Genomic DNA, 144179 nt, shown 5'->3' with positions numbered 1-144179 from the left:
GAACAGAAACATGGCTCAGAACCTCACACCTGTGTGGGAATAAAGCGGTGACAATTTCTATTCCTCCGGTGTCTGCTGCAGGACCATTAGTATCCATACAACCTCGGGGACCGGACCCCGGCCTTGCGCTGTGAACGTGGGAAGGGTTCTGCTCTAACTCTAATCCTCAGTCCTCCTCTTCTCCTTACGTTCCATTCAAATCTATCTTTCTTATAAAGAGTCAGGCTTTCCATCGATGTCTCTTTCCTGTGCCAGCAGACCCAGGACACTGAGGTCCGCTGCAGCACTTCCCTCGTCCATCCCACTCCGGGGATCTTCTCTCTCCTTCTCACCCCATCAGACTCACTGACTGACTGACTGACTAAATCCTAAACTCTTCCCAATCCCTTTGGTGCGGACTAAGCTCCACCCACCTTCCAGCACTCTTCGTGTTCCAAGCAGGGAGCCACGAAAGGGTGCTTTGCTACACTACTATGTTGTGTGGGATGCCGGTGTTGGAGTGTGGTCAGGTGTCCCCACCTTACCTGGATGGTGGGGTACCACACCTCAGGAGGAGGTGCGGTACCTCTGTGGCGACTGAACCCTCAGGGGCACCACATCCTTGCTGCCCCAGCCTCAATTACTGCTGTGCGGCCTATCTTTCTCCGTAGCTCTACGCCGGTCCGCATTGACTTCTGTCTCTGGCGGTAAGCCCCTCTCTTTTCGTGCGCAAATCCTTTTATACCTCCCTGGCTCACCATGCCCTTTCTACACAGGTCAAGGGTCTGCTCCGTCTCCAGTCTCCTTCCCCCCTGCAACAGTAGGTTCGGCCTTCATCCAGGGGTCTGGACAAAGCATTTCAATGCGAAATGCACAACGCGTGTGGTGTGAGCCTGGACAACCTAATTCTATAAGGTAATATCACTGTTTTTCATGCACATTATATTACTTATTATGTGGTTTGTATGTTAATGCAGCTACCTACTAAGGCTATATGACTACCTGAGTCTCTGTATTTTATATTCAGTGGTGTGTAGATTCATTGTACTCCTTTGTTTACATATGTTTATTAATAACCACGTGGTCTATACAATATTTATGTTAATATGGGTCCATTACATAATTATACACATACAAGGCAACATATACTCCGATGATTCTGGTACTTTATATACAGTTGTGGCTAAAAGTATTGACACCCCTGCAATTCTGTCAGATAATATTCAGTTTCTTCCTGAAAATGATTGCAAACACAAATTCTTTGGTATTATTATCTTCATTTAATTTGTCTTAAATGAAAAAACACAACAGAGAAAAAAGCAAAAAGCAAAACATTGATCATTTCACACAAAACTCCAAAAATGGGCTAGACAAACGTATTGGCACCCTCAGCCTAATACTTGGTTGCACAACCTTTAGCCAAAATAACTGCGACCAACCGCTTCCGGTAACCATCAATGAGTTTCTTACAGTGCTCTGCTGGAATTTTAGACCATTCTTCTTTGGCACACTGCTCCAGGTCCCTGATATTTGACATTGTCCTGCTGGAAGACCCATGACCTGAGGGAGACCCAGCTTTCTCACACTGGGCCCTACATTATGCTGCAAAATTTGTTGGTAGTCTTCTGACTTCATAATGCCATGCACACGGTCAAGCAGTCCAGTGCCAGAGGCAGCAAAGCAACCCCAAAACATCAGGGAACCTCCGCCATGTTTGACTGTAGGGGCCGTGTTCTTTTCTTTGAATGCTTCTTTTTTTCTCCTGTAAACTCTATGTTGATGCCTTTGCCCAAAAAGCTCTACTTTTGTCTCATCTGACCAGAGAACATTCTTCCAAAACGTTTTAGGCTTTTTCAGGTAAGTTTTGGCAAACTCCAGCCTGGCTTTTTTATGTCTCGGGGTAAGAAGTGGGGTCTTCCTGGGTCTCCTACCATACAGTCCCTTTTCAATCAGACGCCGGCGGATAGTACGGGTTGACACTGTTGTACCCTCGGACTGCAGGGCAGCTTGAACTTGTTTGGATGTTAGTCGAGGTTCTTTATCCAACATCCGCACAATCTTGCGTCGAAATCTCTTGTCAATTTTTCTTTTCCGTCCACATCTAGGTAGGTTAGCCACAGTGCCATGGGCTTTAAACTTCTTGATGACACTGCGCATGGTAGACACAGGAACATTCATGTCTTTGGAGATGGACTTGTAGCCTTGAGATTGCTCATGCTTCCTCACAATTTGGTTTCTCAAATCCTCAGACTGTTCTTTGGTCTTCTTTCTTTTCTCCATGCTCAATGTGGTACACAGAAGGACACAGGACAGCAGTTGAGTCAACTTTAATCCATGTCAACTGGCTACAAGTGTGATTTAGTTATTGCCAACACCTGTTAGGTGCCACAGGTAAGTTACAGGTGCTGTTAATTACACAAATTAGAGAAGTATCACATGATTTTTCGATCAGTGCCAATACTTTTGTCCACCCTCTTTTTTATGTTTGGTGTGGAATTATAACCAATTTGGCTTTAGGACAATTCTTTTTGTGTTTTTTCATTTAAGACAAATTAAATGAAGATAATACCAAAGAATTTGTGTTTGCAGTCATTTTCAGGAAGAAACTGAGTATTATCTGACAGAATTGCAGGGGTGTCAATACTTTTGGCCACAACTGTAGATTATCCTCCCATATATCTCCTTGAAGACATATGCTGCAATATTCCACTGAGATTATTTTGTCATTATAACCAGTTGGTTTCCCTCACATAACCCTTTTAGATAAATGCAACATTTTATACAATTATATATGCACCAACATTGCCTTAGAACCATGTGTGACTGGCAAAATCTGGTGATCTCTTCACCCATTATACCTTGAGATCTACGGTATGCATACTGATGTCGGTTTCCCGGTACACCCACCTTTGTTCATCTGTGGTGTTTTTTGATTTTTTTTTTGTGATTATTTGAATAAAGCTTATCTATCTTTCTATATAGGTGTTTCTTTTTAATTTGTTGCAGCATTTCATCCTCTGTCCATCTGTTCTGCTATGTTAGGAGGCTTGTTACAAACTCCACTTGGCAGCTTTCCATTATTGGCATCTCCATGTACATTTACCCATACTGACTCTACATTGTAGTTTGTAAAGGTTCGGGGCACTTTTGGGGATGGGTGCCCTGGGCAATTTGCCACTTTGCCCCCTTCCACTAAAGCTGACTCTGGGTATTACTCTAGTCATGAAATAGAAAAGTAATAGCTGTGAGAGTAAACTCCTAAAAAATCTAAGTTGGTGAGACTAAAGGGCCCGTTACACATAGCGATATCGCTAGCAATATCGCTGTAACTTCACTGGTTTTGTGACGCAGCAGCGATATTGCTAGCGATATCGCTATGTGTGATACTTACCTCCGACCGGCTCCCCCGCTGCTCATCGCTGATCGCGCGAGAACATCCTGGACCATTTCTCGTCAGGTGCTTCCTGCTGGGCTTCCTGTGGCGCTAACGAGCGACTCGTGGACGCGGGCGGGAGGGCGTCAGGATCGCCTCATCTGACAGGTAAGTAGCGACCGCCGACCGCTGCTATGTCGCTGGTGAGATCTGCCTGTGTGGCAGCTCACTAGCGACCACTTAGTGATGCACCAGCGATCCATATCGTTGTCGGGATCGCTGGTGCATCTCTAAGTGTAACGGTACCCTTAAGTGAGTTTTGAACACGACCTTGGCTTAGCAAACACATCGGCCATCCATGGACGTCATACGAGAACATGGTAAAAACAGCCTCCTACCCATTTGAATTGCTGGTTACACTTCTCATTCATATATCCTGTACGATGTTATGGTTGCAGAGAGATGCACATGTGACATTCTGATGGGCTTACTAATCAGAAGAGGATTCCTTTTCCAATGTTTTTATTGTTTTAACATACGTGGGTCAGGGGAGGCAGAAGAGGAGAAGGGGTGGGAGGGAATAGGGGGTATTGGGATGGGGAATAACCCTTGAAACAGGTAAAGAGGACTCCATAGTCCTAGCAGGTTCTTACATTAAAGTAAATTAACACTCCTTTTTGTTAAAGAATAAAGAAGGATAGGTTAACATGAGAATAGAGAACGCAACATATTTTACATCAGTTAGTCAGAGTGTAATTCTGACCACTTTGCCCATTTTTTAGCGAATGTGTTAAAGTAATTGTTTGTTATTGCAAATTTTTGATCATATGTCCTATGCATGTTAATCCTGTCAATGAGATCTCTGAGATTGGGTGGAGTTGAATTTTTCCAGTGATATGCTATTGATTGTTTAATTACTAAGACAATATGTATTATAATGGGTCTAATTGCTGGATTTATGTTCTCCATTTCCAGAGAAAGGAGGGCCAGTTGTGGGGAAAGCGTAATTTACTACGGTGGATAATGATAATTACTGTAAGTAAGAGGCTTGTGCCCATAGAACTTTAATTTTGGGGCAATTCCAAAACGTGTAGGAGAGTACCACGTTCGTTATCCACATTCTCTCCAGCACATAAGAGAGTTACTTAGATCTATGTGCGAGAGGCGTACTGGGGTGTAGTACCACCTAGTTAATATCTTGAAATAAGACTCCGGTAGTGCCATGGAGATACTTGCAGCGTACGTAAAGTGAAACGTGTTTTCCCATTGTTCGGGGAGGTAAGAGGTTTTCAAATCAGCCTCCCATTTTAAATAATTAGAGGTCTTAATCAATTCTGTGTCAGAATTGAACCACTTGTAGATGGTTTGGTTACTCCAAAAAATCTTATGGTTAATGATGCTTAATAAATTGATAGACGCTTCCAAGAGAAGTGGTTTGTTGCTTAAAAAGAGTTTAATATGATCTTTAAGTATCAGGTATTGCGGGAATGCTGATGAAGGGATATTGAGTTTTGATTTTAAGCTGCTAAAGGGAGAAAAGCTGTCCCCGTTATGTGCATCTTTGATTCTCTTAATTCCGTATTCAGCCCAAAGTGGGTCTAAAGTAGTGTTTTGGGATGATGCGACTAGAGATAGCTGGGTGTTTAGTAATATGTTCAGTTTATTAGCCCCTTTTTTGTTCTTGGATAGTTTCTTTCACGCCTCTAGGGTAGCCGAGAGAATAGGGTGGTTGTGGGAGTTGAGGTTTTTATTTTTAAAGAGATATTTGAAAAGTAAATCTCTTGGAGGGTTATGGTTATTCAAGGTGTACTCTAAGTCCAACCATGCTGGAGGGTCCTTTTAGGAAAGCCAATATATGCTCTGCTTAATAATATTAGCTAAGTAAAAAGCAGAAATGTTGGGGAGGCCCATTCCTCCGAAGGGTTTACTTCGGTATAGGACGTTTGTGGGGGTCATAGCCTTTTTCTTATTGCAGATTAACCGGTTGAGTTGTTGTTGAATACTTGTGATATGGGAAGTGGAGATCGCAAGGGGAAGGGTTCTAAAGATGTAAAGGATTTTAGGGAGCATGAAGGTTTTAATTATTAAGGACTTTCCCCACCAAGACAGATCGCAGGTTCCATAAATATTGAGACCATCAGCTATTGTGTCAGAAAGAACTTTCAAGTTGGTTTTCATTAAAGATTTAATGTCTTTTGTGATGATGACCCCCAGGTAGTCAAACCTTTCCTCAGACCAGCTCATAGCAGAGAGTTTACCGATTTCTCTAATTTGTGAATTACTTAGGTTAAATTGTAATATTTTAGATTTATTCTCTTTAATTTAATCAGAAGAGGATTCCAACAGGTAAGAGGCAATTCGCAGGGATTTAGTATGCTAGCCATGAACGACCGACATGGCCATCAGACCAGGGTCCTGTGAATATTTTTGATCATTTCTATTATTTACTTTATCATCATGATGCATGTCACTTGATAAACTGTTCACAAGAAAATCAAGTCAGTCGTAAAACTTTTCACAATAGTTAACATAATTGTGATGTTGGACATGTAGTTTTGCACATGAGCCAAAGCTCAAACTGTTCAAATAATACCCTCTTATTTAATCAAGTCAAGAACAGTTTTTTGCTCTGGGAAAAGAAAAGCATTAGATGAGAGGGGATGAATGCTCTGGACTACCTCACATGTGAATGAATGGCCACTTCTCTGCTTGCTTTGCTCTGTCACTGCCAGAAGAGTATTGTGCCCAGTGCATTCCAATTACAGAGCTGCTGCCTTTCCTCATTTGAACTCTTAGTTGTCAGAATCCAGATCCAAATAGAGATATAGTCTGATTTGTCCAGGACTTGCTTTATAAGCAAGCACTTAGGACACACTAAAAATGTTCTTTAAAACACGGAACTGTCACTCTTGAAGCCAGAACATTGCACTGAGGTGGTCGGTTGGATAGCAGATAATGCTTCCAGTATGTTTCCCAGCACCACTTGTCTTCCACATGGTCCAGTCTCACTAGCCAAGAGTCTGGACCACATAATCCTCACACGATCCTCCTTCATCCTACCATGGTGAGTCCAAGGAGACAAGTGATCCCGGACGAGCCCTAAGCCCCTCTCTGAGGGGAGGACATTTGTGTTTTTCAAAAGTAAAAGAAAAGTCAAAGATGCTATAGGATTTTTACAGGATGAAAATGATGAAATGGTAAGACAGGATGTTGAGAAGGCTGAACTTTTAAATTCCTATTTTGCATCTGTTTTCTCTCAGAAAGAAAATGTAACATCAACTGTTATTCATTGTCCTATTAAGGGAATAGAAGAATCCAGGATATCTATAGACAGAAAGATAGTGAGGAAACACTTAACTAACCTAAATGAATTCAAGTCTCCAGGTCCAGATGAATTACACCCCAGAGTACTGAAGGAGATAGCAGAAGAAATTTTTGAACCCCTCTCCATAATCTTTGAAAATTCTTGGAGAACAGGAGAAGTAACAGAAGACTGGAGAAGAGCAAATGTTGTTCCTATCTTCAAAAAGGGGAAGAAGGTGGACCCAGGCAACTATAGGCCGGTGAGTCTGACTTCTATACCAGGAAAGATCTTTGAACAAATTATTAAACAACATGTATGTCAATACCTGGATAAGAATGAAGTGATTAAACAGAGTCAGCATGGGTTTGTAACTAATAAGTCATGTCAGACTAACTTAATTTCCTTCTATGACGGTATCACTGATTGGGTGGATCAAGGAAATGCTGTAGATATAGTATATCTTGACTTCAGCAAAGCATTTGACAAAGTCTCTCATACAATCCTTATTGAAAAAATGACTAAGTATGGAATGGACAAGGCAACTGTTAGGTGGATTCATAACTGGCTTAGTGATCGGACCCAAAGAGTGGTCGTAAATGGCTGCACATCCAGTTGGAAGAATGTCTCAAGTGGGGTACCACAGGGCTCTGTCCTGGGCCCTGTATTGTTCAACATCTTTATCAACGATTTAGATGAAGGAATTGAGGGTAAACTGATTAAATTTGCTGATGACACAAAGCTAGGAGGGATAGCTAATACTAGAGAAGAAAGAGAGAGGATTCAAAAAGATTTAAACAAACTGGAGAAGTGGGCAGCAACTAACAGAATGGTTTTTAACAGGGAGAAATGCAAAGTACTACATCTGGGCAATAAAAATGAAAAAAGCATATATAGAATGGCAGGAATAGGGCTAAGTGACAGCACATGTGAAAAAGACTTGGGTATACTAATAGATCACAGACTGAATATGAGTCAACAGTGTGATGCAGCAGCAAAAAAGGCAAATGCAATTCTAGGATGTATTAACAGAAGCATACAGTCTAGATCACGTGAAGTCATTATTTCCCTCTACTCCTCTTTGGTCAGACCTCATCTGGAATATTGTGTCCAGTTTTGGGCACCACATTTTAAAAAAGACATCAACAAACTGGAGCAAGTTCAGAAAAGAGCGACCAGAATGGTGACCGGTCTGCAAACCCTGTCTTATGAGGAAAGGTTGCAGGATTTGGGAATGTTTAGTTTGCAAAAGAGAAGACTGAGAGGAGACTTAATAGCTGTCTACAAATATCTAAAGGGCTGTCACATTGTAGAAGGATCAACTTTATTCTCATTTGCACAAGGAAAGACTAGAAGCAATGGGATGAAACTGAATGGGAGGAGACACAGATTAGATATTAGAAAAAACTTTTTGACAGTTAGAGTGATCAATGAGTGGAACAGGCTGCCACGAGAAGTGGTGAGTTCTCCTTCAATGGAAGTCTTCAAACAGAGGCTGGACAGACATCTGACTGAGATGATTTAGCGAATCCTGCTTTGAGCAGGGGGTTGGACCAGATGGCCCAGGAGGTCCCTTCCAACTCTACGATTCTATGATTCTATGATTCTATGATTAATTGGACACTCCAAGGAGCTCTTTACATTTACTGATTCTGGCTTCTCGCCCTGCACATTTCAAGAAGGACATGAGATTGAGTGTAGTGATGCCCAAATATTTGAGTAGCCAAAGTCAAAAGAAGACGATGGGGGTGAACGGCAATTAGTGTCTCAAAAGGTAAAAGATGAGACACAGTTGCCAACAAGTGATGTTGTTAAGTCAACAAATCGAGAGGACTAAAGTGCGGAAGTGGAAGACTAGGTGGTGGATGATGAAGTCACTGATGCAATCTGGGAACGTGCCATGCAGAGCGAGTATAGCAGCGCAGAGGAGGAGGAATCCACAGAACCGCAACAAGCCGGAAGCGGGGTGGCCAGAGTGAGAAGATGGGAAACCATTCCCCAGAGCACCCACAAGCGGCGAGTTCCCAGGCCGAGGGGTTTGTTGTTCCCCAGTCTGGCCCTTTATTGCAGAAAGTGGGTATGATAAAAGAAGGGTTATTTGCAGCCCGTACAGTACCAAGATCAGCAGGGGCCAGACCACTACCAGCCTGACCACCATCATAATCAGGCACACGTCATCATCAAATCACCCGACTGGGGGGGCTGAACGCCTGGGTCCACAATCAGTGTCTGCTGGTGAGTCCACTGCCTCTTGTCCTGTGCACTATGCTTGCAATTTCCTGTACAGGACACCGGCGTGGATGCCTCCCGCCCATTCACCTGTTGGTGCACGTTCGCAAGCACCATTAGCAACCATTTCCTATTCATTGCCCAAGCGTTCAAATGTCTCTACCCCAGGCCTTGAAACTCAAATGCAAATACCCAGCCACCCACCCACAGGGCCAAACACTAAATGGGTACCTTTCCAGACTGCTTGCCCTAGAAATGTTGTCGTTTAGTCTTGAGGACACTGAGGATTTCCACAACTTCATGTTGGCATCTGTACATCGGTACTCAGTCCCAGCTGCCACTATTTTTCTCACAGCCTTACACGAGCACATGTCCCATAACATCACCTGTGTCCTGACTAACGCAGCTACTGGGAAGGTCACCGTAATGACAACAAGTGCTTGTGGCCAGGGGCACTACATTTCCCTGTTACTGCACTGGGTGAATCTTCAGGAGGCTAGGACCAAATCGTACCCTAGGATAGCACATGTGCTACCGACGCCGAAGATAGCAGGCCATAATTCCATCAGGGAAACTTCACCTCCTACACTAGTTCCTGCACCCCTTCCTCCTCATCCATCTTGGAGCACATCATCCATATCAGTCGTAAGCTGCAACAGGCTCTGATGAAACTAATTTGTTTAGGTGACAAACAGCACACTGACGTTGACTGAAGGAGTCAACCTCGTAGCAGACTCAATGTAAGCCAAATTTTTGTGGTCCGTAATTACAGTGATTCGGTGAAACGCCCCAACCGAAAAATGCCTCCATTCTTCAAACGCCAATTTAATGGCTAAGAGCTTCCGATTCCCCACATCATAATTTCTTTCTGCAGGCGAGAACTTCTTAGAAAAGAAAGCACAAGGTCTTAAATTGATTAAAGTGGCGGGTCCCTGGGACAACACCGCCCCCTCCCCCCACCTCCGAGGCACACACCTGATCAATAAATGGTTCAGACGGATCCGGCTGAATCAACACAGGGGCGGACATAAAACATTTCTTTAACAAAGAGAACACCGCAGCGGCTCAGGCTGACCAACTCTTGATATCAGCCCCTTTTTTTGTTAAATCAGTGAGGGGTTTGACCACCTGAGATAACCCACTTATGAACTTCCTATAATAACTGGCAAACCCCAGGAAGCATTGCAGACCTTTCAGATCTCTGAGTTGAACCCAATCGACAATGGCCTGTACTTTCATAGGGTCCATACTGAACCCCTTGGCGGACAGAATGAACCCCAGAAAGGATAGTTCCTGAACAAAAAACTAACACATTTACTAGTTTAGCAAACAGAGAGTTCTCCCAGACCCTCTAGAGAACCGCACAAAGGTGACCCATGTGAGTCTGTTTAACCGGTGTCACGACTGCAGCCGCAGACGCGGCCCAGCAGGCGCCTCCACGCCGATGGCGAGGGGCGGGCATCCCCCGGGGATGCAATATGGACCCTCTATACCACAGAGGGGGACCCGGGCCTACCCGAACTAAGGAAGGGCAGCGACTGGGATTCTGTGGCAGCTGAGCATGTTGGCAAGGACACGTAGGACTTGATGACACCGCACAACTTCAGGTATAAATAAAGTAAAGTTTACTTAAAGTAAAGTCACAGTACATAGACAAAACCAGGACACACGAGGTCATCAGGACACACGAGGTCATCATGACATCAGGACACACGAGGTCATCATGACATCAGGACACACGAGGTCATCAGGACATCAGGACACACGAGGTCCTCAGGATACACGAGGACATCAGGACACACGAGGTCATCAGGACATTGAGACACACAAGGTCATCAGGACATCAGGGTACACCCACAGGACATCAGAGTCACCGGCAGACATCAGACAGGAGTCGTTTGGTCCCGGACATCCAACACGACCTACAGGCACCACTGCAGTCATCCAGCTCCAGGCAGCGGTCATCAGGTTCCACACTGCGGTCGTCAGGCTCCGGGCATCGGACCTAGGAAGGAATTCAAGCGTGATGGTGCTAACACCGCAGGATTGCTGGGCCTGCATGGAGCTAGCACCGCATGGTAGTCAGAGCACCGCATAGTAGATGCTCAGCAGGAACACCGGTTACAAGAGTCTCAGAGTCACTGGGTACAGGGCTCCAAACACAGAGGGATTCCAGGAACACAACATAGCAGACAGTTCAGACATGGTCAGGTACAGGATAGGTACAGGATCAAGGATTCAAGCCTGGATACACCACCTCTAGGCCAGGGCGAATTTAGACGGGGTCAGGTATGGGACAGGTACAGGATCAGGGGTTCAGGCCCGGATATACCGCCTCCGGGGCAGGGCGAGGGAACAGGACAAAGCAGGAATCAAGGCAGGGAATTTGGTACCATAACCGAGACAGACGAGGTACAGAGACACAGACACGAGACACACATGGCAAAGTCCAGGAGCTTTGTGAGTTGTGAGTAGCTCTCGCCCCGCCCATAGGGCAGGGTCAGCTTATAAAGGAGCTGCCCCTCAGCAATTGGCTGGGGACAGCATTTCAAGTACACACACTAACCCTGATAAAAGCAGGGAAGGTGTGGCTGCGCACGCCCTAAGCACACACAGAAACGTCTGCAGCACAATCAGTGCAGGAACTGCAGCTTAGAGCACCTGGCCATGGCTGCCAGCCAAGACACACGTGGAAAGTCATGCACCAGCTGCAAATGACCTCACAACCCGCGGACAGCTTCCACAGCGGCGACCAGGGACCGCACATGTGAGTGGTCAAGCATCAGAGCAAAGACCTAACACCACATGTGCAGCTACGCAGCAGAGCAGGGAGCTGAGCAGGCTCCATACCGGTAAAAGCCAGCAGTATCCCAGCTCAATTAGGGAGAAAGGAGTAAGGGGTTAAAGCAAAAAACATGCATTGTCACGCCGACAACCAAATACAAACAGAACGGCGTGACAACCGGCTAGTAGATTAAAATATCGTCTAGATAAACTACCACAAAACTCCCAATAAAGTCAGCAAAAACATGATTAATAAAGTTCTGGAAAACTGCTGGCGCTTTAGTCAGACTGAAAGGCATAACTAAATTCTCAAAGAGCCCCTGAGATGTGAGAAACGCAGCTTTCCACTCATCCCCTTCCCATATCCGGATAAGGTTATATACCCCCCGGAGATACAACTTGGAAATGTCATGATCTCAGTGCGGGTTTGACTCGCACACGTGGGGTTAATGTATGGAACCAGTACTGATGACTGGCATTTCTGGGGTTAAAGGTTGTGATCCCGGTGCAGGCTTACCTGCACACCTGGGGCTATGATTGTGGCCTCTCCCTGGTTCTGGGGGAGGCTTCTTATAGCCTCAGGACGCTCCCATCCCTGTCAGTTATACTCTCGCCCTTGGCATTGTGTGGTGACCCCTGAGTGTGTTAGTGCTGTGTTCTGGTTACTTGATTCTCTGTGTATGACTCGGTCTGTTTCCTGGATATCGCTTTGGATTCTGCCTGGTACCTCCTATGTCTGTTTGGTTTTGATCTCTGCTTGGCCCTGATTATCCGCTCTGTCTCCTCCCTGGTACTGTACTGTGATCCTGTGTATGACCTTTGGCTTTGTCTGACCTCCCGTCTGTCTATCACTCCTGTACCTCGTTTAGCACTGCTTCTGTACTCAGGACACGCGCACTGGCTCTATGAGCAAGTGTAGTGCGGTGTCTCTGACATTATAACTGACCCTTTCAGTTTTTTTTTTTGTTTGTTTTTTTTCTCTGAAAGAAAAAAAAAAAAAGTGTGTGTTATCCTCATGGATCCCATACAAGCCTTGGCTGATCAGGTCAAGCACCTGACCCAAATGTTCCATAAGCTCAATGTGGAACAACGCACGATGACCCAGACCCAGCAACAGTTGGTGGTTACTGTGCAAGGGGCTTTCGATGCAGGGGCTTCTAGTTCTGGGGGTAGGGATGTGTCATTAGCGTCCCCCGAATCTCCGGTCAAATTGCCAGACCTTTTCTCAGGGGATAAAAAGGAGTTCAGGTCTTTCAGAGAAGGATGCAAGCTTTTTTTTTCTCTAAGGCCCCGCTCCTCCGGGGATGAGTTCCAGAGGGTGGGGGTCATTATTTCCCTACTTCGGGGGGCTCCGCAAGCATGGGCTTTCTCTCTGTCTTCCTCTGCTCCTGAACGTATGTCAGTGAACGCATTCTTTGAGGCCCTCGGGCACATTTATGATGAACCTGACCGAGTGCGATTGGCAGAGGACATGTTGATGAGTGTCTGTCAGGGGAAACACTCAGCTGAGTGGTTTTGTTCTGAGTTCCGCCGCTGGGCGGCAGAGGTCTCCTGGAGCGACGCTGCACTCCGAGGACTCTTTCGCAGAGGCTTGTCCGAGCGGCTGCAGGATGCCTTGGCGTTACATCCCCCACCTAACTCTCTCGAGCACGCCATGACCCAGGCCGTCCGGATGGACCGCAGGCTGCGGGCCAGAGGGGTGATGCAGGTGGATACTCCATTATTCCCCAGTGGAAAAGAGACTGCCCCTGAGCCCATGGATGTAGGCGCCCTCTCCCTGAAGGATACGGAGAGGAAACGCCGGAAGGACAAGCAGTTATGCTTTTACTGCGGTAAAACGGGACATTGGAAAAGGGAGTGCCCGAATTGCCCGTCTTCTAACCCGGTCGGCGGGAAACGAATAGGTCTGGGTAGTCAACGGGGAGGCTGCTCAGACCCTCAGGTACCATTTTCCTCGTTTTCTAAAGTAGTACTGCCTGTGGAACTGTTTGTGGATGGTAGTTCTTTTTCCTCTACAGCCTTCGTGGACTGCGGATCATCTATTAATCTTATTGACTCCCAATTGGTCACACACTGCAAGATAGGGACAGTTAGGCTCAAGGTTCCGATCAAGGTGATGGCCATTGACTCATCTCCCCTCATTAAGGAGGGAATTCGCTTTATGTCTGATGTGTTTTCGCTCAGAGTGGGCGCTACTCATGTGGAAAACATAAGTTGTTTTGTGCTGGACAATCTACCTGCAGGGTTGGTGTTGGGCATGCCCTGGTTAAAACGCCATAACCCAGTTATTAACTGGAAAACGGGGGAGATTGTTCAATGGGGGTTTAATGATTTTGAGTTATGTGATAAATCCGCACTGCTGGTTGAACCTGTTAAATCTGTGTCTGTATCATCTGTCGAGCTGGAAGGTATTCCGGAATGCCTGAAGGACTTCGAAGATGTGTTCTCCGAAAGCGAGGCCGAGACGTTACCGCCACATAGACCCTTTGACTGCGCTATTGAGCTGGTCCCGGGGGCTAAATTACCCAAAGCCCGTCTGTTTAATTTGTCCGGTCCTGAGCGCTTGGCTATGAAGGAGTACATTACTGAAAGTCTGCGCAAAGGACACATACATCCTTCAGTCTCACCTGTGGCGGCAGGTTTCTTTTTTGTAAAGAAAAAAGATGGCGGGTTACGTCCGTGTCTCGACTTCCGGGAGCTTAATCAAATTACTTTACGGAATACGTACCCCCTTCCGTTGATTCCCGATTTATGTAACCAACTATCAGGGGCAAAGTGGTTTTCTAAACTGGACCTTCGGGGGGCATATAATTTGATAAGGGTCCGGGAGGGGGATGAATGGAAAACCGCGTTCCTCACGACCGAGGGACTATTTGAAAATTTAGTCATGCCATTTGGTCTTACCAATGCCCCTGCCATATTTCAGAATTTCATCAACGTGGTATTCTCAGATCTCATTGGTCGTTTTGTCGTTATCTACTTAGATGATATTTTGATATATTCCCCCGACAAGTATTCTCATTTGGAACATGTACGAACTGTGCTCCAAAGGCTTAGAGAAAATCATTTGTATGCCAAATTGGAGAAATGTGTATTCTGTGTACAAGAGTTGTCCTTTTTGGGGTTAATTGTATCCGGTGAGGGTTTTCGCATGGACCCCAAGAAGGTGCAGGCCATTGCGGATTGGGTGCAACCCCGAGATCTTAAGGGTCTTCAGCGCTTCTTGGGGTTTGCCAATTATTACCGCAAATTTATCCGGGGGTTTTCGCAAGTGGTCAAACCTCTCACGGATCTAACATGCAAAGGTGCGGATGTGAGAAATTGGTCCTCGCTCGCAAAAGAGGCCTTTGCAACGCTGAAAAAATGTTTTATGTCTGCTCCTGTGTTAGTGCAGCCAGATCCGTCCAAACCATTCGTCGTGGAAGTGGACGCCTCTGAGGTGGGGGTGGGGGCGGTGTTGTCCCAAGGGCCTGCCACTCTAACCAACCTCAGGCCATGTGCTTTCTTTTCCAAGAAGTTCTCTGCTGCGGAAAGAAATTACGACGTAGGCAATAGAGAGCTTCTTGCGGTCAAATTGGCGTTTGAAGAATGGAGGCACTTTTTGGAGGGGGCCAGTCACCCGGTTACGGTGATCACGGATCACAAAAATTTGTCGTACATTGAGTCTGCTAAAAGACTAACGCCCAGACAGGCCCGTTGATCACTTTTTTTTTCCCGGTTTCAGTTTACGATTACGTTTCGTCCAGGGTCTAAGAATGTCAAGGCTGACGCCTTATCACGCAGTTTTCAGCCGGTGTCGCCCCCTGAGCCACCGTCCTCCATTCTTCACCCTGGGGTTGTGATAGCAGAGGTCTCATCTGAATTGGAACGGGAGATTCAGGGAGCCCAGTCGCTGGGCCCGGCGGCCAAGCCGGAGGGGAAGTTGTTTGTCCCAGAGCAACTTCGCCTGAAACTCTTGCAGGAGTTCCATGAATCCAAGCTGAGTGCTCACCCTGGTATTTCGGCCACACGTCTGGCGGTGGCTAGGATCTTTTGGTGGCCTACCCTTGGTTCGGACATAAAAAAATTAATTGCTGGTTGTGGGGTCTGCGCTCGTTCTAAAAGCTCTCATAGCCGGCCGGCAGGGGAGCTGATACCCTTGGCAGTGCCCGAAAGGCCATGGACTCACTTATCCATGGATTTTATTACCAATCTCTCTCCATCTAAGGGTAATACAGTGGTATGGGTAGTGGTGGACAGGTTTTCTAAGCAGGCTCATTTCGTACCCCTGTCTGCACTACCATCAGCTGAGACATTGTCCAGGTTGTTTGTGCAGCATGTGATCCGGTTGCATGGGGTACCCCTGAATGTGGTGTCTGATCGTGGTGTGCAGTTTGTGGCTAAGTTTTGGCGTGCTTTCTGCAAAACATTAGGTATGTCTCTGTCCTTTTCGTCTGCATACCATCCTGAGAGCAATGGGCAGACGGAGCGCACTAACCAGTCCCTGGAACAGATCCTCAGGTGTCTAACCTCTGCTAGACAGAATGACTGGTGCGATGCACTGCCGTTGGCTGAATTTGCCTTCAATAGTCGGGTGAGTCAATCCACGGGTATGACTCCTTTTTTGATCAATTATGGGTTCAGTCCTCATTTCGGTGAGTTTTCTCGTCTGGATTCGGGGTGTCCCGGGGCTGAGGACTCTGTTCAGCGGTTAAAAGATACATGGGCAGAAGTCCAGCGGCGTATATCTAGGTCTCAAGGCAGGTATAAGTTTTTCGTGGACAGGAAACGAACACCTGGTCCCATGTTTCGGGTGGGAGAGAAAGTTTGGCTCTCCACGCGAAACATTAAGTTAAAGATTCCGTCAGCCAAGTTGGGACCCAAATTCATTGGCCCGTACAAGATTGTGGAAAAAATCAATCCAGTGGCGTATAGGCTGTGCCTTCCACCCTCTTTCAAGATCCCTAACGTCTTCCACAAATCTCTACTGAAACCTTTTGAAGCAGTCCGGGGAGACTCCGAGCCTGCTGCTCCTCCTGTTTTGGTCGAGGGGCAGGTGGAGTACGAGGTTGGTCATATCGTAGATTCCAGGTTGGTACGGCGGTCGGTACAGTACCTGGTTCATTGGAAGGGGTATGGACCGGAGGACAGGTCCTGGGTACCGGCCCGGTTCATGCATGCTGATCGCCTGGTGCGGGCTTTCCATGCTAAGTACCCGGGCAAGCCTGGGGGTCCAGAGGCCCCCCGTTGAGAGGGGGGTACTGTCATGATCTCAGTGCGGGTTTGACTCGCACACGTGGGGTTAATGTATGGAACCAGTACTGATGACTGGCATTTCTGGGGTTAAAGGTTGTGATCCCGGTGCAGGCTTACCTGCACACCTGGGGCTATGATTGTGGCCTCTCCCTGGTTCTGGGGGAGGCTTCTTATAGCCTCAGGATGCTCCCATCCCTGTCAGTTATACTCTCGCCCTTGGCATTGTGTGGTGACCCCTGAGTGTGTTAGTGCTGTGTTCTGGTTACTTGATTCTCTGTGTATGACTCGGTCTGTTTCCTGGATATCGCTTTGGATTCTGCCTGGTACCTCCTATGTCTGTTTGGTTTTGATCTCTGCTTGGCCCTGATTATCCACTCTGTCTCCTCCCTGGTACTGTACTGTGATCCTGTGTATGACCTTTGGCTTTGTCTGACCTCCCATCTGTCTATCACTCCTGTACCTCGTTTAGCACTGCTTCTGTACTCAGGACACGCGCATTGGCTCTATGAGCAAGTGTAGTGCGGTGTCTCTGACAGGAAAACCATTTGGTCCCAGACAATTGGTTGTATAAATCAGGAATAAGTGGGAGAGGGTACGTATTCCTCACAGTTATCTTAATTAACTCTCGAAAATCGAGGCATGGGCGTAAACCATCGTCCTTTTTTTTTTTTTTTTTTACAAAAAATAACCCCGCTGCCATAGGAGAAACAGAAGGGCGAATGTGTCATTTACGAAGACTCTCGGAGATATATTCTTTCATGGCCACTCGCTCTGGACCAGAGAGATTGTATAAACGGGCCTGAGGCAATTTAGCATAAGGAACAAGGTCAATGCTACAATGAAATGGGCGGTGTGGTGGTAAAACCTCAGCCTCTTTTTCGGAGAAAACATCCTCGAAATCCTTCAGGTACTCTGGAATACCCTCCAGACTGATGGATGACACAGATGCAGAAACAAAGTAATAATTGGAACAATTAGGTCCCCATTTCACAATATCCCGGGATTCCCAATCAATAAGGGTACCGTTACACATAACAATGTCCCAGCGATCCCACCAATGATCCGACGTGGATGGGATCACTGGGACACTGTTAGCTGATCGCTGGTAAGCTGTCACATAGACAGCCCCTCCAGCGATCAAGACCAGTGAGCACGCTGGTTACCAACGTAAACATTGGGTTTCTAAGGGCTGCGGGGCCCTTAGAAACCCGATGTTTACCCTAGATACCAGCGTGCTCTGCAGGCAGGGCGGGAGGTGCAGGCAGAGCAGCGCAGACAGACCGACGTAGCTGCTCTGCTATCTGCTACTCCGGTCTGACAGACTGGAGTAGCAGATAGCAGAGCTACGCCGGTCTGTGCGCCGCTCTGCCTCCACTTCCCGCCCTGCCTGCAGTGCACGCTGGTATCTAGGGTAAACATTGGGTTTCTAAGGGCCCCGCAGCCCTTAGAAACCCGATGTTTACGTTGGTAACCAGCGTGCAGCATTGCTCATCGCTGGCTCCCGCTGCCACACGCAATGCGCGCTGGCCAGCGGGAGACCAGCGATAAAAAAACGCGCCAGGACGATCCAGCACGATCAACGATACCCCGCGGGGGGCCGATCGCTGCTGGATGTCACACACAGCGATCTCGCTGGAGAGATCGCTGATGTGTCACAAAATCAGCGAGATCGCTGTGTGTAATGGGCCCTTAACCGGGTTGTGTAGTTGCAACCAGGGAAACCCCAACACCAGCCCCGCAGGAAGATTGTCCAAAATAAAACATGAAATGCGCTCCTGGTGTACAGCCCACACCTTGAGAAAAAATTCTTCAGAGACAAAATGGATACTGTCCTTAGTGAGGGGTGTAGAATCAATGGCCACAACATTCATGGGGGTTTCCAACCTAACTGCCCCTAACTTGCAATTGGCCACCAATTTAGTCAATCAGGTTCACCGACGACCCACAGTCCACAAAAGCCGAAGTGGGCGTGAAACAGTTCCTAACACCAAGTTTCACTTTAAGCAGTACTTTAAGGAATGAGGAAAAATGTACCTGAGTGTCTGGGTAACCTCCTCGACAGTTACCCAGACTTAGGCATTTCCCGACACCTTGGAGGTTGAAGGACAGGAGGGACAGTCCTTGTTCCAATGTCCCAGAGCACCACAGTAAAAGCAGAGCTAGCTTTCCCGTCGCCATCTCCTCTCCCTCTCCTTGAAGGTGGTGGCTCCCACTTCCATTGGTTCAGCTTGAGGCACCAACTCAGGCTTGACCGGAAGCAACGGGACCTCCTGTTGCATGACTCCTCTCTCCCGTAGTCTCCGATCCATACGGCCAGCCTGCATCATTGCCTCCTCCAGGGAAGGGCCAGAGCATCCTTTAGAAGATCAGATAGTCCCCTCCGAAATTGGCACCTGAGCACTGAGTCGTTCCAGGACACCTCGGGGGGACCATCTCCTAAATTCTGACCAGTACCACTCGGCAGAGAGCTTTCTCTGAGAGAGACCCATGATCGTATCCTCTGCCAATCTGACCCGGTCAGGTTCATCATAAATTAGTCCTAGGGCGTCAAAAAACCTATCCATAGAAACTCTCTCCGGGGAGGTCAAGGGTAAAGAAAAGGCCCAAGACTGCGGACCTTCCCTGAGTAAAGATATAATAATTCCCACCCGCTGACTCACATCCCCTGAAGATTGGGGTCTAAGGGAAAACAACAACTTACAACTTTCCCTGAACATACAAAACTTTTCCTTCTTACTGGAGAAGGTGTCAAGGAGTTTAACAGAAGTTCAGGGAAATGCAAAGAAACGTCAGCAACATCATCATCCTTACTGACAGATGCCAAGGCAGCACCTCGGGCAGTCTTAACTGTGTCAGCCAGCTCTCTCTGTACTTGCTGGTTGGACGTCATCCCCCCGGTTCCCTCACTTACATTTCCTTCCTTTGAAGTCCACGCCGTCAGACTCTTTAAGCCCTTCTCCTTACGAGTGGCGGTCGTTTATCGCCCTCCAGGCTCCTCCCGCCAGTTTCTAGACCACTTCACCACCTGGCTTACTCACTTTCTGTCCTGTGACATCCCCACCCTCATCATGGGAGACTTTAACATCCCCATCAATGATCCGCTCTCCCAGTCTGCCTCTCATCTTCTTTCTCTAACTTCTTCATTCGGCCTCTCACAGTTTACTAATTCTCCTACACATGAGGACGGGAATACTCTGGACCTGGTTTTCTCCCGTCCCGGCTCGCTGCACGACTTTACTAATTCACCTCTCCCGCTCTCGGACCACAACCTTCTTTCCTTCTCTGTCAAGAATTGTCTCCTCACCCGGGACACCCCCACTTACCACACTTATCGGAATACACGTACCATTAATACCCAACAGCTTAGGGACAATCTCCACACATCTTTAGCCCCCATCTCCACCCTCTCCTGTCCAGACATAGCATTGTCACACTTCAATAATACACTGAAGAATGCCCTAGATGAAGCAGCACCTTCTATACGCAGAAAGACCCGACACAGACAACGGCAGCCCTGGCACACAACGCAAACACGCTCTCTTCAGCGCTGCTCGAGGTGTGCAGAGCGGCAGTGGAGAAAATCTCTCTTAGCAGAAGACTTCATCCACATAAGTTCATGCTCAAAACCTATAACTCTGCCCTTCATCTGGCCAAACAATCCTACTTCACCACCCTCATCACCTCACTATCCAACAACCCAAGACGACTTTTTGAAACCTTAAACTCCCTCCTGAAACCTAAAGTACAGGCCCCCATCACCAACCTCAGGGGTGAGGATCTGGCCACTTATTTCCTAGAAAAAATCAACCACATCCATCAGGATATCTCAGCCCTATCTCCTCAGTGCCTGGATCCCCTTCCCTGCCGCACCTCAAGCTCACTAGACATCTTTGAGCCTGTTTCAGAAGAAGAAGTTTCCAAGCTCCTCGCTTCTGCTCGGCCTACAACCTGCAACAGTGACCCTATTCCTTCACAGCTACTGCAGTCTCTCTCACCAGTGGTCACCACTCACCTGACTAAAATATTTAACCTCTCTCTTTCTTCAGGTATATTTCCCTCCTCATTTAAACATGCCATCATAACCCCTTTACTTAAAAAGCCATCCCTGGACCAGAACTGCACTGCTAACTACAGACCTGTCTCTAACCTTCCCTTCATCTCTAAACTCCTGGAACGCCTGGTCCACTCCCGTCTAATCCGCTATCTCTCGGATAACTCTCTTCTCGACCCCTTACAATCTGGTTTCCGCTCTTTACACTCTACTGAAACTGCCCTCACTAAAGTCTCTAATGATTTAATAACAGCTAAATCAAAAGGTCATTGCTCCCTGCTGATTCTCCTGGATCTCTCTGCCGCATTTGACACTGTGGATCACCAGCTCCTCCTCACTATGCTCCGCTCTATAGGCCTCAAGGACACAGCCCTCTCCTGGTTCTCCTCCTACCTCTCTGACCGCTCCTTCACTGTATCTTTTTCCGGCTCCTCTTCCTCTTCTCGTCCCCTTACTATCGGGGTCCCGCAGGGCTCAGTCCTAGGCCCCCTCCTCTTCTCTTTATACACTGCCCCTATTGGACAAACAATCAGCAGATTTGGGTTCCAGTATCATCTCTATGCTGATGACACCCAATTATACACTTCTTCCCCTGACATCACCCCTACCCTAATTCAAAATACCAAGGATTGTCTGTCTGCTGTCTCTAGCATCATGTCCTCCCTCTATCTGAAACTAAATCTCTCTAAAACTGAACTTCTTGTGTTTCTCCCCTCTACTAACCTCACTCTACCTAACATCGAAATAACCCTGGAGGGTTCAGCCATAACTCCCAAGCAGCATGCCCGCTGTCTTGGGGTCATATTCGACACTGAACTTTCCTTTACTCCGTACATCCGATCACTCAGTCGCTCTTGTCACCTGCATATTAAAAACATCTCCAGAATCCGACCTTTTCTCACCTTTGAAACTGCTAAGACTCTTACTGTCGCTCTTATTCATTCTCGTCTGGACTACTGCAACTCTCTTCTGATCGGTCTCCCTCTTACCAAACTTTCTCCTCTCCAATCCATCTTGAATGCGGCAGCCAGGGTCATATTTCTGTCCAGCCGCTTCACCGATGCCTCCATCTTGTGCCAGTCATTACACTGGCTACCTATTCGCTACAGGGTCCAGTATAAACTCATCTCTCTCATCCACAAAGCTCTCCACTGTTCTGCACCGCCTTATATCTCCTCTCTCATCTCTGTCTATCGCCCTACACGTGCCCTCCGTTCTACAAATGACCTAAGACTAACATCCCCCGTAATCCGAACCTCGCACCTCCGTCTCCAAGACTTCTCTCGTGCTGCTCCAGCTCTCTGGAATGCACTTCCCCAGACGATCAGACTGATACCTAGCCCTGACCTATTCAAGCGCGCTTTGAAAACCCATCTCTTCAAACAAGCCTACCACATCAACTACTCAGCAAGCTAACTTTGCCCTGTTCCCTCCTTCCAAATATTATTCTGAATCTGCACCCTACTATTCATCTGTCTCCACACCCTTCATGCACATGATAACTGCACTTGATACTTGTCTATTGCACTTAAACACACGGGCTGATGACCGGATCATGCAGCTTTATATGAAAATCCCTATTATAATTGCCAGACCTGAATTAACAAGCATTTCTCACCTACTGTGTCCCCCCATTTCCTTGTAGATTGTAAGCTTGCGAGCAGGGACCTCACTCCTAATGTCACTGTTTGAATTGTCTTAACTTGTATTGAATTTATTGTCTGTACATGTCCCCGCTTAATTGTAAAGTGCTGCGGAATATGTTGGCGCTATATAAATAAAAATTATTATTATTATTATAAGGCCCTATGCTCTACAGACAAATTCTGCATAATTTGTGTAAGACTGGCTAATTGATCAGTCAAGGTGCGGAGTGGATCCATACTACGGAAAAAAATAGACCTCCACTAAATTAAATATTGGTCAGTGATAATGTCGTGCAATACAGGGACAACCAGCCGGTCCTGAGTGCGGTAACAAGAGGACGGTAACAAGAGGACGAGACGAAAGTGGGTCACCCTCCCAGGGCTGTGGGATACTCGGTACCGGGCCGGTATCAGTGGGATGTGTCACAGCAGCGGTGACCCGGACCGTGGCCCTGGGCGCCCAAGTAATAGGGGAAGTTGTGAATGGTGGACTGTAGTTAGATGAATAGTTTGTGACGCCACCTGTGGTGTTCGGCAAGGGAGGTGTTAAGCCGACGCTGCAGATAGATCCTCCGGGACAGATGGTGTGGTGCAGCAATGATGTTATAGCCCTCCACAGGCAGGGCTGTTGTCCCAGGGCAGTGTAGTTATGGAGACACTTAGATGGTGTAGTGTTTGGAGCAGGGGATGTAGCAGTGCCAGGCGGATGGACGCAGGAAGGAATGGAGGACACCAGGGCATGTGGTTCCAAAGCTTTACTCACAGTCTGTAGTGCCCACTTCTGTGCCGTGTCCTCCGGGTCAGGGACTCAGTCAACCTCCAGGCAAGATGGAATGCTCCCTTCCACGCTCCGCCAACTTATGTGCCTTTTCTGAACGTCTCCTCTATAGCGCCTCTAAGTGTGAAGATCTCCTAGTACTGAGTTACACTGGAGTTCCTCCTGACAGATGTTCCCAAGAACTCTACTTGTACGGCAGACAGCTGTAGCCTGCTTCGGGGACTCTCTACTCCTAAGTTCCGGCTCTCTATCCATGTTGCTGTTGCGCCCTCAAGTCTTAGATGGGAGTAGTGCATTTACAGCCCACTACTCCACCGGTGTCTGCTGCAGAACCATTAGTGTCCATACAACCTCGGGGACCGGGCCCCAGCCTTGCGCTTAGAACTTCTAGGCAGGGATCTTCCTCTAACCCACGTCCTCTGTGTTCCCTTTTACTCCTACATTCCGTACTTCTCTTTCTCTCCTATGGAAGCTCAGGCTTCAGTTCAATGTCTTTCTCCTTCTTTCCTTTCCCGTGCCAGCTGGCTCAGATCACTGAGGCATCTTCAGCACACCTTCCTCCATCCCTCTTCCAGGGATCCCCACTCCTCTCCAAGTGGCTTCCTCCCTCAGACTCCCCGTCTGACTGACTGACCTGTAATCCTAAACCATCCCGCTCTTTTATGTATTCTCAACTCCACCCACCTCCCAGCACGTCTAGTGTTCCAAGCAGGGAACCACCAAAGGTGCTCTCTAAGCAAGGAGCCGCAATGTGGTTTTGCTGAACTACTCTATTGTGTGGGGTGCGAGTGTTGGAGCGCGTGGTCAGGAGCCTCCAACTTACCTGGATGGTGGGGCACCACACCTTAGGAGAAGGTGCAGTACCTCTGTGGCGACTGAGCCTCAGGGGCGCCACATAAGCACATCCAGAAACACACCAAAGGTCAGAGCCAGACAGAACAATCCAAAATAGGAAGAAGACGGATGGGCAGGTCAGAAGTCAAGCAGAGAAGGTTAACCCCTGCCTGACCAGGCCGGGAAGCAGAAGGCAAACCCCAACCTGGATCATGACACTGGGTATTTATATCCTGTAAGTGAATTGTCACTGATACCTATGTAAATGAAGGCATTGTCTCTAAATCTGGATAATTGTTTGATAGTAACCATCTAAATATATCTTTTAGTTATCTACCTCTTTTCTCACTACTGTTTATATTTCACACATCATCATTATATTTCCCACATTACAAAGCACTGCCATCTAGGCAGATGTCGATCTTGATGCTGTATCTCCTTGTTGGCAGGCCCAGCCTGTCCACTCAACCTTCCAGTGCCACCATCACACTCCCAGTTCCCATCTTGTGCTGCACAATATCCTTCCTCTAGGTCTCCCCAATCCTTCTCCAATCTTCTCCTGGCCTAGATCTAGGATTGTGCAGTACCAAAAGCACTCCTGAGTACACAATTATCTTCACTTCTCTCATTGGGCTAAAATACCTGGGGCAATGGCACATTCATCTGAGGCTGAGTGAAGGACATTATGTTTGGCATACTAATTAGAGGCCTTCTCCAATCTTCATGATCGCTACAGAGACAAGTATAGTAGGAGGAATCATGGACCACTTATGTAAAAACTGCATCCTAAACAAAATATCATTGACAACTAGTGGCTAGTGGGTGCCTCAAAGTTTTAGAACACCTGCCATATATTCTATACCAGTGAATTCCACCTGAGATATCTTGTGTATAGACAAGTAAAATGTTTTTATTATTATCTCTGTTAATTACAAAGATACCAGATTTTTTTTTTTTTTTGCTAACCCTGGGTAACCTCATAGGCTAATAAGGAATCAGAAACCTTGTCTGTTTGGTTTATAGAGCAGAGCTTAGTTTTCTAAGATAAAAAACGTGAAGCAATGTAACAAATAACTACAGATTCCACAATAATGTATATGTGCGTTTCCACAAAAGCAAGCATTGTCTGAGTTGAAGGAGATTGCTATGATAATAATAATAAATAATTATACAGGCTCAAGAACAAATGTTTACAGTGATGCCCCTGGATCCTACACAAATATTGCATATTTATTGCAATTTATTACAATTTGTCCCCATGAACCCCTAATCCCTAGGTAATTAAACTGGCTTGCCATTTTACTTGAACAAACGTGTTGGGAAAATAATTTTGTGGCACTTGCTCATATATCAATCGTATAAGTCCTTCTCCTGTACTTGTTAGTAGAGTTGAGAGAAATTGTTCGGGTTCCCTCTTATTCGGCAAGCTATAGCACTTACCGAATAAGCTGCAGAGGTACCCTGGCTTCCTGGATCGTGCCGGCTGAACAGCTGATCGACGCCGCTGCTGCATGTGTCGCGGCTGTGTCACAGTCACAGCACATGCATGGAGAGCCTGTTTGCTGGGCTCCGGCGCCGATCAGCTGTTCAGCCGGCGTGATCCAGGAAGCCGGGTTCCCTCTGCAGCTTATTCGGTAAGCACTACACTGTGTTCCAAATTATTATGCAAAAAATATTTCCTCATATTTTCTCTAAATTACCTATATGAATTGCAGTCATTGTTATTTTCCAGTCATCTACTATTCTAGTATAATTGCAATGTTTTTGAACAAACTGCATATGAAAACAGTATATTTTTAAAAATAAGAAACACTCAAAATGCATGTTCCAAATTATTATGCACAGCAGAGTTTTCAACCTTTTTATTTTGAACAAAAAAATGGTCAATTGTGAAATTATAAGCATTATCAGCTTATTACAAAATGAAATCAAACAGTTTTCAAGTCAAAACTTTATTCTAGGTGATGTTACATTTGCACATAGGACCCCTTGTTGGAAAGAAGCTTCTGAACTCTCTCGTCCATTGAATTTGTCAGTTTTTGGATGGTTTGTGCTTCAATTGTTTTGCATGTGGACAGAATACCCTCCCAGAGCTGTTGCTTAGATGTGAACTGCCTCCCGCCATCATAGACATTCCTTTTGATGATGCTCCAGAGGTTCTCAATGGGGTTGAGGTCAGGGGAAGATGGTGGCCACACCATAAGTTTGTCCTCTTTTATGCCCATAGCAGCCAGAGATGCAGATGTGTTATTTGCAGCATGAGACGGTGCATTATCATGCATGAAAATGATCTTGCTGAGGAAAGCACGGTTCTTCCTCTTGAACCATGGCAGGAAGTGCTGTTTTAGAAACTCCACATAGATTTTGGAGTTCATCTTTACCCCTTCAGGGAGCCTAAAGGGGCCGACAATCTCTCGCCCCATGATTCCAGCCCAAAACATTACTCCACCTCCTCCTTGTTGGCGCCTTAGCCCTGTTTTCATGGGGTGTCCATCAACCAGCCATCCTCCACTCCATCCATCTGGACCATCGAGTATTGCACGGCACTCATCGGTGAACAAAACAGTTTGGAAGTCAGTCTTCATGTATAGTTTGGCCCACAGTAGCCGTTTCTGCTTGTGTGCAGTGGATAGAGGAGGTCAACAGGATGGCTTATGCACAGCTGCAAACCTCTGAAGGACCCTGCATCTTGTTGTTCGGGGGACGTTGGAGGCACCAGCAGCTTCAAAAACTTGTCTGCTGCTATGACAAGGCATTTTTGCAGCTGCTCTTTTAACCTGACGCTATTGCCTGTTGGAAAGAGTCCTCAATTTTTCCTTATCAGCACGCACACGTGTGTGCTGGGAATCAGCTTCTTGATTGAGCGATCATCACGATTCTGAGAATGTTTTTTCATGGCATATTGTACTTCATGTTATTGTTAAAAAAATTTTGATATAACTTGTGTTTATTTATGAAAAAAACTGAAATTTGGCAAAAATTCTGAAAATTTTGCAATTTTCAAACTTAATTTTTGTACCCTTAAATCAGAGAGTGGTGTCACACAAAATAGTTAATAAATAACATTTCCCACATGTCAACGTTACATCAACACAATTTTGGAAACATAATTTTATTTTTGTCAGGAAGTTATAAGGGTTAAAAGTTGACCATCGATTTCTAATTTTTCCAACAAAATTTACAAAACCATTTTTTTAAGGACCACCTCACATTTGAAGTGAGTTTGGGGGGGGTCAATATAACAGAAAATACCCAAAAGTGACACCATTCTAAAAACAACACCCCTCAAGGTGCGCAAAAATACATTCAAGAAGTTTATTAACCCTTCAGGTGCTTCACGAGAACTAAAGCAATGTGGAAGGAAAAAATGAACATTTTACTTTTTGCACAACAAAATTATTTTGGAACTAATCTTTTTTATTTTTACAAGGGTATCAGGAGAAAATGGACAACAAAATTTGCTGTGCAATTTCTCCTGAGCATGCCAATACCCCGTATGTGGGGGAAAGCCACTGTGGCGCATGGCAGGGTTCAGAATGGAGGGAGCACTGTTTGACTTTTTTAATGCAAAATTGGCTGGAATCAATGGCGTTGCCATGTCATGTTTGGAGATCCCCTGCTGTACCTAAAGAGTGGACCCCCCAATTCTAACTCCAACCCTAACCCCAACACACCCCTAACCCTAATCCCAACCATAACCCTAACCACAACCATATCCCTAACACACCCCTAACCCTAATCTCAACCCTATCCCAACCATATCCACAACCATAACCCTAACCACAACCCTAACTTTAGCCCAACCCTAACTTTGGCCAAACCCTAACCCTCACCTAAGCCCAACCCTAACTTTAACCTTAGCCCTAGCCCAACCCTAACCCTAGCCCAACCCTAACCCTGATGGAAAAATGGAAATACTTTTTTTATTTTATTATTTTTACCTAACTAAGGTGGTGATAAAGGGGGGTTTGATTTACAATTTTTTTTATTTTGACCACTGTGACCAATAGGAAAAATTTACTATTGTTGCCAGGTGCCGACCGTCAGATCTCAGCGGGCGCACTGCGCATACGCCAGCCATTTTCTTCCTAGAAGATGACGCAGCCAGTTGGGGGACATCAAGGGGGATGCAGGAGGGTCCATGGACACCAGAGGTATCGGGGGACCCCATTTCTCTCTCCTCTGACGTGTGATCAGATCAGAGGAGAGAGAAATTAAATGAGAAATCCGACTTTTTTTGCGGCTGCAGTTCCGTGAATAACGGTAATCGCAACACTGGGGTCGTAAAAAATCACCCGAATCATGTTCTCTGGGGGGCGCTATACACTTATTTCTCAGCGCCGTTAAAAATCGGCACTGAGAAATAGAATCATAGGATCATAGAGTAGGAAGGGACCTCCTGGGCCATCTGGTCCAACCCCCTGCTCAAAGCAGGATTCGCTAAATAATCCCAGACAGATGTCTGTCCAGCCTCTGTTTCAAGACTTCTATTGAAGGAGAACTCACCACCTCTCATGGCAGCCTGTTCCACTCACTGATCACTCTGTCAAAAAGTTTTTTCTAATATCTAATCTGTGTCTCCTCCCATTCAGTTTCATCCCATTGCTTCTAGTCTTTCCTTGTGCAAATAAGAATAAAGATGATCCATCTACAATGTGACAGCCCTTGAGATATTTGTAGACAGTTATTAAGTTTTCCTCTTAGTCTTCTCTTTTGCAAGCTAAACATTCCAAAATCCTGCAACCTTTCCTCATAAGACAGGGTTTGCAGACCGGTCACCATTCTGGTCGCTCTTTTCTGAACTTGCTCCAGTTTGCTGATGTCTTTTTTAAAATGTGGCACCCAAAACTGAACACAGTATTCCAGATGAGGTCTGACCAAAGAGGAGTAGAGAGCAATAATGACTTCACGTGATCTAGACTGTATGCTTCTGTTAATACATCCTAGAATTGCATTTGCCTTTTTTGCTGCTGCATCACACTGTTGACTCATATTCAGTCTGTGATCTATTAGTATAAAGGCTCAATAGATGCTATGCACACTCCGTTATAATACAACCTATACAAAAATTGCTTATCACACCACTCAATGGTGGGTATAATCCAATTGTCCCTATGGGGCCCTATGACTGACCCCTACCTATCAGCGGAGGTTGGCACCCTCTTGAATCGCAAATGGCGCCCCCGCTCCATGGCGGCTCTCCCTGCTCGCCCTATTTAAATCCTAACCTGTTGTGAGCTCATTTTCGGGTTTGCCTCTGGCTTCTGGTGAGGGTTATGGAGCTGGCTGTGCTGACAGAGGAGTAGTGAGTTCCCTATCTGAACTCCCTTTGTTGGTGAAGGGCGGTAATGAAGCTGATCTAAATGGCAGAGACCGGCCACCTGAGGAAGAGGACTGCGATTGGACATCAGGAGTTTCTGATTGGATTTAAGGCAGCCGACTCCCTAGTTTCTTGCTGGTGATTTTTCCTGACTGTGGCTTCTGGTTTCCAGTTTGGTTCCTGCCTTCCTAAAGCTAAGTTTTCTCTGCTATTGTTCATATGAGTGTTGTCTTGTTTACTTAGTTTTTGTGTTCAGCCAGCCCTGGCTGGGACTGGGCTGAATCCCCATTTTGTCTCTGATCAGTTGATCTCTTTTGCTCTGTCTTCAGAATATACCTGAGTGCTGATATAGTGATTTGAAGTCTAGCGACTTCAGGGCCTTTTTCTATCAGGCGTGTTGGACTTTTTTTTGGCAGGGTTTTTTGCGTGATTGCAGACAGCAGCTTTTCTTTCCTGTCCTTTCTAGTTAGTGAGGGCCCCATCGTTTGCTCAGCCTATCTTTCTATCTGTGAAAAATGAGGATGAATGACCTCATGGAGATCAACATCCAACACTGCGGAGACACCATCACATGTTTCTCAACGCAGTGATGCTAGAGCAATGCCCCCATCCCTTATGGGAAATATGCAAAAACATGTAAATCAACAGCCGCGGAGACACCATCACATGTTTCTTAACGCAAGCAATGACTAGCCAGGTCTTTCACCGGGAAGGAACAACAATGGGAAGGGCAGTCTCCAATTAAGGAAACCACCTATGCCAAAACATGGTATCCATCCACAGACAGCTGTTTCGGGGTATTGCCCCTCATCAGTGTGGAGTAGGAAACTGGCTAGTAGGAGTAAAGACTGTGAAAAATGAGGATGAATGACCTCATGGAGATCAACATCCAACACTGCGGAGACACCATCACATGCTTCTCAACGCAGTGATGCTAGAGCAATGCTCCCATCCCTTATGGGAAATATGCAAAAACATGTAAATCAACAGCCGTGGAGTCACCATCACATGTTTCTCAACACAAGCAATGACTAGCCAGGTCTTTCACCGGGAAGGAACAACCACGGGAAGGGCAGTCTCCAATGAAGGAAACCACCTATGTCAAAACATGGTATCCATCCACAGACAGCTGTTTCGGGGTATTGCCCCTCATCAGTGTGGAGTAGGAAACTGGCTAGTAGGAGCAATGTCTAGTAAAGACTGTGAAAAATGAGGATGAATGACCTCATGGAGATCAACATCCAACCCTGCGGAGACACCATCACATGTTTCTCAACGCAGTGATGCTAGAGCAATGCCCCCATCCCTTATGGGAAATATGCAAAAACATGTAAATCAACAGCCGCGGAGTCACCATCACATGTTTCTCAACACAAGCAATGACTAGCCAGGTCTTTCACCGGGAAGGAACAACCACGGGAAGGGCAGTCTCCAATGAAGGAAACCACCTATGTCAAAACATGGTATCCATCCACAGACAGCTGTTTCGGGGTATTGCCCCTCATCAGTGTGGAGTAGGAAACTGGCTAGTAGGAGCAATGTCTAGTAAAGACTGTGAAAAATGAGGATGAATGACCTCATGGAGATCAACATCCAACCCTGCGGAGACACCATCACATGTTTCTCAACGCAGTGATGCTAGAGCAATGCCCCCATCCCTTATGGGAAATATGCAAAAACATGTAAATCAACAGCCGCGGAGACACCATCACATGTTTCTCAACGCAAGCAATGACTAGCCAGGTCTTTCACCTGGAAGGAACAACCACGGGAAGGGCAGTCTCCAATGAAGGAAACCAACTATGCCAAAACATGGTATCCATCCACAGACAGCTGTTTCGGGGTCATTGCTTGCGTTGAGAAACATGTGATGGTGTCTCCGCGGCTGTTGATACCAGGTATTTTTGGTACCAGAGATTTGGTGAGTCGGTCTTTTTGGTGGCCCGCCTTATCTCGTGATGTCAGGAATTTTGTGCAGTCCTGTGGGACTTGTTCCCGGTCTAAACCCTGTTCTCGCTCTAGTGGGTTGTTGATGCCCTTGCCGGTGCCTAAGAGGCCATGGACCCATATTTCAATGGATTTTATTTCTGATCTTCCTGTCTCTCAGAGAATGACTGTTATCTGGGTGATTTGTGATAGATTCTCTAAGATGGTCCATCTTGTACTACTCCCGAAGTTGCCATCTTCCTCAGAGTTGGTACCCTTGTTTTTACAACAGGTGGTTCGGTTGCATGGGATTCCTGAGAACATTGTATCGGACAGAGGAGTTCAGTTTGTTTCCAGATTCTGGAAAGCCTTTTGTTCCAAGCTGGGAATTCAGTTGTCCTTCTCCTCTGCGTTTCACCCTCAGACCAATGGGCAGACGGAGAGAACAAACCAGACTTTGGAGTCCTATTTGAGATGTTTTATATCTGCTGATCAGGATGATTGGGTTTCATTTTTGCCCTTGGCCGAATTCGCTTTAAATTATAGAGCTAGTTCTGCCACCTTGATGTCGCCCTTTTTCTGTAACTTTGGGTTTCATCCTCGATTTTCTTCAGGGCAAGTGGAATCTTCAGCCTGTCCAGGTGTTGACACTATGGTAGAGAGAATGCAGCAGATTTGGGACCAAGTAGTGGATAAGTTGACTCTCTCCCAGGAAAAGGCACAGCAGTTTTCTAACCGGCATAGGACCATTGGTCCCCGGTTTAAAGTGGGTGCTATGGTTTGGTTGTCATCAAAGAATATCTCTATGAAGGTGGCTTCTCCAAAGTTCAAGCCAAGATTTATTGGACCTTACAAGATTTTGGAGATTCTTAATCCGGTTTCTTTTCGATTGGCTCTTCCTGTTATGTTTAAGATCCATAACGTGTTTCATAAGTCACTGTTGAAGAGATATGTTGAGCCAGTAGTTCCTATGGCTGCACCTCCTGACCCTGTATTGGTTGAAGGTAATGTGGAATATGAGGTAGAGAAAATACTGGATTCTCGTCTGGCTAGACGGAGACTCCAGTATTTGGTCAAGTGGAAGGGTTATGGCCAGGAGGACAATTCTAAGGTCTCTGCCTCTGATATTCATGCTGATAGATTGGTTCGTGCTTTTCATCGGGCCCATCCTGATCGGCCCGGTGGCGTGGATGAGGGTTCGGTGACCACTCCTCAAGGGGGGGGTACTGTTGTGAGCTCATTTTCGGGTTTGCCTCTGGCTTCTGGTGAGGGTTATGGAGCTGGCTGTGCTGACAGAGGAGTAGTGAGTTCTCTATCTGGACTCCCTCTGTTGGTGAGGAGAGGTAATGAAGCTGATCTAAATGGCAGAGACCGGCCACCTGAGGAAGAGGACTGCGATTGGACATCAGGAGTTTCTGATTGGATTTAAGGCAGCCGACTCCCTAGTTTCTTGCTGGTGATTTTTCCTGACTGTGGCTTCTGGTTTCCAGTTTGGTTCCTGCCTTCCTAAAGCTAAGTTTTCTCTGCTATTGTTCATATGAGTGTTGTCTGGTTTACTTAGTTTTTGTGTTCAGCCAGCCCTGGCTGGGACTGGGCTGAATCCCCATTTTGTCTCTGATCAGTTGATCTCTTTTGCTCTGTCTTCAGAATATACCTGAGTGCTGATATAGTGATTTGAAGTCTAGCGACTTCAGGGCCTTTTTCTATCAGACGTGTTGGACTTTTTTTTGGCAGGGTTTTTTGCGTGATTGCAGACAGCAGCTTTTCTTTCCTGTCCTTTCTAGTTAGTGAGGACCCCATCGTTTGCTCAGCCTATCTTTCTATCTGTGTTTTCATCTTGTTTCACCGACAATACATGTTGGGGGCTGTCTATTGCTTTGGGGTCTGCTCTGGGGCAGTTTAGATTTTCCCTTTCTTTAGGCTTATTTAGTTCTCCGGCCATGACGAGGCGTCTAGGACCACCGTAGGCACGCTCCATGGCTACTGCTAGTTGTTGTGGATAGGATCAGGGGTCTGCAATCCGCTAGTTACCAACCTCTCCGGTTTTCTGGGCTTAGCTTGCTTTTTGTTTTTTCCTCCTCGGTGACTCATTCATAACACTAACCATTAGAGTTGAGCGAAACGGGTTGAAAAATTTCAAAAGTCGCCGACTTTTGGCAAAGTCGGATTTCATTAAAAGAAACCCGACCCTAGGATGAGGTCGGCCACGAGGTCGGCGACTTACGCGCCAAAGTCGCGTTTCAAAAAGTTTGTTTTTTTGCTCTTTTTCAGCCAATCAGGATCCACGGACACTGTGGGCAACGTGATGACATAGGCAGGGGTCACCACCATCTTTCAGAAGGGCATGCAAGTGATTGGCTTGCTTTGGTGGGGGTCACAGGGGTTATAAAAGGGCGTGCACGCCGACCGCCATCTTACTTCTGCCGATCTTAGCATAGGGAGAGGTTGCTGCTGCTGATTCTGTAGGGAGAGCGTTAGGCAGGGAAGAAGAAAAAAAAACTGCTTCTGCTGCTAGTGATTTTGCCTGTACAACACACCAGTCACTGTGTGTGCAGTGCAAGGGGAGGCAATATTGTGGTGGATCAGCGGTGTTGGTTGTTAGGCTGCCTTCTAAGGCTTCCTGACAGCTGCATTGCTGTTTACCCACTGCTCTGCAAACTGCTTTTTTAAAAGCAATCCCAATTTTTTTTTTTGTCCTGCTGAGGTACTGAGCCTGCATTTTTTCACACCATACAGCGGTGTACGCTCCTCACACAGTACCGTGTAACGGCTGTTATCACAGCCACAGTGAAGCTATCTGTGTGTCACTCTGTGAGAATAAGTCGAGGACATGTTCCGTTCTTACAGACCTGCACCTACTAGTTTTGTCTAGCTTTCAAACAGTTAAATATATTTGCTGTTTGATCACATTCAAAACTATAGAGAGACAGCGTGTGTCAGTCCGTATACTTAAAAAACACGGAGCTTGACAATTTTACGTGCACGCTCCTCTCAGTACCGTGTAACGGCTGTTATCACGGCCACAGTGAAGCTATCTGTGTGTCACTGTGGAAGGATAAGTGGAGGACTTGTTCCGTTCTTACAGACCTACACTCTAGGGAGATTCCTATTCTGCCCAATTCTACATACACCTTGTAGTTTGTGATACACTAGCCAATTTCTGCCTGTGACATAGCGCTCTGATATTCAGTGGGCCTCACACAATCCAAAAGTGTCCAGTGTCCACTAGTGTGTGCAGAAATTCAAAATCTCCCTTATCCTGTAGTCACTTTTTTCACACCTGTGCCATCGAGCCTGTGACATAGCGCTGTGATATTCAGTGGGCCTCACACAATCCATAAGTGTCCAGTGTCCACAAGTGTGTGCAGAAATTCAAAATCTCTGTGATCCTGTAGTCACTTTTTTCACACCTGTGCCATCGAGCCTGTGACATAGCGCTCTGATATTCAGTGGGCCTCACACAATCCAAAAGCGTCCAGTGTCCACTAGTGTGTGCAGAAATTCAAAATCTCCCTTATCCTGTAGTCACTTTTTTCACACCTGTGCCATCGAGCCTGTGACATAGCGCTCTGATATTAAGTGGGCCTCACACAATCCAAAAGTGTCCAGTGTCCACTAGTGTGTGCAGAAATTCAAAATCTCTGTGATCCTGTAGTCACTTTTTTCACACCTGTGCCATCGAGCCTGTGACATAGCGTCTGATATTCAGTGGGCCTCACACAATCCATAAGTGTCCAGTGTCCACAAGTGTGTGCAGAAATTCAAAATCTCTGTGATCCTGTAGTCACTTTTTTCACACCTGTGCCATCGAGCCTGTGACATAGCGCTCTGATATTCAGTGGGCCTCACACAACCCAAAAGTGTCCAGTGTCCACTAGTGTGTGCAGAAATTCAAAATCTCCCTTATCCTGTAGTCACTTTTTTCACACCTGTGCCATCGAGCCTGTGACATAGCGCTCTGATATTCAGTGGGCCTCACACAATCCAAAAGTGTCCAGTGTCCACTAGTGTGTGCAGAAATTCAAAATCTCCCTTATCCTGTAGTCACTTTTTTCACACCTCTGCCATCGAGCCTGTGACATAGCGCTGTGATATTCAGTGGGCTTCACACAATCCATAAGTGTCCAGTGTCCACTAGTGTGTGCAGAAATTCAAAATCTCTGTGATCCTGTAGTCACTTTTTTCACACCTGTGCCATCGAGCCTGTGACATAGCGCTCTGATATTCAGTGGGCCTCACACAATCCAAAAGTGTCCAGTGTCCACTAGTGTGTGCAGAAATTCAAAATCTCCCTTATCCTGTAGTCACTTTTTTCACACCTGTGCCATCGAGCCTGTGACATAGCGCTCTGATATTCAATGGGCCTCACACAATCCATAAGTGTCCAGTGTCCACAAGTGTGTGCAGAAATTCAAAATCTCTGTGATCCTGTAGTCACTTTTTTCACACCTGTGCCATCGAGCCTGTGACATAGCGCTCTGATATTCAGTGGGCCTCACACAATCCAAAAGTGTCCAGTGTCCACTAGTGTGTGCAGAAATTCAAAATCTCTGTGATCCTGTAGTCACTTTTTTCACACCTGTGCCATCGAGCCTGTGACATAGCGCTGTGATATTCAGTGGGCCTCTCACAATCCATAAGTGTCCAGTGTCCACAAGTGTGTGCAGAAATTCAAAATCTCTGTGATCCTGTAGTCACTTTTTTCACACCTGTGCCATCGAGCCTGTGACATAGCGCTCTGATATTCAGTGGGCCTCACACAATCCAAAAGTGTCCAGTGTCCCCTAGTGTGTGCAGAAATTCAAAATCTCCCTTATCCTGTAGTCACTTATTTCACACCTGTGCCATCGAGCCTGTGACATAGCGCTGTGATATTCAGTGGGCCTCACACAATCCATAAGTGTCCAGTGTCCACAAGTGTGTGCAGAAATTCAAAATCTCTGTGATCCTGTAGTCACTTTTTTCACACCTGTGCCATCGAGCCTGTGACATAGCGCTCTGATATTCAGTGGGCCTCACACAATCCATAAGTGTCCAGTGTCCACAAGTGTGTGCAGAAATTCAAAATCTCTGTGATCCTGTAGTCACTTTTTTCACACCTGTGCCATCGAGCCTGTGACATAGCGCTCTGATATTCAGTGGGCCTCACACAATCCAAAAGTGTCCAGTGTCCCCTAGTGTGTGCAGAAATTCAAAATCTCCCTTATCCTGTAGTCACTTTTTTCACACCTGCGCCATCGAGCCTGTGACATAGCGCTGTGATATTCAGTGGGCCTCACACAATCCATAAGTGTCCAGTGTCCACAAGTGTGTGCAGAAATTCAAAATCTCTGTGATCCTGTAGTCACTTTTTTCACACCTGTGCCATCGAGCCTGTGACATAGCGCTCTGATATTCAGTGGGCCTCACACAATCCATAAGTGTCCAGTGTCCACTAGTGTGTGCAGAAATTCAAAATCTCTGTGATCCTGTAGTCACTTTTTTCACACCTGTGCCATCGAGCCTGTGACATAGCGCTCTGATATTCAGTGGGCCTCACACAATCCAAAAGTGTCCAGTGTCCACTAGTGTGTGCAGAAATTCAAAATCTCCCTTATCCTGTAGTCACTTTTTTCACACCTGTGCCATCGAGCCTGTGACATAGCGCTCTGATATTCAGTGGGCCTCACACAATCCATAAGTGTCCAGTGTCCACAAGTGTGTGCAGAAATTCAAAATCTCTGTGATCCTGTAGTCACTTTTTTCACACCTGTGCCATCGAGCCTGTGACATAGCGCTCTGATATTCAGTGGGCCTCACACAATCCAAAAGTGTCCAGTGTCCACTAGTGTGTGCAGAAATTCAAAATCTCCCTTATCCTGTAGTCACTTTTTTCACACCTGTGCCATCGAGCCTGTGACATAGCGCTGTGATATTCAGTGGGCCTCACACAATCCATAAGTGTCCAGTGTCCACTAGTGTGTGCAGAAATTCAAAATCTCTCTGATCCTGTAGTCACTTTTTTCACACCTGTGCCATCGAGCCTGTGACATAGCGCTGTGATATTCAGTGGGCCTCACACAATCCATAAGTGTCCAGTGTCCACAAGTGTGTGCAGAAATTCAAAATCTCTGTGATCCTGTAGTCACTTTTTTCACACCTGTGCCATCAAGCCTGTGACATAGCGCTCTGATATTCAGTGGGCCTCACACAATCCAAAAGTGTCCAGTGTCCACTAGTGTGTGCAGAAATTCAAAATCTCTGTGATCCTGTAGTCACTTTTTTCACACCTGTGCCATCAAGCCTGTGACATAGCGCTCTGATATTCAGTGGGCCTCACACTATCCAAAAGTGTCCAGTGTCCACTTGTGTGTAGAAATTCAAAATCTCCCTTATCGTGTAGTCACTTTTTTCACACTTGTGCCATCGAGCCTGTGACATAGCGCTCTGATATTCAGTGGGCCTCACACAATCCAAACGTGTCCAGTGTCCACTAGTGTGTACAGAAATTCAAAATCTCCCTTATCCTGTAGTCACTTTTTTCACACCTGTGCCATCAAGCCTGTGACATAGCGCTCTGATATTCAGTGGGCCTCACACAATCCATAAGTGTCCAGTGTCCACAAGTGTGTGCAGAAATTCAAAATCTCTGTGATCCTGTAGTCACTTTTTTCACACCTGTGCCATCGAGCCTGTGACATAGCGCTCTGATATTCAGTGGGCCTCACACAATCCAAAAGTGTCCAGTGTCCACTAGTGTGTGCAGAAATTCAAAATCTCCCTTATCCTGTAGTCACTTTTTTCACACCTGTGCCATCGAGCCTGTGATATAGCGCTGTGATATTCAGTGGGCCTCACACAATCCATAAGTGTCCAGTGTCCACAAGTGTGTGCAGACATTCAAAATCTCCCCTGTCCTATAGACACCTTGTACGTTGTTTTACATTACTATATAGTTTGTTGGATTTTGTCTACATTTCTACAAAAAATGAGGAAGGCTGGTGGAAGAGGCCGTGGAATTGGGCGGGGGTTGGCAGCTGGTAATGATGGTGTTGGTGGTGGATCTGATGGTAGTGGCAAGAGCAAAATAGGACCGAATGCAGGAGGTGTTGAGCCTGTGTCATCGTCTGGCTCCATAAGGCTTCGAAGGCTTAGTTTTCTAGGAGTTGGCAAACCGCTTTTAAAGCCAGAGCATCAGGAAAAAGTTTTGTCTTACATTGCTGACTCAGCCTCCTGCTCTATCGCCTCCTCTTCTGAAGTTGTTAAAAGTAAAAGCACTGAGTCGTCATTGGAGGCTCATGTTCATGAACCACACCTTTCCTTGTGTCCTTCACCCCAACCAAGATTGAAGGATGACGCAGGCCATACTACTGATTACTCCATGGAGCTGTTTTCACATACCATGCCTGGATTATCAAGTGAAATGGTGAATTACCCAGGCCAAGATGAATCTGACATGGAGTGCACTGATGCACAGCCGCTGATAGATGATTCTGCTGCTACATTCACTCAGAGCACTACATTGTCCTCGCAGTGTACAGAGCCAGATTCTGACCCTGATGAGACTCAGGTGCCCCTTCCCGCACACTATACCACCATACACGGTGACACAGAGGAAGGTGCACATGATATTGAAGAGGAGGTGATGGATGACTCAGTTGTTGACCCAGATTGGCATCCATTGGGGGAAGAGGGTGCTGCTTCCTATAGCTCAGATGAGGAGCATCCACAGCAGACATCGACATCGCAACAGCTGTTATCCGGCTGGCCCGGAGCACTCCAAAGACAGGTTCCAAAAATCAAAAGAGTTGCTGGACAGCTTGTCCAGAGGGTCAAAAGATCACAGCGTGCTAGGCCGCAAAATGTCTGCCAAAGTAGGAAGAGTGCAGTTTGGCACTTTTTTGAACAAAATCCTCATGATCAGGCCAAGGTTATCTGTAAGAAGTGCGCAAAGACCTTTAGCCGAGGGAAAAATCTGAAAAATTTGAATACCAGTTGCATGCTTAGACATTTAATCACCATGCACTTGCAAGCGTGGACACAACACCAAACCTCAAGTGCCACATGTGCAACTGATCACAAAGAAGGTAGTCAGCAACGCTACATTGTTTCCCCCACTGTAAGCCCACCGGTTAGCACCGCAGCAAATGTTGAGGTGTCGTTGCAAGGCCACAGCAGTCAGGGAATCCCACTGTTATATCAACGAAATACTGAATCTAGGCCATCAGAAAGAACACCAACTCCATCACCATCATCAACCCTCTCTCAGTCTGCCCTGTCCACCGCTACTTCCACCATATGCAGCTCTCAAGTCCAGCTCACCCTCCCAGACACTATGAGTAGGTCAAGAAAGTACTCAGTCTCTCATCCGCGTACACTGGGTTTGAACGTCCACATTGCCAAACTAATCTCGTTTGAGATGATGCCCTATCGGTTGGTGGAAAGCGCAGCTTTCCGCGAACTCATGGCCTATGCAGTACCACGCTATGACCTACCCAGTCGCCACTTCTTCTCTCGCAAAGCCATCCCAGCCCTCCACCATCATGTAAAAGACCGCATTGTCCATGCACTCAAGCAGTCAGTGAGTGGAAAGGTGCACCTCACAACTGATGCATGGTCCAGTCGGCATGGCCAGGGCCGTTACGTGTCCATCACTGCGCACTGGGTTAATGTGGTGGATGCAGGGTCCACAGGGGACAGCGGTGGTGGGACAGTGCTGCCTAGCCCACGGTATAGGAAACAGTTGGCTGTAGGCGTTCGACCCTCCTCCTCCTCCTCCTCCTCCTCCAGAAGCGAAAGCTCGTCCACAGAGCGCAGTCGTACGAGCACTCCATCTGCAGCTGCCACTGTTGCACACGAGGTGTCCCCCTATCGAGCAGCTAGTGGAAAGCGTCAGCAGGCTGTGTTGCAGATGATGTGTTTGGGCGACAGACACACCGCCGAGGTGCTGGCCGAGTACTTGAAGCGACAAACTGAGTCATGGCTGGGCAGTGTACATCTTGAGGCAGGCAAGGTAGTTAGTGATAACGGGCGTAATTTTGTGGCAGCCATAGCCCTTTCAAAACTCAGCCACATACCTTGCTTGGCTCACACCTTGAACCTGGTGGTGCAGTGCTTCCTCAAAAATTATCCGGAGTTAACAGCCCTGCTCCAGAAGGTGCGAAGACTGTGCGCGCACATCCGCCGGTCGCCTGTACACTCCGTTCGTATGCAGAAGCTGCAGCGATTGCTCCACCTTCCCAACCACCGCCTCATTATCGACATTGCAACAAGGTGGAACTCCACCCTGCACATGGTGGAGCGGCTGTGCGAGCAGAGGCAGGCCATAATGCATTTGTGGGAGGATACACGGCCAGGCACTTTGAGAGCAGACATGGAGTTGACAGGTGTGCAGTGGTCGAAGCTGAAAGACCTCTGTAAAGTCCTTCAGTGTTTTGAGGAATACACACGGCTGGTAAGCGCAAACGACGCCATCCTAAGCATGAGCATCCCACTTATGCGTCTGCTCATGCAAACTTTGACGCACCTTAAGGAGCAGGCGTCTGCAGCCAATGTTGATGAGGAGGGAATCCTTGATGACATTCAGCCATTGCCTGCTCAGGGACCTCTCCTGGACGAGGTGGAGGAAGAAGAGGAGGAGGAGGAGGATGATGATGGGGATGATTACTTAGGGGAGGAGGATGCATCTCATGGGGCAAGTGAAAATGTTGGCGTGGCAAGGTCTGGTACAGGGTTTGTGCGTGACTGGAGGGATGTGAATTTGCCAGAAAGTGCTCCTCCAACCAGCACTCGCAGTGCATCATTGACACCGGGAACATTGGCCCACATGTCAGATTATGCCTTGCAGATCCTAAAAAGGGACCCCCGCATTGCCAAAATGATGAACGATGACGACTACTGGTTGGCCAGCATCCTGGATCCACGCTATAAAGGCAAATTACAAAACATCATGCCACAGGAGAACCTTGACCTAATATTGGCTAATAAACAAGCAACTCTGGTAAATCGGTTGCTTGAGGCATTCCCAGCACACAGCAGCGGTGATGGTTCTCACGCGAGCCGTACGGGCCGTGGGCAGCTTGGCAGAGGTGTTCATGGTGCACACAGTAGAAGTGGCGTTGGAGACAGGGGTTTCATGACAATGTTGTGGACTGATTTTTCAAGTACCGCTCACACAACTGGTAATACTGCATCGATGGAAAGTGACAGGAGACAGCAGTTGTCAACTATGGTTACAAACTACTTTTCCTCCCATATCGATGTTCTCCCACACAGGTCATTCCCCTTTGACTATTGGGCCGCTAAACTGGACACCTGGCCTGAATTGGCACAATATGCCTTACAGGAGCTCGCTTGCCCAGCTGCAAGTGTGCTATCGGAAAGAGTCTTCAGTGCAGCTGGATCAATCCTGACAGAAAAAAGGACCCGTCTGTCAACCCAAAATGTGGATGATCTATCCTTCATTAAAATGAACCATGCATGGGTTTCCAAGGATTTTGTCCCACCTTCCCCTGATGACACATAGGGTGACAGAAAAATGGCTTGCTTTGGTCCACCTCTTCCTGGGACTTGACCTATTTCGCCTTTTGCATCAGCTGAATGTCCAACATCAACATATGCCACTTTCTAAAACTCCCTAACTGTGCTGCCTCCCCCCCATGGCCGGGGTCACCACCTAGCGCACGACACCGTGCGAGTGCCGTTGCCCTGGACAGGTGGGTAGGCCGACTCTTGGGCGCGGGCACTGGCACAGGGTCCCTCATAGTGCAATCAAGTGTCTCTGACGGTGGTGGTGCACACCCGCCGTCAGACACACCGCCGTACTATGAGGGGCCCAGTGCCAGTACCGACGCCCACGAGTGGGCCCCCCTTGCTTGGGCAGGGCCCCAGCATTTGCAATCTTTACCTCTCCCTGCTCCTCCGCTGTGTAGTCTGGGCCGTCAAATCATGACACCGTCTGAGCCTGCCTCCTGATGTATAGACATATATTTTGAATGTGTACGCTATCCATACATGTTATCCGGGGATACGGTACCCTTTCTCACCTTTGTGCAATCACGTGCAATCCATACTGGGCCTAACACCGTCTGAGCCTGCCTCCTGATGTATAGACATATATTTTGAATGTGTACGCTATCCATACATGTTATCCGGGGATACGGTACCCTTTCTCACCTTTGTGCAATCACGTGCAATCCATACTGGGCCTAACACCGTCTGAGCCTGCCTCCTGATGTATAGACATATATTTTGAATGTGTACGCTATCCATACATGTTATCCGGGGATACGGCACCCTTTCTCACCTTTGTGCAATCACGTGCAATCCATACTGGGCCTAACACCGTCTGAGCCTGCCTCCTGATGTATAGACATATATTTTGAATGTGTATGCTATTCATACATGTTATCCGGGGATACGGTACCCTTTCTCACCTTTGTGCAATCACGTGTAATCCATACTGGGCGTGAGAACGGCTGGCGAGCTGTTAAGCAAGCTACAGCACCTGTGGTTTGCACACGTAAGTTTTTCATTTTTTCAGGAATGACGGTTAGGCCTAATTCCGGAACTGCGGTTGACCTGCACTTACTGGGAAATCATCGTTCGCGGGTAATAATTGTAATCAGTGATCCCCATCACTAACGTTGTTCAGCGGGTTATCTGCATCTGTAAGCGACAAACGCTGGCCTTTTCAGTGTAGCGCACATGCAGCCACGGACATGTAAGGGCATGACACACCAGTTATTGGCCAATCTCATGTGCCAGAGCCTCACGTGTCCCTCTAGTAAGCCGGACTCGGACCGCGGGGCATGACGGAGTCTCGTTCATTAACGGAATTAAGCTTGCAATGTGTGCATCTTTTCTGTAGCTGGCATGGTTGAGGTTTCCCAGGTGGAGTCGAATTTAACCGTAGGCTCCACTCCTGGTGGTGCCCTTCTGGACATTCCTTTAAGGTTCAGCTTTGCAACCATACTGCCCACGTAAAACAAACACTTTGCCTTCATGAACGCTGTTTGGAGGGTCATGACTCGTGGGAATAACGCCGCCCAATCAGTTAACCTGCTAGAGAGATCCTTCGTTGCTCCCAAGCATGACATCACACTCCCTAGGAGGAAGGTAATGCCACTGTGGCGACCGTACTCCTGGGGGCGACACAAGTGCACTGATGCCCAGCCACTGCTCGATGAATCTGCTGGTACATTGACCCAGACCACTACATTCCCCTCGCACGCTACACGGCCTGAATCTGACCCTGATGAAACTCAGGTTACCCTTCCCATATACAGTTCCATCTTACACGGTGACAAAGAGGAAGCTGCAGATGAAAGTGCAGGTTCGGCCCACCCGCCATCAGACACACCACCGTAATATCAGGGGCCCTGTGCCAGTGCCGTCGCCAACGAGTGGGCCCCCCCTGCTTGCTCAGGATCACAGCACTTGCAAGGTTGAAATACTGTGCAGTGAGATGGAAGATGGGGACGACGAGGAGTCCAGACTAGTACAGGGATTCCCTAGCGAGGAGACTTATTTGATTGTTTTCAATGTTGGGACAGAAATTTTTGGGGAGCACTATACTCTGGAGAATGATAGATGGGGCCCACCATACACTGGAACATTCCAAAGGTGGACATCAGACACTGGAGCAGCATTTACAGGGCCCATTATACACTAGAGCATTAGAAATGGGGCCCATTATGTTTGGAGCATTATTTGGGCCCATAAGACAGTGGAGCTTCATCCATGGGGACCAACATATACTGTAGCATTATGTGGAGCTCATCATATACTGTTTCAAACATTATATGGGACCAATGATTCTGTATGGAGAAATAGATGGGCCTCGTCATGAGATGTAAAAAGTGAAGTATTTTTCATTGTACTATACCGCTATTTCTCTGCCGTATCGGAGCATGATGAGTTGTGGTATGTGTTAAAGGGGCGCTCTTACGCCCAGGGCACATGAAAACCTGGAGCCAGCCCTACCCCCCACAACTTTAGCCAAATAACCCCCATTTTTCAGTGCATAACTTGTATTATGAAGTTAATTAAGGTTGACAAGCTTAAGTAAGAAGAATTGATGCTTTTGGCATTCAAATGGGCACTGTAGGTGTGTTTCCTGTCCTCCTCTCACTGTCGACTTTTATTCCCCATTGACTTACATTGGGTTTCGTGTTTCGGGACGACCCCGACTTTTCCCTATAATCGGCCGATCTTGCTCGACCCGACTTTTGGAAAAGTCGGGTTTCACGAAACGAAACTCGACCCTAAAAAAACAAAAGTCGCTCAACTCTACTAACCACCAAATACAAACAGGAAAGGATAAAGCAATAACATGGTTGCCTATTAGATCAATCAGGCAATCCTGCAAAATTGCACGGCAACACACAGGAAGAATAAACCGAGAATAAGGGATACAATCAGTAACCGAAAAATAATTTACTTAATGGGGTATATCGAGGAAAAAGGGTTACTAGTAGTCCCCAATTAATATATCCCTACCTGGCAGCGGAGCTTTTTCACCCTAAGTTATACTGGTGCCCCCGCTCCGCATCGGCTATCCCTTACTGACCCCTACAATTACACCCCAATAACAAGAAATTGAGGGAGATAAACACAGGGGCCTTTTCCGGAATAAGGAATCACCAATAATACAAAAACATCCTTGACAAACCCAGGTGGTTTTCAAAAAAAAAAATCCCAAATTAATAATTTTTGTCCAGAGTGTGATAGGTTAAAGAGAACTTCACTCAATGCTGGCTGTATCTCATCAAATTTCAAAGAAATACATAACAGGGGGGGTAATAGAAGAGCCAGATGTTTACCACATTTACTATCAATCAAGTAGTGACCTCCTCTTAGTCCCATCATATAACCATTAATGACTTGTGAGGTCTCAATTTGAATATAATCACATCTGCTCCCTAATGTGTAAATCAATATCACCGCCATAAATCATAGCAAAAAACTCCCCACATATTGCACTATGCCCAGAGATCAATGATCAGCCAGCATATAACAAGTAAACAAAGTTAGCTTAATGCTCATTAGATGCCATCACGCCTTGACGGGTTTCCCTCCCACAATGGGAGTTCCTCAGGAGGCCCACGATATAATCTGAGCATCCGATACGATAGTTTTTTTTCCTATGAGCCATTAATTGATAACTAATTTACACGTATAATAATTTTTCTACTTTCTGATCTATTAGTATACCCAAGTCTTTTTCACATGTGCTGTTGCTTAGCCCTATTCCTCCCATTCTGTATATGCTTTTTTCATTTTTATTGCCCAGATGTAGTACGTTGCATTTTTCCCTGTTAAAAACCATTCTGTTAGTTGCTGCCCACTGCTCCAGTTTATTTATATCTTTTTGAATCCTCTCTCTGTCTTCTCTAGTTTTAGCTATCCCTCCTAGCTTTGTGTCATCAGCAAATCTAATCAGTTTACCCTCAATTCCTTCATCTAAATCATTGATAAAGATGTTGAACAATACAGGGCCCAGGACAGAGCCCTGTGGTACCCCACTTGAGACATTCTTCCAACTGGATGTGCAGCCATTTACGACCACTCTTTGGGTCCGATCACTAATCCAGTTATGAATCCACCTAACAGTTGCCTTGTCCATTCCATATTTAGTCATTTTTTCAATAAGGATTGATAATAAGTACCTTTAACTGCAGCTGTTAAAAGGCATATTGGCAGTCGTTAAGGGGTTAAGTGCAAAGGCTTCACTTTTACCTCCAGCACTCCATCCTAGGGTAGAGATGTGGTGAACAGCTGTTCTACCCACCTCTTCAGTTGTTCTTAATAGACCTGGCCCTGTCATGGCTGATTAACCCTTTTCAGCACATAACATACAGTCATGGCCAAAAGTTTTGAGAATGACACAAATATTATATTTTCACATGATCTGCTGCCCTCTGGTTTTTATGTGTGTTAAGCCCCCGTTACACACTGCGATATCGCTAGCAATATCGCTGTAAAGTCACCGATTTTGTGACGTTACAGCGATATTGCTAGCGATATCGCTGCATGTGATACTTACCTCCGACCGGCTCCCCCGCTGGTAATTGCTGATCGCGCGAGAAGCTGCTGGACCATTTCTCGTCGGTCACTTCCTGCGGTGCTTCCTGCTGTGACGACGAGCGACGCGTGGAGCCGGGCGGGAGGACGCAGGATCGCCGCGTCTGACAGGTAAGTAGCGATCCCTGTCCCTAGCGATGTCGCTGGTGAGATCTGCCTGAGTGGCAGCTCACTAGCGACCACCTAGCGTCATATCGCTGGTCGGGATCGCTGGTGAGTCGCTAGGTGTAACGGTACCCTTTGTCAGATGTTTTTATCACATACAGAAATATAATTGCAATCATATTATGAGTAACAAAAGGTTATATTGACAGTTAGAATGAGTTAATGCAGCAAGTCAATATTTGCAGTGTTGACCCTTCTTCTTCAGGACCTCAGCAATTCTCCCTGGCATGCTCTCAATCAACTTTTGGATCAAATCCTGACTGATAGCAGTCCATTCTTGCAAAATCAATGCTTATATTTTGTCTGAATTTGAAGGTTTTTGTTTGTCCACCCGTCTCTTGATGATTGACCACAAGTTCTCAATGAGATTAAGATCTGGGAGTTTCCAGGCCATGGTCCCAAAATCTCTATGTTTTGTTCCCTGAGCCATTTAGTTATCACCTTTGCTTTATGGCAAGGTGCTCCATCATGTTGAAAAGGCATTGTTGATCGCCAAACTGCTCTTGGACGGTTGGGAGAAGTTGCTCTTGGAGGACATTCTGGTACCATTCTTTATTCATGGCTGTGTTTTTAGGCAAGACTGAGAGAGAGCCCATTCCCTTGGCTGAGAAGCAACCCCACACATGAATGGTTTCAGGATGCTTGACAGTTGGCATGAGGCAAGACTGGTGGTAGCGCTCACCTTGTCTTCTCCGAATAAGCCGTTTTCCAGATGTCCCAAACAATCGAAAAGGGGATTCATCAGAGAAAATGACTTTACCCCAGTCGTCAGCAGTCCACTCCCTGTACCTCTTGCAGAATATCAGTCTGTCCATGATGTTTTTTCTGGAGAGAAGTGGCTTCTTTGCTGCCCTCCTTGAGACCAGGCCTTGCTCCAAGAGTCTCTGCCTCACAGTGCGTGCAGATGCACTCACACCTGCCTGCTGCAATTCCTGAGCAAGCTCTGCACTGCTGGTAGCCCGATCCGCAGCTGAAACACTTTTAAGAGACGGTCCTGGCGCTTGCTGGTCTTTCTTGGGCGCCCTAGAGCCTTTTTGGCAGCAAGGGAACCTCTCTCCTTGAAGTTCTTGATGATGCGATAGATTGTTGACTGAGGTGCAATCTTTCTAGCTGCGATACTCTTCCCTGTTAGGCCATTTTTGTGCAGTGCAATGATGACTGCACATGTTTCTTTAGAGATAACCATGGTTAACAGAAGAGAAACAATGATGCCAAGCACCAGCCTCCTTTTAAAGTGTCCAGTGGTGTCATTCTTAATCATGACAGATTGATCTCCAGCCCTGTCCTCATCAACACCCACACCTGTGTTAATGGAGAAATCACTGAAACGATGTTAGCTGGTCCTTTTAAGGCAGGGCTGCAATGATGTTGAAATGTGTTTTGGGGGATAAAGTTAATTTTCTAGGCAAATATTGACTTTGCAAGTAATTGCTGTTAAGCTGATCACTCTTTATAACATTCTGGAGTATATGCAAATTGCCATTAGAAAAAATGAAGCAGTAGACTTTGTAAAAATTAATATTTGTGTCATTCTCAAAACTTTTGGCCATGACTGTACTGTTGCAAAACGTCGATGTTTGAAGCTAATACCCTCAGTGAAACATATCTTCCTTCCAGCACATTACCATTGACCCTCTTAAATCTGATTAGTTCTACATTTTTATGCTCCCCCTTATTTGATGCATTTCTGGTGCAAAGGTGAAACTGTATTTTTAATGTGTTTTTTTATACGAGTAGTAAGGAAGCACTGTGAATTTGCACTTAAAAAAAGGAACTAGAGTTTTTTGCATTATTTTTTTTACTTCACGAAGATGAGAAAATAAGCACCAAAACTGCACAGTTCAGCAGCATCTTTCGACTCAAAGGGGAGGGGGGGGGCACAATTTTCATGAAATCACATCCACTTTGATTAGACAGTTCAACACAGCAGAAGTTCTGTGGAAAAAAAGCAGCAAAAATACCAGCATTTAAGCTACATGTAAGCATAGTCTAAATTTCCAAACAAAGTGGATGTGATTCCATGAAATCTCTGCTCTCTGTGCATCTAAAGAAGCTGCTGAATGCTGCGATTCTGGTGTATTTTTCTCTATAGTCGTCTTCTGAAAAAAAAAACACATGGGGAAAAAAGGTGCATTTTTAAGAGCTAAACTAAAGCTTTTCTGCTACATTAAAAAAAACATTAAAAATACAGTTTCACATCTGCAGCAAAAACACATCATATATGAGGGAACAGGCATAAAAGAAACATAGCAAACACACAATAATTAAAGAAGATTGTTATTGCGTTGTGTGGTGAACACACTTGCAGAATGATAGCAGTAGAAAGAACGTGGCCACAGCGTGAGATTTTTTACGCCATTTACTGATCCTCGCAAATACGATTACAGGGACACCCAATATGTCTGTTATTTGCTGATTTGTGATGTTTATTATTTTTAAGCTCGTTAAAAATGACTTTTTTCATTATCAAGTGTTTTTCATAATTTATTAGTAACTTTATAGGATGAAAAAATCTTTATTCACCCTCTAGAATACAAATACATAGAAATAAACTGCTGTGTACAATTTATCAGTATGATTTGCCTGTGGAGTCAGAGCCTGCAATACAGATCAAGTACACAAAATTCTCCCTGTTCCATTACCAGAGTCTTTGGCTCGATTGCTTTAGCTCCTGCCGGCAAAGCTGAAGAATGTGGGTTCAAGTCCCAGAGAAGCTCACAAAAAAATGAAATTTTTCGAATTGCTTTTTATTACTTTTATAGGAACAAAAAATTGACTTTCTTCACCTCTAGAATACAGGGAACATAGAAATACATTGTTTTATACAATGTACCTCTAGGTTCACTGCCTACAATACAGGTCAAGATTACCAAATTCTACTATCTACTGTACATCATTGTGGTCTGTGGCTCATATATAGAGCTGCAGCCTGTGCACATGGCGATCCGGGGAAACCTGATCACAGGAAAGGGGGGAATAATATTACTTAATTTATACACTGAGCAGAGAGATGCAGCCCTGGCTCTCGATGAGGAACAATGAAGACATTGGAGAGGGGTGATACATACAAAACTACTTGAGCATTAGAATAAATTAACCCCTTCACCCCCAAGGGTGGTTTGCACGTTCATGACCGGGCCAATTTTAACAATTCTGACCACTGTACCTTTATGAGGTCATAACTCTGGAACGCTTACATGGATCCCGGTGATTCTGACATTGTTTTCTCGTGACATAATGTATTTCATGTTAGTGGTAAAATTTCATTCAAATAACTTGCGTTTATTTGTGAAAAAAACGGAAATTTGGCAAAAATTTTGAAAATTTCGCAATTTTCCAACTTTGAATTTTTATGCCCTTAAATCACAGAGATACGGCACACAAAAAACTTGATAACTAACATTTCCCACATGTTTACTTTACATCAGCACAATTTTGGAACCAAAATTTTTTTTTGTTAGGAAGTTACAAGGGTTAAAAGTTGACCAGCGATTTCTCATTTTTACAGCACCATTTTATTTTTAGGACCACATCACATTTGAAGCCACTTTGAGGGCTCTATATGATAGAAAATACCCAAAAGTGACACCATTGTAAAAACTGCACCCCTTAAGGTGCTCAAAACCACATTCAAGAAGTTTATTAACCCTTTAGGTGCGTCACAGGAATTTTTTTGAATATTTAAAAAAAAATGAACATCTAACTTTTTTTCACAAAAAAAATACTTCAGGTTCAATTTTTTTTATTTTACCAAGGGTAACAGGAGAAATTGGACTGCAAAAGTTATTGTGCAATTTGTCCTGAGTACTCTGATACCTGATTTGTGGGGGGGAACGACTGTTTCGGCGCATGGCAGAGCTCAGAATGGAAGGAGCGCCGTTTGACTTTTTCAATGCAAAATTGGCTGGAATTCAGATCAGACGCCATGTCACGTTTGGAGAGTCCCTGATGTACCTAAACAGTGGAAACCCCCTACAAGTGACCCAATTTTGGAAACTAGACCCCCCAAGGAACTTATCTAGATATGTGGTGAGAACTTTGAACCCACAAGGGCTTTAAAGAAGTTTATAACGTACAGCGGTACAATTAAAAAATCATATTTTTTCCACAAAATGATCTTTTCACCCCAATTTTTATTTTCCCAAGGGTAACAGGACCCTAAAAGTTATTGTGCAATTTGTCCTGAGTACGCTGATACCCCACATGTGGGGGTAAACCACTATTTGGGCGCATGGCAGAGCTTGGAAGGGAAGCAGCGCCATTTGACGTTTTTGGCTGGAATTGAGATCAGACACCATGTCGCGATTGGAAAACCCCTGATGTACCAAAACAGTGGAAACCCCCCACAAATGACACCATTTTGGAAACTAGACCCCCTAAGGAACTTATCTAGATGTGTGGTGAGCACTTTGAACCCCCCAGTGCTTCACAGAAGTTTATAACACCCGGGCGTGAAAATAAAAAATTCGTATTTTTTCCACAAACATGATCTTTTAGTCACCATTTTTTTATTTTCCCAAGGGTAACAGGAGAAATTGGGCCCCAAAAGTTGTTGTCCAATTTGTCCTGAGTATGCTGATACCCCATATGTGGGAGAAAACTACTGTATGGGCACACGTCGGGGCTCGGAAGGGAAGTAGTGACGTTTTGGAATGCAGACATTGATGGAATGGTCTGCGGGTGTCATGTTGCCTTTGGAGAGCCCCTAATGTACCTAAACAGTGGAAACCCCCCACAAATGACCCCATTTTGAAAACTAAACCCCCTAAGGAACTTATCTAGATGTGAGGTGAGCACTTTCAACCCCCAAGGGCTTCACAGAAGTTTATAATGCCAGGGCATGAAAATAAAAAAATCATATTTTTTCCACAAACATGATCAATTAGTCCCCAATTTTTTTATTTTCCCAAGGGTAACAGGAGAAATTGAACCCCAAAAGTTGTTGTCCAATTTGTCCTGAGTACGCTGACACCCCATATGTGGGAGAAAACTGTATGGACACACGTCAGGGCTCGGAAGGGAAGTAGTGACGTTTTGGAATGCAGACATTGATGGAATGTTCTGCGGGTGTCATGTTGCCTTTGGAGAGCCCCTAATGTACCTAAACAGTGGAAACCCCCCACAAATGACCCCATTTTGAAAACTAAACCCCCTAAGGAACTTATCTAGATGTGAGGTGAGCACTTTGAACCCCCAAGGGCTTCACAGAAGTTTATAATGCCAGGGCATGAAAATAAAAAAATCGTATTTTTTCCACAAACATGATCAATTAGTCCCCAATTTTTTTATTTTCCCAAGGGTTACAGGAGAAATTGAACCCCAAAAGTTGTTGTCCAATTTGTCCTGAGTACACTGACACCCCATATGTGGGAGAAAACTACTGTATGGACACACGTCAGGGCTCGGAAGGGAAGTAGTGACATTTTGGAATGCAGACATTGATGGAATGGTCTGCGGGTGTCATGTTGCCTTTGGAGAGCCCCTAATGTACCTAAACAGTGGAAACCCCGCACAAATGACCCCATTTTGAAAACTAGACCCCCTAAGGAACTTATCTAGATGTGAGGTGAGCACTTTGAACCCCCAAGGGCTTCACAGAAGTTTATAATGCCAGGGCATGAAAATAATAAAATCGTATTTTTTCCACAAACATGATCAATTAGTCCCCATTTTTTTTATTTTCCCAAGGGTAACAGGAGAAATTGAACCCCAAAAGTTGTTGTCCAATTTGTCCTGAGTACGCTGACGCCCCACATGTGGGAGAAAACTACTGTATGGACACACGTCGGGGCTCGGAAGGGAAGCAGTGACGTTTTGGAATGCAGACTTTGAGGGAATGTTCTGCGGGTGTCATGTTGCCTTTGGAGAGCCCCTAATATACCTAAACAGTGGAAACCCCCCACAAATGACCCCATTTTGGAAACGAGACCCCCTAAGGAACTTATCTAGATGTGTGGTGAGCACTTTGAACCCCCAAGGGCTCCACAGAAGTTTATAATGCCAGGGCAAAATAAAAAAATCGTATTTTTTCCACAAACATGATCAATTAGTCCCCAATTTTTTCATTTTCCCAAGGGTAACAGGAGAAATTGGACCCCAAAAGTTGTTGTCCAATTTGTCATGAGTACGCTGACACCCCATATGTGGGAGAAAACTACTGTATGGACACACGTCGGGGCTCGGAAGGGAAGCAGTGACGTTTTGGAATGCAGACTCTGATGGAATGGTCTGCGGGTGTCATGTGCGTTTGGAGAGCCCCTGATGTACCTAAACTATTGAAACTCCCCACAATTGACCCCATTTTGGACACTAGACCCCCCACGGAACTTATCTAGATGTGTGGTGAGCACTTTGAACCCCCAAGTGCTTCACAGAAGTTTATAACGCTCGGACGTGAAAATAAAAAAATCATTTTTTTCCACAAAAATGATATTTTTGCCCCCAATTTTTTATTTTCCTATGGGTAACAGGAGAAATTGGACCCCAAAAATTGTTTTGCAATTTGTCCTGAGTAGGCTGATACCCTACATGTGGGGGTAAAACACTGTTTGGGTGTATGGCAGAGCTTGGAAGGGAAGGAGCACCATTTGACTTTTTCAACTCAGAATTGGCTGGAATTGAGATCAGACGCAATGTTGCATTTGGAGAGTCCCTGATGTGCCCAAACAGTGGAAACCCCCAATTCTAACTCCAACCCGAACCCCAACACACCCCTAACCCTAATCTCAGCCCTAACCCTAACCGTAGCCCTAACCCTCACCCTACCCCTAACCCTAGCCCTAACCCTAGCTCTAATGGAAAAATGGAAATAAATACATTTTTTTTATTTTATTATTTTTCCCTAACTAAGGGGGTGATAACGGGGGGTTTGATTTACTATTTATGGCGCTTTTTATGTTTGGCAGCTGTCGCACGCTAAAAGACGCTTTTTATTGTAAAAATAGTTTTTGCATCACCACATATTGAGAGCTATAATTTTTCCGTATTTTGACCCACCGAGTCATGTCAGGTCTTATTTTTTGCGGGACGAGTTGACGTTTTTATTGGTACCATTTTCGGGCACGTGACATTTTTTGATCGCTTTTTATTCCGATTTTTGGGACGCAGAATGAACAAAAACCAGCGTTTCATGAATTTCTTTTGGGGGAGTGCGTTTACACCGTTCCGCGTGCGGTAAAATTGATAAAGCGGTTTTATTCTTCGGGTCAGTACGGTTACAGCGATACCTCATTTAGGTCGTTTTTTTATGTTTTGTCGGTTTTATGCAATGAAAACTATTTTATATAAAAAATAATTATTTTTGCATCGCTTTATTCTGCGAGCTATAACTTTTTTATTTTTTCGCTGATGATGCTGTGTGGCGGCTCATTTTTTGCGGAACAAGATGACATTTTCAGAGGTACCATGGATATTTATATGCGTCTTTTTGATCGCGCGTTATTACACTTTTTGTTTGGCGGTATGATAATAAATCATTATTTTTTGCTTCGTTTTTTATTTTAATTTTTTAAGGGGTTCGCTAAAGGGGTTAACTAATGAGACAGATTTATAGGGCGGGTCGTTACGGATGCGGCGATACCTAATATGTGTACTTTTATTGTTTTTTTTTATTATTTATTTCCAAAAAATGGATTTATTTGGGGGAATATTTTTTTTGTTTTCTAATTTATTTGGCGATTTTTTTTTTAATTATTTTAACACTTTTTTTTATTTTTTTATTAACTTTATTAAATAGTCCCAGGTGGGACATCACTGTCCTGTGACAGATCGCTGATCTGTCACATCACAGATCACTGTGACAGATCAGCAATCTGTCACAGGCATTGAAGAAGACTTCCTCTTGCCTGCGCTTTGCAGGCACTGAGGAAGCCAGCTTCCTGCAGGCTCCCGTCGCCATCTTGGATTCGGGGGCCTGCAGGAAAGGAGCCCCCCGCAGCAGCGCTGCACATTGCGCTGCCGTGGGGGGCTCAGGGAAGCACGGAGGGAGCCCCCTCCCTGCCGATGCTTCCCTTTAACCCCCGGTACACCACGATCGTGTTTGATCGCGGTGTGCAAGGGGTTAACGTGTCGGGGGCGGTCCGTGACCGCCCCTGACACATTGTGCCGGGTGTCAGCTGTGATAATCAGCTGACACCCGGCCGCGATCAGCGGCGCTCACCACGTGGGCGCCGCTGATCGTGGTAGACGTACTATCCCGTCCATGGGCATAGGGGCCCGGGTCCCATGGACGGGATAGTACGTCTGATGTCAGAAAGGGGTTAATAACCAAGAAACAAAGATCTAATTCATAAATGGAAACACTTTATTTCAGAACACCATAGACAAAAAAATTAATAAAAAACTAGATATGATAAAAAACATTTAAAAACAAGGGGAGCAGGGCATCACACATTATGTAAACATGATCTATAATAATAATAAGCAGGAGAAATTTATGACCATAAATATTAATTAAATAAGGTGATGTGAATTTAATCAATCCAAATGGTGTTGGAAACACAGAGAAATTAAATACCTAACCTAGATAACAATATAAATCTAATAAAGTGCAGTGCATGCAATTTAACCAAATGGTATTGGAAAACCTGCAAAAAAAAAGAGGAACAAATACTTAATATATATCAAGTGGCATATGTAAAAACCGAACAGTGCATAAATAAATCTAATGGTCAATAAATAACTCCATAGAGAATACGTATGAATAGGTATGAGGTAAGTATACTAACCAAGATCCATCCTTTGTGTGGTGCCATTGCTATCCCCCACTCCAACACGCGTTTCAAACGTCGCTTCGTCAGGGAGTGATGTCTAAGTGAGGAGCTGGAACTGCTGTGTTCGCAAGAACCTTTGACATTATTATTAGTGTACTAATTCTTGAGATGTGTCTGTGCGGGCAGCGGTGCTGGACTTAGTGGGATTTTTTCAGCCCTAAAGTAGTACACTGGAAATCCTCCTCAAGGCTGAACATTACCTGCATATTTCTGGACTGCCATGAAAGTTGCTGGATATTTTCATTACGTTTAAGTGCCGGTCGCACTCAGCTTCATTTAACGTAGCTAGACATTTTTGTTTTGTGCTGTTTGCACTTCGCTGTAAACACAGGATAATCTCTGTGTTAGGCGTCAGGTTTCTGCGTTTGCTCTGCAGGAATCCAGACCCTTACATTCTGCGGTATCTTGCCGTTTATCTACCGCAGAGGAGATTGCCTTGCAGCAAATCTCTCCAGGGGCTAAGTCCCTCTGTCCTCCTACTGAGCATGCTCATGGGATGATCTCCCATTGGAGATCGGGAGTCATGTGCTCAGGTCCTGCTCCAGATCTCATTGGTCCATCTCGGAGATCTGGAGGCTTCCGGAAGGTCCCGGCTGCTATAAAAAGCGCGCATGGCCGTTCCACCATGCGCTAGTATAGTTGCTACTGTGTGTATGAGGACGGATGTATGATTCTGGTGAATGACTCATTTGAAACCCCTTCCCTCTGATATTACGTATGTGGACAGGGACTAAGCTTAGAGTCAGCGCCAGCACACCCCTACTACATCATCCACAGTTGCTAGCGTCCGACATTGCGCTTGCGTACTAGCTTTGTCGTCTAGCGGCAGTGTCCTACGCCGCGCTGCAGTTGCAGCCCTCCTTGGCGTCCGCAGTTGCGATGTCGCACGCACGGTGGGTCTAAACGGACGCAGTTCTGCTGTCTTTGGCTCTGCTCCTGTGACCAGATACCGTGTGTGCATTTACTCTGAGTACTGTGACTCCAACAGGCTCAGCCTTACTATATTTGTCTTTGTTGGTACCTCTGTGACTTAACAGAGATTGCTCTGCGCACCTGGGTGACGTTTAACCCACATGCGCATTTCCGCCATATTGCTTGCCTGCCACCACTTAGCAGCAGTCATATCATCTACTGCACGGTGGACCCCGAGTGGTGAACGCACTTTATTATTATTTTTATTTAGTGCGTTCCGCCGTTCCCAACACTCTGTTAGTTTATGGTGTACACCTTGCTTGTTAATACAGTTTATTTTGACACAACTTTGGTCTCAGATTCGTTCTTATCCTATGCAATTAGATTCCCTAGTATCTTCAGAATTGTTACAAGTACATAGTGATTAACCCTTCTAGGGTTCCAGCCCTGCAATCCAGCAGGGGATGCAAAACGGGCACAACTAAAACTTGGGGGGGAGCAAAGTCAGTCATCTGTCTCCTCAGGACCAAAACCCTTCCAATCGATCAAGAAGAAGGTTTTCCCCTTAACTTTCCTCATGGCCAGAATATCCTTCACCTCATAGATGTTCTCTGTGAAAACAGGTCGAGGGGTGTGACAGAGAGAAGAATGAAAATGGTTAAGAAGCACAGGTTTAAGGAGGGACACATGGAGTGCATTGGGAATGCGGAGCGGTCATGGGAACCACGAGAGAACATTAATGCTCCTCGTATTTTGAAGAGGTTTCTTTCCGGCCGTAAAAAGGAGGGCTGTAAGGGAGGGGGTACTGTTACAATCCCCTCTGCCCGTGATACTCACCTGGTCGCTCCTGCTCCCCGGCACGGTGAGGTCCCTCGTCGCGTCTCGCCGTAGCTTCCTGGTTGCCGGAGGTCCTGCTGCTCGCGCATGTGCCCTGGGCCCCGGCCGCGCGCTCCTCTGGCACTTTATGCGGCAGGGATGTCGTGACCCGGAAGCTCCACCCCATCATGGCGGCCACCACCGGGTATTTCAGGCTGCTCCCAGCTAGAGAGGATGCCTGATTGTCTGCACTAGCTCTGTCACCAGCACTGATGCTGGTGCTCTCACTAGGCTCTTTCACAGGTCTCAGTTCGCTACCTATCGTGGTCTTCACTAACATTTACCCTGCTTTGCTCTTATTCACTTCTAGTGCCTACCTCCCCTTTGGCTCCTGTAGGTTCCTGGAATCACGCTTGTTCTCTGGTCCTCAGATCCTTCATCCACCTGCTTTGGCTCAGATGCAGTAGCCGAAGTAGACACCATGGGTCATGGACTGAGGGACCTACGAGTGGATGAGGTAGGTCTCCTCTCCCGAGCAGACTCGCGTGAGCGCTCTTGAAAACGTAAGTCTATACGTATAGCGAGGGAGATAGAATCCTCGAGGGAAGTTGGAGTGTCCCGGCCCGCTAGTTCATCTTTAATTTTGCCTGATAGACCCCACCAAAATGCTCCGACCAGCGACTCGTTATTTCACCCCAACTCAAAGGACAAGGTGCGGAAGTGAATGGCATATTGGCCAACAGAAAGAGAACTCTGATGGAGATTGAAAAGGGACTCTGTTATAGAGGCTCAACGACCCGGTTCATTGAACACTGTACGAAAAGTCTCCAAAAAGGCTGGTAACTGAGAGACTACGGGATCATCACACTCCCACAAAGGATTAACCCAAGCCAGAGTCTCTCCCTCTAAATGAGAGACTACAAACGCCACTTTAGCACGATTGGTGGGATATTGCTGTGGTAACAGATCAAAATGCGAACGACATTGATTCAAAAACCCAAGGCAAAGCTTGGGATCGCTACTATACCGGGGCAGTTTACCAAGATGGGGCGGGGGGTGAGGCATAGTCTCTGAGACGCGGGACTGGGCCTGTCTGGAGGCCATAGCAGAGGACTGGAGAGAAAACAAATGGTCATCCACTGAGGCCATGTAGCTAAGTATGCGGGACTTTTTGTCACGCTGCTGGGCAAGCTCCTGCTGGAGACTTGTCAGCTGGGTTGCATTCACCGGGTCAGAAGCTTTTAAGGAGGATAGCCGAGAATCCATGGATTTCATGAATGACATAATGTGGTTTTGGTTGTCCCACAAGTATGCCAACTCCTTTTGAGCAGCCGCAGAGGGAATAAGAGCAAAGCAGGGTAAACGTTAGTGAAGACCACGATAGGTAGTGAACTGGGACATGAGAGAGAGCCTAGTGAGAGCACCAGCTTCAGCACTGGTGACAGGGCTAGTGCAGACAATAATCAGGCATCCTCCCTAGCAGGGAACAGCCTGAAATACCCGTTGGTGGCCGCCATGCCGGGGTGGAGCTTCCGAATCATGACATCCCCGCCGCATAAAGTGCTGGAGGAGCTTGCGGCCAGGACCCAGGGCGCATGCGTGAGCAGCGGGACCTCCGTCAACCAGGTAGCGCCGTCGAGACGCGACAACGGACCTCACCGTGCCGGGTAGGAGGAGCGTCCAGGTGAGTATCACGGGCGGAGGGGATTGTAACAATGATGTTGGTCCAATTTAGGACTGCTGATACTTTTACTCTTGGTAAGATAAGCTAGAGGGGTCTGGCATACAGAACACATGAGCACTTGGTAGAGCCAGTGCTCTGATGTATGGAGGAGTTGGGAGAGAAACCTGATGACCAAACAATGCTTCATCTGACAGTTATCTATCATGTATGACGCCTTTTAGATGTGTATTTTCACCTAATTCATGCACCATGTAATTTTAGAAACACCTACAGATTGAACTTAGGAAACTTTTTTTATCTTAATTCCCAAATGTGATTTTACTCCATTTCTGCTTACAGTTGAGAATTTAAAAGGAGAACGGCATGATATAGGCAAAGAGACCCTGAATCCTACAATATATCACTGACTTAACTTGGTGCAACTGTTCTCACACAATCAGAGCTTTTAGATTTAGCACTGCAGCAGAGCTGAGAAAGCTGCCCCCACCCACACCAGACTTTCTCTATAGACAATGAGCTGCTTATCACAGAATGGAGTCATACTGGGGCTCACGTAACCAGCTAGTCACAGAAATGATAATCACAAGGTGATTAAAACTTCAGTCTAAGGCTGAGTTCACACGTGGCGTTTTTTTCACATTTCCCCGGCGGTTTTAACCGCGCGATTTTGCCGCGAAAACGCGAAAAATAAGCATCCCATGCATTCCCATGGGATTCCGCAATGCTGTGCTAATGCTGCGGTTTTTACCGCGGTGGAATCGCTTCTCGGTAAAAAACGCAGCATGCTCATTAATTTTGCGGAATCGCGGTGATCCCGCACCCATAGGAATGCATTTTTCCGCTTACTTCCCGCATGTGGCTGTGCATACCATGCGGAAAGTAAGCAGAACATTTGCGGATGGTACCCACGGTCCGGAGGAGAGGAGACTGTCCTCCGGGCTTTGGGTACCATATCCCTGTAAAAAATAGAATTTAAAATAAAAAAATATTGTTATTCTCACCTTCCGGCGTCCCGCGCAGCCTTCCCGCCTCTCTCCACGCTCTCGTTCCCAGTAATCCTTTGCGAAAATGCCTGCGATGGCGTCCGTTCTCGCGGGATCGCGAAGTCTCGCGGTCATTCGCGCGACGTCATTGCGAATCACCACGAGACATCGCGATCCCAAAAGAACGGACGTCATCGTGGGCATTTTCGCAAAGGATTACTGGGAACGGCTGCGCGGGACGTCGGAAGGTAAGAATAACACCATTTTTTATTTTTTTTTACATTTTATCTTTTACTACTGATGCTGCATAGGCGGCCTCAATAGTAAAAAGTTGGTCACACTCGTCAAACACTATGTTTGACGAGTGTGACCAACCTGTCAATCAGTTCTCCAAGATGCTACAGTTCGCTTGGAAAACGCTAGCATTTTGCAAGCTAAATACGCTTGCAAAATGCTATTTTTTCCGCGGGAAAATCGCGGGAATTTAAAATGCGATTTTCCCGCGGAATGGAATTTCGTAATTCTCGCGGTAATTTCCACGAGAGTTCCGGTACGTGTGAACTTAGCCTAAGTAAACAACACCAGTCAGATCTGTGTCACAGATGGTCATGCTGTCCTTAGATTACATAGCAAAACCTGCTGACAGATTCCCTTTAAGCCCGTATTAAATCTATTATAACTACTTCTCATGCCTGGCTATCAGATGTGGGGTTGCAAAAACAAACAAGTTCAACTATGCAATGCTGTTTGCCCAACAAGCAAGTAGCTGTGGAAACAGCATAACTAATAGCGCAGTTGTACTCGGATGTTTTTGTGTCTCTGTCTCAGGTGGCTGGGACTTGGGGTAGGGTCACAGAACCGTTTTCCATCTATGTCAGAAAAACGGTCTGGTTATGCTAATCGGATTATGATCAGAGTGGGATGTTTTTCTCAAATGTTTTTCCGCTTAATCACATCAATGATTTTTTGGGACTCATTACAGCAGGCGCACCACATTGTCATGATTTTACAGTCTGCAGTCATGTAAAGTGACTGTAGACTTTTATCCCATGCACAGATAACCACTTTAAGGGTTCATACTCACTTGCGAGAGACTCGCATGATTCTCGTGCGAGTCTCTCGCATGAAAACCTGGCAGTGCCACCGGCACTAGGACTGCAGCGTGCGGCTGCATAGAAATACATGTAGCTGCACCCCCTGGTCCAAGTGCCGGCGGCAGTGCCAGATTTTCATGCGAGAGACTCGCATTAGAATCGTGTGAGTCTCTCGCAAGTGAGTATGAGCCCTAAAGGGAACCTGTCGCCATAAAATATGGCCAACACCTGTAAGAACTTTTAACAGTATACTAGTATGTGTTATGTAAGTCCCCAATCCGCTCTGCAAGGCACAAAAAACACTTTCTTAGATTTAGAGATGGTTTGTTACAGTCCAATGGGCATATCTAGTTGTGATCCGGAGCCTCCTCTCTTATTAGAATCTCCTTCCATGCCAGTCTCCTTCATCTCGCTCCTGTGCAGAAGCACTTCCCTCTGCCCTGCCGAAGGCAGAGCATAGAACTGTAGTGTGCATGTGCTAGGAACGGCCAAAGAGCGCCGATGACTCGTAGGTAAGATAGGTGCATCTGCGCTACAGTACTTTGTTCTGCCCTCAGCAACGCAAAACGAAGTGAGACTGCGCAGGAGCACAATGGAAGATACTGTGTGGAGGATGTAGGATGTGTCATCCACATGAAGCTAGGAAGGAGGACGGCCATCAGAAGAACAGAAGAGGACCCAGATTAAGACCCAAGAGGTCCATCGTACCGTACCGTGTTGTCTATGGGTATAAAAAAAGATCTTTTTGGAGCCCTGCATAGGAGATTGGAGACTTACATATAACATAACAGAATGCTGTAAGAGGGCTGAGATGTGCTGGCCATACTTTATATGTGGAAAACCTGGTGACAGGTTCCCTTTAAGAACTTTATACAAATAGCCTCTTACGAATTTAGAAAAAGGGTTGTCCTGTCTAAAACTACAAGTCTATGATCAGCTCTATATGACTGCAGACTTGTGAATCCTCACATTGCGCATTCTGCATGATGTGAGGATTCTGCTGTTGCTGGGAGCGGCCAGGCACAAGTATGTGATCTGCATACTCAATGCCACATTCCAACTTGACAGTTTCCAGTCTCATTCATACATGTGCATTGAGCAATGCCGTGCCCACCCTGTCGGTACGTGACCAGGAGTATGTATAGCACCTACTTGTAGTTACCCGCTGATGGCAACGGCGAATACTCACAGCACGCATTACACGCAATCTGAGAATTCACCAGTCTGCAGTCACATAGCGCAACGTGTAGTTTAAGACAGGATAACCCCTTTAAATACTGTGCCGCCCATGCCATAGTTACTGTATGGAGATTATAATAAGCCCCCTACCTCCCCATCTCCACCCTCCCCAGACAGCAACTATGACATGAGATTGCGTATAATGTCCTTAGGCCAGTTTCACACTTCCGTTTTTGACCCATCAGTCAAAATCCGCCGGATTTGCAAAAAAAAGGAACCGCCATTTTTTTTGCGGATCCGTTTTTTCCCCATTGATTTGCATTACCGGCGGATCTTGATGGATGGCCATCCGTTGGATCCGTGTTTTTGCGGATCCGTCAATTTTTTTGCGTCCGCCGAGATGCCCGGACGGAGCATGTAACGTTTTTTGTGCTGAAGGATCCGCATTTTTATAGAGCGCATGCCCGGAGGAAAGAAGTCAGGAGGAGATTTAACCCTGAAATCATTTCTGCTGGACAGAAAAATCTCTCTCTCTATAGGAAAAAACGCTAAAAAAACGCTGTGTGTGAACACAGCCTTAGGAAGAAACGAACGCGAGGTGACCCACAGCGTGAATTATGAGACTGACAGCAGAGGCGGATTATATCGGGGTCCCGGTTTGGGAGGAGCGGGGGCTGCGAGGCCAATTCCATGCAATACTTCTCAGGAATGAAGGCAGAGCCCATTATAAAGTGATTTGCAAAGTTCCAGAACTTTTGATGCTGGACATTATTAAATAATGAGATTTCAGTTCCTCGCCAGCGCTGCCCATGGTGACGTGTGAATGGACCCTAATATTCAGGATTCTCTCAGTATTGTCTAAAATTATTATAATACATAAAAAATCCGTCTGCTAGTCTGTCCTGTGGGGTGCGCGGCCACACACAGCAGGTTCCCAGGCCCGCACACCCGCCCCCCGCGCTCTCAGCGCCGGTCACATCCTCTGACCGATCTCCTCATTCTCCCACCACCACGTTACATTCACTACAGACCCGTCCATTTACACATCGGGGGGGGGGGCTTTTATTTCACGGAAAGACTCACATGTGACTAAAGTCGAGTCTAATCTGTTTTCTGCACAGTTACCTCACACTATATCTCATGGAATAGTAAAAGCGCCAAACGAGGGCTAATGTCCCTTCTCCGTTCCCCTCCGCGCGGCCACTAGAATGGTGCGGTCCACAGCGGTGACGTCACCTTTCAGCTGTTCTGAGGAGAAAGGCTTCTGTGGAGTTTGAATGTGGCCACAGAGTCAGTGGACATGGCTGCTGTGAGGGCTGCGCAGGGAGCAGGCGGCCATGCTGGCGGGATACCGAGCTGGTGAGCGGCTCTACTCGGCACAGCGGCCATTGCGAAGACTGAGGGACCTGCAACACTGAAAACTTCTAAGAAGCCGCCGGCAGCAGCAGCAGCATCATCTCCACTCCCCGCGCTCTCCAGGACCGCTGGCTGCGGACGGAGGAAGTGACAACTTTGTGCTTGCCTAGATCTGGTAACGGAATCTGCCGTGTGTGTACTGAGCGCTCGGGGGTCGCTGCTCACGTCCGCGGGGTCCCGCACCCTCTGCTCCAGGGGCAGCACTGGAGGAGGTTTACTCACAGTAGTTGCCCTTAGCAGCCAATTAGATTCCAGCTTTAAATTGCAAAGGCATTTGTATACATAAAAGCTGCAACCTGATTGGTTGCTGCAATTTCTCCACTTTTTCCTTAGCACTTTGCTTCCATCCCCCTGTTCTGTCTCTGGGCTGTGCCTGTGTGAGGTCCAGGGCCTGAAGAGTTAATGTTACCTGCTGGGGTGGTGGTTGTACCTGGCAGCGCCCTGATGTATGAACACTGCATGGGAAGCTTTGCTATATCTGGGAGGAGTAGTGGCTGCTGTGTTTCTCCCATGCAGATCCCGCTGTTAGCGTCCGTTGTCATCAAACTGCATCTGTTATTCAGGTTTTTTTGCTTTGATGGAACAGGAAAAATGGAAGCGCAGATGTGAATGCGGCCTGAAACGCGTATGCTGGTGTCTGCCACAGTGACCCCGTGTGTGAGCCGTACATTATTAATGGGGTCTCTGTAGCGTCATCCATGGAGTGTCTCTAGGATTGGGGACACCCGATCCATCCTAAGATTGGAAGTGCTGGTGGGTACAGTGCGGGCACCATGTCAGGCTCCGTTCACACATCCGCGCAGATTTTCTGATGGCCTGTTACACTTTAGGAATAGGCAAACTTAAAGGGAACCTGTCACCAGTTTGTTAGTATCCCAACAAATGCCACCACTCTTCTTTGGTGTTATGGATTTCACAAATGATTTACATTGCACCCTGACTCCCCCTGTACACCTCAAAAATACCATTTGATTTGGTCCTGCACTATATTTAAATGAGGCTGGTTCGGTCCGATGGGCGCCCTCCTTGCTCCGCCTGCCCCTCCTCTGTGGCGCCCTCCTTGCTCCGCCTGCCCCTCCTCTGTGGCGCCCTCCTTGCTCCGCCTGCCCCTCCTCTGTGGAGCCCTCCTTGCTCCGCCTGCCCCTCCTCTGTGGCGCCCTCCTTGCTCCGCCTGCCCCTCCTCTGTGGCGCCCTCCTGCTCTTATGTGGATAACTTGTCCTGAGTCATCTACGTAGCTGAACAAAGTCTTGCCCAGGCGCACTTTGCTCTGCCATACTTCGGGCATGCCCATTGATGTCCTCTGCTCAGCCCGTAGTAAGGAAGAGCAATGTGCGGCCGGAGATGCTACTGCGCTGATAAGAGACTTCGTTTTGCTATGTGGATTTTGCAGGATACACAGCAATGTGCGTTCCCATGCGTTCGGCGGGCACGTCAAAACCCTGCATGCGGACGCATCTGCTTACAACATATGCCCCTGCGTACCTAATGTTAAAGATAGGTACGGAGGATGCGTGCGGAAGTAGGTGGAGCTTAAGGGAGGTCGTATGCAGCCATTCGCAGACCAGCCATAGGCGAGCGTGAACTTATGCGAAAAGAAGCAGAAAAGCCCCATTTTTAGGATAACTGATGAAGCAGCAGGATCACTTACGTTTTTCTCTCCTTAAAACTGACCAAACGGAAAATGAGAGTGGATGTGTGAAAAATGGGATACAGTTTTTTTGTGGGGGGAGTAGTGTGTCAGTACAGATTACCACAGCCAACGGCACAATTCTATATAGTCAGAGATGGAAACCCCGGTGAATACAGTCTGTTCTGGTGAATTATTGATTGAATTTAATATGTGCTGTATGGTGCCTTTAAAGGCTATTCTCATCCCCGAGATCCTATCCCAATTTGTAAAAGGTGTAGTAGTATTAATAATAGTAAATACTTCCAATTAGAAATGTATTATAGTTCTTTAGCTGTCTCTTACCCCATGCAGGGCATTTCAGTAACTTAGGTATCCATGGTTACGACCACTAATATAATGACAGATGGCTCTTGGTGGTCGTAATCATGGATACCTAAGCTACTGAAATGGTAAGTGACATAGCGGAACAGAAGAACTATACATTTCTGATAGGATTATTATTAAATACCTCCAAATACATAGTGATAGGGTCTTGGAGATGGGAATACCCCTTTCATTGACTTAAAGGGGTTGTCCACCGCTAGACAATCCCTTTAATAGTGGGTGCAGCGAGGTGACCCCAAAAAAATTGATTTTTATCTCCCAGACACTTGTTTCTTTCGCTTGGCCAAACTGTGAATGCCCATAAGATGTTCCTGCCAAGAGTGAGTACCAGCAAACCAGCGGGGACATAGTTTCCATGTGGTGGAACACCTCTAGCCCATTTTGTTTTTGTCAATGGCCCCTGCAGCACTTGGCAGAATGGCATTGTCTGCCCAGTGTAGTTATATCTAGAAATGCGGTGATGTCTTCTTGGCCGCCTGCTCTTTGCATATTTGCAAATGTTGATGCTCTTTCTGAATATGCTTTGCATTGCCTGGAGCGGCAACTTCCGTGTCCTACCATTGGCCTGTGATAGTGGAAGACGTGATTATTTGGCAGAGAAGCGATTGCTCTCCTCTGCTGAACTCTAGATACTCTACAGTACATGAAACTCTATACTGCCTGTCTTGTGCTGCTATGCACAGATCATCGCGCCTCCAGGCTCCAGACATTTTACCAAGACGCGGTCTCACTTTTTTTTTTTTTTTTTTTTTACAGAGACTCTGTACCGAATGACTGTTCAAACCAAGTCTAGGAGCTCGGGTGTCAGTGGAGCCAATCCTTTATATACACCTTACCACCTGCCTGTTTTGCCTCCATCTCCACCTTTCCCTTTTATATGATAGGGTCAGAGAAGGGAAGAGAGAGCTGGAAAACAAGTCGGTGGGAAGGCGTATATAAACGATTGGCCTTGCCATGAAGCACCTAGCACCTGCACTTGGGAAAGTCAGCCTGTGCTGACAATCCCTTTAACCCTATCTGAGTGGGCAACTCCCAAAAAGCAAGGATCTTCAACTGATGGCTCTGTCTCTACAATACTAGAGACTAGGAAAATCTAGTCATTCCAAGAGTTGGAATGACTGCATTGAAGTGGTTGTTCAGGCTCAGAACAAGCTTGCAGTCATGGTTTGGCAGTGTGCAGGTGGTCACATGACCACATGTATTTGATTTGCAGAGTTGCTGTCACATGCCGACTAGTCTCATCCAGCTTAACTTAATTCTCTTCTATTGAGGGAAGCCAAAAGTGTCTATTCAGCATGTGACCACAAATCAGACTTGGTCATTTGACTGCCCACTTGCATCGGGAATACAGTGGAATCGTCACATTATGCACACCGCACACTGTCATGTTTCGGCAATCACTTAGTGACCGCATATTTTTGCTCACAGCCTGTACATCCCCTTTAAGGCTGTGTTCGCATCTTTAGACCCCCATGTTTGTTTTATAGGTCATGCACATTTCCAAACATATACCCCAAATGTGTTTTTGGGGATCAATACTCCTGGCAGATTGTAAAAACGCCTCTGTTGGACTCTTCCATTGAAGTCGGTGCATGACGTATGCCTTTACAGTGCCATTCTTCGGACCATTTTGTCGGGCCATAATTGGGGCAATAGCTCTCAGACAGAAGGATCTACAGAGGTGTAAGGCCTGTTTCACATTTCCGTTTCTTGACGGAAGGCCAAATCTGCCAGAGCTGGTAAAAACGGATCCGTTGCCGTTGTGGGTCAAACGGTCGTCACTGGATCCGTGTTGTGTATGGATCCGCTGGAGTTGGCATGTGGGTGAAATTTAAAGGAACTGCGGTCAGGGAGAGATTTTTTTTTTTTTTTTTTCGGCGCTTCCAGAATGGTATTTAGGCTTAATATGCTCGGCAAGGGAAATCTGCAGGGCATGCGCACTATAAAATAGCGGACCGTCGCTGCACAAAAAAAGTTGCATCGTCCGTCTCTTCCGCCCGGGAGACGCTAAAATTTTCACGGATCTGTCAAACGGATCTGATGGACGAGCATCAGTCAAAATCCGCCGCTAATGTAAGGCTATAGGGGAAAAAAATGGATCCGCCAAAAAATGGGCGGATCCGTTTTTTCTAAAAGTGGCGGATTTTGACTGACTTCAAAAAACTGGAGTGTGAAACAGGCCTTAGCAGATAAGATCACTTTATTTGTTAGAAATTGTTCAAGCATTTTACTCGTATGTAACAGCACTGTGAGATATTTCTGGGTGCTGATCGGAGCTCTGGCTTTACTTAGAACTGCTCCACATTATTATTTATAGCTGTGTTTTGTACACTGGGTTAGCCATGATTATTTAAAAAAAAAAATAGTAAAACATGAGAACAATTAAAGTGGGTTATCCAGTGTATGTCAGCTCCACCACTGACTGGTGGTCCCCACTGTTCTCTGCCTCCGTACAGCACAAGACCATGGTGGCCAGGGCCTGTCTGCAGCCAAGGCTGTGGGTGACCACTGCAGTGTCAGTGCTGTCTACATTGTATGTGTTGGCTGTACATTTTTCTGATTGGATATCACACTGGTGGGGTCTACAGATTATGAATTTGCAATGACCTAATTTTTTTTCTTTTCACATATTGACATCACACTGTCATAAACTTAGCTCTTATAAGAACTGCTTGTAATCGTACAAAGTGTTTCTACTTATGGCCATGCCTTGGTTGCATACACACAGTGCTCTTTCATAAGGGTGTACTATACGGGTGGTGTTATTGTGGCTTCATTTTTGTCTAAACCTCTGCAGAATTTCCTTGATAGTTCTACTTTAAGGCTATGCCCACGCTAGCGTTTTTAAACGCTCCGGAATCGCATCCCCTTTCCCAGAAAACGCTCGTCTTTTTCCGCGTGGTTTTTGTCAAAAAGCCGCGCGTTTTTGATGCGTTTTTTGACACGCGGTTTCTGGGAACATTGGGGAAGGATAAAAACGCTCGGCTATGCGGAAATTAATGAGCATGCTGCGTTTTTAGCCGCTAAGCGATTCCTGAGCGGTTAAAAACGCATGCATTGGCACAAAAAGCCAAAAATGCATGCAAATTAATTGGAAGCCTCTTGTAAGTGTTTCTGCAGCGTCTGAGCCGGCACAAACGCTGCGGAAACGCTTACAAAAACACAACGTGGGCACACAGCCTAAAGGGAACCTGTCGCCTGTTTTAGCCGCTATAAGATGCGGCCACTGCCCTTCAGGGCATTCTATAATGCTGTAGATAAGCCCCTGGTCTGACCTGCAAGAGAAGAAAAATGTTTTATTATGGGGGGGGGGGTCTGCTCCGGTCCGCATCAGGGCAGATAAGTACACCTGCGCAGGAATGGGATGCCGGGGAGCCATGAAGAAGCAGCAGAGCGGCATCGCAAGAAGATGGGAGGCCCCGGACCTGGACCGCCCCCCCCCCCCCCCCCCCCCGGGTGAGTATAATAACTTATTTTTCTTGGCCGTGATATTTGGACATACAGCAACAATTTCTTCATTTAAATAAGTCCATTTCTGGTTTATTACACAACCATAAACCACTGTAGGCCATGTAAACATCACATAGCCGACATACAGTCCATTCTCTTTAGCGGATACATCTGCACAGTTTACAGAATCGTGTCTGACCTTAGTCCAGCTCAACTGCAGTTACATCGGCACAATTCAATGACTGACACCCCTCACTATTTCCCATGATCTGGGTTACCTGCTCACAGACTCTTTATATTGGTCCTGTCACTGGTCCAGACTTTCAGGAGCTCCAGACTCACACATGGCCTTTTCTTTTATCCCCATGTGGAAGCATCTAGGACCTTTCTGACATCACAGGAACACCCCCCCCCCCCCGGGAGGTATGTGGTAAACCAGCCCTACCCATCACTTTTTGGTTAACCCTTATACAGGCTTGTGGGACCACAAGACCCAGCAAACTGTCCTGGATTTTAGATCGCAGCAGACCTCTGTCTGTGCAATACATACCTGTCTCTCACAATACAACTAGATTGTACGTCACACCCCTTGGCAAAGACTGTACATTTAGCACGCAATAAAAAGGCCCATATCTCTGGACTCCTATGGTGGCTTTATAAAAGAAAGAATACAAAAACAAAGCGTCAGACAAGCCGGGCGGACTAAAATAAGAGCAATAACTGGGGACGTACTAAAAAGATTAAAGAAAAGGAATGTATAAAAAGAATGAACGTAACTTATTGGTCCAAAAATATGGAGAAGTATGCTCGAAACACCGTGTCTGCAAATTGAGATTCTGATTTGGCTTGTATCCTAAGTCATACTACAAGACTCGTTAAAGGGTTGATTGTGACTTGTAGGATCGCTACTACCAATAGGTGGCGCTGTAGAGTAAAAGTCCTCTTTCTTTCTGAAGAGGCAATTTGCATATTATTTTCCCAGAGGAGCATTGCACGGCGAATAAGTCTCCTTACCTTGACAAGCCACAGCTGGCATGTCACTCTCCGCAAGGAGAAACCTTACTTCTTAGACCCTAGGAGAAGTATAAAGGGATGAACACTTATCTCATATAAACAGGGGTATATTATATTTCCTGTGTTTATGTGGGGTGTGAGAATGGAATATAGGTAGGTTACAGGGTCATTAACACAAATCACATACAAAGTTGTATTATATGTTCGTTTCCCACCTGACTGTCTGCTTTTGACCTTGTGACTGGTTCTCGCCCAGTCCAGGGGGGTCTTGTCTGTACATGTTTTCACAATTGGGCCTCCCTATGTACAAGTGCAGATACAGCATGGTAATAATGTAAAGTACTGAGAACTGTAGAAATTGATCAGGTCATTGAGGCAAGTGCTTCCTACTCTGCAGCGTGTGGACTGTCATGTGAAGCTGCATTATTGTTTGAGTATCTAGACCGCCTCTTGTGAACAGTGAGGCGTAATTCTTGCTTTTGACTTTGCCTATACAGCAAATAAAATGTACCGTAGTTTTTTTTTTAAATATACTTATTACAAAAAAATTATTTCCAGTACATGTTAATTGTCAGTCTTCCCCTCTGCTGAAACCGCAGAAGTTCATTGTATAAGTAATACCATTTTCCCATACATTTGCTGAACTAATCCTTATGTCTTCCTTCCTCAACCTAAAAACAGCAGCCCGCAGCTGCCCAGAAAAGGCGCATCTATTAGATGCACCTATTCTGAAGCTTTGTCGGGTTCTTCCCACTTGCCCTGTAGCGGTGGCAAGTGGGGTTAATAAGGGGTTAATGTCAGCTAGCTATTGTAAAGTGACGTTAAGCCCGGCTTAGTAATGGAGAGGTGTCAATAAAGGCCCCGTTACACACAGCGATGTTGCAGGCGAGATTGCTGATTTTGTGACACATCCGCGATCTCTCCAGCGAGATCGCTGTGTGTGACATCCAGCAGCGACCGGCCCCCCCGCCGGGTATCGCTGTTCATGCTGGATAGTCCTGGGCCATTTTTTCATCGCTGGTCTCCCCAGGGCTTCGGAGTCGGTGCTCATTTTGGTGGAGTTGGAGTCGGTATAAAAATGACTGACTCAAAGTCCTAAAATATATAATAAATTGGGTACAGTAGTTCAGTGCACAATGTGCTGAATATTTTTTCCATAGAATTTTGGGAAAGTTATGATTTGTCCTGTAAATGACTGTTCTATTTCTGATCTAAAGCTACATTCACACACAGCGTTTTTTGAGGATACGTTTTTCAGCTGCAAAAGCAGATCAGCTTTTTAAAAAAACCGCATCACCTGAGAGGTTTTTGAGCTCATAGATAATTTCAATAGCAAAAGCAGATTAGAAATCTGCACGTATCTATCCATTTATCCATATCTGTCTATCCATATCTTATCTGTACCAAAAAGAATGAAAGCTGGGTAGCACACAGACTAACACCACTTTTTTTTTTTTTTTTTTCCCCTTTTTCTAGCACCAGTCAGGTACACCTCATAGCTGCCCAAAAGGACGCCCAGGACAGGCATTGCTCGTCTTCAGTAACACATCAACATCAATTGATAGTTGGAATAAATAGACTGCATTCACTACTTCTTCTTAAGGTGCAGGCTTTACTTTCAAGTGTAGGGGTGTGCAGTACAAGGTTCTGCAGCAGCTGAGGTGTGCAGTATGAGGTTCTGCCCCCCCCCCCCCCCCCCCCAGGTTTGAGCCTGGCTACGCCCATGGTGTGAATGTAGCCTGAGGATCTAGGCTTTGTCTTAGCTGAGATAAGTCATAGTGTTGTGTGTATATGTATGTGTGTGTGCATATATATATATATATATATATATATATATATATATATATATATATATATATTATACACACAGTACAGATTCACTCTGATGGCATCAAAACTATGAATTAACACATGTGGAGTTATATAATTAACAAAAAAGTGTGAAACAATTGAAAATACTGTGTGCCTTATATTCTAGGTTCTTCAAAGTAGCCACCTTTGGCTTTGATTACGGCTCTGCACACTCTTGGCATTCTCTTGATGAGCTTCAAGAGGTAGACACTGGAAATGGTTTTCACTTCACAGGTGTGCCCTGTCAGGTTTAATAAGTGGGATTTCTTGCCTTTATAAATGGGGTTGGGACCATCATTTGTGTTGTGCAGAAGTCTGGTGGATACACAGCTGATAGTCCTACTGAATAAACTCTTAGCTGCTTTTTTCTTGCCATAATACAAATTCTAAGTAAAGAAAAACGAGTTGCCATCATTACTTTAAGAAATGAAGGTCCGTCAGTTCGAAAAATTGGGAAAACTTTGAAAGTGTCCCCAAGTGCAGTGGCAAAAACCATCAAGCGCTACAAAGAAACTGGCTCTCATGAGGACCGCCCCAGGAAATGAAGACCAAGAGTTATTCTGCTGCGGAGGATAAGTTCATTGTAGTCACCAGCCTCAGAAATCGCAGGTTAACAGCAGCTCCGAATAGAGACCAGGTCAATGTCACACAGAGTTCTAGCAGCAGACACATCTCTACAACAACTGGTAAGAGGAGACTTTGTGCAGCAGGCCTTCATGGTAAAATAGCTGCTAGGAAACCACTGCTAAGGACAGGCAACAAGCAGAAGAGACTTGTTTGGGCTAAAGAACACAAGGAATGGACATTAGACCAGTGGAAATCTGTGCTTTAGTCTGAGTCCAAATTTGAGATCTTTGGTTCCAACCTCCGTGTCTTTGTGCAACGCAGAAAAGGTGAATGGATGGACTCTACATGCCTGGTTCCCACCGTGAAGCATGGAGGAGGAGGTGAGATGGTGTGGGGGTGCTTTGCTGGTGACACTGTTGGGGATTTTTTCAAAATTGAAGGTATACTGAACCAGCATGACTACCACAGCATCTTGCAGCGGCATGCTATTCCATCCGGTTTGCATTTAGTTGGACCATCATTTATTTTTCAACAGGACAATGACCCCAAACACACCTCCAGGCTGTGTAAGGGCTATTTGACCAAGAACGAGAGTGATTGGGTGCTACGCCAGATGATCTGGAATCCACAGTCACCAGACCTGAACCCAATCGAGATGGTTTTGGGTGAGCTGGACCGCAGAGTGAAGGCAAAAGAGCCAATAAGTGCTAAGCATCTCTGGGAACTCCTTCAAGACTGTTGGAAGACCATTTCTGGTGACTACCTCTTGAAGCTCATCAAGAGAATGCCAAGAGTGTGCAAATCAGTAATCAAAGCAAAAGGTGGCTACTTTGAAGAACCTAGAATATAAGACATATTTTCAGTTGTTTCACACTTTTGTTAATTATATAATTCCACATGTGTTAATTCATAGTTTTGATGCCTTCAGAGTGAATCTACAATTTTCATGGTCATGAAAATAAAGAAAACTCTTTGAATGAGGTGTGTCCAAACTTTTGGTCTGTACTGTATATATGTAATTAATATTACATAGTGTATTACATATTTACAATTTATTACAGTTTTTGTGTTCTAAAGTTGGTATTCCAATAAATATATATTATGTTCTATCTAAATATCTTGATTATTGTATCATAAAAATGATTAAATGTCTGATGTTCACATTGTACTACAATAAATTTTTCTCTTAAATATAAGCAATATTTGTCGGAGTCGCAGGTTTGGCTTACCGACTTCACAGCCCTGGGTCTCCCGCTGCCTTCACGCATCGCTGCGTGTGGCAGCGGGAGCCAGCGATCAGCGACGCCGCACGGCTCTTATCCAACGTAAACATCGGGTTTCTAAGAGCCGCACGGCTCTTATCCAACGTAAACATCGGGTTTCTAAGAGCCGCACGGCTCTTATCCAACGTAAACATCAGGTTTCTAAGAGCCGTGCGGCTCTTAGAAACCTGATGATTACGTTGGATACCAGCTTGCTCGCTGGTCCTGATCGCTGGAGGGGCTGGCTATGTGACCGCTCACCAGCGGTCAGCCTAACATGTCCCAACGATCCCATCCATGTCGGATCATTGGTGGGATCGCTGGGACATCGTTATGTGTAATGGGGCCTTAGGACACCTATCCATTACTAATCCTAGAGTTATTCAAGGGTTAAATAAACACACACGCGCTAGGAGCAAAGTATTTTAATGAAAGAATACATCACAAACAGTTTTAAAATCTTTATTATACTCCTAATCCCATATCGAAGCCATTGTTCTCCTGTAAAAAATAATAAACCAACAATATCCATACCTGTCCGGCGTACGATCAAGTCCCACGGCATAAATACATCTCGGGGGGGGGGTTAATCAGTTTACAGGCGGAGCGGTGAAAATGCGATCGCTCGACTGTAATCTACTGTGGGATGAAGGAGAAACGGTGCACACAGGCTCTGTGACGTCACCGCTCATCACTGAGCCTGCGCGTAGCTTCTCATTCTGAGCACCTGAGGCAAACTCGAGTAACTATCACTTCCGCTAGTCATGTCATTGATGATATTCTTTGTCATTTGAGCACTGCAGTCCATGCAGACACACTTTGGGATTTTTTTTTTTGTACATACGATATTGTTTAGGCTAGTTTCACACTAGCGTATGGAGGAGCTGCGGAGGAATGCAGACTTCCTCCGTGAAGCTCCGCCCACTGCTGCGCCTCCTCCGTTCAGCTCCGCCTCCATCGGCATGCGGCCTGCGTACCCAATGTATGTGGATGCCTCTGCATGCGTCGTTTTGACGGTTCGGTGACCTGTGCCGAACGCAACGTGTTGGATTTTGTTGTGGTCGCCGCACCGTCAAAACGACGCATGCGGAGGCATCTGCATGCATCGGCATGGCCTGCGTACCTAATGCTAAAGATAGGGTACGCATGCCGATGTAGGCGGAGCTGAACGGTGGAAGTCTGCATCCCTCCGCAGCTCCTCCCTACGCTAGTGTGAAACTAGCCTTAGAGAGCGGTAAATCATTTTTGAATCGTTTTTGTGATGGAAGTTTTTTTTTTTTTTTTTTTTTTTTTTTTTCGGTTTATTGTTGGTTTAAATACAGGAATTGCCTGGCTACATAGCAGAGCGAGCTGACTGTGTCTGGAGGAGGAAACCATAGTAAAGCTTTCTATTCACAGCAAACTCCCAGTATACACATCACTGACTTAGCGTTGTGTATGCCGCCATGGGGAAGGCAGAGGCTGTAGTAAACTTTCTGCTTCTTTATCGTGTGTGTTTGTGTCTGACAGCTGGTGCCTCATGTCTCTGATGTACAACTGCAATACTATGCAGTGCATTTTAGAATATTACTGCAATGTAGAATATGGGCCACTTGGCTGTTTAGTTTGTGGGTGGTCCATAAGTAGTTAAAGCAAATATGTCCAAAGAATCATCCCTTCTAAGCCGTCTATATGGGCATGTAGGTCATAGGAAGCTGAATAAAATGATACCCTGAGATTCAATGTCGGAGAGAGGTGATCTGCCCTTCAAGGACCGACAGAATAAAGGGCAGTAACTTTCCCTCACATGAGTTGGTGTGCTGTCTTTGATGGGGGACCTTTTCAGTGTGCGTACCTGAAGAAAAGATGGACGTCAGTATTCCAGGCCTGGTCAGGTCAACTCAGGAAGCGGGGTTGCCCCTGATTCAGCTAATGCAGAGTCCTGAAGCGACACCGCTGGGTCCTTGGGGCCTTCATGGGTGAGCATACGAGTGCAGGTGGAGTGCCACTTACAGTGGCTTACCGGCTTCCCTGCATTCCCTACTGCACATGCCAAGGTTACCCTGGTGAGTGGGAGGAGCTCACTCATGACGCGTGTTCCAGGATAAGGTGACGAAGTAATTTCCGGGGATGGAGCTGGATGAACCTGGGAGGGACTTGCTGTTGGCTGATCCCACTTTAAAAAGTGATTAGACCAGCAAGAGTGTTAGGGTTGCGGATCGCACTGAATATAAAATATTAGCAAGTATGATCGCAACCCGGGGTCCAGAGATGGTATACTGCTGCTAAACAACAACGGACAGCGTGTAGTAAACCGATTGCTGGACACCGGTGGGGAACTACTGACCAGGTGTAATAGGAAGCTGGCTCTGTTACTGCACAGAGTCTGCAGAACCCGATGCCGGAGCCTATTAAACCTCACAGGCTACGGCTAGAGGAGAGCTAGTGTGTGGTCACAGGACACTGCTTCTGAGACACGAGAACAGTGCCCCTCTAGACCCACTAGCGCACAGAACCGCTACTGCGGAGCCAGGGAAAGTTCCCCCTGGAACGCTGTGCCCTTTTAACCATCACAGGGTGCAGCAAACATTAGACTAACGCTCTGAGCGTGTACTGCGTCTGCACTTGTGGCCGCCACTAACCAGCCTGAGCTTGATGCTGAAAAGCACACGATCTGTGCACGGCGCTGTGCAGACGGACGCTGCAACACATGCGGTATTGTGGTGCTTGTGCTGACGGGTGCCCACTGGCGCTAACTGGTGAGAGCTGAATGCACTGCGGTGCCAAGCAGTACCAGTGCTAGGTGCTGACTCTAACTCTGTGACCTTAACTCATACACAACCTAGGGAGGGGAGTCATAATGAGTCATTCACCTGTCTCATACATCCATCATCACACACACACCACTATAACAATAAGAGTTAATCTCTATCATAGAGCATGGCGAGGTGGCCATGCGAGGCTTTTATAGCCACGACCTTCTGGGACCTTCCTGATGGTCCAATCAGAGCAGGACTAGGACTTGAGCATGTGACCTCCGATCTCCAATGAGAGATCGTCCCACGGGCATGCTCAGCGGACTGAAAGGAGGACTTAGTCCCTGGAGTAGCTTGCTGCTGACCAGCATGCGTTGCTATAGCTGGACCAGAGGTGGCAGCAGCAAGCAAACCCACAGTGCTAGTCTGAGCAGGGAGCCAAAATCGACAATCCTGCTGAGCAGCCTCCTCTGCAGCCGGAAAGGAATGGGAGACTGCAGAAGACAAGGCTCGGGATTCCTCCTGTGCAGCGGAAGGAACCTGACGCCTAACAAAAAGAACACTATACATATACCTCCAGCAGTGCCTTCAGGCAAAATGGGGGGATCCACAAGTCACAGGAGTCAAAGCAGCAGCAACATTGGCAGCAGAAGCGGCAGCATGAGTCTCCAGATCACTTCACGTCATCTTGGACGGAAGAAGCAGCAGGTCCACTCAGCAGAACAGAGGCTCCAGCAAGGTGGATGACTCTCAGATCTCCTCTGGAGGCCAGTCTGCTGATATGATCCCTCCTCTAAATCTGGTACCCTTGGTTGCTTTTGAGTGGTAAGTGATCTTTGTGAAAGTTCACTTTGTAGTAATAGGGGTCCCCTTTTCTTATATTTTTTTATTAGGGAAGAAAGTGTGTAGCGAAGGCCACGTTCACGGATTGTGCGCTCTGTGGCGAGGAATTGCCTGTTACCTGGGAGAAACGGCTAAGGCTGCCAGTCGTGTAGTGAATAGATATTATGTCAAGAAACCCCTAACTTTGCCTACGAATTAAGATCGATTAGAACAGAGGTTTAGAATTCCATTAAATCCCTGACTCAGGAGGAGGAAACTAAGGATAAAAAGACCTAGGAAGTGGTGCCCAGAGTCTGCTGTTTCTGACAGTTCGGAGGAAGAGGGTGAAGATAGAGGCATAGATTCAGCCACTTCAACTTCATCAGATGAGGACATGGGAGGGAGTCACTACTTTCCTGTAAAAGAGACAGATAAGCTCGTTAAAGGCCCCGTCACACTAAGCGACTTACCAGCGATCCCGCACCGATATCAAGGTGTCAGAATCGCTAGTAAGTCGCTATGTGATCGCTGGTGAGCTGTCACACAGATTAAAAAATAGAATCAAAATAAAAAATATAGTTATTCTCACCTTCCGACGTCGCGTTCAGCCATCCTGCCTCTCTCCACGCTCCGGTCCCAGTGATCCTTTGCACGAATGACCGCGAGATGTCACGGTTTCGAGGGATAACAAAGTCTCGCGGTCATTCGTGCAAAGGATCACTGGGACCGGAGCGTGGAGAGAGGCGGGATGGCTGAACGGGACGTCGGAAGGTGAGAATAACTATATTATTATTTTTTTTTTTTTTTATTTTTTTTTTACACCCGATCGCTTGTCTCCCGCCTGTCACACATTGCGATGCGTGCTGGCCAGCGGGAGACCAGCAACCAATGAAATGTCCAGAGGTTTCTTCCAGCGATACCGGCAGGGGGGCTGATCGCTGTCACACACAGCGATCTCGCTGGTGAGATCGCTGTTACGTCACAAAACTTGTGACTCAGCAGCGATCTCGCTACCGAGATCGCTTAGTGAGACGGGGCCTTAAGGCTATTAGATCCACAATGGGGCTAATGGTTCCAAGACCAAAACCAGGGGAAGAGTCTTGAGGAGATTATTTGCATATTCCCAGTGCCTTCTGGGATAAGTGGAGTCTCCGCGAGCTCAACGATCACTGGGTTTTGGCCGTTGCAGCTGAAAAGAGGAAATCGGAAAACCAGGGGAAGAGTCTTGAGGAGATCATTTGCATATTCCCAGTGCCTTCTGGGATAAGTGAAGAGTCTCCGCGAGCTCAACGATCACTGGGTTTTGGCCGTTGCAGCTGAAAAGAGGAAATCGGAAAAACTTTGTCTCATCTTTCATCGTTTTTAAGAAATCTCAAGATGGAAGAGGCCAGGAGCCATTTGGTGAGCTGCATTTCTTGCTACATGTTCACAGATTTACCAGTGGAAAAGCCAAACTTCACATGCCACAAATGCAAGCTTGTGTCCCTGTTGGAGGAAAAGTTGCAAAATCTCGAAGAGAGGTTAGCTACGTTGAAGATCATTAAGGAAGGTGAAGAGTTCTTGGACAGAGCAGAATTATCTCTTCATGTTACAGAAAGAGAAGAAATTCGAAGTGCACCTGAAGAAACAGAGGAATGGAGACATGTGACCCAGAGAAGCAGGAGGATCAGGAGGCAGTCAGCACCCATACTGCTCAGAAACCGGTACCAGGCTCTCACGCAGGAAAACGATGAAGAAATACATCAGGATAAGACTTTTCCAACAAACAGCAACCTTGTACGCCTTCAGAGTCCTCCTGGATGGAGAAAGAAAAATGTTGTGAAGAAGAAACGGAGAGTGGTGGTCATGGGGGATTCCCTGCTGAGAGGAACAGAGGCCGCTATCTGCAGACCGGATATAACTTCAAGAGAAATGTGCTGTCTTCCAGGTGCAAAAATTAAAGATGTGTCTGACAGGATATCAGGACTCTTCAGACCTACAGATGACTACCCATTCCTGCTACTACATGTGGGGACAAATGACACCGCAAGAAACGACCTGGAAACCATCTGCAGAGACTTTGAAGACTTAGGCAAGAAAGTGAAAGAACTGGGAGCGCAGGTGGTCTTCTCTTCCATCCTCCCAGTGGATGGCCATGGAACAAGGAGGTGGAATAAGATTCTGCAGGTGAACAACTGGCTACGTCGATGGTGCCGTCAGCAACGATTTGGATTTCTGGATCACAGAGTGAACTACTTATACGATGGACTACTTGCTAGAGATGGGGTGCACCTTACGAAGACTGGAAAGCATGTATTTGGAAGTCGCCTTGCTACACTTGTAAGGAGAGCTTTAAACTAGAACAACATGGGAAGGGAAGCAAAAGACCAGAAAAAGCCATACAACTGACAAATGCTATTGAGAACTCTGCTATTAGAAGTGGAAAGGAAGAACAAAGACGAAAGAATCTAATAAAAATATTGGAGAAAGAGAAACCAATCACAAACTAAAATGTTTCTATACTAATGCACAAAGCATGGGCAACAAACAAGGAGAATTGGAACTACTAACACAGGAAAAGAAATATGATGTCATTGGAATCACTGAAACTTGGTGGGACAATACACATGATTGGAATACAAGACTAGAAGGATACAACTTATTTGCAAGAAACAGACTTGATAAACGAGGAGGGGGTGTCGCATTGTATGTTAGAAACGCATATATCTGCACAGAGATTGAAGCTTCAGAGACTGGGAGTTCTGTGGAAACTGTTTGGGTAAGAATACAAGGACAGAACAATGGAAAGGACACCATTATAGGCATTTACTACAGGCCGCCTGTGCAAGCCGAAGATATGGATGAACTCTTTATGCATCAGATGGCCAAGTTCTCCAAAAAATATGACATAGTTGTCATGGGAGATTTCAACTATCCAGACACTTGTTGGGAATCTCTCTCAGGCAAAACTAACAGGTCAAGGAAATTCTTATCCTCTCTTGCTGACAACTTTATCTTCCAAAAGGTAAGGGAGAAAACAAGGGGAACTGCTACCTTGGATCTAATCCTTATAAACAGGGAGGAAATGGTTGAGGAGGTAAAAGTGGCTGGGACCCTAGGAGGTAGCGACCATGCTATTTTAGAATTTTGGATAACTAGAGGCGGAAGACCTGTGAAGACTCAGACGTCAAGGTTAGATTTCAGAAAGGCAGATTTTAAGGGATTCAGAAAGAGAATTGGAGGGATCCAATGGCTGGATATCCTTAAAGACAAAAATGTCCAGGAAGGATGGGAAATCTTGAAAAATGAAATTCTCAAAGCACAGTTGTTAACAATTCCGAAAAGAGGGAAGAATAGGAAGCATTTAAGGAAACCAGGATGGATGAACACAGAACTTAAGCACATGCTAAAAAGGAAGAAAAAAATGTTTATAAAATGGAAAGAGGGAGGCATATCTAAAGAAGAATATAATGCTGTCTGCAGAACCTGCAGGGCACAAATCAGATTATCTAAAGCTGAAAATGAATTGAGGCTTGCAAGAGATGTCAAAAGCAATAATAAAGGATTTTGGGGATATGTCAAAAGTAAAAGAAAAGTCAAAGATGCTATAGGATTTTTACAGGATGAAAATGATGAAATGGTAAGACAGGATGTTGAGAAGGCTGAACTTTTAAATTCCTATTTTGCATCTGTTTTCTCTCAGAAAGGAAATGTAACATCAACTGTTATTCACTGTCCTATTAAGGGAATAGAAGAATCCAGGATATCTATAAACAGAAAGATAGTGAGGAAACACTTAGCTAACCTAAATGAATTCAAGTCTCCAGGTCCAGATGAATTACACCCCAGAGTACTGAAGGAGATAGCAGAAGAAATTTTTGAACCCCTCTCCATAATCTTTGAAAATTCTTGGAGAACAGGAGAAGTGCCAGAAGACTGGAGAAGAGCAAATGTTGTTCCTATCTTCAAAAAGGGGAAGAAGGTGGACCCAGGCAACTATAGGCCGGTGAGTCTGACTTCTATACCAGGAAAGATCTTTGAACAAATTATTAAACAACATGTATGTCAATACCTGGATAAGAATGAAGTGATTAAACAGAGTCAGCATGGGTTTGTAACTAATAAGTCATGTCAGACTAACTTAATTTCCTTCTATGACGGTATCACTGATTGGGTGGATCAAGGAAATGCTGTAGATATAGTATATCTTGACTTCAGCAAAGCATTTGACAAAGTCTCTCATACAATCCTTATTGAAAAAATGACTAAGTATGGAATGGACAAGGCAACTGTTAGGTGGATTCATAACTGGCTTAGTGATCGGACCCAAAGAGTGGTCGTAAATGGCTGCACATCCAGTTGGAAGAATGTCTCAAGTGGGGTACCACAGGGCTCTGTCCTGGGCCCTGTATTGTTCAACATCTTTATCAACAATTTAGATGAAGGAATTGAGGGTAAACTGATTAAATTTGCTGATGACACAAAGCTAGGAGGGATAGCTAATACTAGAGAAGAGAGAGAGAGGATTCAAAAAGATTTAAATAAACTGGAGAAGTGGGCAGCAACTAACAGAATGGTTTTTAACAGGGAGAAATGCAAAGTACTACATCTGGGCAATAAAAATGAAAAAAGCATATATAGAATGGGAGGAATAGGGCTAAGTGACAGCACATGTGAAAAAGACTTGGGTATACTAATAGATCACAGACTGAATATGAGTCAACAGTGTGATGCAGCAGCAAAAAAGGCAAATGCAATTCTAGGATGTATTAACAGAAGCATACAGTCTAGATCACGTGAAGTCATTATTTCCCTCTACTCTTTGGTCAGACCTCATCTGGAATATTGTGTCCAGTTTTGGGCACCACATTTTAAAAAAGACATCAACAAACTGGAGCAAGTTCAGAAAAGAGCGACCAGAATGGTGACCGGTCTGCAAACCCTGTCTTATGAGGAAAGGTTGCAGGATTTGGGAATGTTTAGTTTGCAAAAGAGAAGACTGAGAGACTTAATAGCTGTCTACAAATATCTAAAGGGCTGTCACATTGTAGAAGGATCAACTTTATTCTCATTTGCACAAGGAAAGACTAGAAGCAATGGGATGAAACTGAATGGGAGGAGACACAGATTAGATATTAGAAAAAACTTTTTGACAGTTATAGTGATCAATGAGTGGAACAGGCTGCCACGAGAAGTGGTGAGTTCTCCTTCAATGGAAGTCTTCAAACAGAGGCTGGACAGACATCTGACTGGGATGATTTAGCGAATCCTTCTTTGAGCAGGGGGTTGGACCAGATGGCCCAGGAGGTCCCTTCCAACTCTACGATTCTATGATTCTATGACCTAAATGAGAAGATTCAGTTACTGATAAAGATGGAATGGAAAAAAAAAAACCCAGAAAAGTCCTTCTCTTCTATCTTTCAACAGGAAATAGATTTTTGATGATTAATCTTCATTTTCCTGGGTAGAGCCCCCAAGTTGGACGTGGCAATAGCTACAGATTCTAAAAAGTTTGCCCTGCCCTTTGAGGACATGGAGGTGCTTAGCGACCCTCTGGATAAGAAGGCGGATACCTTTCTTAAGGAGTTCCTCGGAAGCGTCAGGTGGGGATTTGAAGCCAGCTGTGGCAGTAACATGCACTGCAAGATCACTAATCTGGTTAGATCATTTGGAAAAAGATAAAGTACCAAGGGGCAATATGTTAGTTTCAATTCCTTTAATGCGGGGGGCATTGGTTTTCCTTGGGGATCACTCGGCTGATTCAGTTAGGCAGGTGGGCAGCGTTTTCTAATATAGCTCGTAGGGCCCTCTGGATGAAATATTGGGCAGCCTTGGATGATATTCCAGATAAGACTGGCAATAGTAGAAAGGACTCCCCAACCTCTATATCCCATCTTGTACATAATCCTTTCAGAGCAGAAAGTTTGATCGGAGGAGACCCCCAGGGATCAAGACAAGTGGGAGGATAGAAGGAAGAAGTGTAGAAGCTATCTGTTTGGAGTGCCACACACACACACACTTCCCAGAAGCAACTGGATAATCAACCTAATAAAGACATGCTTAAAACTGGAATTCCAACAGCTCCCCAAACAAATTTCACCTTGACTCCCCTGCGGTCCAAAGTTCTGGACTTGGTGTTAAAAGCAGTCTTTGTGGGGGTCCCCTTTCAGGAAGTGGTGGAGGGATTTTATTCCCAGTTTTTGATAAGAAAGCCATATGGGACTTTCGCGACTATTATCAACTTGTAAAGGTTTTAACAAAAAATTCCTAAAAATTCAAATCTTCAAATGGAGTCAATAAAGACTGTAAAAATCTTCTGACCTGTTTTATGACCGTCTTGCATATTATCATGTTCCCATACACAAGGATAACCACAAGTTCCTAACGTTCCTCAAAGTAGCTGCATTTATAAAAGGGTAGTAAGGCCTTCCATTAGGCCTAGACTCCCCCGGAAGAAGTTTGTTGCGAAACGCGCGTTGGGGTGGAGGAGGCTGCGGTGCCCATTGCTATTTGTGCCCATTGTACTCGGGTATTGTTATTTATGGTTTATTCATATTTACATCTACTTTTTCTGACCCACGCTGTGGCTGTTTATTAATGACGATTGATAAAGGGACTTAGACTTGTTAGTCATGTTGCCGCTGTATCTAATTATTTGAATATAGGTATGATTCTCTCAGCTACATGAGATTTATGATGTATATTGTGGCTTAGGATTTCTCTATACTACTGATATTACCTGCACTGTAATCATTGTTATTAGGGCATATTGCACCTCCTACTGGGCATTTTTCAGTTTTCATGTTTTTATATATGTATTTAGTAAACATGTCAGTTTAAGATTATCTTCTCTGGATCTCTTACCTTTTTTTCGGCAAGGGTCAAAATGTAAGTCCGGAATATTGTTTTTGTTAATTTGTATCTTGGAAGTGCCAGATTCTAATTATCATGGGACAAAACTAGTATATTTAGCATTTATAAAAGGGTAGTAAGGCATTTTCAGCACAAAGTCCTTCCATTAGGCCTAGCCGTAGCTCTCTTCTGGGTTCTTTGACCTCTTCCATCTTGGCGGTACTGTGTGCTCAGTTTCACACCAGGGAACTACAATGGGACGTCCTGAGGAACGAGATTTCCATGGGAGGGCATCTAGAGGGATAAATTACACTATCTCAAGAGACCACACATTCCCCTGGTTGGTGCCTATATAATAGAGAAGCTTGTCAGGGGGGAATACCTTGGGTAAACAGGATTACTCATGTGGTGAATATGGATGCAAGCCCCAGGGCTTGTGGGGCTCATCTAAAAGATATCATGGACCAGGGGTTTGAACAGGAGACCAGATAGTAGTTTCATTGAACATGAAAGTTATTAGCAGTAGAACAGGCTATAAGAGAGCTCTTAATCTCCCTTCAGGGCCACCATGTGAGTTGTTTTTTTTTTTTCAGACAGTCGAGTAGTAGTGGCTTATCTAACTCATCAGGGAGGTCACCTGGTCGGGGCCCTTGATGGAAGTAGCAGACTGCATTTTTCAGGTAGTGGAGGACCATCTCTTTTCACTGTCAGCGCTCCACATAAAAGGTAAAGGAATCTACAGAGCAGACTTTCTGAGCCGAAACCAGTTACAGCAGGGAGAGTGGGTGCTGAAACAGTCAGTCTTCAACCTGATTGTGAGTGTGGAGCCTCCTGGACATGGACCTGTTTGCGAACAGTCAGAACAGAGCTGTGCCCTTTCTGGCCAAGAAGGACATGGTTCTTCTGATTAAGGGTAATGTCAATCAACAGACAACACTGGCACAATAACACCACTAAAAAGCTCCAGCAAGTGTCCAGGGTTGTAGAGCGGCGTTGGAAGAAAACAAATTCGCAAGACTTCACTGCATTCAAACAGGCAACGCTCGCTTTCAAATCTGCCCTCCCATCTGCTAAACAAGCCTACTTCACAACCCTCGTATCTTCCCTATCCTCGTTCATTTCTCTGAAATGTAAAGTGCTGCAGAATATGTCAGGGCTATAGAAATAAACTTTATTATTATTAACCCCAAACAGTTGTTCAAAACTTTTAAATCCCTCCAACCTCCCTTATCTTTGTTGAGGACTTTGCCACACACTTCAAAAATAAGATCAACCAAACAAGTCTTCATTGTTAAACCACCACAACCCCTTTATATACCAGACCAATGCCCAAACCCCATAACCTCACTCTCTAACATCACTAAAGGGGAGCTTAATTGTCTCATCTCCAAATCGCACCTCCCCACCTGTGCACTTGACCCCATACCACCTCCTCCCCAACCTCACCACCACTCTTATCTCATCCCTAACCCACCTCTTCAACCTATCACTAACTTCTGGTACCTTCCCTTCTGCTTTCAAACATGCCACAATCACGCCTATCCTTAAAAAGCCAACCCTTGACCTGCTATGTCCAGCTATCGCCCAATATCGCTGCTCCCATTCGCTTCCTAACTCCTGGAGCAGCACGTCCACCCTGAACTTTCCTCCCACCTCTCATCTAACTTGCTTTTTGACAATCTACAATCTGGTTTCTGCCCCCATCACTCCACTGAGACAGCCCTGACCAAAATTACTAACGACCTACTTACAGCCAAAGCTAACGGACAGTACTCCTATACTCCTCTTTCTAGACCTATCCTCTGCTTTCAACACAGTTGACCACTGCCTCCTACTAGAGATCCTCTCCTCCTTTTGGCATCAAAGACCTCGCCCTATCCTGGATCTCCTCATACCTTTCCAACCGCCCATTCAGCGTCTCTCACACTACCTCCTCATCCCACCCTCTCTGGTGGAGTCCCTCAAGGCTCTTTTCTAGGACCCCTACTCTTCTCAATCTATACACTTGGCCTTGGTCAACTCATAAAGTCCTATGGCTTCCAGTACCTTCAATATGCTGATGACACTCAGATCTTCCACTCTTGTTCAGACGCCACCTCTCTGCTGTCCAGAATCCCAGAGTGTCTATCAGCCATATCCTCTTTCTCCTCTCGCTTCCTCAAACTCAATGTGGACAAATCTTAACTCCTCATCTTTCCTCCATCTCACAGATCTTCCTTACCTGATCTATCTATCACAATTAATGACATCACGCTTTTCCCCTTACTGGGGTCCGCAGCCTCGGAGTAACCCTTGACTCTGCCCTGTCGTTCAAACTGCACATCCAAGCTCTTTCCAGCTCCTGTCGCCTCCAGCTCAAAAATATTTCCAGAATCCATCCTTTCCTCAACCTTCAATCTACTAAATGCTTGTGCATGCCCTCATCATTTCCTACCTCAACTACTGCAACATCCTTTTCTGTGGCCTCCCTGCTAACCCTCGCACCTCTTCAGTCCATCCTCAACTCTGCTGACTGACTAATTCATCTATTTCCTCGCTACTCCTCGGCTTCTCCCTTCTGCAAATCTCTTCAATGGTTCCCATTCCCACAGCTTATTCTGTTCAAATTACTAATACTGACCTACAAGGCCATCTATACCCTGTCTCCTCCATATATCTCTGAACTAATCTCACAATATCTTCCCTCACATAATCTCCGGTCCTCCCAAAACCTCCTTCTCTCCTCCACACTTACTTGCTCCTCACGCAACTGCCTCCAAGACTTCTCCTGAATATCCCCCAGCCCCTGGAATTCTTTGCCCCAACACGTCTGACTATCAACCACACTCAGATCCTTCAGATGGAACCTGAAAACCCATCTCTTGAGGAAAGCTTACCGACTGCAATGACCCCGCTGTCTCCTCACCGCTTCCGCCTCACCATCACCAGAGCTGCTTCAACCCCCCCAACCTACTGTCCCCTTCCTCACCATCCTGTAGAATGTAAGCCCGCAAGGGCAGGGTCATCTCCCCTCTGTATCAGTCTGTGATTGTTAGTTTGTTTACTGTAAGTGATATCTGTCATTTGTATGTAACCCCCTTCTCATGTACAGCACCATGGAATCAATTGTGCTATATAAATATTTTTTATTAATAATCACAGACCCTTGGGTGCTTCTGGAGATTCCGGTTCTTCTCTCTCAGGGGCTGGTGCACCATCCCAAATTAGCCGGTCTGCATTTGACACCTTGGAATTTGAGTGTATGCTATTGAGGGACAAAGGATTTTCTCCTAATTTTAATTTCTACCCTACTTCGTTTATGATCAGACCTAGAGAGAGTTTCTTTCCATTTCAATGGCAAAGGATCAGGAAGGGGTATCGATTACTGCCATCCTAGAGATCCTATAGAGGGTTTTAGAGCAAGGTCTTTCTACCTACCAGTACTCAAAGTCCAGGTTTCAGCTCTGGGAGCCCTTCATAATTTTTACCTGGCAGGTAATAGCTGGGTCTCCCGGTTTATTAGGGCTTCCTTTTAGATCTAGGCCCATTTTTAATCAGAAATTTCACCCCTGGGACTTGAATTTTATTCTGACAGCTGTGAACAAAACATTCCAGTTGAACCTCTGTAATCATCATCACTTAAAAGTTCTCTCATTTAAGACTGCTTCATTAGTGCCTTTAACTTCAGCTCGCAGGGTTAGTGAATATCAGCAGCCTTTCCCTTCACTCAGATCCTGCAAGATACTGTAGGTCAGATCTGCTTTCGAAATGACTAAAGTTTTTCATATGTCCTCTGGAGGTAGTACTTTCATCTTTTTGTACCAACCCAAAAAAGCAAGAGAAACTTCATACATTGGTTATAAAGAGATGTCTCGTTGGGTACCTGTCAGGCACACAAATTGAAAATATAATGAAAAAGTCAGCTTACCTAGTTTCTCGACTTCTCCACATCTATCCTCTCACGGAATGGGTTGAGCAGCCAGTCCAATAGGAAAGGGGGGAAAAAAAGCAAAAATACTCCAGTGGGAAACAATATTTCATGCACTAAATTTCATAAATTTATTAATCCAAAGGTAAAAAAATGGGATAATCTGGTAATCCACTACAGCACTTTACAGCATCATGCACATAGAACAGCGTTTAGCCAAAGCGGTTTGACATCCGTCTTAGTCATGGCATGCCTGAATAGGAACTGAATATGTTCTTGGGGTGTGTGCACACGCTGCGGATTCTGCTGCGGATCCACAGCAGCTTTTGCTGCGGTGTACAGTACCATTATTCCCTATGGGAATAAAAAAAACGCAGTGCAGACGGTGCGGATTTTTCTGTGGTTTTGAAACCGCAGAAAGAATTGACATGTCAATTCTTTCTGCGGATTCCTATCTCCACCATTGAGACCGCAGGGCCAAACCGCAGGATAATCTGCAGATAAACTGCAGATCTTTTGACCTTCAGATCTTACAAAATCCGCGCGGCCAAATCCGCACCCCATTCCGCAGCGTGTGCACGTTGCCTTATAGTTTCTCTTGTTCAGTTACACAGCTGACTTGAATAGTATCAATGATTGTTAAAGACCATTCAGCTGGCTATAGGGATATACAAGGAAATAATCATAAAAACACAAACAAACAAAACAATTAAATATCATTATTTAAACACCACACAAAGATTAAAAAATGGAGAAGACCAAAGCCACATTGACTGAGAAATATCAAACAAAGATCTAATATCTTAATAGTGTAGAATAAGATCCTGTCTGTGGTTTAAAACATATGGTACTCTCGTTTCGAGCATGAAGATCCAAAAAGACTCTGTTCAAAAGTTTCCTTCTGTGATCTCCACCTCTGTAGGGTCTATAGACTTTTTCTATACCACAGAAAGTAAAGCCAGAGGTTTCACCTTTATGGACGTTCAGAAAATATTTGGATACTGCAGAGGAGGAAAAAACCGCAGGGTTAACCGCATCAGATAGATGACGACTAATTTTTGTTTTTAAAGGGCATCTTGTACAACCCACGTATTGCAATTTACAATGAGAGAAACTACATAAGTATCATTGCCGTTGATAAAATCATTGATATGAAACTCCCTAAGATTACATCGTGATTGATATTTGTTTTGGATACAAACTGACACACTAAACAGCATTGTGTCAGGCACACAGGTCTGGAGAAAGGATAGGTCTTTGTTTTCAGGGATCTGGGAAGGGGGTTAAGGCCTCAAAATGTACAATACCTAGATTGATTACGGAGACCTCAGTTTAGCCTACTCCTGTGCCCGCTGCAAAAGAGAAATGAATATTCACTGCATTTCATGCCCATGGGCATGAAGGGCAATGAATATTCATTTCTCCTTAATGGCATCCTGGTATGATTGGCCCCCATCCTTTCCTTATCCTGGTATGATTGACCTCCACCCCCATCCTGGTATACATGGCTCTATCTAAAAACATTAAAAAAAATAAACCATTACACTTACCTTCCTGGCGAAGGTAACTGTAATGGTTTGTTTTTTTAATGTTTTCTGATGGAGCCATGCATGCCAGGATGGGGGTGGGGCAAATTATACCAGGGTAAGGATGGGACCATGCATACCAGGATAGGGATGCGGCGATCATTCCTGCCAAGATGGGGATGAGGGGGACCCTTCTTGCCAAGATGGGGATGAGGGGGACCCTTCTTGCCAAGATGGGGATGAGGGGGACCCTTCTTGCCAAGATGGGGATGAGGGGGACCCTTCTTGCCAAGATGGGGATGAGGGGGGCCCATTCCTACCAGCATAGGGGATACTAAGTACAGAATTGACCACATTTTTTCTTCAAATTTTTTTCCCCTAATTTCCTCCTCTAAAACCTAGGTGCATCTTATAGCTCGAAAAATTCTGTAATTACTTACCGGTAATTAATCAGAACCCATGACAGCACCATTATATTCCCTCCCGTCACGTGTGGGTGAGCAGTTTTTTTTTTTTTTTGTTTTTTTTGTTAAGTCACAGGGTGTTTAAGGTGTTATGGAGTTTGTATGTTCTCCCCGTGTTTGCGTGGGTTTCCTCCCACATTCCAAAGACATTCTGATAGGGAATTTAGATTGTGAGCCCCATCAGGGACAGTGATGATAATGTGTGCAAACTGTAAAGCGTTGCGGAATATGTTAGCGCTATATAAAAAATAAATATTGTTATTATTATGGTGTTGATGTTTGAATTAATTTATTAACTATTGGAGGTCCTCTCGTGCTCTGTAATCAGTGATGTGAGGGAGAGGTCTCCTGTACTTCAAGGGCGGATCCCCGCTCTCAGTGATGCTGTCATGGGTTCTGAAAAATCCCATTACTGGTAAGTAAGTACGTCTATTTGGGAGAAATCTACTTTTCATTTATATGTAAATTAACTGTTCAGATCTATGGGCTGGACACAATCTGCCTCCAGAGATTATTTTAAATAAAGGGTGGAGTTAACATTGTGAGATTAGTAACTAACACAGAACAGTAGAATTGAACTTTGTCTTCTTGCAAACTTATTTTTGCAGCTCTTTGATCTCTGCTGTATTATAACAATATTGCATCCCTGTATACCTGTGAGATGGAAGCTGAAGCCCAGAGGAACCTGCAGATGTGTTGGGTATAATCACAGAGCAGAGAACGCTTAATACACATCACACTGGTAACCATTACATATTGCACTGGTAACTCCCCTTTTATTTAAAATAATCTCTGTAGGCAGATCCTTGTTCAGATCAGTGTTCGACCCATCGTTCTTAACAGTTCGTTTGCATATAAGAATAATGTGGATTTCTCTGTAATAATAAGACATTAGCTCGCTGATATAAAGATGGCTTTGGGAGTGTTGATCCTACTGACAGATTCCCTTTATGACAACAGAAATTGGTGATATTTTGGGGGGCCTCCAGGCTTGCAGGTAGTTTTGCTGCACGACTGATGTATGGTATGCTATCACTTTATTAGTGTGGAAACCTAAGGCTGTGTGCACACGCTGCGGATTTGGCCCTGCGGATCACCACCGTACCATTATTCATTATTATTATTATTATTATTGTACAGTACCATTATTCCCTATGGGAATTAAACCGCTGTGCAGATGCTGCAGAACTTTCCGCGGTTTCAAATCCGCAGAAAGAATTGCATGTCAACTCTTTCTGCGGATTCCGCAGCGGTTTACCATCTCCATTGTGGAGATGCAAAACCGCAGGCCAATCTGCAGATAAACCGCAGGTCTTTTGACCTGCAGATTTTGCAAAATCTGCGCGGATGAATCTGCAGCAGATTCCGCAGCGTGTGCACATAGCCTAAGGGGGCACAGCACCGATTTTATTTTTCCTTGTGCAGTGACCCAGCTGCTGTGCAGGGAACTACAGACTCATTCATTACAATGGTGCAGTGTTGCACTTCTGGGTAGAAGGAATGCTTAGGAGAACTCTGCCTCCAGGTAGACCAGGGTCACAGATGTTGGGCTACCACCAATCTAATGATAATTTTTACACAGTGGCCCTCTTTCCTTGGAGAGTAGTGCTGGTCTCATGTATCCTAAAGACTACTTGGCTAAGAATTTTGAGACCGTAGTATATAATAATGAATGGTGGGGTTCATTAAGCTTCTTGGCTGCGTGGAATTTCAACCTTTTGTAAGAGATGGTGCAATAAGTAGCGTTCTTGTCACAGAGCTTTCTAGCTTGCTATCATAGACTAATTATAATGAGGGCAATCTGGGCTACCACCCAAGGCTCCAGGGGGCCCATTGGCATTTTATAATGTGAGGCTATGTGCACATGGTGCGGATTCACCCGCAGATTTTGCACAATCCGCAGGTCAAAAGACCTACGGTTTACCTGCGGATTGGCCTGCGGGTTTGCCCTGCGGTTTCTCACCTCCACAATGGAGGAGATGGTAAACTGCAGTGGAATCTGCAGAAAAGAATGACATGTCAATTCTTTCTGCGGATTTGAAACCGCAGGCAAAACCGCGCGGAAAAATCAGCAGCATGTGCACAACGGTTTCAATTTTCCATAGGCTAGAATGGTGCTGTACATCACCTGCAGTTCTGCTGCAAATCCGCAGGGCCAAATCTGCTGCAGTTCCGCAGCAGAATCCGCACCGTGTGCACATAGCCTTATGGGTGGCGCACATCTTCGGGCAGGGAGCTTTGCTAGAGCTCCACTGCTGACAATACATATTGGCAGCTCAGCTCCAGGGAGCTCCCGTCGCTTCTTCTGTAAAGTAACATGCTGCCATAAGTCGTGGCGCCCCGTGGACTGGACCAGAGTGCTGGTGTGTGCTTTTATATAGGAGCCTATATGTGGGCTCACTGTATGTAGGGGGCTTTGTGGTGGCTCACAGTATATAGGAGCTGTGTGGGGGCTTGTACTGTATATAGGGGAATGTCAGCATACTTAATTCTGCTTATTAATAAGAGATTGAATTAATATAAAATGATTGTGATTAATATTACCCAGAATTGCTTTTAGTCAATTGGTTCAGCCCTCCACAATAGTCAGTCACTCATGTGGCTCCTCGGGAAAATTATTTGCCCACCCCTGAACAGTAGTCAGAGCATTGGCATCATGTAAGCGTTGTTGCTCAGTGGCGTTAAGTCCTCTGGTATTCTTGTAGCAGGGGATCCTGTCCCACCTGGCACCCAAATGCGTTTCCCATGTCAGGTTGGTAATTTTTTGGCCATAGACGTATGAAGTTGTGCCAGATTTGGGTTTGCTTCTTCTGATCCCCATGTTAGCGTGGGAATGGCAGCAGCTGGTGAGGAGGTTGGCGCTGCTGTCCTGTGTAAGTCCGTTCAGCCCTGTCTGGATTCCTCATTGCTGACAAATTGTGACTCCACTTGTGCATTGCTCTCATATTTGGTGCTTGCGTCCCCTAATCTATGAACACGTCTGCACTCGAGCTGGCCGTGCATGCTGCTAGGATAGGATGTGCAGATCTCCTAGCTTGTCCAGATTGTCATGTCGGCTGTGATTCCTCCTCCCTCGCCACCCTTCCTGCACCCACTGTCCTATTTCTTTCCCACATATCCGTTTCCCTCAGAGATCTTGCGGTATCGTATTTTGACCTCCCACACATGCAGCACTTTACTTCTGAGCCCCATGAAGCCTACACTGGAAGGAATTGCTAGATATCTGAACTATGGCTTCCAAGAATTCCAGCAATACATTGGTTGGCTATAGAAAGTGACCTCAAATGCTTTCTGCATACCCAACGATTGCCTTCAATGAGGCGTTTGTTGGACATTTGTACTCGTGCTCAGTATTAGGGTATGTTAACAGACAAACTTTCCACTGGTGAATTTGCCAATAATGCATAGCAAATCCACATTTGTAACAGATTTTGGTGCAGATTTAATGAGGCTTTGTCATTGAAAAGAGTGAAATGCTGCAGAGTTGAAGAGCAAGACATTTTGTTCCCTCAGTATTGGGCTAGAGGGAACCATGCTATTTTGAGTATTGATTGAGGTTATTCCAGTGATATCCAAATGTGTAAACTAAACCATCACAAGAAGGAAAAGCGCACAGTCTGCTCGTCAATGAGGGAGAAAACGGCAAGGCTCTGACGGGACATGGCTGCTGTGTTTCCCATGATGGGACCATGCTGGAGAACTCTTTTCTAGATTTCTACATAAGCCTTTCTCTGTAATTCCACCAGGAAACGTGTGAATAAATTGATGGTTGGTTCTTAATCTGCTTGTATCCAATTCACCGATGGGATTTCACTTTGTGGACACACAAGCTTTAAAAGGGCAATGGTAACACCTGGACGTCTCAATGGGGATATTAACCAGTGTATCAATAACTTGCCATTTAATAGATCTGTTCTGCAGTAAGTTCTTTAAAAATTTTTTAGAAAAGACAGAGGGATATGAATTATCTCTTACCATAAAGATAGATATATATATTTTTAGTAAAGTTGCATATTCTAGACCAGCGTTCCCAAACCCCCATCCTTATACCCCCAACTCATCAGGTTTTCCTCAGTATTGCAGGGGTGCGGCAGTTTTTGATTCCTTAGCATTGCACAGGTGGTGGAATTATTAAGGAAATCCTTAAAACAGTATTGAAATTTGGGGAACTTTGTCCTAGATGGTCAAAAATTACTTAAAGGGACTCTGTCAGCAGGTTTTTGCTATCAAATCTAAAAGCAGCATGATGTAGTGATATAGACCAGGGTTCCCCAACTCCAGTCCTCAAGGCCCACCAACAGATCATGTTTTCAGGATTTCCTTAGTATTGCTTGGGTGATAATTGCATCACCTGTACAATACAAAGGAAATCCTGAAAACATGATCTGTTGGTAGGCCTTGAGGACTGGAGTTGGGGAACCCTGATATAGACAGTGATTCCAGGGATGTGTCACTTACTGGACTGCTTGGTGTAGTTTTGCTAGAATCCCCGTTTTGTCTGATGTGGATGTAGCAGAACTAAGTTTTGTATGCCTGTGTATAACCCCGCCCACACCCCTGATCGGCAGCTTCCTGTGTACACTGTGCATTATCAGAAAGCTGCCAATCTGTGATGGGGGCGGGAATACACAGATTAGCCTGACTGGTCTGCACATGGGACCTAGTCCGGCATTGATCATTTCATGCTGATAAAACACTGATTGCATTGAAACTACAGCATACAGTCTAGTAAGTTGCACATCCCTATAATCGGGCTCTCTGCCTCTACATTATGCTGCGCTTTGTTTCAGTAACAACCTTCTGACAGATTCCCTTTAAATGTATTTGTCTTACCTTTTTCATATTGGAACCTAAGTTTTTACCATGTATAAAAGTCACAATTTGACATCAACATGCAAGATGTGACACACACATCTCCTGCTTAAATAGCCTAATTTTTGACAAATTAATCACTGAAGGTTTAATTTTTTTTAAAACCGTAAGTCCTAGGCTTGAGCAGACTACGTGAAATATATGGTACAAGTTAGCGCTGCATAGGATTGCATACAATTCAGGGTATGGCTTTGTAATATAGCTCCATAAGGCCATGTTCACACATTGAAATACCATCGTTTTACGGATGTTTAAGCAATAAACACCCTTTCTTTTTTTTTTTTTTTTTTTACGCAAAAAAAAATACAAAACACTAACAGATTCACAGGCTTCTTCCGGGTGGTTTTCATTAACTTTCCTATTGAGTTGTATTGAGTGTCTTGGTGGAAAATGTCTGAATGTGCGTGTTACTTTTTACGTGTCACATATGCCTGGCGTCTTTTGAAAGCCGTAAACGTTTAAAAGAAGCTGAAAAGCCTGAGTGTTTGAGCAGAAAGTTTATCGGTCGTCCATGACAGCACCACCTGAGAGAGGGGATCCGCCCTTCAGGAACAGGAAACCTACAGATACAAAAGGGCGGCACCTCTCCCACGCATCAGTTGGTTTCCTGTTCCTAGAGGACGGGACTTCCTTCAGATCGTCCATCATGGAGTCGTCGAGGGATTCCCAGGCCGGCTGACCGACCCAGGTAGCGAGGGGGTCTCCTACCTCGGTCAAGCTCGGGTCCCTTGAAGCGCCACGGTGGTAAGAGCAGGTGGAGCCAAGGGTCCGGTGGACAGCCGCCTCCATAATGCCGGCACCAGGAGGTATATATGTCCCGGGCCCCTCCTGGTGCGCTCTCCCCGAGGTCCGGTCTTTCTTCCTGTCCGGGCCGGCGGTGGCGCCCGGTCGGCGGGCGCAGGTCGGCGCGCGTGGGGGCTGTGGCCTTGCCTGAGCCGGGGGCGTCGTGCCGGCTCCCTCTGTGCGCTCCCCGCAGGCCTCGGGTGGAGGGGCCGGGGACGCCGAAACCGGAAGTCTGGTGCCGGCTGGCTTCCAGCGTGCGCCGTGTGTGCACGGCGGTACTGGGCGGTGCCCGGGGGGGGGGATGACCGGAGCATGCGGGGGGGAGGTCGCGGGGGGGGGGTCCCGGGTGGGAGGTGCCGCGCCAGAACCCTGCTGACCTGGACAAGGAGGCCTTAAAAGGAAGGAGGTGACGCTGCTGGGGTGCTTCTGAAGGCCCAGCGATGGATACGACAAGCCCCCATAGAGCAGCTGGACGAGGTGCAGGAGCACCCACAGAAACAGGCCACAGTGAAACCGCATGCGAGTGGCCAGCAGAAGAATAAACGGACGGGCGAACAAAGCCACAGAAGTTCCCCCAGGTCAGCTGGATGGGTCAGTCCAACATTTCCAATATGCGGCCCTCCCCTTTGGGGTGGCAGTCGCTCCCCGTGTGTTTACCAAAGTAGTAGCGGAAGTTATGGCCCATCTACGTGAATCAGACATTCTTGTGATCCACTACTTAGATGACTTCCTGATCGTAGGGAAAACGGCAAACCATTGTTTGGAACAGCTACAAAGGGCAATGTCTGCGCTAGAGGGGTTAAGATGGCTGCTTAACATTAAAAAGTCTCGGTTACAGCTGGTGAGAGTCCAACAATTCTTGGGCCTGATCCTAGATTCTGAGAAACAGGAATGCTGTCTGCCTCTGGAGAAGTTTGTTCGCCTACACTATCAGGTCCTGAACGCTTGCAATAACCCCACCATGTCCCTCAGGAAAGCCATGTCCCTTCTGGGTTCCCTTTCGGCCTGTATCCCGGCGGCCCAGTTTCATTCAAGAACACTACAGGGCGAGGTCTTAAGGCATCAAAGAATCCTTGAGGGTTACTTAGAGGGCCAGCTAACCTTGTCCCGAAACACAAGGGAGTCCCTAGAGTGGTGACTAGACAAGGATAATTTATCCAAAAGGGTCCCCTGGGAGTATGACATATCCCGTATAATCACCACGGATGCTAGCCCTACCGGTTGGGGGGCTCATTTGGGGGAGATCCTAGTCCAGGGCCTATGGGAGCATCATCAGATAGAAATGTCATCTAACCTGAAAGAGTTGACAGCAGTAGAGCAGGCAGCTAAGGAGCTACTTGTGTATCTACAGGGCCAACGTGTGCGAGTGTTCTCCGACAATCAGGTCACCGTGGCTTATATCAACCACCAAGGCGGGACTCGTTCCAAACCCCTGATGAATGTGGCAGAACGGTTGTTCCGGCTAGCAGAGCAGCATTTTCAATCTTTAACAGCTCTACATATAAAAGGGAAGGAAAATATCACAGCAGATTTCCTAAGCCGCAATCCACTAAAACAAGGAGAATGGTCCCTAAGCACCTCCATCTTCGACCTGATTGTACAAAAATGGGGACAACCAGAGGTAGACCTCTTCGCTACCAGGGAAAACAGAAAATTAAAACAATTTTGTTCCCTAAATCCCAGAGAGAACCCCCTGGCGGTAGATGCCTTTCTGATAAAGTGGGACTTCAGACTAGCATACGCCTTCCTTCCCCTATCGCTACTACCCCTGGTGATGAAGAAAATCAGGAGAGACAGAGCAAGGGTGATAGTTATCGCTCCATTTTGGCCCAGGAGGGCTTGGTTTTCTTGCCTCAGGACCATGTCGGTGTCCGACCCTTGGGTCCTTCCGGAGATCCCGGATCTCCTATCCCAGGGCCCAGTGTTCCATCCTCAGGTGGCTGGCCTACATCTGACGGCGTGGAGTTTGAACAGGATGAAAATGATGAAATGGTAAGACAGGATGTTGAGAAGGCTGAACTTTTAAATTCCTATTTTGCATCTGTTTTCTCTCAGAAAGGAAATGCAACATCAACTGTTATTCACTGTCCTATTAAGGGAATAGAAGAATCTAGGATATCTATAAACAGAAAGATAGTGAGGAAACACTTAGCTAACCTAAATTAATTCAAGTCTCCAGGTCCAGATGAATTACACCCCAGAGTACTGAAGGAGATAGCAGAAGAAATTTTTGAACCCCTCTCCATAATCTTTGAAAATTCTTGGAGAACAGGAGAAGTGCCAGAAGACTGGAGAAGAGCAAATGTTGTTCCTATCTTCAAAAAGGGGAAGAAGGTGGACCCAGGCAACTATAGGCCGGTGAGTCTGACTTCTATACCAGGAAAGATCTTTGAACAAATTATTAAACAACATGTATGTCAATACCTGGATAAGAATGAAGTGATTAAACAGAGTCAGCATGGGTTTGTAACTAATAAGTCATGTCAGACTAACTTAATTTCCTTCTATGACGGTATCACTGATTGGGTGGATCAAGGAAATGCTGTAGATATAGTATATCTTGACTTCAGCAAAGCATTTGACAAAGTCTCTCATACAATCCTTATTGAAAAAATGACTAAGTATGGAATGGACAAGGCAACTGTTAGGTGGATTCATAACTGGCTTAGTGATCGGACCCAAAGAGTGGTCGTAAATGGCTGCACATCCAGTTGGAAGAATGTCTCAAGTGGGGTACCACAGGGCTCTGTCCTGGGCCCTGTATTGTTCAACATCTTTATCAACGATTTAGATGAAGGAATTGAGGGTAAACTGATTAAATTTGCTGATGACACAAAGGTAGGAGGGATAGCTAATACTAGAGAAGAGAGAGAGAGGATTCAAAAAGATTTAAATAAACTGGAGAAGTGGGCAGTAACTAACAGAATGGTTTTTAACAGGGAGAAATGCAAAGTACTACATCTGGGCAATAAAAATGAAAAAAGCATATATAGAATGGGAGGAATAGGGCTAAGTGACAGCACATGTGAAAAAGACTTGGGTATACTAATAGATCACAGACTGAATATGAGTCAACAGTGTGATGCAGCAGCAAAAAAGGCAAATGCAATTCTAGGATGTATTAACAGAAGCATACAGTCTAGATCACGTGAAGTCATTATTTCCCTCTACTCCTCTTTGGTCAGACCTCATCTGGAATATTGTGTCCAGTTTTGGGCACCACATTTTAAAAAAGACATCAACAAACTGGAGCAAGTTCAGAAAAGAGCGACCAGAATGGTGACCGGTCTGCAAACCCTGTCTTATGAGGAAAGGTTGCAGGATTTGGGAATGTTTAATTTGCAAAAGAGAAGACTGAAAGGAGACTTAATAGCTGTCTACAAATATCTAAAGGGCTGTCACATTGTAGAAGGATCAACTTTATTCTCATTTGCACAAGGAAAGACTAGAAGCAATGGGATGAAACTGAATGGGAAGAGACACAGATTAGATATTAGAAAAAACTTTTTGACAGTTATAGTGATCAATGAGTGGAACAGGCTGCCACGAGAAGTGGTGAGTTCTCCTTCAATGGAAGTCTTCAAACAGAGGCTGGACAGACATCTGACTGGGATGATTTAGCGAATCCTGCTTTGAGCAGGGGGTTGGACCAGATGGCCCAGGAGGTCCCTTCCAACTCTACGATTCTATGATTCTATGAACGGACACTGCTGAGAGAAAAAGGCTTCTCCCCAGACCTGATTAACACCCTACTTAAAAGTAGAAAAGTCATCACTACCAAAATCTGTCAGAATTTGGAAAAAATTCCTGCAGAACTCTGGAGTGGTCGCTGGCGGTTCGGCACCTGTAAACCAAATCTTAGAGTTTCTTCAGAAAGGTCTGGATATGGGGCTCTCCACTAGTACCCTTAAAGTACAAGTATCAGCCTTGGGGGCCCTCTTTAGCTGCAACATCGCGGGTAATTACTGGATCAGTAGATTCATTAAGGCAGCAGGTAGATCCAGGCCAATAGCGAAAGATAGATTCATGCCGTGGGACTTGAACCTAGTCCTCACGGCTATGACAGAAGCCCCATTCGAGCCTTTCTCATCAGCTTCCATAAAAAACCTGTCCCTCAAAGTAGCCTTCCTGGTAGCTCTAACCTCAGCTCGTAGGGTAAGCGACATCCAGGCATTATCTAGACGTCCTCCTTATATACAATTCAAGGACGATAGGGTAATACTCAGACCTGATCCGGCGTATTTACCTAAGGTAGTTTCCAGCTTTCATAGGACACAGGAGATAGTCCTTCCATCTTTCCTCCCTAATCCAGCTAATGAGAAGGAAGAGAAACTTCACACCTTGGATGTTAGGAAAGCCTCATAGAATATCTGGCAGTTACCGATCCCTGGAAAAAAGATAATGCCCTGTTTGTCTCCCATCAAGGCCCTAGGAAAGGTTGTAGAGCGTCAAAAAATACACTAGCCAGGTGGATTAGAGAAGCGATCTCCATAGCATACACCTCAAAAGGCAGGTCGCCACCCCGGAAGCTGAGGGCGCATTCCACCAGAGCCATGGCGACCTCGTGGGCTGAGAGATCAGAAGTTTCCATTGACCAGATATGTAAGGCGGCTACTTGGTCCTTTCCGAGCACCTTTTTATAGTCATTATAGGCTAGACTTGGGTGCTTCCACAGACCTCTCCTTTGGTATAAGGGAGCTGCAGGCTGTAGTACCTCCCTAAATAGTTTTACTCTCTGTAATTCTCTCAGGTGGTGCTGTCATGGACGACCGATAAAGTCTTAGTTAATCACCGGTTAACGGTGTTTTTCGGAGTCCATGACAGCACCCGTATAGTCCCTCCCTTTAGTTTGGGTATGCACTTCTTCCTCTTGTATGTCCACTGGTAAGGAATAGTTGTGTAAAAGTATTGTATATAAATTGCTATTAACCATTGTGGTCCTCTTGTGCTCTGTAATCCAACTGATGCGTGGGAGAGGTGCCGCCCTTTTGTATCTGTAGGTTTCCTGTTTCCTGAAGGGCGGATCCCCTCTCTCAGGTGGTGCTGTCATGGACTCCGAAAAACACCGTTAACCGGTGAGTAACAAAGACTTTTTCCATGCAAATGAATATGAAGATTCTCGTGAGTGTTTTGTGACTGTTTTTTCAGCGGAGCACCACACCAAATCTATCAGAAAGAAACCTGATGTGAACAGACCTCTAGAACTCTTACCCATTATAGTCTATGGAGCTGTTCATTTGTCCGTGTTTTATGCTCCACGTTCCCACAAGAAAATCGGGGAGACATGTTCGCTTTTGATCAAGTCATGAATAAAAGTAACACATGTCAAAAGGCCCCTGAAAATCCCTTTTTTTTTTTTTTGTGGGGAACGTGTGAGGGGGTGTACATGTACATATAAAAAGACCTCTGAACGATCCTTAATTGTTTACCAAGTAAATGAATTTCCTTTTTTTTTTTTTTTACCTGCCACTAACTACTACAATACAAACACATGGCAGGAGACTTGCTATACAAGCACTTGCCTTTTAATTAACCCGTTTCTTTACTTTACTGTTCTTAATTTTATTAGTCCTTTTTTCTTTCTTTGTCTGTTGCTCCTGATTAGCATGTCTATGTAAATGGCTGTTCATTGGGCTCTGACAGCAGGTCTGTGAAAGACCATGAGATAAATGAATAAAACAATAGCAGATTGTGCCTGGGGAGAACAGATGCTGTGAGCGTTGGCTATCCACAGTTTAAAAGATGCGGGTGTTAGCGCCTCCCATCGCAGCAAAGCCTGACCGTTCTTGCCGGTAAGATGGGGTTAACTGTCATCCCTGCAAAGAGTCCTCCATGTGAATAGCTAATGGATCCTCTGTGTTTCTCTGTACAGTTCTGACATTCAGCCAAGGCTAGCAGGTCAGTGCTGAGCACTTGTAGGCGGACTGGAGAAAAGAGTTAGGGTTTCTGGCTGGACAGCAGAGAAGGAGAGTAAAGGCGGCGGAGGGGGACACAATAGCCCTCTCTCTGTTCGTCTAGAATGCAAGGGGTGAGTATGACACGGTCATGATTCATGAATAAACATCAGTCTTTTCTCATGCATGGCATCATCAGTCTTGTCCGTCTTCTCCATCCTCCATTCTTCTTTCATATCAGTGTGGTGAAATAAGGTTCACCTCACAAGTTTAAAACTTTAGGACCAGTGGCATAATTGGAGTCAGATGAGCACTGGTGTAAAATTTGGACATTTCCCCTCTGAATGTTTGTCAGAGCTCGGGCCCTTGTAGTGTTCTTGTTCCTATAAAGACATGTTACCCCCCCCCCCCCCATCCTGGCTCCTTCTTGTAATAATGTCCCCCACCCTGGTATAATGTCGTATAATGGCCCCCATTCTGGTATCATGTTCCACATCCTGGGCCCCTTCTGCGTTTCTCCAGCACATTTTAAAAAGAAACACACTTCTACACACCTTCATAAACTCCTACATTGCACGGTGTCCTCTTCTGTAGCCAGCACAGGACCAGGAAGCATGATGTGACTGGTAAGCCGATGTCAGCTGCCATCCTCTGACCAGTGATGTGTACTGCAGGTCTCTGCACCACAATATGTTTCACCTGAATGTGCGTCCGAGGGCGCACCTTTAGGTGAAATTACCATCTGGGGGTTCCTCTTGCACATGGGCACAGTTGCATCCTCTGCGACTGTGATCGCTACTCCCCTGTTTGGGAAAGCTGTGTGGATGGAAAACCCTCCCAAAAAAAGTGTGAATAAGCCTAGTTGAGTAGGAATGTGTATTGTGGTGTAATGAAGTAGGCTTGTAAGTCCATGCACAAGAAGAGCCTTAATGGCAACCATTCTGATTCCTACTTAAATTTACCAGATCATAATTCCAAGTAAATCAAACTTATGTGAAATCAAACTGTCCACTTAGGAAGCAACACTGACAATCAATTTCCCATGCTGTTGTGCAAATGGAATAGACAACAGATGGAAATTATTGGCAACTTTCAAGACACACTCAAAGGAGTGGTTCTGCCGGTGGGGACCACAGACCACATCTCAGTACCAATGCTTTCCGGCTGATGTTTTGGTCACTTTTGAATGTTGGTTGTGCTTTCACACTCGTGGTAGCATGAGACGGACTCTACAACCCACACAAGTGGCTCAAGTAGTGCAGCTCATCCGGGATGGCACATCAATGCGAGCTGTGGCAAGAAGGTTTGCTGTGTCTGTCAGCGTAGTGTCCAGAGGGTGGAGGTGCTACCAGGAGACAGGCCAGTACACCAGGAGATGTGGAGGGGGCCGTAGGAGGGCAACAACCCAGCAGCAGGACCGTTACCTCAGCCTTTGTGGAAAAAAAACAAAACTGGCAGAGATGCTTACTTGTATAGATAGGCCTCAATATAAATGCACTAACAGGGTGCAGCGGACCCAAGTAAAATGGCAACTGCACAGGTGCAATAATACCTAATGAAACAGCCAGCCTACAATCAGGGATTGGCCGTGTGGCACACCAGTGCAAAAAAATAATCCGTATGTGGCAATGTTCACACAGGGAATGCAGAGCATATGGTTCACAGTCTCTTAGTAACACCATATAGGGGGGCTGCCCAGTGCTAACTATAATGCATCCCGTGTGAACAGAGGCCACAGTTTACAGAACCATTTGGGCCCAACTGCACCCTGAAAGGATAAAAAGTGCACAAAAACATATCAATATATGTAAGGTATTGGTTAATATTATGGCCATAATACGTAAGCTGGCAAACTAACGTCAAAGTTCCATACACTTGCCAATCCTACTCTAACATGAAAACCACAGAAAGAGGAAAGAATCCTCCAATATTTGAGAAAAAAACAAAACAGGCAGAGATGCTTACTTGTATAAACAGGAGGAACATTGCCAGAGCCCTGCAAAATGACCTCCAGCAGGCCACAAATGTGCATGTGTCTGCACAAACGGTGAGAAATCGACTCCATGAGGATAGTCTGAGTGCCCAACGTCCACAGATGGGGGTTGTGCTCATAGCCCAACACCGTGCAGGACGCTTGCATTTGCCACAGAACACCAGGATTGGCAAATTTGCCACTGGCGCCCTGTGCTCTTCACAGATGAAAGCGGGTTCACACTGAGTACATATGACAGACGTGACAGATTCTGGAGACACTGTGGAGAGCGATCTGCTGCCTGCAACATCCTTCAGCATGACCGGTTTGGCAGTGGGTCAGTAATGGTGTGGGATGGCGTTTCTTTGGAGAACCGCACGGTGTTGGTCTGTGAGCACAACCCCCATCTGTGGACGTCTGGCACTCAGACCATCCTCATGGAGTCGATTTCTAACCGTTTGTGCAGACACATGCACATTTGTGGCCTGCTGGAGGTCATTTTGCAGGCCTCTGGCAATGTTCCTCCTTGCACAAAGGCTGAGGTAGCTGAGGTCCTGCTGCTGGGCTGTTACCCTCCTACGACCCCCTCTATGTCTCCTGGTGTACTGGCCTGTCTCCTGGTAGCGCCTCTGGACACTACGCTGACAGACACAGCAAACCTTCTTGCCACAGCTCGCATTGATGTGCCATCCTGGATGAGCTGCACTACCTGAGCCACTTGTGTGGGTTGTAAAGTCCATCTCATGCTACCACGAGTGTGAAAGCACAACCAACATTCAAAAGTGACCAAAACATCAGACAGAAAGCATTGGTACTGAGATGTTGTCTGTGGTCCCCACCTGCAGAACCACTCCTTTATGGAGGGTGTCTTGATAATTGCCAATAATTTCCATCTGTTGTCTATTCCATTTGCACAACAACATGTGAAATTGATTGTCAATCAGTGTTGCTTCCTAAGTGGACAGTTTGATTTCACAGAAGTTTGACTTACTTGGAGTTATATTCTGTTTAAGTGTTCCCTTTATTTTTTGAGCAGTGTATCCAATATATAAAGCTCAAAGTGTGTATGTATGTCCGGGATAGGCATCCGCACCGTCGCGCAGCTACAGCCACAAAATTTGGCACAGTCACACGTCTGGACCCCGAGAGCGTCCTAAGCTATGTTGAGGCGAAATTTTAACCCCGCGCGTTCCAATTCACCAAACAATTTTGCCCCTATCTACATACTGGGGGAAAAAGTGTGTATGCGTCAAGCCCCGCCCCTCATTATGATGTCATAATGCCCCTATTTGCATACTGGGGAAACTGTGCGTATCAAGCCCCCCTCATTATGATGTCACAATGGTTGCCATGGCGACGTTGATGTCATCATAGGTTGCAAGCCCTGCCGCCGCTCATTATGATGTCATAATGGTTGACTATGAGATGGAGGATGTGTGATGAGTATATGGGATGGAGGATATGTATGATGGGTATATGGGAACGGGACTATGGGATGGGGGATGTGTGATGGGTATATGGGCACGGGACTATGGGATGGCGGATGTATATGGGCACAGGACTATGTGATGGAGGATGTGTGATGGGTATATGGGCACTGGACTATAGGATGGAGGATATGTATGATGGGTATATGGGCACGGGCCTATGGGATGGAGAATATGTATGATGGGTATATGGGCACGGGCCTATGGGATGGAGAATATGTATGATGGGTATATGGGCATGGGACTATGGGATGGAGAATATGCATGATGGGTATATGGGCATGGGACTATGGGATGGAGAATATGCATGATGGGTATATGGGCATGGGACTATGGGATAGAGCATGTGTGATGGGTATATGGGCACTCGACTATGGGATGGAGGATATGTATGATGGGTATATGGGCACGGGCCTATGGGATGGAGAATATGTATGATGGGTATATGGGCATGGGACTATGGGATGGAGCATGTGTGATGGGTATATGGGCACTCGACTATGGGATCGTGGATATGTATGATGGGTATATGGGTATGGGACTATGGGATGGAGGATAATTATAATTTTCTATAACTTACCACAGTTAGTTACTATGCCCGGGCAGCGCTGGGCTCTTCAGCTAGTATTTAAATATGAAAACACATTTCAAGGTGAATTAAATTCGCAACACCAGAGCCTTGTTGACGAATCTGTTAACCGGGGCTGTGGTGTCGGAGTCGTTATGACATGGACCGACTTAGACTCTTTAAAATATATAATACATTGGGTACAGTACAATGCAGGATGTGCTGTAAATGTTTTTGGGAAAGTTATGAAATGTCCTATTGTGACGACTCCTGGAGTGGACCCTCTGGGTCGTGACACCAACCCTCCCAGGGCGAGCTGACCTAGTGAAGACCACCCCCTATACAGGGAGTGTCAGGAGCAAGCCCCAGGGGGTGAGGCACCACGACTGCTGGCACCAGGCGGCCGGCTCACAGGAGACACGAGTGGGTGAGTGTGTCTGCAGGAACGTGTAAAGCGTGGACACGGGAACACGTGGTATACAGAGACTAGTTCGTCTGGGTATGAGTGAAGCAGGATGCGTGCAAGGAGCACGTCAGAGCACTGAGTCAGGCAGCAGGTGTGCCAGGAGGTGTAACAGAGTACAGGAGCAGGGTGTGTGCCAGAGGGCACAACTGAGCATAAGACAGAGTGCAGGATTGGAATGTGTGCCAGGAGGCACAACAGAGTAAGAGACAAAGCACAGGGTCCGAGTGTGTGCCGGGAGGCACAACTGAGTATGAGACAGAGTACAGGGTCAGAGCGTGTGCCAGGAGGCACAACAGAGTGCAAGGCAGGGGACCTGAATACAGCGCACAGCCAGGCAGGGACACGGCAGACCAAGTCAGGAAGCGCAACAATAATCAGGCACCTCCCCTAGGAAGAGGTAGCCTGATATAGCACATGATCACGAGAGCTTCCTGGGTCAAGTCCTCCAGTACCATAGAGAGGACTGACCTGGAGACCGAGCTGAGAAAAGCGCGCAAGCGCAGACCTAGGTACGAGAGGTGCGTGTGCACACCCGGCGGGACCCCCGGAGTGACCGCGGCTCCGGAAGAGATGACGTCAGGACCGAGGTCCCGCCCCCAGGTGAGCGTGGCGTGACACCTATAAATGTCTGTTCTATTCCTGATCTCGGATTTTAGGCGAGATGAATCTGTGCTGCACTTTATGTACATGCTCAGTAGTGACCAGTGCTGTGGAGTCGTAGGTGAGATGAATCTGTGCTGCACTTTATGTACATGCTCAGTAGTGACCAGTACTGTGGGGTTGTAGATGAGATGAATCTGTGCTGCACATTATGTACATGCTAAGATGTGCGGCAGGGCTGTGAAGTCAGTGAAATTGAGGAGTCTGAGCTGGTGGTTTGGCTTACTGACTCCACAGCACTTTTCCTATCCCTCGCTGCTCCAATAACAATCTGTACTTCTATCAGGGATTTCTTGACTTGGACATGTGACCACTGCAGCTAATCACTGTAGTAGTTCACCTCTGCAGCTAATGATTGATGATTGCATATCTAGGATAAAACTGAGCCAATCTCCTCAACTTATCAGTGGGGTGTGGATCATTTCTTTACAGTTACGAGGGGCGTTGATTTAAAGATTTCCCCAACCCTTTTCCTATGGACTGAAAGCAATGAATCTGGGGCACAGTTTTTAGTCCTTCTCTACATAGGTGCCATCTAGGGACACACACTTCTCCCATCTCTTTAAGCAACTGTAAACACCTCGCTTGTAGAAGTCGACAGGTTGCTCCAAAAGCCACGTTGTGGCTTCCGAAATCATTCTCGTCATCTGGAAAGTGCTTGCCCTTCAAAAATAACTCTTGTTGGAAAGAAGTGAAAGTCTGATGGTGCGAGGTCGGGTTAATAAGGGGGATGCAGTAAAACTTCAAAGCCACAGGAGCATGCTTCCATTTGGGAAACATATGAGTTGTGAATTGGTGCATTGTCTTGCAGAAGTCGGTCACCTTTGGTGAGCATGCCACTTCTCTTGGTTTTGATGACCTCCTGCAATTTCCACAGCAGTGAAGCATAGTATGCCCCAGTGATCATGGTAACTTTTGCTGGAAAATCCATCAATACTACTGTGTTGGTCCCAAAATACTGTGAGCATGACGTTGCCTGCTGAGGGTTGCCACGCGCCTTCTTTGGAGGCAGTGAGTGATGATGCTTCCATTGCATCGACTGAACTTTAGTCTCAGGATCATAATGATGGTCCCTGCTTTCATCCTGGGTAATCAGTCTGTTGAAAAAGTCCTCCTGGTTTCCATGGCACATTGTCAATAGAGCCTGAGAACATTCAACTCACTCCTGCTTCTAGAAAGGTGTGAGCTGCCGGGGAACCCAGCAAGGGGATACCTTATGCATGTGAAGATGGTTTTGGAAGATTTTTTTTCATGGCTCCCACACTAATGACATTTTGGACTAGGTGGTGAATGGTTTCGTGGGGATCTTCCATAATGGTGACCTCTATTTGCTGGATGGTGTGTTAATAGCAGAGTGAGGTCGCCCTGGAACTGGAGCTGTTTGCACTGAAGTCACCCACATTTGAATTGACGATGCTAGTTTTTGACTACATCATATGATGGGAAATCACCACCATAAACCGGTTTCATCTCCTCGAACGTCTCTTGGTGTGCGGCCTTTCAAGTAAAGGAACTTGATGACTGCGCTGTAATCCACTGGGTCCATTATCAAACCTCACACCACTTCAGCACCTGTAACATCAAGACCGTAATCCGTTCTGAGTTGTAACTTGGCGAGTGACCTATAGAGACTTATATCATTGCACATGTGCAGATTCAGCGTCCTGTGATAAATAGAAGTGAGTCAGGGGAAACTTAGCGAATGCCTCTCGTACATGCACAGGTAACTTGCTTACAGTGTGAATAAAATAAGAATTCCCATAGTAACAAAGCTGCACACATTTCTGCAAAAAGATGACTGCTGCTCCCTGGGCACCAAGCATTTTCCTACTTACAAGTGTACAATGAGTATTGGGAAAGTTCCGTAGCCGTTGTGTATTTTTTGCTTGTACCAGCAATTTCAACTTCTGTTTGCACACCCAATGCCAGATATTTTGGAGGAGAACAAGATACTTTCCGTGCAGAGAGCCTGGATTGACTTGTCACTTTTTCCATCATCCAGATTTTTCTCTTTATTCTTTGAAGACTATTTAACTGCCGGAGCATATTTTAGTCTGTAACACATTTTCATTAATTTTGGCTGTGTAACGAAATGGTATTAGAGAAGTCATCGCATGAATCTCTCTATACCAAAAGCTCATAAATACTGTTGCATAAAACATAACTTGTCAATCATTTTTTGTTTCTGCTCATCTGTAGTCTCTGGACAGCAGATGACATAGTCCCTTCTTACTTGCCCTGCTGCTTTTTCATTAGCAGGGCAGATCAGGGAGTGTGTCCAGCAGCACTAATCTCATTAAGCCTGACGTGCACATTGCTAGACACTTTTAACACCAAGAAGCTATTGTCATAACTTTTCACTTGATTATTATTATTTTTTTTTTTTTTTTTTTTTTTAACAAGAGGAATAAATGTTAATTTCCCCTGATCTGTGCACTAAATGTGATATAAAATGTTGGAATTGCTTAACAAATAGGTAATCCCTCCATGTGTTTCCGCTGTTTACCGCCACAAAACATGCAGCCGCAGAGTCTTTTAAATATTATCCGAGCACACCCAAGATGCTGGGATAACACCGGAGCATGCTCGGATAACATGTTTGCTCACCACTAATCATTATCCATTTGTAGAAGCTATCTTCTTTTCAACTTCAGCTTTTATACAGATTGTGTTATGTCTGAAATTTCATTGAATCCATTCTTCACTCTACCCATGCCATTGGTTACAACACAGCCCCAATTCATTATTGATCCAACCCAATGCTTAATGGTTGGCAAGATGTTCCTTTCCTGAAATTCTGTGCCCTTTTTTCTACACTCATACCTTTTGATCACTGTGGCCTAAGATTTCTATTTCTCCATTGGTCCACTGGACTTGTTTCTAAAATGCATCAGGCTTGTGTAAATGTTCATTTGCATACTTCTGACACTGAATTTTAAGGAGAGGTTTTCTTCTGATGACTCTTCCATGAAGGACATATTTGTGCAGGTATCTCTGAACAATAGAACTATTTATCACAACTGCTAAATCTTTCTGAAAGTATTTGCAGTTAAGGTTCTGATTTGCCTGTCTAGCAATCCTATGAGCAGCTCACTGAAATCTTGCTTGGTCTTCCAGACCTTATGTTGACCACCACTGTTCTTGTTAACTGCCATTTCTTCATTACATTTCAAACTGAGGAAAAGGCAACTTCGCTTTGCTATCTTCTTAAAGCTTTCTCCTGCTTTGCAGACATCCACCATTTTCAGAGTGCTAGGCAGCTGCTTAGAAGACTCCATGGCTGCAGATTTTTTTGACACAAGCTTAGACTAGGCTGGCTTTTTTTTTAAAGCTGGGAAATTTGCATCACCTGGCCTTTCTTAACAGTGATGGTGAAAAAGCCATAACCCTAAACAGGCTAAGATCTGAAACCTTGGTCAAAGTTATCTCAGCACACATCTCCAAGGGTGCCCAAACTTTTTCAGCCCATTTTCCTTTTTGTAACTTTTAAAATGTAAAAGAAGAAAATGTGTATATATTTCTTCCCTAAAGCACAAAGGAAATGTGTCATCTTTTAACTTTAGCCTTTTAGAGATAATTTCTTCTTCAACTTTCTGTAGTAAAGTGATCCTTGGTGGTAGTGGTTTCCCATTTAGATAGTAGAATGAATGCAGGTGTAACTGGAGACTGTGGCAACAACAGCTTGAATCATGAAAAAGCAATGAGCTTTGAGGATTCTTGTCCTATAATAGGAAAAGAAGCTTCATGGTTGCTGACCTAATCATTCACAATGAAAAACTGCTCCCGTGCCTCCTGACTGCTGAAAACAAGTAGGTGAGAAGGTGCACTGAACTGTTTAGTCATGCCAAGGGTGCACCGAGCGCCTGTACTTCTTGCGTTCTTTATATATTCCATTTTTTTTTTATTTGCATTCCCCAGTATTCCACATGTGGTTAAGTGACCACATGGTCATGAACAAGTTGCATCATGTGGTCACATGACCTCCTAAACCAGAGGTGGGCAATTATCCTTCATGAGGGGCCAGATGAGAGACAGTGACTGTTGTGCAGGGCTGAAGCAATAGGCTTAAATGTTACACTTAAAATAATTTTATATTAATTGTAATATGATTAATGTTCAGCACAAATAAGTATTCTGCCATTCCCATAAATACTGTATGAACCCATACACAGCCCCCTATAGACAGCATGAGCTCAAACACCACCCCTATATACCATGAGCACACACTCAGCCCCCAAAATAGCCAATTTATACAGTGTAAGACCCCCCACATAGTCCCTCTATACACAGTATGAACCCCCACATAGCCTTCTATATATGAAAAAAAAAAAAATCCAAACCCATACCTCGCTCCCGTTCCCCTGGCGCTCTGCTCCAGTCTCCGATTCTCCACAACAGATATGAAGTGATGTCATCGCGTCTGCTGTCTCACACACTGACTGGTGGAAGACGGAGCTAGCGGCCCCTCCTCCATCAATGTATTTACCACTGTTTGCGTTCTGAGGATGCAAATAGTGTGGTGGCAAGGGCATGGTGCGGCCCGTGGGCCACTGTTTCTGCCCTTTGGCTGTCTCTGTCCGGGGACCGGACTGGAACAACCAGAGGGCCGCATGTTGCCCACAGATTTCCAAGCTCATGCCTAGCTGCATCGGTAATACAGGGAAATATGACTAACATTTCTTCTGAGACATTTCAGCCCCATCGATTTGTGCTAATGCATGGTGTTTATTGGTACCCTTAATAACAAGAAGCGATCAGAGCCCATAGAAGTTTAAAAATGCCCTGTTTTTTCCATACTGCAGAGCCATTGGCTTTACTTGTGCCCCTTTCTGGTACTCTAACATGGACTATGATCCCTTTGGTTCCATAGAAAATCTGGAGCACTCAGAAGGGCGCCCCTAATAGGCGGCGTGGGTGCCATACTGCATCTCCATACAGGCTTGTCCACCTTCGCTGTCAGTGTACATGAAGCCTCACTTCCCAGAGTTGCTTCCTGACCTGATCCATGTTTTCAAAGCAAACCTGTGAATGATCCCATATGAACACCCCTGGCTCCAGCCCTAATCAGTCTCCTGTGGTTGTTACTGCCCTCACGTTGTGACATCTACAATGCTCAGGACGTTCAATATAGAGGTAGGATGTTGAACAAATCTACCCTTCTGTCACAGCGCCCCTTGCCCTATGCTCCTTGTGCTGGAGCTTCCCTTCTAGTGAGCGTCTGATGAGCTTCATGTATGACCCCTTGTTTCTGATTAAATCACCGGTATGGCATCTCTGAGACGGATTCTTTTTATTTTACATGTGAAATCAAAATCCCTGTTAAATGAGCAGATTTTTGCTTTCATCTTAGGTTTTCCTTTCCACTCTGGAAAAGGCGAGATGGGTGAGAACACGTATGCTTGCCCTGGGTTGCAGAAGTCGTCCTCTCTCTAGGGCTTGTATAATGTTTCATGTCTGTCTCATGTTTCCTGCTGGGGGGGAAGCCCACTTGTGCTGTGTGTTCACCAGATGTTGGGATAGGAAGGGCTCAGCAGCGCAACTCACAAATGGTTGGGATTCCCAGCTGTTACCTTGTTCTCCTGTTTCACATCTAGAATACAGACATGGTCGTCTGATTGTCCACAGGGTGTGTTTCCTGCTAATGGAGATTCCTGCTGTGTGCCTTTTGTTGTGTGACCTACTAGGGTGAACATGCATTCACATTTAATGCTTTTATATGGAAAGTTACTGAGATATGTGCATGTCCTCTTAAATTTCTGTACTCCTTCAGTGTCTTGTAGAATTGCTGCTTCCAACAGGAGGCCTATAGAGTAAAAGTCATCGTCCTCTCTGAAGAGGCAATTTCCATATTAATTTACTCCTATAGTAAGCTTTTCAGGCTGTGAAATGTGGTTTAGGAGCCCCTACTTGCTAGACAGGTGTGCCAATTTTGCCATTTCTGTGCTACATAATCTTAATATTTGGTCCTGTGTTCGAGTCCTGGTATAAAAGAAAACATTATTAAGCCTAAATCTGACCATAAGAAAACACTGGTGTCTCACGGAGGTCCATCCGTAACAAGGACTTAGTTTCAATAGTCATTTGATGCTGACAGTCATCCGTTCAGTGCATCATGGTGGAGGTCAATCATTTATATACACCTTCCCACCTGCTTGTTTTCCCTCAGTCTCCACCTCCCCTTGTTTGACAGATCTGGCTTCATAGACCCAGAGAAGGGTGGAGATAGAGGGCGTAAAACAAGCAGGGGGGATGGTGTATATAAATGATTGACCTCCACCATGGTGCACTGAGCGGGGCGACTGTCATGTAGCGACTGTGCTTTGTTTCAACAGTCATCCTGTGCTCACGGTCTCTTTTTAAGGCTGCGCATCATGGGGCATCATACCGTACCACCATTCAGCCTGTTGAATACAGAGAGCCACTCGCCCGAGGAGCCTAAGCATGCGTTCACACCTTCAATGTAAACGGTACAGTGATGGAGACACAATTACTGGAAAGGCGATGGCCGTCTCATGCTAACTATACTATATGTGCACTAAAAGTTGACGTACACCCTAAATATGACTAAATTCCAAGTTCAGTCTTTTCTGATTTTCTTTATAGAAGAGTAAAACATGTGATCTGATTCTGTCTTACAGGCCGGTCCTTGATGGGCGCCCTCACCTAAACTTGGGCACAATATTCTGCAATGGCGTTTGAGTCGTCGCCTTCTGTTTCACAGCACTTCAATGTTCAGACTGTTGACACCGGGCAAGAAAATCCTTTTGAGGACTTATGTAGCCTGGAAAATGGACGGCATTATGATGTGGTTCCAACTGTGGTGTGTTCCTTGTGTTGCCTTTTTGGACTTGTATATATATTTTTTGGTAAGTAAAATGATTGCATTTTAGTTTGATTTGGAGAAGAAATAGACACCTTAATGCACTCTCCACACAATTGTAACTTTAAGACTCATTGGAGAAGTCTTCCTTTTAAGGGGAAGCTACCATCAGAAAAAAATGTGGGGGTTTTTTTTTATGTATTTTTGTCTAAATATTGGCAATGCTATTTTTTTCCCTCTTCAATAGATAAAATTTAGTAATCTTGCAGTTTTCACATAGGCCACTGTAGCTTTTTTTAGACTTATATTTTCCTTTCCTTTCAGGAAGAATTTACCATTTTCTAATTACAGGCAGGATTACAATGATGGGTAACGCCTCACAGGATCCACCAATCACAATAGGCGATGTCACAGCGGACCCTGCTCCCCTTCCTTCACAATGACCTTTTCACACGCCCATTAGACACTTCAACACAATAGATGGTCTGGGTCTGACCATTATGACTTTGTATATATATTTTCTGGAACATGAAGTCTCTGGGTTTTTGACACTCAATATAAGTGCAACACAATGTAGAGATTGGGATCCTGATTCATGCATCTGTCAACTGGGCTGCTTGCTGTAGTTTTTAGAATCTCCAGTGATTTTATAACTAGAGGACTAAACCTACTTCCATGTAGTTCTCTATAATCATGAACCCCATTCCCATCACTGATTGTCAGATTTCTACATACACTGTGTAACTGGTAGATCTGCAACAGATAAAACACATATTTTATCAAAACTGCAGTAAGCAGACCAATAAGTGATACATCACTGGAATCTGGGTCGCAGCCGCTACATCTTGTTGCTCTTACATGGGGTAGCAAAAACTTTGTGCTTTTAACAGGAATCTTGGTACGATCAACTGTCCGAAGCCAACATATACATGCATGTAGGTCATAGAAAGTTGAATAAAATGGTACCTTGATGTTTGCGATCCAATGTTTTATTCCAAAGAAATCGATGGTTTATTTTGTTTTAAATGTAAATTAGCTGTTAAGACTAATGTACCAGACATGGATATATCTGACAATCTTCCTTCAGAACTTATTTTGTATGAAAGGAGGTGTTTTCAGTGTAAGACATGTAACTAACACAGAACAGGAGAACTGAACTTTGCCTCCTTACAAACGACTGTGCTGCATTTCAACCCTGTCTGCCTGTGAGAGGAACCTGCAGATGTGTCAGGTATAATCACACACAGCTCTGCAGTGAGATCAGGAGAGCAGAGAGCGGCCATCACACCTCACACTGGTAGCTCCCCTTTTATTTAAAATAATTTATGGAGGCAGATTCTCAGGGAGATCTGTTTCTGGCATATAGATCTTAACAGCTCATTTATATATTCAAAACAAATCCATGTTTTTCTTAAGACATTGGATCGCAGATATCAAGGTATGAGTTTATTCAGCTTCCTATGACCTACTTGCTCATATAGACTGCTTACGAGGGTTGCTCCTCCTGACACGTGCCCTTTAAAATAAATTGAAAAAGAAGAAAAAATTGAACAAAAAGACTGCTTTAAACAATATAGTTTCCTGTTGATGATTTTCCTTTAAAATCAGGTACTTTGCTTAGAACCAGGCAATAAAATATCTAGCATTAAAGGGGTTGTCCACTATTAGGGTAACCCCTTCTTGAACTAAATGTTAGGCCCCGATAAAATAAAGCCTATGCTCGCCTCCCGTGCAGGCTCCGTTCACGCAGTGTCGGCACCCTCTCTCTCTCCCTGGGGCTCTCGTGCGGTGTTGTGACACGTGACCCTGGTGCCCAATCAGCGCTGGCGTCACTGTCCCCACCTACTTGTGGGTTGAACATGAAGCGGAAGTCTGAGATCAGCTGCAGCCGGACTTCCTCTTCATGTAGGGCTCAAGTGTCACAACTAGTGATGAGTGAGTATACTTGTTGCTTGGGTGTCCTCCGAGTATTTTGGCGTGCTTGGAGATTGTTTTTGACGCAGCTGCTAGACAGCCTGAATACATGTGAGAATTCCCTAACAAAGCGGCAATCCAAACATGTATTCAGGCTGTCTAGCAGTCGCAAATCATGCAGCTGCATCGACAAAAACTAAATCTCCGAGCACGCCAAGATACTCGGAGGACACCTGAGCAACGAGTATACTCGCTCATCACTAGTCACAACAACAGCATGAGATCCCTGGGGGGAGAGCGTGCAGACACCGTGGGAATTGCTGGCACGGGAGGTGGGTATAGGGTGTTTTTTTTTTTTTTTTTTTCTTTTCATTTTATCGGTGACAATCATTTAGTTTAAAAAGGGGTTGTCCCTTTAATGGGTAGAGGTAGCTTTTAATTTCAGATTTCTCCAATACACAGAGAAATATATTTTCTTGGAAACTTTCTTTACTAACCTTGTAATGGAAAAGAAATGTGAAGGTTTACATTTAGTAGAGGAAGATGTACAAAAATAGTCTGACTGCTACATCCAAATCAGAGGAAAATGTACAGTAGTTTGTCACATGTTTTATTATATTTATCTTGCGGTACAATTATATCTGGACTCTTTGTAAGGATAACTAAGTTGGTCTCTTTCCATTTCAAGCAGAATTATCAGAGTAACTCATGTGTATGGGGACCCCCTCTTTGTAGATAGCGGGGGGCTGATCCTAATGCCTTACGGTAGAGATGTGAGAAGGCTTCGGCTGACGGCTCTCCTGTGTGCATGGCCAGCCGTAGATTTGGTGCCATTGTAATGCAGTTACTGTGCGTATATTTCACAAACATGTAATTGAGTCGGGGGAACCTGTGTTGTCACATTTCTGACCATTCTTCTTTGAGCTGAAAGCCTGAGTAGTCCAACACTGAGGAACATGCTGCCTGGCAGAGCCACTGATGGCATTTAGGCAGTGTAACCCTGATAACCAAATAAACAGTTAAAGGGGTTGTCCAGGATTTTTTTTTTTTTTTTAATCTGTGTGCATAAACTATAAAAACAGGTAGTTGTTGACAGAGGTAAGTTCCTGCCTGTTCTGTGCGGTGCCATCTCAGAGAGGTCATGGGCTGTTCCTGCCGGTGATTTAGCTCCTCCATGTCACCAGAGCAGCTTTTCTCCCGCCAGACTGCTCTGTCCACGGGACTTGACAGCCGACTTCCCACAGGTAGGCAGCAGGAAGCCGGCTGTCAATCACTGACATTGTCCGTCACGGCCCATCGAGAGAGCAGAAGAGAAGCTGCTGCTCTGATGTGACGTCAGCGGAAGACACTGATCTCTGCGACTGCTCTGTACCGGCAGAGATCAGTGCCAAGCACAGCAGGCAGATAGTTGGCAACTACTTGCCTGTTAGTTGTGGGTCCATAGTAGTAAAAAAAAAAAAAAAAAAAGTAAATTTATTGAATAACTCTGATTCAACCGTTGAGGCTCAATCTGGATTGGAACTATGCTATCCACACAGTAGTGGAAGATATTTTATTGTAATAAAATTGTAATAATTGCTTTAAAAAAAAAAATTATAAAAATACACTTCTCTTGGTTAATTTTAGGCTGGTTTGATAGTCTTACTACCGACCACCATGTGCAGACTGGCCAATTCTTTCCTGACCTGAACTCCATAGCTTCATACACATATATATATATGTTACTCCTGAAGTCTGGTCAGGAGACGCTCGGCCATTCCGGATATCACTGTCTGAACTTGGACCGTGAAACACGAATGTGTGAGAGACTGGATGTAAACTTTCAGGACAGAGTAAATGCATGATTGCAGAGGGGACTGGCCATGGGATCCCCCCCTCTAATTTGTGAGGGTGATATATAGTTTGCCTGTAATCCCAGTATGTTGGAAAGAAGCATCCTATTACTAAAAAAGACCACTGTCTGCTGTAGGGTCAGCATTGTAAGTCAATGTATTGACTTCTGTATATACTTTACCCTAAGTTTCTGCTGTCTTTCTCTACAGGTTACCGGTGCTTCAAAGCCATCATGTTCCTGTCCGGTCTGCTGGCTGGTTCAGCGGTTATTTTTTTACTTTGTTACAAGGAGCGAATCTTGGAAACCCAGCTGAGCCTGGAGCTAAGTGCGGGCATCGCCTTGGGCATTGGCCTGCTTTGTGGACTGGTCACTATGCTTGTACACAGTGTGGGCCTGTTCATGACCGGCCTGATTCTTGGACTTCTTCTGGCCACAGCTTGTCTTGTGGGCTTGGAGCAGTTCTTCCATCCACCCACCGCCTGGATTCCTATAGGCGCCATGATGGGCTCCGCTATGCTCTTTGCTGTATTGACTCTGCAGTGGCAAAAGCTTTTCACTGTGATTTCCACCGCCACCTTTGGAGCTGCTATATTGACTGTGTGCACAGATTATTTCATTGAATTAATGCTGCTGGTGCAGTACGTCTATGACTGTCTCCGCCTCGAGGTGTCGTTTCCCCTCTGCTGGTTCAGTTGGGTGGTTCTTGGCATTTGGCCAGTGTTGAGCATTCTGGGAATTGTAGTCCAGTGGAAGCTGACAGCTGAAGGCTTCTCGCATACAGATGGTGAGTATAGCTGTGTTTTGGGGTATGTATTGGCATTTGCTAAAATAACGTATTTTTACTTTGACAGAGGTTAAAAGGAAACCTGTAACCTTGTTTTTCAGCTATAAGATGCGGCCACTGCCTTTCGGGGCTTATCTACAGCATTCTAGAATATTGTAGATAAGCCCCCGGTCTGACCTGAAAGAGAAGAACAAGTTTTATTGTACTCACCCGGGGGCGGTCAGGTCCGATGAGGGTCGCAGGTCACTGGTCCGGCGCCTCCCATCTTCATGTGATGTCATCATCCTGCTTGCGTCATGCAGCGCTCCCTGCGCAGGCGCACTGATTGTCCCTGTTGAGGGCAGAGCAAAGTACTTCAGTGCGCAGGTGCTGGGCCTCTGACCTTTCCTGGCGCCTGCGCACTGCGGTTCTTTGCTTTGCCCTCAACAGGGCCGATCAGTACGCCTGCGCAGGAGCGCTGCACGAAGCAAGCAGGATGACGACATTGCATGAAGATGGAAGGTGCCGGACCTGCGACGCCCATTGGACCGGACGGCCCCTGGGTGAGTATAATAAAACTTGTTTTTCTTCTCTTTCAGGTCGGACTGGGGGCTTATCTACAGCATTACAGAATGCTGTAAATAAGCCCCGAAAGGCAGTGGTTGTATCTTATAGCTGAAAAACGAGGTGACCGGTTCCCTTTAAGATACAGTATAGGCAAGGTTTCCTTTAATTACAGATAAGGAGGATGGTAACACCCAATCTTCAAAATGTAACAGACATCTGAGAGCTTGTTCTCCAGCATGGTGCTGTGGCGCATGCAAGATGTCTCTAAAATGATTGCACTAACCAGAGAAAGTGGCCACAAAAAATGCTTATTGTTCAGCATTGTGATTGCAAACAAGGTTAATAGTGCAACATTGTGTCTTCTGGTTAATCTGAGCTGTAATATGGGACCTATTTTCGTGCATCTAAACAGAAATCGGGACCTGCTCCTTTGCCTGCCGTATTTAAAGGTATTTTTCTCTTAAGAAGAATCGACCTGTTGGAGCATTGTATCACAGCTCACTAGTGGAGAGCCTCCGGACAGTGGCCTTCTGCTATACAGCCCGCTATGAGTCGGAGGCCTGAACTGGAGCAAAAAGAGAATAAGACCCTTATACAGAGGGCTGGAGAGTTGGTGATCTGCATGGACTTCAACATCAAACTTTAGTTTAGGACCAGGAATAAATGATCTAAAGAATTTTACATGGCGGGTGACATGTATTCCATGGTGAAATCGAAGTCTGTGTCCCCATGGATACGACTGGGGTTTCATTAACCTCATTTACATGAATCAGAAAATGTACAAGTGGGAAAAAAAATAAAATTGCAAGCTACTTATAGCTGCAGATGCTGCATGGAAAAGACTGTGGTTTATGTCAAGGCGGTGAGGCTAATCGAAATGTGGTTCACTTTCAGGGAACCTCATAGAAAAACAAACAGGTCACATTGCCAATGCATTAACAGGATGCAGCAGACCCCCGTAATTTATAGGGAACCTGTCACCAGTTTTGTGACACAGCAGCTAAAAATATTGCCTTATTCAGCGTCTGCTATGCATTCCCTTCATCCTGCTAGAACCCCCTGACTCCCCTTGTATACGCATGAAAACTTTTTTAATGTCTCCCGCGCTGTATGTTAATCTGCTCAGTCCGGTCCGATGGCCGTGGTTTCGGGCCTCTACATCACTCCCATTGGCTGTTGCTCGCCTTCCTACTTCATGGATAATGCCTCTTGCGTCGTGCGACATCTCACGCCTGCTCCTAAATATTGCATTTCGCTCCTGCGCAATAAGCTTTGCCCAACTGCGGGTAAAGCCAAAAACCAGAAGTGTCATGCGTCGACACACGCACTTCTGGCTCATGTACCGGAACTACGTTTGCCAAAGACATACTGATAGGGAATTTAGATTGTGAGCCCCATCGGGGACAGGGATGTTACTGTAATGTGTGCAAACCATAAAGCGCTACGGAATATGTTAGCGCTATATAAAAATCAAGATATTAACCTACCAATTCATGGAGGGGGTGGTTGCCTAGCAGTAAAAATGCACACAGAAGAGGCTTGCATAGGGCGCCAGTCACACAGGTACGTGTGATGCTCACTGTCTGTCTGGCTTCCAGCCTATTGATGACGCCTCTACTATTGTATCAGGCGGCCTGTCCTGCACTATGTGTATCCCCCATAAAGCAGACTTAAAGAGCTGGGCTGCATCCTGCATGAAAATGGAATAATGTGCAAAAAAAAGATTAAAAATGAGGTATTGGTTGATATTTTGGCAAAATATACAAGCTCGCAATTTACGGGGGTCTTCTGCATCCTGCAAGTGGATTGGTAATCTGACCTATTGGTAAGGATGTTTTTCTGTGATGTCTGTTACACTGCAAATTTTGGAAGAAATCTGAGAGTCCATTGCAAATTTTTCCTGCAGAAAATGAAAATCGTGTCTTAAGCCATCATGTGAACCTAGCCCTTAGTTTATAATCTCTTAAATGTATATGTGCACTTGCAGAGAATCTTTTCCCTACGAAATAGCCATTTAGTAAAATGTGTAGACCATATACTGTAATCTGTTGCAAGTCACTGAACTCATGTACTTGACTCCTACCATCTGTGTGACGCTCTGCAGTGTGTATTCAGGTCAACAAGGGTTAAAGGTTAATGGGAAAGGTTGATAATATAATGTGACTTCCGGCTCTAAGGTTACTGAGGACTCAGACCCCACAAGTTCTGGGTCTGCCGCAATCCCCCTCCAGGACAGAATGCAGCTGTCACTTGGAGATCTGCTCCAGGCTTCCCAAAGTCTGTGTCACTGAAGCAAAAGGCGAAGGTGGTGACCACATCCAAAATGCAGAGAATTCTTTTTATTAGGTCATCACAAATACAGGGAGTCAAAATACATTGTCTGTATTACTGTCTATCTTATTATGTACATGTCTGTATCTCTAACATACAGGAAAGATGTATATCTTTGTACCGTGTTGGCCAGTAGATAGAAAAATATTGAGAATTGAGAGTCCTCAGTGGTTGATAGCCATTAAAAGGTAACTGAAAAGATGGTAACACATTGCAAGCTTTCGAGACTACTCAGGTCTCTTCAAAGAGGTTAAAAGGTGTCAACCACTGAAGACTCTCAATTCTGAATATTTTTCTATCTCTAACATAGTTATTATAGAGACACAAGTATAATTTAGGGGCCGTATAGCGTAGTTGGGGATCATGCGCACAAGCGCATAACGTTAGATTGATTAATGGTCGCCGGCAGCAGGAATCAGAGCCTGGCTGCACAATTGTAGTCTGGCATGGTTTTTCTCTGTTTCTGAGAAGGCGTAGTCTGAGTAGTCATCTGGGGCCTATAAGGAGAGACCTGACTAGTCCAGCACCGCCCTCAGTCTGCTTCTCCCTGCCTGGTGTCATTGATGGGTCTCTCCCTGTCACTTGGATTGGGGTGGGATGAGGTTCACAGGAAAGCGTATTGAGCTGCAATCATGCATCCAGCCTCAGATTTCATGCTGCCAAACCTAATAACAGGTGCACCTGTAATCCTTCTTTATTTGGTATCCTATGCTGCCCAAATAATAGGAATACACCTTACCATGGTGATCGGGCACGCTGTACTAAATGATCAAAACGTGCACTGAACACATCCTTTTCATTAACCAGGATTTTTAGTTGCTTTCTATCTAGTTGTCATGCTGACACTAAATATTGGGTCCAGGCTCAAAGTCACAGGCCAGCAGGACCCTCTTTAGTAGTGACAAGTGATGCGCCCTGTTTCACCCCAATTGCTATTATTTAGGGCAGGAGTCTAAAGGGTAGTGGTAATATTTGTGTTTTAGTAAATCCATAGTATACATGAAAATAAACATTTATAATATCTTATTGGAGAGACCTGTTTGTTTCTTCTCTTGAACTGATCGAATCCCAAACCAGCTTGGTATTGTCTGCATAACCATCTGTCCTGTTGGAGACATTAATTTCTGTAACTTTTTCACATTTACCTTTTAAAAACTTAGTCCGTGTACGGTTCTTTCTTAATTTGACAGTGATTATAAGCAGACGCCAGAAGCGCCTCCAGCTCCTCAGAATCCGCCAGAAAGAGGCCAAAAAACGTCAGAGTGTAACTTCTCAAGAGGGGACTTATCGCCGAAAGGCTAACCCTATAAAGAGATACACTGGGGACATCCTTGCACCGGTGAGTCTGTTACAAACTCTAATCTAGTCATGGAAAACTAATGTAAATAAATGATTTTTTTGCCTTTAAGACTTGACATTTAAGGGGGTTTTACACTAAGCGATATCGCTAAAACGTCACTGGTTTTGTGACGTTATAGCGATATTGCTAGCGATATCGCTATGTGTGATACTTACCAGCGACCGGCTCCCCCGCTGTCCATCGCTGATCGCGCGAGAATGTCCGGCTCCATTTCTCGTTAGGCGCTTCCTGCTGAGACTTCCTGCTGTGACGACGAGCGACGCTGGAGACGGGCGGGAGGACGCAGGATCGCTGTGTGTGAATGGTAAGTATCGTGCGCTGCGTCGCTGCTGAATCGCTGTGAGGTCTTTCTGTATGAAAGCTCACTAGCGATCATTTAGCGATGCACCAGCGATCCTGACCGGGTGGGATCGCTGGTCGGATCGCTGGTGCATCGCTAAATGTAAAAGGGCCTTTACACTGGTAATAAAATGTGTTTTGAGTCTTGTAGGATCAGATGTAGAGATGAGCAAATTCAATCATGGTGCTGAACTCTGACTTTTTTTTTTTTATAGATCAGAGAGATTTTCCAGCTACAAAGTTCGGGTGCCCCCTTTATTTCTATGGGGTTCAGGTCCGTTCATCCCTAATCAGGAGAAGTGTATTTATTTTGTGAGGTTTTTCTGTAAAGTCTCCAGACATCAAGTTCTGTAAAAGCAGAGATGAAAGAATTTAATTACAGACGTGTTCCTTTCTAGGCTTAAATGGAACCTGTCAGCAGGATTGTGCACAGTAACCTACAGACAGTATCAGGTTGGCGCCCTTATCCAGATTACATTGATATTTTGCTTGATGAAATCCGTCTTGTGGTTGTTGTGTAAAATTTTTTTTATTTGCAGTTTTGAGCTAATGATACGCTCGTGCTCCGGGGCGTCCTGTGGGGGGGGTCTTCATGTGGTGCTCCGACTAGGTATTCATACTGATGGCTGCTGACCAGCCCCCTATTTTACACACTGAATAATATATTAATTGAAAGAAGAAAAAAAAGTCTTAGTTACTCACCGGTTTACAGTATTTTTCGGAGTCCATGACAGCACCACCTGAGAGAGGGAATCCGCCCTTCAGGAACAGGAAACCTACAGATACAAAAGGGCGGCACCTCTCCAATGCATCAGTTGGATTACAGAGCACAGGAGGACCTCCAAGGTTAATGGCATGATTTATATACATTACTATTATTACTTATCACCAGTGGACATATACAAGAGGAAGAAGTGCACACCCAAATTAACTAAGGGGAGGTAATATACGGGTGCTGTCATGGACTCAGTTACTCACCGGTTAACGGTATTTATCGAAGACTTTATTCGGTCGTTCATGACAGCACCACCTGAGAGAATTACAGAGAGTAATAACTAATTTAAGGAGGGACTACAGCCTGCAGCACCCTTACACCAAAAGGAGAGGTCTGGCCAGGTCTAGCCTATAATGACTATAAAAGGTGCTAGGAGAGGACCAAGTAGCCGCCTTACATACTGTATCTGGTCAATGGAGACTTCTGATCTTTTGGCCCACGAGGTCGCCATGGCTCTGGTGGAATGCGCCCTCAGCTTCCCAGGTGCCGACCTGCCTTTTGAGGTGTATGCTAGGGAAATAGCCTCTCTGATCCACCTGGCTAGTGTGTTTTTTGATGTTCTAAGACCTTTCTTAGCGCCTTGATGGGAGAAAAATAGGGCATTGTCCTTCTTCCAGGGATTGGTAACTGCCAGATATTCTATGAGACATCTCCTAACATCCAGGGTGTGTAGTTTCTTTTTCTTCTCGTTAGCTGGATTAGGGAGGAAGGATGGAAGGACTATTTCCTGTGTCCTATGAAAACTAGAAACTACCTTAGGTAAAGCTGCAGTCACACATAGCGACTCACCAGCGATCCTGACAAAGATATCAATGTGTCAGGATCGCTGGTGAGCTGTCAAACAGACAGCTTCACCAGCGATCATCACCGCGACGCCGAGCGCTCTGATGCAGGGAGCTGGTAACTAACGTACACATTGGGTATCTAAGGGACGTGCTTCCCTAGATACCCGATGTGTACGTTAGTTACCAGGAAAGGAAAAGTAAATACCTTGGTGCCCTAACAGTTAATGCTCCTGTTGCCGCCACAAGGCTTCTGTCTGCAGCCTGTTAAAATAGCGACGCTCTCCAGTGACAGAAAACAAAGAAGGGGGAGGGGCAAAAGCGTGCCTCAGTATTTCTCTCTCCCCCAGGGTCCCGCAGACTTATCCACCGGAGTTCGTTCAGGTTCGGCACCTGGGGTGCAGATTCCGGTGCACCAATCGCGGCTGTAGGCTTCTCCTGTGAAGGAGACTGCTCCCCAGGGCTGTGACACTGTCCGCCGGGGAATGGGAACGCACCGGTTGAACAGGCGGTGAATGTCAGCTCCACACAGTGACACTATTTCTCTGGGGTTCAGGGATCTCTGCATCAGCGCGCTGGCAACTAAGGTACACATCGGGTATCTAAGGGACGCACGTCCCTGGGATACCCGATGTGTACGTTAGTTACCAGCTGATCGCTGGTCTCCCGCCTGTCACACGCAGCGATGCGTGCTGGCCAGCGGGAGACCAGCGACGAAAAAAAAAGTCCGGCAGGGGGGCCGGTCGCTGATCGCTGTCGCACACAGCGATCTCGCTGGTGAGATCGCTGTTGTGTCACAAAACTTGTGACTCAGCAGCGATCTCGCTAGCGAGATCGCTGTGTGTGACGAGGCCCTAAGTATGCTGGATCAGGCCTAAGTATTACCCTATCGTCTCTGAACTGTATATAAGGAGGTCGCCTAGATAATGCCTGGATGTCGCTTACTCTACGAGCTGACGTCAGAGCTACCAGGAAGGCTACTTTGAGGGACAGGTTTTTTATGGAAGCTGATGAGATAGGTTCAAGTCCCATGGCATGAACCTATCCTTCACTACTGGTCTGGATCTACCTGCCGCCTTAATGAATCTACTGACCCAGTAATTACCTGCGATGTTGCAGCTAAAGAGGGCCACCAAGGCTGATACTTTACGAGTACTGGTAGAAAGCCCCATGTACAGACCTTTCTGTAGAAATTCTAAGATTTGAATTATAGGCGCTGATTCCCCAGCGACTACTCCTGAGTTCTGAAGAAATTTCTTCCAGATTTTAAAGTAAATTTTGGTTGTAATGATTTTTCTACTTTTAAGTAGGGTGTTAATCAGGTCTGGGGAGAAACCTTTATCTTTTAGCAGTGACTGTTCAAACTCCACGCCGTCAGATGTAGGCCAGCCACCTGAGGATGGAAAACTGGGCCCTGGGATAGGAGATCCGGGATGTCCGGAAGAACCCAAGGATCGGACACCGACATGGTCCTGAGGCATGAGAACCGTGCCCTCCTGGGCCAAAAAGGAGCGATTACTATAATCCTCGCCCTGTCTTTTCTGATTTTCCTCATCACCAGGGGTAGTAGAGATAGGGGAGGGAAGGCGTAGGCTAGCCTGACATCCCACTTTAACAGAAAGGCATCTACCGCCAGAGGATCCTATCTGGGATTTAGAGAGCAGAATGGTCTTACTTTCCTGTTTTTCCTTGGTGGCGAAGAGATCTACCTCTGGTTGTCCCCATTTTTGTACAATCAGGTCGAAGATTGAGGTTTTTAGGGACCATTCCCCTTGTTTTAGTAGATTGCGGCTTAAGAAATCTGCTGTGGTGTTTTCTTTCCCTTTTTATATGTAGAGTTGTTAAAGATAGAAAATGCTGCTCTGCTACATTCATCAGGGGTCTGGAACGAGTCCCGCCTTGGCGATTGATATAAGCCACGGTGATCTGATTGTCGGAGAACACTCGCACGTGATGACCCTGTAGATACACAAGGAGCTTTTTAGCTGCCTGTTCCACTGCTGTCAATTCCAGGTTAGATGACATTTCTACCTGATGATACTCCCATAGGCCCTGGACCAAAATCTCACCCATATGGGCCCCCCAACCGGAAGGGCTTGCATCTGTGGTGATTATGCGGGTTATGTTATACTCCCAGGGCACCCCCTGGATAAATTATTCTCCTCTAGCCACCATTCTAGGGACTCCCTCATGTTTCGGCACAAAGTTAGCTGGCCCTCCAGGTAACCCCCAAGGATTATTTGATGTAATAAAACCTCGCCCTGTAATTTCCTTGTATGAAACTGAGCCCACCGGACCGCGGGGATACAGGACGAGAGAGAGCCCAGAAGGGACATGGCTTTCCTGAGGGACATGGTGGGGTTATTGGAAGCGTTCAGGACCTGATAGTGTAGGCGAACTAACTCCTCAGGAGGCAGACGGCATTCCTGCTTCTCAGAATCTTGGATTAGGCCTAAGAATTGCTGGACTCTCATTGGCTGTAACCGAGACTTTTTGATGTTAAGCAGCCATCCTAACCGCTCTAGGGCAGACATTGCCCTTTGTAGCTGTTTCAAACAATGTTCTGCCGTTTTGCCTATAATAAGGAAGTCATCCAGGTAGGGGACCACTAGAATGTCTGATTCATGCAGATGGGCCATAACCTCTGCTATATCTTTAGTAAACACCCGGGGAGTGACTGCCACACCAAAGGGGAGGGCCGCATATTGGAAATGTTGAACTGACTCATCTAACTGAACCGCCACTCTGAAAAAACGCTGATGAGCTGCATGAATGGGTATATGGTAGTAGGCGTCTTTTACATCTAACACCACCATAAAGCAATTTTCAAACAGCAATTTTATTGTGGAATTGATTGTTTCCATTTTGAACGGATGTATGACCAGAAACTCATTGCGGGACTTAAGATTTATAGTCCTGAAGGACTAGGAACAGAGGGGAGTAGAAACCTCTTCCCCTTTGCGCCTCTGGCACCTCTGTCAGGACCTTCTTGCGGCATAGGTCATGAGCTTTTTCTAAAAGTTCGTCCAGCATGGGACCAAATAGATATTCCCCCTCACACGGAATGGAACAGAGTCGGGACCTGGCCTGGATATCTCCCGGCCAACACTTCAACCAGAGAGCCCTTCGAGCTGCATTAGACAATTCTGCGGCCTGGCCGCCATCCTTGCGAATCCGCCGAGGCATTGGCTAAAAAGGCAGCGGCGTTTTGAATGATCGGCAGGGTCTTCCGGATGGATGCTCTCGAGGCTCCATCTTTCAGCTGAGAATCCAGTTGATCTAGCCAGACCATCATGGATCTGGCTGTGCACGTGGCAGCTACCACTGGTCTTAGAGCGCCAGCTGACATCTCCCATGTTCCTTTTAGAAATGAATCCGCTTTTTTATCCAACGGATCTTTTAAGGAGGCCATGTCGTCAAAAGGTATGGAGGATTTTTTGGAGGCTTTGGCTACTGCCGCATCAAGCTTAGGAGCTTTGTCCCATCTGCTTACCACTGGGTCATCAAAAGGGTACCGCCACTTGAAGGCCGGTGGCAAGCTGCCCCTTTTTTCAGGCTTCTTCCATTCTCTGTCTATCAGGCTCTGGACTTTGTTATTTAGTGGGAAGGCCCTGCGCTTCCTAGGATCTAGACCACCGAACATCATATCCTGTGCTGAGAGTTCTGGTTTTGTGTCCGCTACCCCCATGGTGGACCTTACTGCTTTGACTAGTCTATCCATTTGGGCTAAGGGGAAGCAGAAACGGCTAGAGGAGGTAGGGGACTCTGAGGAGTCATCATCCTTCCTAGGGGCGACCGAAGACTCCGAGCCCGAAAAACTAGCCTCTCTTCTCCTAGAAGATTCCCCTTGTGATAGGGCTTTCATCTCTGTCCTGATTATCTCCCTCAGGCTTGTGGTGAAGTCAGGCGTCTCTTCGCTACCTGTATAAACGGGGGAGAGTGTAAGGGCCTGCCAATCTACCCATGGACTATCGTTCCTTTTTAAACCCTACCGTCTGTCGCAGGCATGGCTGACACAACTTTTTAGGGTGGGCATCTGGCAAGGGGCAACTACAGAAGGCACACTCCCTGTGCTTCTGTTTTCCCCAACTTTTCTTCCCCTGCGAAAAAACATAAGAGAACACTGCTTCAGGGTACTTTCACGGAGGTCTCTTACCCATGCAGTCGAAGCAGGTACTGGATCACGGAGGGAGGCAGGGGGATCCTTCAGTCTGGAGGAACTTCTGCGTCTCTGTCCGCTCGTTCGTCCTTGCTTCTTCTGCTGGCCACTTGTATGAGGCTTCACTGAGGCCTGTCTCTGCGGGTGCTCCTGCACCTCATCCTGTTGGTCTTTTGGGGCTTCCGTCGTATCGATTGCTGCAATGGGCCTTCAGAAGCACCCTAGCAGTGTCCCAGCCTGTCTTATATTGCCTCCGAATATCCGGGTCAGCAGGGTTCTGGCCGAGGGCACCTCCCACCTGGGACCCTCCTGTGACCTCCCCCAGCTGCGCCCCTGCGGCGCATACAAAAAAGCCGTCCGGCACACGACTTCCGGTTTCAGCGTTCCTGGCCCCGCCACTTCCGCCGTCCAAACTGAGACCGCGGGAACGAGCTGGCATGGCGCCCCTGGCCCGGTATGCCTCCAGCCAACCCACCCCCCCGTGCGCCGACATGCACCTGCTGACTGGGCACTAACGCAGGACGAGGTTGAGAAGAAGACCGGACCCCGGGGGGAACACACCAGGAAGGGCCCGGGGTATATATACCTCCGGTGCTGGCACTCTTGAGACTGCGGTCCTTCGGACCCCTTGCTCCACCTGCTCCGTACACTGCTGTGGAGACCTGCCCGGCCCCACCGTGGCGCTTCCAGGGACCCCGCACTGACCGAGTTAGGAGACACCCGCCCCCGCTGCCTGGGTCGGTTAGCCGGCCTGGGAATTTCCTTGACGATCCATGACGGATGATCTGTAGGAAGTCCTGTCCTCTAGGAACAGGAAACCAACTGATGCGTGGGAGAGGTGCCGCCCTTTTGTATCTGTAGGTTTCCTGTCCCTGAATGGCGGATCCCCTCTCTCAGGTGGTGCTGTCATGGACGACCGAATAAAAATGACATTCAGCAGGCAGGCACCAGTGGCGGCGCTTGTGCTGCATCATGATCGCATGTCTAATATGCATTAAGTTGTTTTATTTGCTGATATAAATTTATTAAAAAAAAATTGTCTCAATATGGCGTCTGCCGCACCTGTGCAGTAGCATCTATCGGCGATCCGATAGACGCTTCTGTGCTGGTGCCATCTTTGTGGCGACAATTCTTTTTATCTCCTCTAGCGAGATGGCGTTAGCGGCAAGATATCTACTGCTCAGTGGCCAGCGCCATTTTTAAGAATTTGTTTCTAAATAAATTTATATCAGCAAATAAAACAATTTAATACATATTATACATGCGATCATGCTGCAGCGCTGGTGCCTGCCTGCTAAATGTTTCCCCCCCCCCCCCCAATACATATAATCAGTATGTAAAATAAGGGTCAGGTCACTGAGGGATGAGTGACCTGTCAGCAGTCTGCATTCGATTATTCATAATCATGGCACCACATGAAGACCCCCTCCCCACAGGCCGCCCCGGGGCACGAGAATCTCATTAACTGAAAACTACAAATAAAGATTACACAACAACCACAAGGCGGATTTCATCACCCAGGTATCAGTGTAATCAGTATAACGGCGCCAACTGGACAGTGTGTAGACTACTGTGCCCAATCCTGCTGATAGGTTCCATTTAATACAACAAAGTAATTGAAACACAGAAAAACACAGTATAACAAATGTATAAAAATACTCTGCTGTAAAAAAGTAACAGTAAACAGCAAGTGCTAGTAAAAAGATTACAAAACAGGGTGTTTGGTTAATATGTTTTTTGCAAGAAATGTATTCTAAGCCGCTCTACCAAACGTCAAGGTATACCCATCTCAGAGCAGTCCTAACCGATGTATTTAAAAACCTGATCATGTGTATAGTACCTATATGAGCAGGATTCAGACATGTAATGTCCGATGTGGACACGCTGTAGAAGACGGCTTATATGTGCACGGCCCACAAGGGAGAGGTGGAGACCTTCCTAATCTTGCAGAAACAAGAAACCAATTGAATACAAACACATGGGCCATGTACACAGTGGACAAGTCTGTAGGACACCACCAAAAGACTGAAACACAGAAATATAGAATAGAACTTAAGTGTGTAATATTTAGTTAGCGTATGTTAAAGGTAGAGAATTTGTAGAGGAGTGGGTAGATTTCATCATGGACAGAACGGCTGTATTCTGTGTCTAATGCTTCTTCTGTTTCTTAAACCTACTGAGTGTTGTCTGGAACCAAGCGACCTAGGACCCCTGCTTGGTAGGAGAATTTACCACGGCTGGCACCAACGATGGGATTTCACTTCCATACGGTGCGCTTTAATGTCAGATGGCTATTCCCATAGTCAGTGCAGGGTATGGTGGGAAGAAAAGCTGAGATTACAAGCACTTCTCATTATGTTACTTATTGATTTTTCTCTTGCAGAGTTACTTACAGAGCCTCAGAGAGCGGCAGACTGGCACTGGCACATCTATGAGCAGCCTAAACACCAACACGCAGACTATCGTTGACATGGACTATGAATGCGGCTCTACTGTGCCCCTTACTGCCACCACTCCGGTCATTCGTGTCTGAGGTGTGCTCTCAGGGTATAAACTCGCATTTGATTGAAGATAAAAGGCCAAGTTGTTGTGCCTAATGCAATGGCTCTTGGTACATCTCACCCTCTCATTAGCCAGAGTCAATGCCCTCTTCTCCTTCATTGTGTGGACTTCAAAAATAGAGGGAACAGAGAAAATGAAGGCGTTTTGGACAGTTTTACCCAAGCCTGGTAGACACATATTGGATGAATGTATTTTATTAGATAATTTTAAGTGTAATTCTGCCCAGTGGACGAGAAAACATCAGTCTTCAGTCTTAAGCCCACTACCTAGCTGTAACATATGGAAGACAAGAGTACTAAACCTCCTTTTATAGCATCTGCACATGACCGCTCGTCCAGCTGAAGTAGCCTTTAACACTTGTGCTCAATTTGTGCCTTTTTTATGCGCATAATATACCAGAGGCTTTTACTTTGTAAATATAATATCTGCCCTATTTTGTTGGTAAGGTACATGCTGTAACAGTGTATATCCACTAAGTGCCCATCGGTCTCACAATGGGGAGATGTGTTGAGAAATTGGTGTAATCGACCATTGTTGTATCTCGCATTGCTCTCTACACTTTTGAATGTGCGTTAGGCTGAATTCACACGACTGTAGTTTCAATTCTGGTCTACTACAGACGGCATGTGGAACATATTGCAAAATGCATCATCGGATTCTTTCCTAGACAAGTCAAGCGGCGTAAATCATGCCAAGTTACTCACTGGTGCATTGCAGTCAGGGGAACAGACAAACATATCTACTTCCGCTTGACAGGTCTGAATCCTTCTCATGGTCATGTGAATTCTGCCTTATAAAATAAAAGCTGCTTTGTTGCAGATGGTAAAAGGGATTTTCTGCTTCTAGCTTATGCTCCCCTAATCCAGCACTGCCTCTCTGCCGCCGCGCTGGCCTCTGTGTACTGCCTGCAGCGGAGAGGTCACAACTACAGCGCACATTATCACTACAGCCAATCACTGAGCGCAGCGGCTCTGCCATTGTAGCCTCTCCAAGACTGCGCTCTGTGATTGCATACTTTGGGCATGACTTTCCCGCTGCAGCCTGTACGCAGAGACCAGGGAAGGCTTAGTAATATCTGATTTTATTATTTTACCCAGGTATTTGGAGGCCAGAAAGCTATAGCCAGAACACCCCTTTAACTGCTTCCATTTTCCTTTGGACTTCCTTGGAGTGTAGAAATGATTGGAAGTCTCTCACGTTCTGAAGAACCCCAGAAAGTTTAGCGTCACCCTTGTGAGATTTTATAAGCTTTATGTTTATCGATGTGTTACTCTGATTATTGCTCTTTTCATCCTCCTCTGTCATCCTCGTCCGGTGTGAGATTTACTCCTATGATAACAAATGTTATATATTGTTATTCAGATATTTTTATGTGAAATTTAGATATATGGAACCCGTAACATTATATATTTGAAAAGGGCAAATGAGTGAAACCACTTCAAATTATTATTACTGTTCTATAGCACTTTAATTTGAAAATGTATGTACTTTGTGTAACACATTGCGACGTTATCAGCCATCGTGTTTACTTTTTGTATGTTATGTGACCTGACCACCTTGGTCAACATATTTAAGCATTAATAATTAAAAGAACAGCGTGCCATCGTAAGGACCACTAAAGCAACAATTTTTATAGGGGTTCTCCACTATGAGTTTGAAGGAAGATGTAAGAATATAAACCTATTCTCTTCTTTCGGTCTAGCGCTCCTCCTTCTCATTCCATACGGTGTCCACCGATGGTCTTCTGGCATCAACATCCGGCAGGGGTCATCTCTTAAACTCTATAGCCAAGCAATGAACTCTAATCAGTGTCAGTAAATATGGCTGTTATACTCTGCCTACATCTCTGTATGATCAGATAATTAATATACAGATGACAAATAAGTGGAACTAAAACCTATAAATGTAAAATCACAGGGGTCTGTGATGACTGGGTATGTCATTTAACAGGAGTGTTCCTTTTAATCTGTCATCAAACGTTGCGCTGTTTGTAACTATCATAATGTTGGTCATGGCAGCGTTCCACTCCACCCCCATTTAAATGTCTGGCGTCCATGAGTTGCCTTCTGTGTCCGCTCTGCAGTCGATTTAACATGGGGGTGTGGGTTTTTATTTATGACCCCACAACACTAATGTGAACAGAAACCTGTGTGTGTCATTTTGTGCTCCTAAAACCTGTCGTGTGCCGGATCAGACAAGGCATATGTTAATACTTTATAGATGTAGACCTGTTTTTCTAAAGGGTCACATGGCTGAGATGACTGTTTTACAAAATAATGTTTTCACATTTCTGGTATTCTAATGTATGACTTGTTTAGATTTATTTTTCTTGTAATTGGTGCATGTGATGTTAAAAAAATATACGTTTCATCTTTTTAGGACACTTTATAGATGTGACCCACTTTCTGCACAATGTGGTTTTCAGTCTTGATGAATTTAGCCTTTGACTTTGCTAGAAACAAACACAAAAAATAGCAATGGCTTTCAGTTAAAGGAAACTTTCCCAAAGGCTGTGCTTCAGGGTCTCATTTTGGGATTTAAAGAGCACATATCAGTTCTGGCAGAAGATTTGACTTTTCTGAAATGCATATCATTAATAATTCAGATGACTTCCCTCTGCATTACAGGGACTCTATATCTGGTCAGTATTTCTTCTCAGGGCAGGGAGGGGGTCACTGGCTTTCTGTATCTGAATGATAAATGGAGCCTTGTGTCCAGATCTGGCAGGAGTCAGGATCGTCTCTCGAAAATGCCAAAGGCCATTGCATTCATGAGTCACTGCTGCACAGATTACAATGGAAAAATCGATTTGCCTAATTTCTCAAATCATCTAAAAACAGATTCCCAAGCATGGTGTTTTAATAAACTAATGCATCCAAATGAGCAGCAAATTAGTGAAATGCAAATCTGACAACAAATGTTCTCACCTCCGCCCAGGAGCTGGAATTCTGCTTCAGAAAGGATATTAGTATTAGCCGTGTGATAAAATCCCCTGTGCATTATGCAGCTCAGTAAAGGGAAGATGGCACCGCTGTTTACTAAAGAGGATCTCAAAATGTTCCCCCGCTAAAAGATCTCGTTATTCATGTTTTATACTTTATGCAATCACTTATTACTTGACTGAAAAAAAAAAAAATCAGTTTTAAATTTATATGCAAATTTAACGGCTCCTTTCCTTGCCTAAAGCCCCCTTCTCACATAGCGAGATCGCTGAAGCATCACCGATTTTGTGACGCAACAGCGATCTCGCTACATGTGACACGCAGCGGTGACCGGCTCCCCGCTGGATATCGCTGATCGTGCTTGAATGTCCTGGGCCATTTTTTCGACGTCGGCGTCCCGCTGGCCAGTGCGCATCGCTGTGTTTGACGCCGATGAGCGACCTCGTCGGGGTCGCAGGCGGGAATCATCTGAAAAGCTGCTGTGTGACAAGGTACCAACAACTGGCGAGGTTGTTACATGGATCGCCAGATCGTTGCTGCGTCGCTGAAGAGATCTGCCTGTTTGGCAGCTTGCTAGCGACCATTTATCATCAGCCATCCTTACCAGGTCGTATCGTTGTCAGGTTTGCTGGTGCGTCACTAAGTTAAACGGGACCCTTACGCTGTCTCACACCACTATCTTCTCCTTGACTGAGACAGTATTCAAGCAAGAGAAGGTGGTATATCACGTTATTCACTCAAGTAGAAGGTGATGGAACAGACAAGGCAGAGGATCAGGACGTTTTCAGTCATAGCAAGAGGACTTCTGCTTCATTTTCACATTAATTAAAACTGAATATATTTAATTTCATTTGTTAGTATGATTGATTAAATAAAGTTATTGGAGGACATTATGTGGCCAGTTGGCAACCTAAAAAAAATAGTTTGATGTGGATCATGTTGACAGTCTCTTTAAAGGAAATCTGCTAACAGGAGGACACAGCTGCTTTTAAAGAGTTAATCTGAGTTTCTTACTACTCACTGACAGAGTAAGCAGTGCCAAACCATACAGAGAAGCCTTTTGGGTTTACCTTCTGCTCAATAATATACAAGATTGTATCTTGCATTGCTACAAATATAATACCATTCATCATAAACATAACCGCTCAGATCTCTCACGTGTTCACCTGCTGCACACAGTTTTCCCCCTCACAACTCAGAAGCAGGAAGTTGCATAGAGCTATTAACATAGTGAGACAGTGGAGAGCCTCACTTCAGCAAACTTCTCTAATTTCATTTTCCTAAATGCATGGTGCCTACAATGAAAGATGGTGGCATTCACCTTATGTGGGGTGACATGAGTGCTGTTGGTGTGGTGGAGCTACATGTTATATTTCAAGAGTACATGCTACCATCACTCTGTGCCCTTGGTAGATGTGCACTTTTCCTACATGACAATGATCCAAAACACATCGGTTGCATTTCCGAAGAACAGGGTGAAAGTGATTCAATGGCCAAGTGTCTCTCCTGATCTGAACCCCATCAAATACCTGTGAGGAATTCAGAAGAGACAAGTTGAGCATCACTCTCCATCCAGCATCCAGGCTCTAAAAGAAGTTGTTCTTGAAGAATGGAAAATACAGATGTTGTAATGAATCGTCAAATTGTTTATTCCTTGCCTAGAAGACTTGGTGCTGTCCTTTAAAAATCATGGAGGTCATACAAAATACTAGATATAGTTGTTTTTGTGGGATGTATTCATTATTACATCAACTAATTTGAGTAAAACTGAAGCTTTTCTAATGAAAGTTACATTATATTAACATTACTTTCATGTTATGGGTTAAACAATGTTCTATGAAACTCGGTCTTGTCAAAATTTTGGAAATTGTCCTTGTGTTCAGTGAAATATTGATTAAAATTTTACTTTTCAAAGGGGGTGTACTCCTTTTTTGCTGAGCACTGTATATTTGTTTGAATTTGTCAGTTTTGGGTGGTCTCTCCACTCTCCTGACATATGTTGTGTGAGACTAGGATTGGGTAGTTATTATTTATTATTTATTTATATAGCACCATTATTTCCATGGTGCTGTACATGAGAAGGGGGGTTACATGCAAAGTTATAGATACTGTTAACAGTAAACAAATTTACAATGACAGACAGGTACAGAGGGGAGGGGACCCTGTCCTTGTGGACTTACATTCTACGGGATAGTGGGGAAGAGACAGAAAGTCGGGGGTGCAGCAACTCTGGTGGTGATGAGGCGGCAGCTCAGGCGGCAGAATGGTCATTGCAGGCTGTAAGCTTTCCTGAAAAGATGGGTTTTCAGGTTCCGTTTGAAGGATCCGAGGGTGGTGGATAATCGTACGTGTTGAGGCATGGCATTCCAGAGGATAAGGGGATATTCGGGAAAAATCTTGGAGGCGGTTGTGTGAGGAACGAATAAGTTTGGAGGAGAGTAGGAGGTCTTGGGAGGATTGAAGATTACGTGAGGGAAGATATTGGGAGATTAGTTCAGAGATATAGGGAGGGGAAATATTGTGGATGGCTTTGTAGGTCAGTGTTAGTAGTTTGAACTGGATTCGTTGGGGAATTGGGAGCCAGTGGAGGGATTTGCAGAGGACGGAGACGGGAGTAGCGAAGAGGGAGGTGGATTAGTCGGGCAGCAGAATTGAGGACAGACTGGAGTGGTGCAAGAGAGTTAGCAGGGAGGCCACAGAGGAGAGTGTTGCAGTAGTCAAGACGGGAGATGATGAGGGCATGTACAAGAGTTTTAGTAGAATGAAGACTGAGGAAGGGACAGATTTCTGGAAATAATTTTGAGTTTGAGGCGACAGGAGGTGGCAAGAGATTGGACGTGTGGTTTGAAGGACAGGGCAGAGTCGAGAGTTACTCTGAGGCAGCGGATTTCAGGTGCGGGGGAGAGCGTGACGCCGTTTACCATAATACATCGGGTAGGAAAGATACTGTTTTACCACGTCAAAGCGACAGGGCGGGTACACTCTTACTTACGTAACGCTCACTAATATACAAATTAGGCACACTGAATACAGTTTTATGGTAAAACAATAATATAACAATTTATTAAGATTACATCAGGATAATCCTGAATTATGGAATGGCAGATATATTACCCTGTTTTGTTAATTCATTTCATGTGACTCATACAATTAATATGAATTATAGTAAATAGAGAAATAAGCATCAATACATTATCAAGTATTGTAACATCACTTCTCCTCTGGAGGGATCACAGTGTCAGCGAGAAGGAAATACTCTGGTCTTGTCATCACAGAAACCGTGCGTCCACGATACCTTCTGGAAATGTCCCTACCTCACTGAGTCAGGGTCCCCTTTTTTATACACAGCTTCCACATCCTCCCCTATCACATCTGTACAGTATGTTTAGGCTTACTCATCAGTATCTTGCCATTGCACAATAGGTTGTTTGTTACTGATTACAACCCAAGATTTGTTTGCCACTGGCATGTCTCTTAACAATAGCACAATGCTAATGCTTCAAGGTTGTTTGCTTCTGTTCAAAGTTCAACCATATGTTGCTTGTCACAAAGTTAACTCTTCATGATCATAGCATAACGCTCTAAGATGATAGCATATGGGCAGCATGACTTCCATAATCACCTGTTCTGAAAACTGGATACCTATCGTAACCCAGGCACACACTCATGCTTGTCTCATTTGTATCACAATCGGTCCTTGATTATTGATGTCATGCATGACCATTGCTACATGAAACCATCAAAACATTTTGGTCTCCCTTGTCTCCGAGCATCATACTATTATTGAACACAAGACTTCCTTGTTCAAGCAGCATAAATATTCATTATCTGTACAGTTGTTATTTTTCCTATTGTCTATGTAATTTTTCCCAGCACATGTGTAAGAATACACCGCACAACTCTTACGCCCTACTTATATTAGAATACCACACATAATTAGTTGGAAAGCTCCTTGTAGAATTCCCATCAACCACCCCCCAATTCCTTTTAACCCAATTGGCAGTGTATAGAAAAGAGAAAGTATTCAGTATCACTGTTTGTCAAAGCACATATCACAGTGGTCACTTGTGTGCAAATCAGGATAATGAATCCTTGAAACACACAGCTTCAAAGACCATAGAACAATTAACCTTGTCTTACGGTATTAACACAGAGCAAACACCGTAGTATATTGCAATATATATTGTGTTTGGATTCAAACAACCATATTTCATATTTGCAATACATTCCACACTTGGTCTAGTGACCACACTGTATCAAAGCATATAAACAATATATTACAATATGTAGGCTATAAGATATCCATACTTTTTATTAGCACCACAGATACGTGAGATGGAGGAAAGATAATGAGTTCAGTTTTGTCTACGCTGAGTTTTAGGAAGCGAGAAGTGTAAAAGGAGGCTATGGCTGATAGACATTCCGGGATTCTGTACAGCAGAGAGGTAACATCTGGGCCAGAGAGCTAGATCTGAGTGTCATCTGCATACAGGTGGTACTGGAAGCCATGGGACTTTGAGTTGTCCTAGGCCAAGAGTATAGATGGAAAAGAGTAGGGGACCCAGGACAGAGCCTTGGGGGACTCCAACAGAGAGAGGGCGGGATGAGGAGGTAGTGTGGGAGTGGGAAACGCTGAATGTGCGGTCAGAAAGGTATGAGGAAGGACAGGGCAAGGTCTTTGATGCCAAGGGAAGAAAGAATCTGTAGTAGTAGGCAGTGGTCAACTGTGTCAAAGGCAGAGGACAGGTCAAGAAGGAGGAGGATGGAGAACTGTCTGTTAGCTTTGGCTGTAAGTCATTAGTAATTTTGGTCAGGGCAGTTTCAGTGGAGTGGTGGGGGCGCAAGCCAGATTGCAGGATATCACGGAGGGAGTTAGATGAGAGGTGGGAGGAAAGTTGAGCATGGACATGCTGTTCAAGGAGTTTGGAAGCAAACAGGAGCAGTGATATGGGGCGATAGCTGGGCATAGCAGTTGGGTCAAGGTTTGATTTTTTTGAGGATGGGTGTTATGGTGGCATGTTTGAAGGCAGAGGGGAAGGTACCAGAAGTTAGTGATAGGTTGAAGAGATGGGTTAGGGCTGGAATGATCATGTTAGTGAGGTTGGGGAGCAGGTGGGAAGGGATTGGGTCAAGTGGACAGGTGGTGAGGCGTGATTTTGAAAGGAGATGAGTAAACTCTCCTTCAGTGATGTTGGAGAGGGAGGTTATTAGGGAAGGGCAGAGGTCTGGTGTGTGGAGTGGTTGGGGTGGTTGAACTGTAAAGGTTTGCCTTGTTTGGTCAATCTTGTTTTTGAAGTAGGTGGCAAAGTCCTCAGCAGAGATGAGGGAAGTTGGAGGTGGCAGTGGTGGCCGGAGGAGAGAGTTGAATGTGCTGAATAGTTGTTGTGGGATAATGAAGATACAAGGTTTGTGAAATAGGTCTGTTTAGCAGAGGTGAGGGCTGATTTAAAGGCAAGTGTAGCTTGTTTGAAAGCAGTGAAGTTGTCTGGTAGGCGTGTTTTCCAACGCTGCTCCGCGACCCTGGATGCTTGTCGAAGTTTTTTGGTGAGGTTGTTGTGCCAGGGTTGCCTATTGGTTTGTCGCACTTTGCCATGTATGAGAGGAGCGACTGAGTGGCTGATGTGAGGGTGGCGTTGTAGAAAGCAGTGGCACTGGCCGTGTTGTGGAGTGAAGATATGGAGGACAGAGGTAGAAGAGAGTCTGGATGTGTAGGTGTGCAAGGTTTCTGCGAGGATGTGCTAGTGGCTGGACATGGGGGGCAGGTGAGAAGGACAAGGATGAGGTGAGTAGATGGTCAGATAGGGGGAAGGGAGAGGTGAGATTAGATGGGGAACAGAGGCAGGTGAAGATGAGGTCTAATGTATGTCCATCTGTGTGGGTGGCTGTGGAGGACCACTGTGTAAGTCCAAAGGATGAGGTAAGTGACAGGAGTTTGGAGGCTGGTGGGTGTCAATGGGGATGTTGAAGTCCCCCATGATGATGGTGGGGATGTCCGCAGAGAGAAAGTGGAGGAGCCAGGTGGAGAATTTGTCAATGAAGGCAGTGGCTGAGCCCGGTGGTCGGTATATAACAGCCATTTGGAGATTAGAGGGAGAGTAAATACGGACAGAGTGAACCTCGAAAGAAGGGAGGGTGTGGGTTGGGGGAGGTAAAGAGGTCATGGATCACGTGGAGCTTGTTGCAGATGGAGCGAGCATTCCAAAGTGCTCCAGAAAGAGGGAGCGGGAGGGAGGGGGTCAGTGGCACATGTTTTAAGTGTGAGGGATTGTGGTAGTTTCTCTTAGTGTGAGAAAGATAGGGGTGAGGATTAGTGGGATGTATGAGGCAGGGGGGCCAGAATTAGGGGATATGTCACCAGCAGTGAGAAGAAGCAGAGAAAGGTAAAGCAGGTGGGTGAAGGAGAGTGATCGTCTTGTATTGTATTTTAGTAGGAGAGGTCTGAGGTTAAGGAGTATATCTGCAGATAAAGCGAGGTGTGGGGGTAAGATAGAGGGGGAGATAGTTATTCGGTTCGACGGTGCAGGGGTTTGGGGATAGCGAAGGAGAGTGAAGATTAGTGGAGCAAAAACGGTGATGGCAATATTAACGCCCTATTGTATTGTTCGTGGGACCTATAAGATGCGGCCAGCTACCTTCTTTCTTTCCATTAAAAGCAAATCAATACTTTGCTAAGCCTAGTATACAGGCACATAGGCATCTTAGGAGATGACATTGGACACTGAATTTGGCTATCTCAATATCTGGAAAGGGGAATCGTTTTGTGGGGTCCAGACGGACAAAATTCCGACATCGATTTTTTGCGGTCACCCTAGTGTGCAGTAGTCAGCTTTTTCTGGAAGTCTCAAAGCAGGGGTGGGGAACCTCAGGCCCATGAGCTGTTTGTAGCCCGCAATCACCTATTCTGCCCTCTGGCAGATTCCCAGGGACCAGAGTCCTTGGGTTGTCACAGCATTCACTACTGAACGATGCACCACATGTAATGAAAGATTATGTCCTCAAGGTGACTAGTGCCAGCTCCAGGATATACTTTGTGGATGGTGTTTGAACGTGATGTGGTCCCGTCCCACTGAAGAGCGCAGCTGCGGCGTCTCCTGTGATGCCTATACTGCAGCCCCATGTCTCCTCCTGTGAGGTCTGTACCACAGCCCTATGTCTCCTATGATTTTTATACTACAGCCCCAAAGTGTCTTCTGTGATGTCTATACTGCAGTGCCATGTCTCTTGTGATGTCTATTCCCCAGGCAGCCCCATGTTGCCTGTGATGTATATACAGCAGTCTTAGTGAATCCTATGTGATGTATACGGCAGCTTCCTATGTGAAATATATACATCAGTCTCCATATCTCCTATGAGATGTATACAGCAGTCTCTGTTTCTCCCATGTGATATACATACATCAGTCTTAGTGTCTCCTATTATTATTATTATGCATTTATATAGCGCCATTTATTCCATGGCGCTTTACATGTGAAAAGGGCAAATATAGACAAGTATAATAAACGTGTAAGACAAGGGACACACAAGTACATAAGGAGAGGGGGACCCTGCCCGCGAGGGCTCACAGTCTACAGGGATGGGTGAGGATACAGTAGGAGAGGGTAGAGCAGGTCATGCAGTGGTTCAGTAGACCGAGGATCATTGCAGGCTGTAGGCTTGTCGGAACAGGTGAGACTTCATGTTCTTCTTGAAGGTTTCCATTGATGGTGAAAGTCTGATGTGTTGCGGCAGAGAGTTTAAGAGTAAGGGGAAAGCACGGGAGAAGTCTTGTATGCGGTTGTGGGAAGAAGAGAAGGGGGGAGTAGAGAAGGAGATCTTGAGATGATCGAAGGTTGCGTGCGGGTAGGTACCTAGAGACCATGTCACAGATGTATGGAGGAGACAGGTTGTGGATGGCTATGTATGTATGTCATGGTTAGGGTTTTGAATTGGAGCCTCTGGGCAATAGGAAGCCAGTGAAGGGCCTGGCATAGGGGGGAGGCTGGGGAATAGCAGGGAGACAGGTGGATTAGTCGGGCAGCAGAGTGTAGGATGGACTGGAGTGGAGCCAGAGTGCTAGAGGGGAGGCCAGAGAGTAAGAGGTTGCAGTAGTCGAGGCGGGAGATAAGAGCATGTACTAGTGTTTTCGTGGTTGAGGAATGAGCGGACCCGGGAAATATTTTTGAGTTTGAGGCGGCAGGAGGAGGCGAGGACTTGGATATGTGGTTTGAAAGAGAGCATGCGGGACTGGGGAAAGAAAGCAGCCATTGACATTGATGGATAGGTCTGGTGGAGGGGTAGAGTGAGATGGGGGAAAGATGATGAATTCTGTTTTGTCCATGTTCAGTTTGAGAAAGCGAGCAGAGAAGAAGGCTGAGATAGCAGACAGACATTGTGGGATTTCAGTCAGTAAGGAGGCAAGGTTGGGTCCAGATAGGTAGATCTGCGTGTCATCGGCATAAAGGTGATACTGCAAACCGTAGGATTCTATGAGCTGTCCCAAGCCTAAGGTGTAGATGGAGAATAGTAGGGGTCCTAGGACAGAGCCTTGAGGAACACCAACAGACGGGGCGAGGTGAGGAGGTGGTGTGTGAGAGGGAGACACTAAATGTTCGGTCTGTTAGGTATGATGGGATCCAGGATAGGGCCAAGTCTGTGATGCCAAGAGATGAGAGAGTCTGTAGCAGGAGGGAATGGTCTATGGTGTTGAAGGCAGAGGACAGGGCTATTTCTGCAATGTTGTCGATCTTCTGCTTAAAGAAGGAAGCACAGTCTTCAGCAGAAATGAGAGGAGGGGGAGGAGGTGTTGTGGGACGGAGTAGAGAATTGAAAGTGTTGAAGAGCTGTTTAGGGTTGTGAGACAGGGAGGATATGAGAGATGCAAAGTAAGTTTGTTTAGCGGCAGAGAGCGTGGACTTAAAGCTGGCAAGGGACTTCTTGTATGCGCTGAAGTGCTCAGTAGAATGGGTTCTCTTCCATCTCCGCTCAGCGGCCCTGGAAACCCGTCTCAGTTCTTTGGTCAGGCTGGTCATCCAGGGCTGCCTGTTGATTATACGAGTTTTGCTCTGCGTGAGGGGGGCAATCGAATCAAGTGTTGCTGTTATTGTGGTGTAATAAAAAGTGGCAGCAGCATCTGTGGCATGAAGGGAAGCTATATCTGTAAGAGGGATGTATACTGCAGATCTCTCACTGCTTGAGTTCTATAAATGTAACTTGAGCAGTGATGTGTTCAGTACGACTTACTGCTGCAAGTTCTTTATAAAACTTATGATTGCAGAGTTGGCTACGCTCCAGACTGAACCAAATCTGGAAGAGCAGTTATGAGTAGCAACATTATTCATATCACCTCACCAAAGAGAAGTTCCAGCTGTCGCTTGAGGAGTAAGTTAATTAAATGTTTGACCAAATACAGCAGCGTAATTTTCAAGTTGATAACTTTGTATAACCCTCAAAGGATGGTATAAATATCCAAAAGACCCTTGGCAGAAAAAAAGATTCCTCACGCCTGCCATACAGAATGAATGCTGCAGAAGTCCGGCATCCTGCCTGCCTCTCCATTTTGGAATGAAAATAAGTGCCTTATTCTGCGGATTTTTTTTTTTTTGGTCTTTCATTTAATTTTCAATTTTCCCTGAAAACCCCCTTTAATCTCCCTTGTCCTAAACAGTAATAGCTGCCACTATATGCACAGTCATGCAGAGAGAGCTGTCACTCATTTTACAACACCACCCACTTGACTAAACATAGAGCTGGAATTTTTTAAAGAAAAGTTTGTTAAATGTTTTTATAAAATAACAATTACGATGTACAAATATTAGGAAATTTACAGTGTATATAGAACTTTTTTCTTTATATTATAAAATTCCCCAAGTCCTTCTTCCCCTCTACCGTCCCTGCGATAGTCCAGATTTTAAATATACTGAATCTTTTCCTACAAAACTATATATCGTCTTTCTCCGCTCCCTTTTCTCTATAAAAAGTTTCCTGCAAATGATATCCAGTGTTCTGTATGACCGTTTGACTGCAACCAATCAGTATTAAGTCTGCTTGATAGCAGGCCAACTGCCATGATGGAGTGGCTGCCTGCTGACGCTAGTGCTGATGTGTGTCGTTGGACAAACAAAGTTGAAAATCATTGCAATGCTACAGAAAGTCGCCACTAGCTTCTTGTGTGACCAAAGCCTATCTGAGGCCAGAAACTGACTTTTGGCTGTTGCAGACATTGCAATGACATCACTTTGCGCTGCTTGTGCCGGACAGTGAAGGAGCTGCATGTCATAGGAGCAGGGCCAGGTGAGAATTTTTTTTTTTTTTTTTTTTTTTTTTTACTTTCTATGTGCAGAGGACCTCTATAGGGGACATTTCAAATA

General features: G+C 45.6%; 1 protein-coding gene across 4 annotated transcripts; it reads left to right on the top strand.

The window, feature by feature from the left end:
* The first annotated feature begins 63291 nt into the window (after positions 1-63291).
* Positions 63292-133279, top strand: LOC141055585 (transmembrane protein 198). Of its 4 annotated transcripts, XM_073552238.1 has the most exons (7): positions 63295-63654; positions 113324-113551; positions 117462-118037; positions 122105-122253; positions 122829-122887; positions 130509-130599; positions 130713-130850. In XM_073552238.1, exons 2-6 carry the CDS (start codon positions 113374-113376, stop codon positions 130549-130551), a joined length of 1005 nt encoding a protein of 334 aa, XP_073408339.1. In that variant the 5' UTR covers positions 63295-63654; positions 113324-113373; the 3' UTR covers positions 130552-130599; positions 130713-130850. The 4 variants fall into 4 exon arrangements, with proteins under 4 accessions (XP_073408337.1, XP_073408338.1, XP_073408339.1 ...); XM_073552236.1 differs by lacking the exon at positions 122829-122887 and having other exon boundaries at positions 63292-63654; positions 130511-130599; XM_073552237.1 differs by lacking the exon at positions 130509-130599 and having other exon boundaries at positions 63294-63654; positions 130713-130836.
* The last annotated feature ends 10900 nt before the right edge of the window (positions 133280-144179 follow it).

This window comes from Dendrobates tinctorius, unplaced genomic scaffold (assembly GCF_039654945.1).
Source record: "Dendrobates tinctorius isolate UK_male_01 unplaced genomic scaffold, ASM3965494v1 ptg000187l, whole genome shotgun sequence".
NCBI lineage: Eukaryota > Metazoa > Chordata > Amphibia > Anura > Dendrobatidae > Dendrobates > Dendrobates tinctorius.
Note: the sequence above shows the minus strand (reverse complement) of the source record. Positions and strands in the feature narration are given on the sequence as shown.

Bases quoted from the DNA above. Each gene is read 5' to 3' on its own strand.
- LOC141055585 (XM_073552235.1), top strand. From the start codon at position 113,374: ATGGCGTTTGAGTCGTCGCCTTCTGTTTCACAGCACTTCAATGTTCAG. The intron at 113,552-117,461 runs GTAAGTAAAATG...CTTTCTCTACAG, and splicing joins ACTTGTATATATATTTTTTG to GTTACCGGTGCTTCAAAGCC. The intron at 118,038-122,104 runs GTGAGTATAGCT...TTAATTTGACAG, and splicing joins AGGCTTCTCGCATACAGATG to TGATTATAAGCAGACGCCAG.